This window comes from Scyliorhinus torazame, chromosome 3, assembly GCF_047496885.1.
Source record: "Scyliorhinus torazame isolate Kashiwa2021f chromosome 3, sScyTor2.1, whole genome shotgun sequence".
Taxonomy (NCBI): Eukaryota; Metazoa; Chordata; class Chondrichthyes; order Carcharhiniformes; family Scyliorhinidae; genus Scyliorhinus; species Scyliorhinus torazame.
This window is the reverse complement of record NC_092709.1, coordinates 266,792,368-266,936,546: the sequence shown is the minus strand read 5'-3', so window position 1 is coordinate 266,936,546 and position 144,179 is coordinate 266,792,368. Positions and strand designations below refer to the sequence as shown.

The window sequence follows — 144,179 nt, the reverse complement described above, 5'->3', positions numbered from 1 at the left end:
GGTTGAGAAGAGTGGCAGTGCGGAGGAATTTATCGAGGTTGGCATCGTGGTCCTGATGGTCATGGCCGCAGATGGTGACATTATGTAAGTACGGAAAGGTGGCCCGCAAATCGTACTGGTCGACCATTCAGTCCATCTCTCTTTGGATGACCGAGACCCCATTTGTGACACCGAAAGGGACCCTAAGGAAGTGGTAGAGGCGACCGTCCACCTCGAAGGCAGTGTATGGCCGGTCCGACTTCCGGATGGGGAGCTGGTGGTAGGCGGATTTCAGGTCAATTGTTGAGAAGACCCGGTACTGCGCAATCTGATTGACCATATCAGATATGCGTGGGAGGTGGTACGCGTCGAGTTGCGTGTACCGATTGATGGGCTGGCTGTAGTCCACGACCATCCTGCGTTTCTCCCCAGTTTTAACCACTACCACTTGGGCTCTCCAGGGGCTGTTGCTGGCCTCGATAATACCCTCCTTAAGCAGCCGCTGGACTTCGGACCTGATGAAGGTCTTGTCCTGGGTGCTGTACCATCTGCTCCTAGTGGCAATGGGCAGTTAGATTAGCAAAAAGGGAGGGTGGATCGACCTTGCGGGTCGCGAGGCCGCAAACGGTAAGGGGGGTAAGGGCACACCGAATTTGAGGGTGAGGGTCTGGAGGTTGCACTGGAAGTCCAGGCCCAACAGGAGTGCAGCGCAGAGATTAGGAAGGACATATAGGCGGAAGTTACTAAATTCTACGCCCTGGACCGTGAGGGTGACTGTACAAAAGCCTCGGATCGGGACGGAGTGGGATCCGGATGCTAGGGAGATCCATTGATTGGCAGGGTGAACCGCGAGGGAGCAGCGCCTTAACGTATTTGGGTGAACGAAGCTTTCGGTGCTCCCGGAGTCCAGCAGGCACGAGGTCGCGTGGCCGTTGATTTTAACCGTCGTCAACGCGGTGGCCAGGTTGTGCAGGCGAGATTGGTCCAGCATCATCGAAGCGAGCTGTGGGTAGCCATAGAATGCTTCGGGTGGCGAGCGTGTGCGGTTCCGATGTCGGGATGTCCGGAGATCCTGTGGGGGACAAGATGGCGGCGCCCATGGTGCGCACTTTGCGGGGTCGGGACAAGATGGCCCCGCACATGGGGCGCATGTGGCCGAAGGGGGACAAGATGGAGGCGCCCATTGGTCGCACATGGACCCGGGAGGAGAAGATGGCGGCTCCCATTGTGCGTCTGGCGTGGGGGAGGGGGTGATAGCAGGCGCGATCGCAGCGACTGCGCGGGCCTGGCACTCAGCCACGAAGTGGCCCTTTTTACTGCAGGCTTTACAAATTGCAGTGCGGACTGGGCAGTGTTGGCGGGGATGCTTCTGCTGACCGCAGACATAGCAGCGGGGACCCCTGGGGTGCGCGGATCGGCGTGTGGCGCAGGCGTATTGGGAAGGCAGGGCCCCGGCTGAGGAGGTCGTCGCTGGGGTCCAGGAGGGGTAGGAAGGAGTAGAAGGGCGGACAGCGCGGCGGGAGGGATACGATTGTACGTTTCAGAATGCGAGAGCGCCAAGGTTTTCGTCTCCGCCAGTTCAAGAGTGGCCCCTTCCAGTAATTGTTCCCGGATGCGGTCCGACGCCCCATCACGAAGGCATCACGCATGAGGAGATTCGCGTGTTCGGCGGCCATAACGGCCTGACAGTCACAGTCCCGGATGAGTGGAATTAGGGCCCGCCAGAAGTCTTCGATGGACTCACCAGGTAGTTGCGAGTGGGTGGCGAGTACATGCCTGGCGAAGAGCGTGTTCGCCTTCTGCGTGTAGTGTTCCTTGAATTTTGTGTAATTCGTGGCATCTTGGATCAACGGGAACACGCAGGAGCTCAGTCTGGAGTACAGGACGTTTATCTTCTGAGCCTCCGTTGGCTCGGACCCGCAGCCTTGATGTAGGCCTCAAAACATGCTAGCCAGTGAATAAAGTCTTTTCTGGCGTCGGGCGAGTGCGGATCCAGCTGTAGGCGATCGGGCTTAATTCTGATATCTATTCTGTGGAAAATCTGACTGTAATAAATTGATACACGATCAATTGCACAAAGACTAAAGTTGGGTACAATTGTGGCTTTATTACAGTCTGATGCATGGCCTCCTGCTGCAGCTGGCAAAATGGCAGGGCACTGGAGGTCATGCATATTTATACAGTCCTCCGTGGGCGGAGCCAGCCGGCAGGAGCTACCGGCGAATCTGTAGTGCAGGTAATCTCCTATTACAGTGGTTCACCACAAGATGGAGTGCGATGCATCAGACGTAGCTCTGGCCGTCACCCTCAACCAGGCGGGCAGGCCCTTGGCCTTCTTTTCCCGCACCCTCCATGCCTCTGAAATTCGGCACTCCTCTGGTGAAAAGGAGGCCCAAGCCATTGTGGAAGCTATGCGGCATTGGAGGCATTACCTGGCCGGAAGGAGATTCACTCTCCTCACTGACCAACGGTCGGTTGCCTTCATGTTTAATAATACACAGCGGGGCAAGATCAAAAATGACAAGATCTTGAGGTGGAGGATCGAGCTCTCCACCTATAACTGTGAGATCTTGTATCACCTGGGGAAACTCAATGAGCCCCCGGATGCCCTGTGAGAAACACCGCTCACTTGATAATAATTTACACTTAGCCAAATTCTGAAGAAGTATTTTATTCAGTCGATCTTGCAAGAACGGGTGCCGCCTGTCAACATTAGCAGGCACACCGAGCGGACACAGCGTTAGTCCATATATACAATCTCTAAACACACCCCGCCCTCTGCCTTCCTGGCAGTTTCCTTATCAGTTATTCCTTATTTGGAACTTGTTATGTTTTAGAATGAGGAACCTATCCCCACCTGCATCTTGTTATTGCAAGTTCTGTTCATCCCGAAGGTCAGTCACGTACACAGTTACAAAACTCTGGCACTGCAGTTTACACAAAACTCCACTTGACATCCTATTGCCCATCAAGCACTATTATTTGTGAGCCAGGGTTATTCATAAAATGCTAATTTCTCATAGACCGACTCCGGGCTCTCCACTATGACCTCTGCCACCCAGGGGTCATCCGGTCGCTCTAAGAACGCTGAGGGGGTTTCCGTCCCTTCCTGTCTACTTTCGAAGGCTTTATTTAGATTATGTACCTTGGGCACCGCTTCCCTTATGCCTTCAATGATAATATTTCTCAGATCTTTCATTTGATCTCTATGGCCCCGTGACTGATGGTCCCAGTGTGAATCTTGATTGGGGTATTTTTCTTCTGCTGTTGGTTCGTTTGCCCCTGGCGGGTGTTTATTCTCCCACAGTCGCATGCCTGCTCTTCTAATCATACCCCTTTCTCCCCCCGTGAATAGGATACTCATAATGGACATTAATTTGTTCCTTGTGTATATATTAGGACCTAAGAACTGATCGAATTGTTCTGCCAGTCCTAAGGGGTCTTCCATTAACGTCTTCATCTCATTTTTGAATGCTCTGACTTCTCCTGAATTTAAAGGAGAATTTACAAATCCTACATCCCTCTCCCCAATAGGGACTTCCCGAAGGGGGTTCATTTTTGTTATTTCTCTTTCCTCTCCCTGCCCTTTCCTGGGTCTTAATTGCCTTTTGTTCTCTCCTTCTCCTTCAGGGACTTTCTCTAAATTGTCTTTATCCACTTGTTGGTCATTTGACAAGTCATCGTCGTTTGACTTGTAATTATAAGGGGGTGGCAAATTATCTAGGATGTCCCATTGTTTAAGAGGGGCGGTGGGAACGTTTTCACCCTGTGGGATTAATGGATATATTCTGGTGGCGTTCCTGCTGGGAAGCCAACAACTCGTGTAACTTACTTCTTTATCGGAACAGGGTCTTTTATCATTGACATATATATCCAAAATTTGGCACACCCAATCTTCGTCTGAACCGTATTTCGGCCAAAAGACTGAGGGTTTACGGATTGCTTCTTTTATCCATATGAAACAACAACATTTTATCATTGTTTTCCTGTCCTTATTTTTTTTTTTGTACAACTCTCAAAATCCCAATTAACTAACATCCGACCCAATGGACTTTCTGGTGGGATATTCTTAGGGATTTTTTTTTTTTTTTAAATCGGGGCCGCCTCCTTGTTCCGAGTTTTTACTTCCCATTGTAATGTAATCAACTTTCACTTATTTCAAAGTAAAGTGTCTAGTTATGACTGGTCCGTCAAACAATCACAATTTTGAAAGTACTTATATCATCAATCCACCCATAAACTTATACGGATGTCTAGATATTAACTCAAGAGTCCTTATACCATCAAGCCGCCCATAAACTTATATGGATGTCTAGATACGAACTCAAGTCAACAAGGTAATACTTAAAAGTCGTTTTTCTTACCTTGCTCCGTGCACAGAGTTGCCTGACTTTCACGGCGTGCCTGCCACTATATTTCATTATTTACTTCTTCAGAATGACTACCACAGGAACGTGTTCAGTTGACCGTGGATGACTACTCAAGATGAAGTACGAGACCGTTTAAATAACGGGACGCGTCTTCTCGGTTCCTCTTGAGCCGCCCCCCTCGATCAATGAAGGCTATCCCGGACGAGCCCCCAATTGTGAGAAACACCGCTCACTTGATAATAATTTACACTTAGCCAAATTCTGAAGAAGTATTTTATTCAGTCGATCTTGCAAGAACGGGTGCCGCCTGTCAACATTAGCAGGCACACCGAGCGGACACAGTATTAGTCCATATATACAATCTCTAAACACACCCCGCCCTCTGCCTTGCTGCCAGTTTCCTTATCAGTTATTCCTTATTTGGAACTTATTATGTTTTAGAATGAGGAACCTATCCCCACCTGCATCTTGTTATTGCAAGTTCTGTTCATCCCGAAGATCAGTCACGTACACAGTTACAAAACTCTGGCACTGCAGTTTACACAAAACTCCACTTGACATCCTATTTCCCATCAAGCACTATTATTTGTGAGCCAGAGTTATTCATGTGAAAACAACATAAAATGCTAATTTCTCATAGACCGACTCCGGGCTCTCCACTATGACCTCTGCCACCCAGGGGTCATCCGGTTCTTCCATTTCGTCAAGGCCCCGCAACCTGCCCTACTCCATTGAGGAGGTCAGGACCGTCACCAGAGACTGCCAAGTCTGCGCAGAGTACAAGCCGCACTTCTACCGGCCAGATCGAGCACACCTGGTGAAGGCCTCCCGCCCCTTTGAGCGCCTCAGCATGGATTTCAAAGGGCCCCTCCCCTCCACCGACCGCAACACGTACTTTCTGAATGTGATTGATGAGTACTCCCGGTTCCCTTTCGCCATCCCATGCCCCGATATGACTTCTGCCACGGTAATTAAAGCCCTCCACAGAATCTTCACTCTGTTCGGTTTCCCCACCTACATCCACAGCGATCAGGGATCCTCTTTCATGAGTGATGAGCTGCGTCAGCTCCTGCTCAGCAAGGGCATTGCCTCGAGCAGGACGACCAGCTACAACCCCGGGGAAACGGGCAGGTGGAGAGAGAGTACTGGACGGTCTGGAAGGCCATCCTGCTGGCCCTGCGGGCGGCGTTGAAGATGGCGGCCCCCATGAGTCGCACGTGTCGGGTAGGGTTAAAGATGGTGGCCCCCACGGATAGCACGGGGCTGATGACACGTCCGAAGGGGGCGGTACTAGCAGGCATGCAGCCATGCTGCGGGGTCTGCGGGCCTGTGAGTCTGTGAGCTGGGCCTGCGATTTAGGAGCTTTGGACCTGGCCAGGCAGACTTTGGCAAAGTGTCCTTTCTTGCCGCAGTCGCTACAGGTCGCGTTCTGAGCCGGGCAGCGCTGCCTGAGGTGCTGGTTCTGGCCGCAGAAATAACAGGTCAGCGCCTGTTGGGTTGGGCGGGCAGCCGCGCGGCACAGGGTGTCCACGAGGGAATCACGTGGTCGGAGGGGAACGCATTGAGGCTCTGGAAAGCTACTTCTAAGGAGGTGGATAGTTTTACCGTCTCTTCTAGGTCGAGGGCGCCCTTTTCGAGCAGGCGCTGTCTGACATAGTTGGACTGGACTCCAGCCACATAGGTGTCCCAGATGGCGAGTTCCATATGCTGCGAGGCCGTGACGTCCTTGTAATTGCAGTTTCGAACGAGTACCCTCAGGTCGTGTAGGTATTCCTCCAGCGATTCCCCGGGGCATTGACGACGAGTGGTGAGGAGATGCCGCGCGAACACTTCGTTCACTGGCCTCACGTAGTGTCTTTTCAGGATCGCGACCGTGTACGTAGATGCTTCCTCAATAAATACAGGAGATTCGGTGGCTCACCCGGGCGTGGAGGAGACTCAGTTTCTGTGCCTCTGTGACTGCGGGCGAGGTAGGCCTCAAAACAGCAGAGCCAGTGCGAAAAGATTCCTTTGGCTACAGCTGCCTATGGGTCGAGTTCCAATTGATCAGGTTTGAGGGCGGCTTCCATAGCGATATCTTAGCTGATTAAATTGATGCGACCATCAATTCACACGAGACGAAGAGTTGAAGTGAACAGTGGTTTTAATCAGCTAGATCTGTGCCTGCCTGCGACTGGTCTGTACTGAGTGCCGCCTACAGGCTGCAGATCTATATACCTCCCCCGAGGGGGCGGAGCCATAGGCGGAGCCCACAAGGGCATCAACATAATACAATACAATGTAATGCAATACAATGGTGAATGGTAGCAGTAATACGTTCACCACAGTCGTTTGGCCCCAACTATTTACAATATATATTAATTACTTGGATGTAATGATAGAAGGTACTACAGCCAAATTCGCAGATGACACTAAAATAGATGGGACAGTAAATTGCAAAGAGGAAATACGAAATTTAAAATGGATATAGGTAGGGTAGGTCAGTGGGCCAAAATCTGGCAGATAGAGTGTAACGTGAATAGGTGTGAGGAAAGGCAACTTATTATCTACATGGAAAGAAACTTCAGAGTACTTCGGTGCAGAGGGATCCGAGTGACCTCGTACAAAAATCACAGAAAACTAGTAAGCAAGTATAGCAGCTACTAAGGAAGGAAAATGGAATTTTGGCCTTCATAGCTGAAGGAATAAGGGTCCCAGGTTCGATTCCGGCTTGGGTCACTGTCTGTGCGGAGCCTGCACATTCTCCCTGTGTGTGCGTGGGTTTCCTCCTCATGCTTCGGTTTCCTCCCACAGTCCAAAGATGTGCAGGTTAGGTGGATTGGCCATGATAAATTGCCCTTAGTGTCCAAAATTGCCCTTAGTGTTGGGTGGGGTTACTGGGTTATGGGGATAGGGTGGAGGTGTTGACCTTGGGCAGGGTGCTCTTTCCAAGAGCCGGTGCAGACTCGATGGGTCGAATGGCCTCCTTCTGCACTGTAAATTCTATGATAATCTATGATAGCATAAAAGTAGGGAAGTGTTGCTGCAGCTGTATACGGCATTGGTGAGACCGCACCTGGAGTACTGTGTACAGTTTTGGTCCTCTTATTTGAGGAACAATGTAACGGCATTTGAGGCAGTTCAGAGGAGGTTCACACAATTGATTTCAGAGATGAGGGGTCTGTCTTTTGAAGAGAGATTGAGCAGTTTAGGCCTATATTCTCGAGAGTTTAAAACAATGTGGGGAGATCAAATTGAGGTATACAAGATGATAAAAGGTATTAACAAAGTAGACGTAGAGCAGATGTTACCTCTTGTGGGGAAATCTAGAATGAGAGGCCATAGGTTTAGGATAAAGCAGTGTTTTTCAAACTTTTTTTCCGGGGACCCATTTTTACCAACCAGCCAACCTTCGGGACCAACGCCTGCCAACATTCGGGACACACGCCGGCCGGCCTTCGCGACTCACGCGGGCCAACCTTCGTGACCCAACATTAATCCCCAACCAACATGACTGAAAGAGATGATTTGGTCATTATTTGTGGGGGCCTGTGTGCACATATTGACTGCTGCGTTTCCTACCTTACAGCAATGACTACACTTCAAAAGTACTTCCTCAGTTGTAAAGCACTTTGGGAACATCCTGAGGTCATGCAAGGTGCTACATAAATGCAAATTGAAACAGTCCCAGGATGAGCTCGCAGTGCCGGGAAAGACCACTCTATCTATCAGGACTCTGTTGAAATTCGGGGCCTCAGCGGGGGATGCCCTGCTGAGGCCGCACTTAATCCCGTTTCCTGCACTGAGGAGCTCCACTCGCCGGAACTCCTCAGTGCACGAAGACATCGGGGAGGGAAGTGGGGGGGGGCTGGTGGTGAGGGGGAGAGTTGGCATGACCCCGCTTTGCAGTCAGCGGGAGCCGGGGCTGTACCTCATCAATGACCGAGGCAGGAAGAGACCCTTCATTGGCCGCTCAAGCAGCTCAATTGAGCTCTTGCAAGGTAGCTTGGTAGCGGGAAAATTTGCATCCTTCCCACCTCCCTATATCACTATATGGGCCACCTTGCCTCCCAGTCCATCTCCAGCTGCCTGATAAAATCCAGCGAAATGAGTTTGCATCCCACAATCAATTAAAATTTCTTGTCTTGTCAGTTCAATAAGCTTACAGGAAAAACCTACCCAACAAGCAGTTACAAGGCATAAACACCCACAATGCATATCAAAGTGTTTCGTTATTAGAATACATGTTAGGAACGTGGTTCTGTGCATGCGCACCGATGAGCGGGCACGCATGCGCAGTGCGCTCGCATTTTGTTTCTGGTTGCGGCCTTCATTTTGAAGGGCGCTCGCAGCCGGCATTGTTAAAAGCCGGCTGCTGCGCGTGAATTTGCACAATCGGGAGCGCCGTGTAGGATGGCTCCGTGACGCTCCCGACATCTGCCCGCGACCCACCTGCGGGTCTCGACCCCGACTTTGAAAATGGCTGGAATAAGGGATAGCAGATTTCAAAGAGAAATAAGGAGAAATTATTTCTCTCGAAGGGTCGTTATCTGTGGAATTCACTACTCCAGAATGCAGTGGATGCTGGGACAGTGAGTAAATTTAAGGAGGAGATGGACAGGTTTTTAATTAGTAATGGTTGTAGGGTTATGGAGAACGGGCAGGAAAGTGGAGTTTGAGGCTGAGAGGAGATCAGCCATGATAGTATTGAATGGTGGAACGGTCTCGCGGGGCTGAATTGCCTACTCCTGCTCCTAGTTCTTATATGGGTGGATTGGATTTATCCTGCTTTTTGTGCACAGGACATACCTGGAACAGCTTGTGTGTGGCTAGTTCTGGAATTTTCAATATTATTGCCAGATTGTTGTCAGGTCCTATAGCCTGTACTGGGTTCCCCCCTGAGATTTGGTCTGATCCATTGGTTGTGGGATCACTTACATTTGTCTATCATCTACTGCTTCCACTGTTTGGTATGAAATAGTCTTGTATTGTAGCTTCACCAGGCTGACACTTCATATTTCGGAACGCTTGGTGCATAGAATCATAGAATTAACAGTGCAGAAGGAGGTCATTTGGCCCATCGAGTCTGCACCGGCCCTTGGAACGACCCAAGCCCAGACCTCCACCTCACTCCTGTAACCCTACCTAACCTGTTTTTGACACGAAGGGCAATTTAGCATGGCCAATCCACCTAATCTGCACATCTTTGGACTGTGGGAGGAAACCGGAGCACCCGGAGGAAACCCACGCAGACACGGGGAGAACGTGCATACTCCACACAGACAGTGACCCAAGCGGGAATCGAACCTGGGGATATGGAATCAGCTGAGGAGGCATTTTAGGATGGAACTTTTAGGATGGAAGGGATGTCGGTGCTAACGCCGCTGTGCAGGAATCGTGGGTTTGAGCCGGTGGGGATGGATAGTGTATACAGGAGGTGGAGGGAAGTTGGGCTAGTCAAGTTGAGGGATTTGTATTTGGAGGAATAGTTTGCCAGTCTGGAAGAGCTAAGGGAAATGATAGAGCTGCCGAGGGGGAGTGAGTTCAGGTATCTGCAGGTTCGGGACTTTGCGCGAAAGGTCTGGAGGGAGTTCCCTCAGTTGCCGGGATACACCCTGCTGGAGCAACTGCTGCTTCTGGATGTGGAAGGGGAGGGAAGAATTGGGGATATATACAAGTGGCTGGGGGAGCAAGTGAAGATCAAGGAGAAATGGGAAGCATAGTTTGGAGGGGAGATCGATTGGGGAGTATGGAGTGAGACACTGCGAAGGGTAAACGGGACCTCCTCTTGTGCAAGGATGAGCCTGATACAGTTTAAGGTGGTGCACAGGGTGCATATGACTCGGGTGAGAATGAGTGGGTTCTTTCAGGGGGTAGCAGATGAGTGTGAGAGGTGTGGGCGGGCGCCAGCGAATCACACGCACAGGTTTTGGGGTTGCGAAAAATTGGGAAGATTCTGGGTGGGAGTGTTCGCAGTCTTAGCCAGGATAGTGGAGGAGGAGGTGGACCCGGACCCTTTGGTGGCGATATTTGGGATTTCAGAGAAGCCGGAGCTCATGGAGAGGAGGAAGGCTGATGTCTTGGCCTTCGCCTCTCTGATTGCACGATGGCGAATTTTGCTGGAGTGGCGGTCGGCATTGCCACCGGGGGTAGAAGCATGGTTGGGTGACCTGTACGACTTCCTGCGGTTAGAGAAGATAAAGTATGAGTTAAGGGGCTCAGCAGGGGATGTTTGTGACTGTGTTTGAGGAGCTGTTTGTCGCAGGGGGGTGGGGAGTGGGGGGAGGGTGAAAAAGGGGGGAAATCTGTACAGACTGTATAGTTGTGTGGTGAATGTATTCACCTAATGCATGTATGATACTGTAACCTCTGACCTCTGATCTGGAAGTGGTGATACGAGCTGCTTCCAGGTACTGTACAGGAACCCCGGTGGCTCCGCCTCTGGCTCCGCCCTCACCGGGGCCATATATAGACCAGCCGCCTGTGGGCGGCATTCACCTGTACAACCGACGCTGGCTAGGCAAGTTCATGTTTAATAAAGCCTAATGTTCACTCGCTCTCTCTGCCTCTCAGTGAATTGAAGGTATATCAATTTATTAATCATAGACAGCACTATGGAAGCCGCTCTAAAGCCAGACAGGCTCGAACTCGACGCCCGCGCGTCCGAAGCCAAGGAGATATTCGAACATTGGCTTCGATGCTTCAAGGCCTACCTCGACTCCTCCACAACGCCTCCCACGGAGACCCTCAAGCTGCGACTCCTCCACACTTGGGTGAGCCATCGAATGTCAGTAATGATCGAGAAAGCGGCCACGTACGAGGCGGCGGTCGCAACCCTCAAGGCACACTTTGTGAAGCCCGTAAATGAGGTGTACGCCAGACATCTCCTCTCTACTCATGAGGAACTGCAGCTATCGAGATGTGACGGTGGAGGAACACATGAACTCACAGATCTGGGACACCTACGTGGCGGGGGTCCGCTCGAACTACATCAGGCAGCGCCTGCTGGAAAACGGGACCTCAGACCTGCAGGACACGGTAAAGCTAGCTACCTCGCTAGAGGTGGCCTACCAGAACCTCAGTGCGTTCCCCGCACGCCTGGCGAACCCCCTCGTGGACACCCTCGTCGCGGCCCCCGTCGGGCCCGACTACGTCGCAGGCCTGCACCGTGCGTCTGCCAGCCCAGCCAGGGGAACCGCAATGCTACTTTTGCGGCCAGGGCCAACACCCCCAGCAGTGTTGCCCAGCCCGCACAGCGAAGTGCAGCGACTGTGGGAAAAAAGGGCGCTTCGCTCGAGTCTGTCTGGGCCGACCTAAGGCTCAGAAATCGAAAACGCACGAGGCCCGACCCATGGACTCGCAGCCCCACAGACCCCACAATGTGGCTGCGTGCCTGCCCGGAACGCCCCCGTCAGATGCGTCATCAGCCTCATGCGACTCTTGGGGGCCGCCGTCTTAGCCGCCGGCCCCAACACCAACCGACACGTGCGACTCATCTTGGACACCGACTCCGGCACCGACCAACACGTGCGACTCATGGGGGCCGCCATCTTGTGATTCCACCGACCACATAGGCTACCCGCAGCTGGGCGCAGTAACTCTCGGCCAGTCGCAGCCGAAACAGCTGAAGAACTCCATGATGGTCGTCCGGGTCAACGGGCATGAGACCCCCTATCCTTTCGACTCCGGGAGCACGGAGAACTTTGTCCACCCTGACACGGTAAGGCGCTGCTCCCTCCACACCTACCCAGCCTCCCAAACAATCTCCCTTGCCTCTGGGTCCCATTTGATTCAGATCCAGGGGTACTGTATCACCAATCTCGTTATGCAGGGCTCAGAGTACGCTCGATTTAAAAAAATATATATATATTTATTCAAATTTTTCAACAAATTTTCAACAAACACCGCCTCCCCCCCCAACAAGAAGAAAGAAACAAGAACACAACAATCACAAATTATACATTGGATTTCCCCCATACACAATAACCCCCATATAACATTTAAAAACACAAATAGGGAAAAAAAAACACCCTCACCCAAACGCCACCCCAAAAGAACCCCCCCACCCTTGGGCTGCTGCTGCTGACCTCCTCCTAACGCTCCGCGAGATAGTCTAGGAACGGTTGCCACCGCCGGAGGAACCCTTGCACAGACCCTCTCAAGGCAAACTTTATCCTCCCCAGCTTGATGAACTCTGCCACGTCATTGATCCAGGCTTCCACACTAGGGGGTTTCGCATCTTTCCATAGTAGCAAAATCCTCCGTCGGGCTACCAGGGACGCAAAGGCCAGAATACCGGCCTCTTTCGCCTCCTGCACTCCCGGCTCGTCCAATACCCCAAATAATGCCAATCCCCAGCTCGGCGTGACCCGGGATTTCACCACCTTGGACATAGTCCTCGCAAAACCGCTCCAAAACCCATCCAGCGCCAGGCACGACCAGAACATATGGACGTCATTTGCCGGGCTCCCCGAGCACCTCCCACATCTGTCCTCCACCCCAAAGAACCTACTCAACCTCGCCCCTGTCATATGTGCTCTGTGAGTACCTTTGAACAGTATTAGGCTGAGCCTGGCGCAAGAGGAGGAAGAATAATTTTTTTCTCCCCCCCCCACCAGTCTCTCTCTCCCCCCCCCCCAGTCTCGCTCTCTCTCCCCCCCAGTCTTTCTCTCTCCCCCCCCAGTCTTTCTCTCTCCCCCCCCAGTCTCTCTCTCTCCCCCCCACAGTCTCTCTCTTCCCCCAGTCTCTCTCTTCCCCCACAGTCTCTCTCTCTCTCCCCACCCCCAGTCTCTCTCCCTCCCCCCCCCCAGTCTATCTCCCCCCCCCCCCCCCAGTCTCTCTCTCCCTCCCCCCAAGAGGAGGAAGAATTAACCCTACTCAGGGCATCAGCCCACAGACCCTCATCTATCTCCTCTCCAAGCTCCTCCTACCACTTGCCCTTTAACTCCTCTACCAAGGCCTCCTCCTCTTCCTTCAGCTCCTGGTAAATCGCCGAAACCTTGCCTTCTCCAACCCATACACCCGAAGTCGCCCTGTCCTGAATCCCACGTGCCGGAAGCAGCGGAATTCGCTCACCTGCCGCGTCACCTGCCGCCCTCACTTGCATGTACCTGAAAGCGTTTCCCGGGGGTAGCCCAAACTTCTCCTCCAATGCCCCTAGGCTTGCAAACGTCCCATCAATGAACAGGTCCCCCATTCTTCTAATCCCTGTGTGGTGGTATGTATTAGGGGTAGTATGGTACCTGTGAAGCCGAGAGGCTATTGGCTGACAGGTCCCGGGTCCTGGATGGATCTGCCGCCTGCTGGCTCCACCCTGAAGGCGGAGCACAAGAGCTTGAGTTCTCCCAGCAGCCGCATTCTGTAACTGAGCTGCTGGGGAACAAGTCTTGCTTAATAAAGCCTTGATTGATTTCACCTCTTCTCGACTTGAGTGAGTAATTGTTGCGCTACAATTTATTAAGCAAGCTTAAAAGACTATGGAGCGCCGGATCGCCCCGGAGTGTCTGCGAATCAGCCCCCATGCAGCAAACTCGGCGGCCGTGTTTAAACACTGGCTAGCATGCTTCGAAGGTTACCTTCGAACGGCCCCCGGCCGGACCACGGAAGATCAGAAAATGCAGGTCCTGCATTCCAGGGTGAGCCCTGAGATCTACACGCTCATCGAAGACGCGGAGGATTTCCCGACGGCGCTCGCCATGCTGAAAGCTGTCTACATTCGGCTCATAAACCAGGTCTATGCACGCCACCAACTCGCGACAAGACGGCAAATCCCCGGAGAACCGCTCAACGAGTTCCACAGCGCGCTTTTGATTCTGGGAAGGAACTGCAACTGCCCGTCGGTGAGCGCAAACGAGCACACGGAGCTCCTAATCAGGAATGGTTTTGTGGCAGGTATGACTTCTTCTCAAATTCGCCAAAGACTGTTAGAAAGAGACTCATTAGGACTCACAGAGGCATGGGCCCTTGCGGCCTCCCTCGACGTGGCCTCACAAAATGCCCGCGCCTACGGCCCTGACTGCGCGGCAGCCCCTTGGGCTCCGTGGACCCCCATTGCGACCGACTCCCCGGCACCCCCCACCCCCCCGCAAGCCTGCGTGGCTAGAGCACCAGACCATCCCGGTGGGCCCCGCTGCTATTTTTGCGGGCAGGCGAAACACCCCCGGCAGCGCTGCCCGGCCCGCTCAGCTATTTGTAAAAGCTGCGGCAAAAAGGGGCATTACGCAGCGGTGTGCCAGTCCCGGGGGGGTCGCCGCAATCTCCGGGGGAGAACGGGGACAGCAGACTCAACCCCCCCAGCGCTCCATGTGCGGCCCGCGGGTCCCGCCATTTTGGGACCCGGACACCACGCGGGGAGGATGGGCGCCGCTATCTTGTGAGCCCCGGGGGGTCGGAAGAAAGCGCCACGATGCAACAACCAAGACTGGCTTCGGTGACCCTGGACCAATCGCGGCCCCGGACGCTCCAAACGGCAACGACAATGGTGCTGGTCAAGGGGTACGAGACGCCATGCCTAATCGACTCTGGGAGCACGGAAAGTTTTATCCACCCGGATATGGTAAGACGCTGTTTTCTCTCTATTCGTCCGAGCACCCAAAAGATTTTCCTGGCAGCGGGATCCCATTCCGTAGAGATCAAAGGGTTCTGCATCGCGAACCTAATGGTGCAAGGGAGGGAGTTTAAGAATTATAGGCTTTATGTCCTTCTGCAACTCTGCGCTCCCACTCTCTTGGGGTTAGATTTCCAGTGTAATCTCCAGAGCCTAACGTTCCAATTCGGCGGCCCAATACCCCCACTCACTATCTGCAGCCTCGCGACCCTCAAGGTCGAACCGCCTTCCTTGTTTGTGAACCTCACACCGGATTGCAAACCCGTCGCCACTAGGAGCAGACGGTACAGCGCCCAGGATCGGACGTTTATCCGGTCTGAAGTCCAGCGGCTGCTGAAGGAAGGCATAATCCAGGCCAGCAATAGTCCCTGGAGAGCCCAGGTGGCAGTTGTGAAGACCGGGGAGAAGCAAAGGATGGTCGTAGACTATAGTCAGACCATCAACAGGTACACGCAGCTCGATGCGTACCCTCTCCCCCGCATATCCGACCTGGTCAATCGGATTGCACAGTACAAGGTCTTTTCCGCCGTGGACCTCAAGTCCGCATACCACCAGCTCCCCATCCGCCCGACTGACCGCAAGTACACGGCCTTCGAGGCAGACGGGCGGCTCTACCACTTCTTAAGGGTCCCATTCGGTGTCACGAACGGGGTCTCGGTCTTCCAACAGGAGATGGACTGAATGGTTGATCAGCACGGTTTGCGGGCCACGTTCCCATACCTCCACAATGTAACCATCTGCGGCCACGATCAGCAGGACCATGACGCCAACCTCCAAAAATTCCTCCAGACCGCTAACGCCCTGAACCTCACCTATAATGAGGAAAAATGCATTTTTAGCATCAACCGTCTGGCCATCCTGGGATACGTAGTGCGCAATGGAGTGATAGGCCCCGACCCCGAACGCATGCGCCCCCTTATGGAATTTCCCCTTCCCCACTGCTCCAAAGCCCTGAAACGCTGTCTGGGCTTCTTTTCGTATTACGCCCAGTGGGTTCCCCAGTATGCAGACAAGGCCCGCCTGTTAATACAGTCCACTACCTTCCCCCTGTCGACAGAGGCCCGCCAGACCTTCAGCCGCATCAAAGCGGATATCGCAAAGGCCACGATGCACGCAATCGACGAGTCCCTCCCCTTCCAGGTCGAGAGCGACGCATCCGATGTAGCTCTGGCGGCCACTCAAAACCAAGCGGGCAGACCCGTGGCCTTTTTCTCCCGGACCCTCCACGCCTCAGAAATCCACCACTCCTCAGTGGAAAAGGAAGCCCAAGCAATAGTGGAAGCTGTGCGACATTGGAGGCATTACCTGGCCGGCAGGAGATTCACTCTCCTCACTAACCAACGGTCGGTAGCCTTTATGTTCGATAATGCACAGCGGGGCAAAATCAAGAATGACAAGATCTTGCGGTGGAGGATTGAGCTCGCCACCTTTAACTATGAGATCTTGTATCGTCCCAGAAAGCTGAACGAGCCGTCCGATGCCCTGTCCCGCGGTACATGTGCCAACGCACAAGTAGACCGCCTCCAAGCCCTCCACGAGGACTTCTGCCACCCGGGGGTCACTCGATTCTACCATTTCGTGAAGTCCCGCAACCTCCCTTACTCAGTTGAGGAGGTCCGTACAGCCACCAGGAACTGCCAAATCTGCGCAGAGTGCAAACCGCACTTTTTCAGGCCAGATAGAGCGCATCTGATAAAGGCTTCCCGTCCCTTTGAACGCCTCAGTTTGGATTTCAAAGGCCCCCTCCCCTCCACTGACCGCAACGCATACTTCCTGAACGTGGTGGACAAGTACTCCCGTTTCCCCTTCGCCATCCCCTGCCCCGACATGACCGCGGCCACAGTCATTAAAGCCCTTGGCACCATCTTTACACTGTTCGGTTTCCCCGCGTACATCCATAGCGACAAGGGGTCCTCCTTCATGAGTGACGAGCTGCGTCAATTCCTGCTCAGCAAGGGCATCGCCTTGAGCAGGACGACCAGCTACAACCCCCGGGGGAATGGTCAGGTAGAGAGGGAGAACGGTACGGTCTGGAAGACCGTCCTACTGGCCATGAGGTCCAGAAATCTCCTAGTTTCCCGGTGGCAGGAAGTCCTCCCGGATGCCCTCCACTCCATCCGGTCGCTGCTGTGTATCACCACTAACCAAACGCCTCACGAGTGCCTCCTTGTCTTCCCTAGGACGTCCTCCTCCGGAACGTCGCTGCCGACCTGTCTGGCAGCCCCAGGACCCATCTTGCTCCGAAAACATGTGCGGGCACACGAATCAGACCCGTTGGTCGAGAGGGTTCACCTTCTCCACGCAAACCCTCAGTACGCCTACATGGCGTACCCCGACGGCCGACAGGACATGGTCTCCCTTGGGGACCTGGCGCCTGCCGGAAACACACACACAATCCCAACACCGATCACCCCCTCCCTCCCACCGGCGCACCCCACGACCGCTCCCTTCCCGGGTGGATCGGCCCTCCTCCTGTGCCCGCACAGGAGTAAAGAAACAGGGACGAACAGCGCAACGCTCCCAGAGACGACAGTGCCCAAGCCAGCATCTGCACCACCACCGGGGCTGAGGCGATCGACAAGGACGACCAGGGCCCCGCTCGACTCGTGGAATCCGCGTGCCACAACAAGAAAAGGAAAACAAACATGTAAATAATTCTGACAACCTGTACATAGTTAACTGTTGGGCTAAATGCATAGCCACTGTACGAAATCAGTTCCAGGACCAGCCTTGTAAACCCCTACCACCATGCGAACCACCACCCCGCTGCGTTCTTTTTTAACAAGGGGTGAATGTGGTGGTATGTATTAGGGGTAGTATGGTACCTGTGAAGCCGAGAGGCTATTGGCTGACAGGTCCCGGGTCCTGGTTGGATCTGCTGCCTGCTGGCTCCGCCCTGAAGGCGGAGTATAAGAGCTCGAGTTCTCCCAGCAGCCGCATTCTGTAACTGAGCTGCTGGGGAACAAGTCTTGCTTAATAAAGCCTCGATTGATTTAATCTCTTCTCGACTTGAGTGAGTAATTGTTGCGCTACACCCTGCCCGATGCCAGTTCCGAAACCCCCCATCCATCCTTCCCGGGATGAACCAATGCTTCTCCCGAATCGGGGACCAAACCGAGGCTCCCACCTCGCCCCTGTGTCGCCTCCACTGCCCCCAGATCTTCAGTGTCACCGCCACCACCGGACTCGTGGTGTACCTTGTCGGCGAGAGCGACAGTGGTGCCGTCACCAGCGCCCTCAGGCTCGTGCCCACACAGGACGCCATCCCTCTTCCACGCTGCCCCCTCTCACTCCATTACCCACTTACGGATCATCACCACATTGGCAATAATAGCCACACAGATTCGATAGCGCCACCACCCCCCTGTCCCTGCTGCGCTCCAGAAACACTCTCTTCACCCTCGGGGTCTTATTCACCCACACAAATCCCATGATGCTCCTGCTTACCCGTTTGAAAAAGGCCTTGGGGATCAAAATGGGAAGGCACTGGAACACAAAGAGAAACCTCGGGAGGACCGTCATTTTGACCGACTGCACCCTACCCACTAGTGAGAGTGGCAGCATATCCCATCTTTTAAAATCCTCCTCCATCTGCTCCACCAACCGTGTCAAATTGAGCTTGTGCAGGGCCCCCCAACTCCTAGCTACTTGGATCCCTAGGTACCGAAAGCTCCTTTCCGCCCTCTTCAGCGGTAGCTCGTCTATCCCTCTTCCCAGGTCCCCTGAATGCACCACAAAGAGCTCACTCTTCCCTACGTTGAGTTTATACCCCGAAAAGTCCCCAAACTCCCTAAGGATCCGCATGACCTCCGCCATCCCCTCCACTGGATCCGCCTCATACAACAACAGGTCATCGGCATACAACGACACTCGGTGTTCCTCTCCCCCCCGGACTAATCCCCTCCATTTCCTGGACTCCCTCAGTGCCATGGCCAGCGGCTCAATTGCCAGTGCAAACAACAAGGGGGATAAGGGGAACCCCTGCCTCGTCCCCCGGTACAGCCGAAAGTACTCCGACCTCCACCGGTTCGTAGCCACACTCACCACTGGGGCTCTATATAGCAGCCTGACCCAACTGATGAACCCCTCCCCGAACCCAAACCTCCGCAACACTTCCCAAAGATACTCCCACTCCACCCGATCAAAGGCCTCCTCCACGTCCATAGCTGCCACTACCACCGCTTCTCCCTCCACCGAGGGCATCATAATCACATTGAGGAGCCTCCGCACATTAGTATTCAGCTGCCTACCCTTCACAAATCCCGTCTGGTCCTCATGAATCACCCCCGGGACACAGTCCTCAATTCTCGTAGCCAGCACCTTCGCCAGCAACTTAGCGTCAACATTGAGGAGCGGGATCGGTCTATACGACCCACATTGCAATGGATCCTTGTCCCGCTTCAAGATCAAAGACATCAGCGCCCTGGACATTGTCGGCGGCAAGGTCCCCCCCTCCCTCGCCTTATTAAAAATCCTCACTAGCAACAGGCCCAGCAGGTCCACGTATTTCCTGTAAAATTCAACCCATCCGGCCCCGGGGCCTTCCCCGCCTGCATGCTCCCCAATCCTTTAACCAGCTCCTCGAGCCCAATCGGCGCCCCCAAACCAGCCACCTCCTCCTCCGCCACCCTCGGGAACCTCAGCTGATCTAGGAATCGTCGCATCCCCTCCTCCCCCGCTGGGGGCTCAGACCTGTACAGATCCCCATAGAAGTCCCTAAATACCTTGTTTATTTTCACCGCACGCCGCACCATATTCCCCCCTCTATCCTTAACTCCACCAATCTCCCTCGCTGCCTCCCTCTTACGAAGCTGATGTGCCAGCATCCGACTCGCCTTCTCTCCATACTCATACGCCGCCCCCTGCGCTTTCCTCCTCTGTGCCTCTGTTTTCCCCGTGGTCAACAGGTGGAATTCCGTCTGGAGGTTCCGTCGCTCCCTAAGTAGCCCCTCCTCGGGGGCCTCTGCATACCTCCTGTCTACCCTTAAAATCTCCCCCACCAACCTCTCCCTCTCCCTCCCCTCTCTCTTCTCCCTGTGGGCCCTAATGGAGATTAGCTCTCCCCTGACCACCGCCTTCAACGCCTCCCAGACTACCTCCACCTGCACCTCCCTCCCCATTGTCGTTGGCCTCCAAATATCTTTCAATACACCCCCGCACCCGCCCGCACACCCCCTCATCCGCCAACAGTCCCGCATCAAGGCGCCACAGCGGGCGCTGGTCCCTCTCCTCCCCCAACTCCAGCTCCACCCAATGCGGGGCGTGGTCCGAGATGGCTATGGCCGAATATTCTGTTCCCTCCACTTTCGGGATTAGCGCCCTACTCAAAATGAAAAAATCTATCCGGGAGTAGGCTCTATGGATGTGGGAAAAGAAGGAAAATTCCCTGGCCAGCGGCCTGGCAAACCTCCATGGATCCACTCTCCCCATCTGGTCCATAAACCCCCTGAGCACCTTGGCCGCAGCCGGCCTCTTACCCGTCCTGGACCTAGAACAGTCCAGTGCTGGGTCCAGCACCGTGTTAAAGTCCCCCCGCATTATCAAGCTTCTTACCTCCAGATCCGGAATCCGACCCAGCGTGCGTTTCATAAATCCGGCATCATCCCAATTCGGGGCATATACATTCACCAGTACCACCCGCACCCCCTGCAACCTACCACTCACCATCACATATCGACTTCCATTATCCACTACAATATTCAGTGCCTCGAACGACACCCGCTTCCCCACCAGTATTACAACCCCTTTGTTCTTCGCATCCAGCCCTGAATGAAAGACCTGCCCTACCCATCCCTTTCTCAGCCTGACCTGATCTGCCATCTTCAGATGTGTCTCCTGGAGCAGAACCACGCCTGCCTTCAGTCCCTTTAAGTGCGCGAACACCCGGGCCCTCTTGATCGGCCCGTTCAGGCCCCTCACATTCCACGTTATCAGCCGGATTGGGGGGCTACTGGCTCCCCCCCCCTGCCGTCTAGCCATCTCCTTTTCTAGGCCAGCCACGTGCCCGCGCCTCGCGCACGCTCCAGTCCCCCAGGTGGCGGACCCCCACCCCGACTACCTCTCCTACTTCCAGCTCCCCTTTGGCCAATGCAGCAACAACCCAGTTCCCCCCCCCCCCCACTACCCCCCGCTAGATGCTCATCTAGCCATTTTGCTCCCCCCATGACACTCCCGTAAGTCAACTGACCCCTGCTGACCCCGGCCTCTCCCGCCATTCCATCGACCCCCCCAGTGTGAGAATCCCCCCACCCCTTGGCAGTCAGTGTGCGTTCCTCTCCAGCACCGCCCTTCCCCCCCCGGCCCCACCCCCATCCTTCCCTGACGCGGGAAAAGACCCGCGCTTTCCTGAGATGGCCCCGCCCACTCTGGCGCAGCTCCTTTTTGCGGCCTTACCCCAAATCCCCATCCCCGGGCCTCCACCTCCCCTCTTCCTCCGCGGGGCCCTGCCCCTCCAACACCGACGCCCACACTCTCCCACAGCCCCCACATCAAATCCATTCACCCATCCCCACCCAGCACTCAAACAAAAAGAACATTCCCCAAACGCAGTAAACACAGTAAACATCCCCCCTCACGGTGTGCAGCCTCGCGACCCTCAAGGTCTCCCCCCCTTCGTTCTTTGCGAACCTCACTCCTGACTGTAAGCCCATCGCCACCAGGAGCAGGCGGTACAGTTCGCTAGACATGACGTTTATCAAGTCGGAGGTCCAGCGACTGTTGATTGAAGGGATCATCGAGGCCAGCAACAGCCCCTGGAGAGCTCAAGTGGTGGTCGTCCGGACCGGGGAAAAGAATCGGATGATTGTAGACTACAGTCAGACTATTAACCGGTTCACGCAACTGGATGCGTACCCCCTCCCCCGCATAGCGGAGATGGTCAATCAGATCGCACAGTACTTTGTGTTCTCAACGGTCGATCTGAAGTCGGCCTACTACTAGCTCCCAATCCACCCGGAGGAGCGCCACTACACTGCCTTTGAAGCAGCCGGCCGACTCTTCCACTTCCTCAGGGTCCCCTTCGGCGTCACTAACGGGGTCTCGGTCTTTCAGAGAACGATGGACCGAATGTTGACCAGTACGGTTTGCGGGCTACATACCCGTACTTGGACAATGTGACCATCTGCGTCAATGATCAGCAGGATCATGACGCCAACCTTCAGAGGTTCCTCCAGGCCGCCCAATCCCTCAATCTCAAATACAACAAAGAAAAGTGCGTCTTCCGTACTACCCGGCTGGCCATCCTTGGCTACGTCGTGGAGAACAGAGTCCTAGGGCCCAACCCCGACCGTATGCGCCCCTTCACAGAGCTCCCTCCTCCCCACAGCCTCAAGGCCCTAAAATGATGCCTGGGGCTGTTCTCATACTACGCCCAGTGGGTCCCCAACTACGTAGACAAAGCCCGCCCACTTATTCAAACCATCAGTTTTCCCCTGACGGCTGAGGCCCGCTCGACCTTCAGCCGCATCAAGGCCGACATCACCAAGGCCGCAATGCACGATGTGGATGAGTCAATCCCCTTTCAGGTAGAGAGCGATGCGTCAGACGTCGCACTGGCCGCCACACTCAACCAGGCGGGCAGGCCAGTAGCATTCTTCTCTAGAACCCTCCACGCTTCCGAAATTCGACACCCCTCAGTCGAGAAGGAAGCACAAGCCATAGTGGAAGCCGTGCGGCACTGGAGGCACTACCTAGCCGGTAGGAGGTTCACCCTCGTCACCGACCAGCGGTCGGTCGCCTTCATGTTCGACAACACACAACGGGGCAAAATAAAAAATGACAAAATCTTGAGGTGGAGGATCGAACTCTCCACCTACAATTATGATATCAAGTATCGTCCTGGGAAGCTCAATGAGCTCCCAGATGCCCTGTCCCACGGCACATGCGCCAGCGCACAAGAGGACCGACTTCGGGCTATCCACAATGACATCTGTCACCCGGGGGTCACCCGGCTTACTCCCTTCATTAAGGCCCGTAATCTGTCCTTCTCCACCGAGGAGGTCAAGGCAATGACCAGGGACTGCCAAGCGGAGTGCAAACCGCACTTCTATCGGCCAGACAAGGCCCACCTGGTAAAGGCCTCCCGGCCCTTTGAGCGCCTAAGCATTGACTTCAAAGGGCCCCTCCCCTCCACCAACCGTAATATATATTTCCTCACCGTCATCGATGAGCACTCCTGCTTCCCCTTCGCTGTCCCCTGCCTCGGCCACTGTAATAAAGGCACTGCACAGCGTCTTCACACTGTTCGGTTTCCCTGCCTACGTCCACAGCGACTGGGGCACATCGTTCATGAGCGATGAGCTACGTCAGTACCTGCTCAGCAAAGGCATCATCTCGAGCAGGACTACGAGCTACAACCCACAGGGAAACGGGCAGGTGGAGAGGGAGAACATGACAATATGGAAGGCCGTTCTTCTAGCCCTCAGATTTAGAAGTCCCCCGATCCCCCGCTGGCAGGAGGTCTTCCCCGACACCCTCCACTCCATCAGATCGCTCTTCTGCACAGCCACGAACGAGACCCCTCACGATCGTTTGTTTATCTTCCCCAGGAAGTCCATCTCCGGGGTCTCGCTTCCAGCTTGGCTGACAACTCCGGGACCAGTCCTTCTCCGGGGGCACATGTGGAGCCATAAGACTGACCCCTGGTCGAGTGGGTCCAGCTGCTCCACGCCAACCCCCAGCACGCCTACATCGCGCACCAGGACGGACGGCAAGATACGGTCTCCCTACGGGACCTGGCGCCAGCTGGTTCCCCTGCCAATGCGCCCCCCTCCCCGCTGCCCGCCGCCACCCCAGCACCCCGTACGCTCTCCTGGGTCTCCTGTATTGTCCCGCACCGACACTGCCAACACCCATCACCCCCTGCCTATCCCACACCCCAACCGTTTCCGACACGCCGAACTGAGGCTCAACCTCCAGACACAACGCCCCTGGAATCACCACCTGCAACAACCGTGCCCGCCGCACCACCAGAGCTGAGGAGGTCGAAGAGAACGATCCGGCCTCCAGATAGACTGAATATATAATTACCCCACGTCACCCCCGCTGGACTTGATTTTTTTAACAGGGGGTGAATGTGGTGAATGTATTCACCTAATGCATGTATGATACTGTAACCTATGACCTATGACCTGGACATGGTGATACGAGCTGCTTCCAGGTACTGTATTGTAACCCCGGGGCCATATATAGACCGGCCGCCTGTAGGCGGCATTCATTTGTACAACCCAACTCAAGGGGTTATTGGGTTAGGGGAATAGGGTGGAGAGGAGGGCTTAAGTGGATCCGTGCAGACTCGATGGGCCGAATGGCCTCCTTCTGTACTGTATATTCTATGTTCCATGTTCTTAACCGACTCTGGCTAGGCAAGTTCATGTTTAATAAAGGCTATTGTTCACTCGCTCTCTCTGCCTCTTGGTGAATTGAAGGTATATCAGGGTGGTTGTTGGGAAGTGTGTTTCCCAGGTGTTTATTTGCTGTAACCTGCTTTGATAAATGTTTGTCATAAAATACATTTTAAAAAAAGGGAATTGAACCTGGGACGTTGGCGCTGTAAAGAAACATTGCTAACCACGGATTTCCGGGTGCGGCTATGCAGAGCTAGGTCGCATGTTCGGTAGCTCCCGCTTGGAATGGACTTTTGGGCTCTTTACAGGGCCGCCACAGCATTTGTTCGACATTTCCCAGTGTGGGAAGAAGACTGCAACATTCCCCCGACAGTGTCCCCCAGGAATGGTATGTCTCTTGGTTACCAGACCCGGCAGAAACAGTAAAAGATTTGGCTATAACTGCAGGATAAACAAAGCCTCTTCCAGCATGCAGGCGGGGGGGAAGGGCAAGCTTAAAGGCTGCAAGCTGACTTGAGGGCCTTTATTAAAGGTGAATTCTAGCAGCAGAAGGAACAACTGTGAAAAGATCTACCAAGGGGAGAAGCCCCTTGAAGAAGCGGGAACGAGGCTTCCGGTGGCGGCCATGGAGGAGTAGGTCGCGCATTCGGTAGCACCCGTCTGGAACGGACTCACAAACATTTTTCAGGAGTTTCCACAGACTTTTGGGGGCAGATTGGTGAAGCAAACACTGCCAAAAGGATTCCCTCTCGAGACTTCCGGTTGCGGCTATGCGGAGCTAAGTCGCACATTCGGCTGCTCCCGTAAAAACGGACTTTTGTGCTCTTTTCAGGGCCCCTAACGGCACTTTTTCGATGTTTCCCGGTGTGGGAAGGAGTTAATAATAGCTCCCCGTCAGTATATGGCTTTAACTCGGAGCGGGGCGACAAAAAACGTGGTGGTGGACCTGAAGAAGGGAGGGAAGGACAAAATGGCGGCAGGTGGAGACCAGGCAGCGTGGAGGTAGTGGGTGGAGGAGCAACAGGAGGGTATCCAGCGCTGCCTCAGAGAGATTAAAATGGACCTGCTAGAGGTCCATTTGGTTTGCCGGGGGGGGGGGGGAGGCCTTTGCATTGTTTTGGGTTTCTTTTTCTCTGTGTTTTTCTCTTTCGGGTTGAGGAGGGTGGATGGGGCGGGTTGGGCATTGTTTTGGTTGGTGGCGGGGCCTGGTAGGTGGAGAGCGCGGGCTTTTTCCCTGCGCCGAAGACTGGGGGGGGCGCGGGGCCGGGGCGGGGAAGCAAGGATTGTTTCCCGCGCTTAGAATGGAGGGGGGAGGGGGAGAGCCCGTGGATGGGGAGCGGGAGAGGAGGGTGTGCCACACAATGGGAGGAGTCGAAGGGGAGGCGGGAGTGGCCGGGGTCAGCAGGAGTCAGCTGACTTGCGGAAGTGCAATGGGGGGAGTAAACCAGCTAGGATGGGTCCTAGCCGGGGCGGGGGGGAATCGAGTTGCTGCTGCTAAGGTCAAGGAGGAGCTGGAGCGAGTGGTGGGTGGGGGGGCGGGGGGGGGGGGGGGGGGGGGGCGGTTCGAGACAGGGGTATGCCGCTGTGGGGAACGGGCCGGGTGTGGGGTGCGGGCGCGTAGCTGGCCGAGGAGGGGTCATGGCTAGTCGGCAGGGGAGGGGGGGCGGGTAGCCCCCTGATCCAGCTGATAACCTGGAATGTAAGGGGACTGAATGGGCCGGTTAAGCGGGACCGTGTGTTCGCGCACCTGAAGGGGCTCAAGGCGGATGTGGTTATGCTTCAGGAGACACACCTGAAGGTGGCAGACCAGGTAAGACTGAGGAAAGGGTGGGTAGGTCAGGTGTTTCACTCGGGACTAGATGCCAAAAATCGAGTGGTGGCGATCTTGGTGGGAAAGAAGGTGTCATTCGAGGCGTCGAGCATTTTGGCAGATAATGGCGGTAGGTACATAATGGTAAGTGGTAAGTTGCAGGGAGAGAGGGTGGTACTGGTCAATGTGTATGCTCCGAACTGGGACGATGCGGGTTTTATGCGGCGTATGTTGGGTTGGGTCCCAGACTTGGAAGTGGGGGGCCTGATAATGGGGGGAGACTTTAACACAGTGTTGAATCCGGCACTGGATCACTCCAGGTCTAGGACGGGTAGGAAGCCGGCGGCGGCTAGAGTGTTGAGGGGATTTATGGACCAAGTGGGAGGGGTGGACCCTTGGAGATTTGCAAGGCCGGGGGCTAGGGAATTTTCATTCTTCTCACATGTCCACAAGGCCTATTCTCAAATCGACTTTTTCATTTTGAGTAGGGTGCTGATAGCGAGAGTAGAGGATACCGAGTATTCGGCAATAGCCATTTCGGACCACGCCCCGCATTGGGTGGGCTTGGAGATGGGAGGAGAGGGACCAGCGCCCGCTGTGGCGCTTGGAGGTGGGGCTGTTGGCGGATGAGGAGGTGAGCGAGCGAATCCGAGGAAGTATAGAGAGGTATTTGGAGACCAACATCAACGGGGAGGTCCGAGTGGGGATGGTATGGGAGGCACTGAAGGCGGTGGTGAGGGGATAGCTGATCTCCATTAGGGCCCACAAGGAGCAGAGGGGGCGGACTTCCGGGTGCGGCGATGACCAGCTGAGTCGCACGTTTCGGCAGCTCCCGGTGGAACGGACTTTTGGGCTCTTACTAGGAGCCCCATCGGCAATTTTAACGGCAAATAACACCGTGCGGTAATCCAGAAGGGAATCCCCCCTGGACACGGATGGAAAAAAGAGAGGAAAGCAGCCGGATTGCGGTGGATCCTCTAGAGCAGCGGCCAGGAAGGCAGGCACAAAGCAAGATGACGTCGAAAGGAGGCAGTTTAATATGGGGCCCTGACCAACAAGAGTTCCTGCGGCGTTGCGTGGAAGAACTCAAAAAGGAGATGAAGAAGGAGCTGTTGGCCCCGATATTACAAGCGATTGAGGGGCTAAAGGAGGAGCAAAAGACCCAGGAACAGGAGCTTTGGGTCGTGAAGGCAAAGGCTGCTGAGAATGAGGACGACATACAGGGCCTGGTGGTGAAAACGGAGATCCACGAGGCACAACACAAAAGATGTGTGGAAAGGCTGGAGGTGCTGGAGAATAATGCGAGGAGGAAGAACCTAAGGATTCTTGGTCTTCCCGAAGGTGCAGAAGGGGCGGACGTCGGGGCATATGTGAGCACGATGCTGCACTCGTTAATGGGATCGGAGGCCCTGACGGGTCCGATGGAGGTGGAGGGAGCCTATCGGGTTATGGCGCGAAGACCGAGGGCTGGAGAAATTCCTCGAGCAATAGTGGTGAGATTTCTCCGATATAAGGACAGAGAGATGGTCCTCAGATGGGCAAAGAAAACTCGGAGCAGTAGGTGGGAGAATGCGGTGATCCGCGTATATCAAGGTTGGAGTGCGGAGGTGGCGAGAAGGAGGGCAAGCTTTAATCGGGCCAAGGCGGTGTTGCATAAAAGGAAGGTCAAATTCGGAATGCTGCAACCGGCAAGACTGTGGGTCACACATCTAGGGAAACACCACTACTTCGAAATGGCAGATGAGGCGTGGACATTTATTGTCGAGGAGAAGCTGGAGTGAGCGGGCCAGAAAAAGAACGTTTGGGACAAAAGTGGGGGGGGTGAATTTGTGGGATGAAGGGGGGAAAAGGGGGAAGAGAGGACTTCCCAAGTTGTGAAACCTGCGACCCTGTAACTTCTCTCTCTTCCCCATGTCGTGGGGGAGGGGGTGAGGGAGGATGAGGAGCTGAGGGCGCCGGCCATTGGGGGCGGGGCCAAAAGGGAAGCTTGGTTCCCGCGCTATGGTAATCATGGCGGGAACAGGGAAGCAGGAAGGAGGGGGCCTCGCACAGTGTGAGCCGAGGTCACGGGGGGAAGCCGAGGTCGGCCAGAGTTTGCTGACTTCTGGGAGCAACATGGGGTGTGCAATTACGCTAGCTTGGGATCCAGCGGGGCGGGGGGGGGGGTTAACTGGGTTGCTGCTGCTGGGGAGAAGGGGGAGCTGGTATGGGAGGGGGGGGTCGGGGCGGGGGGGCGCCGCCTGGGGGGGATACAGCTACGTGGGAACTGGGTAAGGAGCTGGATTGAAAAAGGAAATGGCTAGTCGTCAAGGGGGGGGGGGGGGTAAAGAGCCCCCCAATCCGGTTGATCACGTGGAATGTGAGAGGGCTGAACGGGCCGATTAAGAGGGCACGGGTACTCGCACACCTAAAGAAACTTAAGGCAGATGTGGTTATGCTTCAGGAGACGCATCTGAAGCTGATAGACCAGGTTAGACTTCGCAAAGAATGGGTGGGGCAGGTGTTTCAGTCGGGGCTAGATGCAAAAAACAGGGGGGTGGCCATACTAGTGGGGAAGCGGGTAATGTTTGAGGCAAAGACTATAGCGGCGGATAGTGGGGGCAGATACGTGATGGTGAGTGGCAAACTGCAAGGGGAGGCGGTGGTATTAGTGAACGTGTATGCCCCGAACTGGGATGATGCCAATTTTATGAGGCGTATGTTAGGACGAATCCCGGACCTAGAAGTGGGGAAGTTGGTAATGGGTGGAGACTTTAATACGGTGCTGGACCCAGGGCTGGACAGATTGAGGTCCAGGACCGGAAGGAGGCCGGCTGCAGCTAGGGTGCTTAAGGATTTTATGGAGCAGGTGGGAGGAGTAGATCCCTGGAGGTATAGTAGACCTATACAATGTAATTCATAGAATTTACAGTGCAGAAGGAGGCCATTCGGCCCATCGAGTCTACACCGGCTCTTGGAAAGAGCACCCTACCCAAGCCCACACTTCCATCCTATCCCCATAACCCAGTAACCCCACCCAACACCAAGGGCAATTTTGAACACTAAGGGCAATTTATCATGGCCAATCCACCTAACCTGCACATCTTTGGACTGTGGGAGGAAACCGGAGCACCCGGAGGAAACCCACGCACACACGGGGAGGATGTGCAGACTCCGCACAGACAGTGACCCAAGCCGGAATCGAACCTGGGACCCTGGAGCTGTGAAGCAATTGTGCTATCCACAATGCTACCGTGCTGCCCCCTTAGGAGTAAGGAGTTTTTGTATTTCTCCTATGTACACAAAGTATTTTCACGAATAGATTTTTTTGTTTTGGGAAGGGCACTGATCCCGAAGGTGACGGGGACGGAGTACACGGCTATAGCCATCTCGGATCATGCTCCACACTGGGTGGACCTGGAGATAGGGGAAGAAAAACAACAGCTTCCACCCTGGAGAATGGACATGGGATTATTGGCAGATGAGGGGGTGTGTTTAAGGGTGAGGGGGTGTATTGAAAGGTGCTTGGAACTTAATGATAATGGGGAGGTACAGGTGGGAGTGGTCTGGGAGGCACTGAAGGCAGTGGTTAGAGGGGAGCTGATATCTATCAGGGCACATAAAGGAAAGCAGGAGGGTAGGGAAAGGGAGCAGTTGTTGAAAGAACTTCTGAGGGTGGACAGACAATATGCGGAGGCACCGGAGGAGGGACTGTACAGGGAAAGGCAAAGGCTACATGTAGAATTTGACTTGTTGACTACGGGTAATGCAGAGGCACAATGGAGGAATGTACAGGGTGTACAGTACGAATATGGGGAGAAGGCGAGTAGGTTGTTGGCCCACCAACTGAGGAAAAGGGGAGCAGCGAGGGAGATGGGGGGTGAGAGATGAGGAAGGAGAGATGGAGCGGGGAGCGGAGAGAGTGAATGGAGTGTTCAAGGCATTTTATGAAAGATTATATGAAGCGCAGCCCCCGGACGGGAAGGAGAGAATGATGTGCTTTCTGGATCAGCTGGAATTTCCTAAGGTGGAGGAGCAGGAGAGGGCGGGACTGGGAGCACAGATTGAGACGGAGGAAGTGGTGAAAGGGATTGGGAGCATGCAGGCGGGGAACGCCCCGGGACCAGACGGATTCCCAGTTGAATTCTATAAGAAATATTTGGACTTGCTGGCCCCGCTACTGATGAGAACCTTTAATGAGGCAAGGGAAAGGGGGCAGCTGCCCCCGACTATGTCAGAGGCAACGATATCGCTCCTCCTAAAGAAGGAAAAAGATCCGCTGCAATGCGGGTCATACAGGCCCATTTCCCTCCTGAATGTGGATGTTAAGATTCTGGCCAAGGTAATGGCAATGAGGATAGAGGATTGTGTCCCGGCGGTGGTCCATGAGGACCAAACTGGGTTTGTGAAGGGGAGACAGCTAAATACAAATATACGGAGGCTGCTAGGGGTAATGATGATGCCCCCACCAGAGGGGGAAGCGGAGATAGTGGTGGCGATGGATGCCGAGAAAGCATTTGATAGAGTGGAGTGGGATTATTTGTGGGAGGTGTTGAGGAGATTTGGCTTTGGGGACGGGTATATCAGGTGGGTACAGTTGATGTATAGGGCCCCGATGGCGAGCGTGGTCACGAATGGACGGGGGTCTGACTATTTTCGGCTCCATAGAGGGACGAGGCATGGATGTCCTCTGTCCCCGTTATTGTTTGCATTGGCGATTGAACCCCTGGCCATAGCACTGAGGGGTTCCAGGAAGTGGAGGGGAGTACTTAGGGGGGGAGAAGAACACCGGGTATCTCTGTATGCGGATGATTTGTTGCTATATGTGGCGGACCCGGCGGAGGGGATGCCAGAGATAATGCGGATACTTGGGGAGTTTGGGGATTTTTCAGGGTATAAATTGAACATGGGGAAAAGTGAGTTATTTGTGGTGCATCCGGGGGAGCAGAGCAGAGAGATAGAGGATTTACCGTTGAGGAAGGTAACAAGGGACTTCCGGTACCTGGGGATCCAGATAGCCAAGAATTGGGGTACATTACATAGGCTCAATTTAACACGGTTGGTGGAACAGATGGAGGAGGATTTCAAGAGATGGGACATGGTGTCCCTGTCATTGGCAGGTAGGGTGCAGGCGGTTAAAATGGTGGTCCTCCCGAGATTCCTTTTTGTGTTCCAGTGCCTCCCGGTGGTGATCACGAAGGCTTTTTTCAAAAGAATCGAGAAGAGTATTATGAGTTTTGTGTGGGCTGGGAAGACCCCGAGAGTGAGGCGGGGATTCTTGCAGCGTAGTAGGGACAGTGGGGGGCTGGCACTACCGAGCCTAAGTGAGTACTGCTGGGCCGCCAATGTTTCAATGGTGTGTAAGTGGATGGGAGAAGTGGATGGAGCGGCGTGGAAGAGATTGGAGAGGGCGTCCTGCAGGGGGACTAGCCTGCAAGCAATGGTGACGGCGCCGTTGCCGTTCTCACCAAAGAAATACACCACAAGCCCGGTGGTGGTGGCTACATTGAAAATTTGGGGGCAGTGGAGACGGCATAGGGGAGGGACGGGAGCTTCGGTGCGGTCCCCGATAAGAAACAATCATAGGTTTGTTCCGGGGAGAATGGATGGGGGATTTGGAGCATGGCAAAGAGCTGGGGTAGTACAACTAAGAGATCTATTTGTAGATTGGACGTTTGTGAGTCTGGGAGCGCTGACGGAGAAATATGGGTTGCCCCAAGGGAATGCATTTCGGTATATGCAATTGAGGGCTTTTGCGAGGCAACAGGTGAGGGAATTCCCGCAGCTCCCGACGCAGTAAGTGCAGGATAGAGTGATCTCAGAGACATGGGTGGGGGACGGTAAGGTGGCGGACATATACAGGGAGAGGAGGGACGAGGGGGAGATCATGGTAGATGAGCTGAAAGGGAAATGGGAAGAAGAACTGGGGGAGGAGGTTGAGGAGGGGATGTGGGCTGATGCCCTACGTAGGGTAAACTCATCGTCCTCGTGTGCCAGGCTAAGCCTGATACAATTTAAGGTGCTACACAGGGCGCATATGACTGGAGCACGGCTTAGTAAATTTTTGGGGGTAGAGGATAGGTGTGCGAGATGCTCGAGAGGCCCAGCGAATCACACCCACATGTTTTGGTCATGCCCGGCACTACAGGGGTTCTGGGTGGGGGTGGCAAGGGTGCTTTCGAAGGTGGTGGGGGTCCGGGTCGAACCAAGCTGGGGGTTGGCTATATTTGGGGTTGCAGAAGAGCCGGGAGTGCAGGAGGCGAGAGAGGCTGACGTGTTGGCCTTTGCGTCCCTTGTAGCCCGGCGCAGGATATTGTTAATGTGGAAGGAAGCCAAACCCCCGGGTGTGGAGACCTGGATAAACGATATGGCAGGGTTTATAAAGTTAGAACGGATTAAGTTTGTGTTAAGGGGTTCGGCTCAGGTGGCAACCGCTCGTCGACTATCTCACAGAAAGATAGAGGGAATGGAAAAGAAGTAGATAGCAGCAGCAACCCAGGGGGAGGGGGCGGGGGGGGGGGGGGGGATCGGAGGGATTCTCAGGGATGTTATTGTATATGTATAGGTATTTAGTATATGTAATTGTATATTGGATTGTTGGATTGTAATTTTGGAGAGTATTTATTTTGGACAAGCCATTTAGTTTTTTTTGTTTGTTTTTGTTTATATATTACTTATTTATTTGTTTAAAACTGGCCACGGTTATTTATATTGCTTTATTGTTGTGTAAAAGAAACACTACGTATTGTTATGTTTGGCCAAAAAACTTGAATAAAATATATTTTTTTAATAAAGGAGCGGAGGGGGCAGGGAGAGAGGGAGAGGTTGGTGGGGGAGATGGTGAGGGTAGACAGGAGGTATGCGGAAGAGCCTGAGGAAGGATTGTTGAGGAAGAGGCGCAGCCTCCAGGCCGAATTCGACCTGGTGACCACCAGGAAGGCGGAGGTGCAGTGGAGGAAGGCCCAGGGGGCGGTCTACGAGTATGGGGAAAAGGCAAGGCGGATGCTGGCGCATCAGCTTCGGAAGCGGGACGCAGCTAGTGAGATTGGGGGAGTTAAGGACAGGGGAGGGAGCGTGGTGCGGAGTGGGGTTGGCATCAATGGGGTCTTCAGGGACTTCTACGAGGAATTGTACCGATCCGAGCCCCCACGGTTGGAGGGAGGGATGGGCCGTTTCCTGGACCAATTGAGGTTTCCAAAGGTGGAAGAGGGACTGGTGGCGGGACTGGGGCCCCGATTGGGCTGGAGGAGCTGATCAAAGGGATAGGAAGCATGCAGGCGGGGAAGGCACCGGGGCCGGCCGGTTTCCCGGTCGAGTTCAAAAAAAAAAATGGACCTGTTGGGCCCGCTGTTAGTTAGGACCTTCAATGAGGCAAGGGAGGGGGGGCTTTACCCCCGACGATGTCCCGGGCACTGATCTCCTTGATCCTGAAGCGGGACAAGGATCCCCTGCAATGTGGGTCTTACAGACCAATTTCCTTGCTAAATGTAGATGCCAAAGAGCTGGCGAAGGTCTTAGCCACGAGGATTGAGGATTGTGTGCCGCAGATCATCCATTTTTTTTTATTAAATATTTTATTGAAAATTTTTGGTCAACCAACACAGTACATTGTGCATCCTTTACACAATATTATAACAACACAAATAACAATGACCTATTTTATAAACAAAAAATGAATAATAATAAATAACAAAAATGAAAACTAGCCCTAATTGGCAACTGCCTTGTCACAAGTAACACTCTCCAAAAATATAATTTAACAGTCCAATATATAATTATCTGTAGCAACGACCTATACATACTATACAGTATCTATTAACAACCCTGAGAGTCCTTCTGGTTCCTCCCCCCCCCCCCCCCCCCCCCCCCCCCCCCCGATCCTGCCCGCAGATCATCCATGAAGATCAGACGGGGTTTGTGAAGGGGAGATAGTTGAACGCGAATGTGCGGAAGCTTTTGAACGTTATCATGATGCCGGCGAGGGAGGGGAAGGCGGAGAAAGTATATTGTTGGTGGTGATGGACGCTGAGAAAGCCTTTGATAGGGTAGAGTGGGGGTACCTGTGGGAGGTGCTGAAGAGGTTCGGGTTTGGGGAGGGGTATGTCAGGTGGGTTAGGCTGTTGTATGAGGTCCCGATGGCGAGTGTAGCCACAAATAGGAGGAGGTCCGGGTACTTTCGGTTGCACCGAGGGACGAGACAGGGGTGTCCCCTGTCCCCCTGGCTATGGCACTGAGAGAGTCGAGGAACTGGAGGGGGTTGGTGCGGGGTGGGGAGGAGCATAGAGTGTCGCTGTATGTGGCGGGCCCGGTGGGAGGTAATGAAGATCCTTAGGGAATTCGGGGACTTTTCGGGGTACAAGCTCAATATGGGGAAGAACGAGCTGTTCGTAGTTCAGCTAGGGGACCAGGAGAGGGGGATTGGCGAGCTCCCACTAAAAAGGGCGGAGAGGAGCTTCAGATAATTTGGGGGTCTAGGTGGCCAGGAGCTGGGGGACCCTGCATAGGCTTAACTTTACAAGGCTGGTGGAGCAAATGGCGGAGGAGTTCAAGAGGTGGGACGCGTTGCCGCTGTCCTTGGCAGGTAGGGTGCAGTCAACCAAAATGACGGTGCTCCCAAGGTTCTTGTTCCTGTTCCAGTGCCTCCCCGTGTTTATCCCAAAGGCTTTTTTCAGACGGGTTAACAGGAGTATAATGGGGTTTCTGTGGGCGCGAGGGACTCCGAGGGTGAGAAGGGTGTTCCTGGAGCAGAGCAGAGATGGGGGGGGGGCTGGCGCTGCCCAACCTCTGTGGGTACTACTGGGTCAGCAATGCGCCGATGCTGCGCAAGTGAGTGATGGAGGGGGAGGGGGCTGCATGGAAGAGGCTGGAGACGGCGTCCTGTGTGGGTACGAATCTGAGGGCGCTGGCAACGGCGCCGCTGCCGCTCCCTCCAAGGAGGTATACCACGAACCCGGTGGTGGTGGCGGCCCTCAAAATTTGGGGGCAGTGGAGGTGGCATAGGGGGGAAGTTGGGGCCTCGGGGTGGACCCCATTACGGGGGAATCACCGGTTCGCCCCAGGAAGAACAGGTGGAGGGTTTTCGGGGTGGCACAGGGCAGGGATACGAAAGTTGGGGGACCTGTTTGTGGACGGGAAGTTCGTGAGCTTGGGTGAGCTGGAGGAGAAGTACGGGCTCCCCCCGGGGAACACCTTCAGATACTTACAGGTAAGGGCGTTTGCCAGACGGCAGGTGGTGGAATTCCCGCGGCTACTGCCACACACAGTACAGGACAGGGTGCTCTCGGGGTGGGTGGGTGGGAGTGGGGAAGATCTCGGAAACTTACCAGGTGATGCAGGAGGAGGAGGAGGCCTCGGTGGTGGAGTTGAAAGGTAAGTGGGAGGAGGAGTTGGGAGAGGAGATCGAAGAGGGGACGTGGGCAGATGCCCTGGGGAGGGTGAATTCTTCCTCTTCATGCACGAGGCTCAGCCTCATACAGTTTAAGGTGCTGCACAGGGCACACATGACCGGGACAAGGATGAGCCGGTTCTTTGGGGGTGAGGACAGGTGTGTTAGGTGCTCAGGGAGCCCAGCAAATCATGGCCATATGTTCTGGGCATGCCCAGCGCTGGAGGAATTTTAGAAGGGCGTAGCGAGAACGGTGTCGAGGATGGTAGGATCCAGGGACAAACGGGGCAGGGGGTCGTAATAAGAACATAAGAACTAGGAGCAGGAGTAGGCCATCTGGCCCCTCGAGCCTGCTCCACCATTCAATGAGATCATGGCTGATCTTTTGTGGACTCAGCTCCACTTTCCGGCCCGAACACCATAACCCTTAATCCCTTTATTCTTCAAAAAACTATCTATCTTTATCTTAAAAACATTTAATGAAGGAGCCTCTACTGCTTCACTGGGCAAGGAATTCCATAGATTCACAACCCTTTGGGTGAAGAAGTTCCTCCTAAACTCAGTCCTAAATCTACTTCCCCTTATTTTGAGGCTATGCCCCCTAGTTCTGCTTTTACCCACCAGTGGAAACAACCTGCCCGCATCTATCCTATCTATTCCCTTCATAATCTTATATGTTTCTATAAGATCCCCCCTCATCCTTCTAAATTCCAACGAGTACAGTCCCAGTCTACTCAACCTCTCCTCGTAATCCAACCCCTTCAGCTCTGGGATTAACCTAGTGAATCTCCTCTGCACACCCTCCAGCGCCAGTACGTCCTTTCTCAAGTAAGGAGACCAAAACTGAACACAATACTCCAGGTGTGGCCTCACTAACACCTTATACAATTGCAGCATAACCTCCCTAGTCTTAAACTCCATCCCTCTAGCAATGAAGGACAAAATTCCATTTGCCTTCTTAATCACCTGTTGCACCTGAAAACCAACTTTCTGCGACTCATGCACTAGCACACCCAGGTCTCTCTGCACAGCAGCATGTTTTAATATTTTATCATTTAAATAATAATCCCTTTTGCTGTTATTCCTACCAAAATGGATAACCTCACATTTGTCAACATTGTATTCCATCTGCCAGACCCTAGCCCATTCACTTAGCCTATCCAAATCACTCTGCAGACTTCCAGTATCCTCTGCACTTTTTGCTTTACCACTTATCTTAGTGTCGTCTGCAAACTTGGACACATTGCCCTTGGTCCCCAACTCCAAATCATCTATGTAAATTGTGAACAGTTGTGGGCCCAACACTGATCCCTGAGGGACACCACTAGCTACTGATTGCAAACCAGAGAAACACCCATTAATCCCCACTCTTTGTTTTCTATTAATTAACCAATCCTCGATCCATGCTACTACTTTCCCCTTAATGCCATGCATCTTTATCTTATGCAACAACCTTTTGTGTGGCACCTTGTCAAAGGCTTTCTGGAAATCCAGATATACCACATCCATTGGCTCCCCGTTATCTACCGCACTGTTAATGTCCTCAAAAAATTCCACTAAATTAGTTAGGCACGACCTGCCCTTTATGAACCCATGCTGCGTCTGTCCAATGGGACAATTTCCATCCAGATGCCTCGCTATTTCATCCTTGATGACAGATTCCAGCATCTTCCCTACTACCGAAGTTAAGCTCACTGGCCTATAATTACCCACTTTCTGCCTACCTCCTTTTTTAAACAGTGGTGTCACGTTTGCTAATTTCCAATCCGCCGGGACCACCCCAGAGTCTAGTGAATTTTGGTAAATTATCACTAGTGCATTTGCAATTTCCCTAGCCATCTAGGGAAATATTTGGGGTGGCAGAGGAGCCGGGAGTGCAGGAGGCGAAAGAGGCTGGAATTCTGGCCTTTGCGTCCCTGGTAGCCCGGCGAAGGATTCTCCTTCAGTGGAAAGATGCAAGGCCCCCAAGCGTGGAATCCTGGATCAGCGATATGGCAGGGTTCATTCAATTGGAGAGGGTGAAATTTGCCTTGAGAGGGTCGGTACAAGGGTTCTTTAGGCGGTGGCAACCGTTTTTAGACTTTCTGGCAGAACGATAGACGTTGGTCAATGGCAGCAGCAGCTCGGGGGGGGGGGTTTACTTTATTTCTGTTTATGTTATTTACACTGGAGGGTCTGAGGGGGTGTATACACCTGTTGTGTTAAGTCGGGGTGTTAATGTTAATTTATTTATGTACAGCGGGGAGGGGTTTTGGGCGGTTGCTTTTTTCGATTGTGTTTTGTACTTAACCCTGTTGGGTTCTTTTTTCTTTCTCATTTTGTTATTGATATTTTATGAAAACCTTTAATAAAAATTATTTTAAAAATGTTTAAAGCAGTGCTAACCACTGTGCTCCCTTGCTGCCATTTCCTGCACACTTCACTGAACCAGAGTCAATCCCTTGGCTAGATGGTAATTATTATTTTATTTATTCGTTAGATGTGGGTGCCTCTGGCAGGGCCAGCATTTATTCTCCATCCTGAATTACCCTTGAGGAAGTGGTGTGTAGATACACACATTGCTGTTCGAGAGGATGTTTCAGGATTTTGACCCAGCGACAGTGAAGGAATGGCCTGGAGGGGAACTTGCAGATGGTGGTATTCCCATGGATCTGTTGTCCTTGTCAATATGACATGAGAATAAAGTCGCCATACTCCCCGAGGACCAAAGTCTGCTCTCTCCTTTTTGAGAGAGAGTTGACAGATGGTCATTTAACCTGAGGGTCACCACACCTCAGGCAAGGGGCAAGGTTGAGAAGGCGGGGCCTTCATGAATAACTTCAGCTGGTAAGGCACTTGAACCCTCACTGATGGCGTCACTCCGCATCACGAACCAGCGGTCCAGCCAACTAAGCGAACCGATCCCCTATATGTAAATGTCGCTACAATCCCAAAGGCCCAAAGACTGTTCTTCCATTTTTTTTTAGATAATCTGTAACCTCATGGCCTGGCATATCCCCCACTTTACTATTACCGATATTGACATCTGGGAGAGGCATCAAAGGTTTCAAGGATTCAGAGGTAAGACTTTTAACTGCAACTTGACATGCTGCAAGACAGCTTAATGATTTTCAAAGCTACTGAAAGAAGAGCCCCATCCTGGGAAAGACTCCCGACCTGACTCTTCCAGTCCAGCCTGACCACCCGCCGACCCTCTGAAGGATCCTCCTCGGCACCCTGAAGGTACAGAGGTAGGAACATAACAACATAGGAATTAGGAGCAGAAGTCGACAATTCAGCCTGCTCCGCCATTTAATCAGACGATGGCTGATTTTATCCTGCCTCAGATCCACCTCCCTGCCTGTTCTCCATATCCCTTTGACCCATTTTTTATCAAAAATATATCTAACTCCCCCCCCCCCCCCCACCTCGGAGACGATGGCGCCAGGTTGGCATAGCCAAGGGGTGTGGAAGGGTGGGGTCTGGAGGGTGGACTGAGGGGAGGGCGAGGCCTCAAGTGGAAGGACTGGAGGGGAGCTTGAAGGAGGGAGGGGCCTGAAAGGGGGTCCTGCATTTGGCGAGCCCATAACGGGGTATCGCTCACTTTGGGGTGTCTTGTCAGTGATTCGGAGGGGGGGGGGGGGGAGAGCCTTGCCATCAATTGGGGGAGGGCTGCTATGTTATTCTGAGATCAGGGCACCCTTTACAAATGACACCCCGATCTCTGAGGACCTATCAGTGAGTTTAGGCCCTGCTCCACTCAAGGCCAGCGCAAAACCCGCCCTTCTCCGTTGAATTGCACCTCAGCAACACTGCCAGCGTCAGCAGGAAACACACTGGTTTTCCCACTGGCGGCAGCACTTAATTTTTAATCAGTTGAATCATGGCTAGGATCCAGATGTTTTCAGAGCTGCCAGAATCAAGTCTCAACAGAAAGATAGGCACTGTGCCAAACAATATGGAAACTTTGCAACAGCATATAATCTGCTGCTGAATCCAGAGGTGCTAGAGGAATGTTTGAAGGAACCAAGAAAGCAACAGGCCCAGTGGCAACACAATCAGCCCCCTCGAAGACAAAGACAGGGATGATTATCGCTGAACATGGCAAGCAGATGGAAAGGTGGATGGCGCACTGTCTCGAACGCCACACAACAGAGAATGTTGTGACTGAAGAAGCTCTCAGCACAATTTCAGACGTCCCTGCCACAAAGGAGCTGGAGAAGGCCATTGACCATCTTGCCAGTGGTAATACTCCAGAAATTGATGGCATTCCACCTGAAATAATCGAAAGCAGAAAACTGCCAATGCTACAGCAGCTCCATGAACTTGTGTCTCTGCTGGAAGGAAAGTCATGCATAAAGGAAACGTAGTCACCTTGTTCAAAAAACAAGGAGATCGCAGTGACTGCAGCAATTCCCGAGACATCTCCTTGCTAAGTATCATGGGATAGTCTTTGCTTCTGTTATTCTGATGTCATGTGAGAGTACCTTTAAGAAATGGATGTTTAATCAATGTACCTTTAAGAAATGGAGCTGATCATATTACTGAAGTGATGTCAGAGGGTGGGGGGAACTGAGCTCACTTCTGCTTTTTTTTTAGTTTCAGTTTGAGAAGGCAGCTGGGAGTGTCTGTGTGTTTTGCTGTGAGCTGCAGGAAGAAACACAGAGCTGGTCTGTTGATTTCTGAAATCCAAAGACGATAAATATATTGAATGTAACCTAATGTGTTCCAATTTTTGAAGGTTTGAAATCTTTTAGATGTTTAAAGGAGCAGTTTGAAGGATTATTTAGTGTTGTAGTCTTTTGGGGTTATCTTTGAAGTAATGGGTGTTAAGATATTCAATGTTTTGACTTCCGGGTGCGGCGATGACCAGCTAAGTCGCATGTTTCAGCAGCTCCCGGTGGAACGGACTTTTGGGCTCTTGATAGGAGCCCCAACGGCAATTTTAACGTCTAAAAACACTGTGCGGTAAACCAGAAGGGAATCCCCCCCGGACACGGATGGAAAAAGAGAGGAAAGCAGCCGGATTGCGGTGGATCCTCTAGAGCAGCGGCCAGGAAGGCAGGCACAAAGCAAGATGGCGTCGGAAGGAGGCAGTTTAATATGGGGCCCTGACCAACAAGAGTTCCTGCGGCGTTGCGTGGAAGAACTTAAAAAGGAGATGAAGAAGGAGCTGTTGGCCCCGATATTACAGGCGATTGAAGGGCTAAAGGAGGAGCAAAAGACCCAGGAGCAGGAGCTTTGGGTCGTGAAGGCAAAGGCTGCTGAGAATGAGGACGACGTACAGGGCCTGGTGGTGAGGACAGAGATGCACGAGGCACAACACAAAAGGTGTGTGGAAAGGCTGGAGGTGCTGGAGAATAATGCGAGGAGGAAGAATTTAAGGATTCTTGGTCTTCCCGAAGGTGCAGAAGGGGCGGACGTCGGGGCATATGTGAGCACGATGCTGCACTCGTTAATGGGATCGGAGGCCCCGACGGGCCAGTTGGAGGTGGAGGGAGCCTATCGAGTTATGGCGCGAAGACCGAGGGCTGGAGAAATTCCTCGAGCCATAGTGGTGAGATTTCTCCGATATAAGGACAGAGAGATGGTCCTCAGATGGGCAAAGAAAACTCGGAGCAGTAGGTGGGAGAACGCCGTGATCCGCGTATATCAAGATTGGAGTGCGGAGGTGGCGAGAAGGAGGGCAAGCTTTAATCGGGCCAAGGTGGTGCTGCACAAAAGAAAGGTTAAATTTGGAATGCTGCAGCCGGCAAGACTGTGGGTCACACATCAAGGGAAACACCACTACTTTGAAACGTGGCGTGACATTGAGGCGTGGACATTTATTGTCGAGGAGAAACTGGAATAAGCGTGCTAGAAAAAGAACGTTTGGGACAAAGTGGTGGGGCGAATATGTGGGGTGAAGAGGGGGAAAAGGGGGAAGAGATGATTTCACAAGTTGTTAATCCTGCAACCCTGTAACTCTTCTCTCTTCCCCATGTCGTGGGGGAGGGGGGGAGGGAGGATGAGGAGCTGGGGGCGCCGGCCATTGGGGGCGGGGCCAAATGGGAAGCGCGGGCTTTGTTCCTGCGCTATGGTAATCATGGCGGGAACAGGGAAGCAGGAAGGAGGGGGCCTCGCACAGTGGGAGCCGAGGTCACGGGGGGAAGCCGAGGTCGGCCAGAGTTGGCTGACTTCTGGGAGCAACATGGGGGGTGCAATTACGCTAGTGAGGGATCTAGCGGGGGGGGGGGGGTTAACTGGGTTGCTGCTGCTGGGGAGAAGGGGGAGCTGGTATGGGGTGGGGTGGTCGGGGCGGGAGGGTGCCGTTGGGGGGAGATACAGCTACGTGAGGAGCTGGATTGAAAAAGGAGATGGCTAGTCGACAAGGGGGGGGGGGGGTAAAGAACCCCCCAACCCGGCTGATCATGTGGAATGTGAGAGGGCTGAACGGGCCGATAAAGAGGGCACGGGTACTCGCACACCTAAAGAAACTTAAGGCAGATGAGGTTATGCTGCAGGAGACGCATCTGAAACTGATAGACCAGGTCAGACTACGCAAAGGATGGGTGGGGCAGGTGTTTCATTCGGGGCTAGATGCAAAAAACAGGGGGGTGGCTATACTAGTGGGGAAGCGGGTAATGTTTGAGGCAAAGACCATAGTGGTGGATAGTGGGGACAGATACGTGATGGTGAGTGGCAATTTGCAAGGGGAGGCGGTGGTCTTAGTGAACGTATATGCCCCGAACTGGGATGATTCCAACTTTATGAGGCGTATGTTAGGACGTATCCCGGACCTAGAGGTGGGGAAGTTGGTAATGGGTGGAGATTTTAATACGGTGCTGGACCCAGGGCTGGACAGATCGAGGTCCAGGACCGGAAGGAGGCCGGCTGCAGCTAGGGTGCTTAAGGACTTTATGGAGCAGATGGGAGGTGTAGACCCCTGGAGATTTAGTAGACCTAGGAGTAAGGAGTTTTCGTTTTTCTCCTATGTCCACAAAGTTTATTCACGGATAGACTTTTTTGTTTTGGGAAGGGCACTGATCCCGAAGGTGACGGGGACGGAGTACACAGCTATAGCTATTTCGGATCACGCTCCACATTGGGTGGACCTGGAGATAGGGGAGGAAAAAGAACAGCGTCCACCCTGGAGAATGGACATGGGATTATTGGCAGATGAGGGGGTGTGTTTAAGGGTGAGGGGGTGTATTGAAAGGTACTTGGAACTCAATGATAATGGGGAGGTTCAGGTGGGAGTGGTCTGGGAGGCGCTGAAGGCAGTGGTTAGAGGGGAGCTGATATCTATTAGGGCACATAAAGGAAAGCAGGAGGGTAGGGAAAGGGAGCGGTTGTTGAAAGAACTTCTGAGGGTGGACAGACAATATGCGGAGGCACCGGGGAGGGACTGTACAGGGAAAGGCAAAGGCTACATGTAGAATTTGACTTGTTGACTACGGGTAATGCAGAGGCACAATGGAGGAAGGCACAGGGTGTACAGTATGAATATGGGGAGAAGGCGAGCAGGTTGCTGGCCCACCAACTGAGGAAAAGGGGAGCAGCAAGGGAGATAGGGGGGGTGAGAGATGAGGAGGGAGAGATGGAGCGGGGAGCGGAGAGAGTGAATGGAGTGTTCAAGGCATTTTATGAAAGATTATATGAAGCTCAGCCCCCGGATGGGAAGGAGAGAATGATGTGCTTTCTGGATCAGCTGGAATTTCCGAAGGTGGAGGAGCAGGAGAGGGCGGGACTGGGAGCACAGATTGAGACGGAGGAAGTAGTGAAAGGGATTGGGAGCATGCAGGCGGGGAAGGCCCCGGGACCAGACGGATTCCCAGTTGAATTCTATAGGAAATATATGGACTTGCTGGCCCCGCTACTGATGAGAACCTTTAATGAGGCGAGGGAAAGGGGGCAGCTGCCCCCGACTATGTCAGAGGCAACGATATCGCTCCTCCTAAAGAAGGAAAAAGACCCGCTGCAATGCGGGTCCTATAGGCCTATTTCCCTCCTGAATGTGGACGCTAAGATTCTGGCCAAGGTAATGGCAACGAGGATAGAGGATTGTGTCCCGGGGGTGGTTCATGAGGACCAAACTGGGTTTGTGAAGGGGAGACAGCTGAAAACAAATATACGGAGGCTGCTAGGGGTAATGATTATGCCCCCACCAGAGGGGGAAGCGGAGATAGTGGTGGCGATGGACGCCGAGAAAGCATTTGATAGAGTGGAGTGGGATTATTTGTGAGAGGTGCTGAGGAGATTTGGCTTTGGAGATGGGTATATCAGATGGGTACAGTTGCTGTATAGGGCCCCGATGGCGAGCATGGTCATGAATGGACGGGGGTCTGATTATTTTCGGCTCCATAGAGGGACGAGGCAGGGATGTCCTCTGTCCCCGTTATTGTTTGCACTGGCGATTGAGCCCCTGGCCATAGCATTGAGGGGTTCCAGGAAGTGGAGGGGGGTACTCAGGGGAGGAGAAGAACACCGGATATCTCTGTATGCGGATGATTTGTTGCTATATGTGGCGGACCCGGCGGAGGGGATGCCAGAGATAATGCGGATACTTGGGGAGTTTGGGGATTTTTCAGGGTATAAATTGAACATGGGGAAAAGTGAGTTGTTTGTGGTGCATCCAGGGGAGCAGAGCAGAGAAATAGAGGATTTACCGTTGAGGAAGGTAACAAGGGACTTTCGGTACTTGGGGATCCAGATAGCCAAGAATTGGGGTACGTTACATAGGCTTAATTTAACGCGGTTGGTGGAACAGGTGGAGGAGGACTTTAAGAGATGGGACATGGTGTCCCTGTCACTGGCAGGGAGGGTGCAGGTGGTTAAAATGGTGGTCCTCCCGAGATTCCTTTTTGTGTTTCAGTGCCTCCCGGTGGTGATCACGAAGGCTTTTTTCAAAAGAATCGAGAAGAGTATTATGAGTTTTGTGTGGGCCGGGAAGACCCCGAGAGTGAGGAGGGGATTTTTGCAGCGTAGTAGGGACAGGGGGGGCTGGCACTACCGAGCCTAAGTGAGTACTTCTGGGCCGCCAATATTTCAATGGTGTGTAAGTGGATGGGAGAAGAGGAGGGAGTGGCGTGGAAGAGATTGGAGAGGGCGTCCTGCAGTGGGACTAGCCTACAAGCTATGGTGACGGCGCCGTTGCCGTTCTCACCAAAGAAATACACCACAAGCCCGGTGGTGGTGGCTACATTGAAAATTTGGGGGCAGTGGAGACGGCATGGGGGAAAGACGGGAGCCTCGGTGCGGTCCCCGATAAGAAATAACCATAGGTTTGTTCCGGGGAGAATGGATGGGGGATTTGGAGCATGGCAAAGAGCAGGGGTAGCACAATTGAGAGATCTGTTCGTAGATGGGACGTTTGCGAGTCTGGGAGCGCTGACGGAAAAATATGGGTTGCCCCAAGGGAATGCATTTCGGTATATGCAACTGAGGGCTTTTGCGAGGCAACAGGTGAGGGAATTCCCGCAGCTCCCGACGCAGGAGGTGCAGGATAGAGTGATCTCAGAGACACGGGTGGGGGATGGTAAGGTGTCGGACATATATAGGGAAATGAGGGACGAGGGGGAGATCTTGGTAGATGAGCTGAAAGGGAAATGGGAAGAAGAGCTGGGGGAGGAGATTGAGGAGGGGCTGTGGGCTGATGCCCTACGTAGGGTAAACTCATCGTCCTCGTGTGCCAGGCTAAGCCTGATACAATTTAAGGTGTTACACAGGGCGCATATGACTGGAGCACGGCTCAGTAAATTTTTGGGGGTAGAGGATAGGTGTGCGAGATGCTCGAGAAGCCCAGCGAATCACACCCACATGTTCTGGTCATGCCCGGCACTAGAGGGGTTTTGGGTGGGGGTGGCAAAGGTGCTTTCGAAGGTGGTGGGGGTCCAGGTCGAATCAAGCTGGGGGTTGGCTATATTTGGGGTTGCAGAAGAGCCGGGAGTGCAGGAGGCGGGAGAGGCTGATGTTTTGGCCTTTGCGTCCCTAGTAGCCCGGCGCAGGATATTGTTAATGTGGAAGGAAGCCAAACCCCCGGGTGTGGAGACCTGGATAAACGACATGGCAGGGTTTATAAAGTTAGAACGGATTAAGTTCGTACTAAGGGGTTCGGCTCAAGGGTTCACCAGGCGGTGGCAACCGTTCGTCGACTACCTCACAGAAAGATAGAGAGAATGGAAAAGAAGAAGACAACAGCAGCAACCCAGGGGGGAGGGGGGGGGGGGGAGTAATCGGACGGACTCTCAGGGATGTTATTGTATATGTATAGGCACTTGTTTTAGGTAATGTATATTGGACTGTTGGATTGTATCTTTGGAGAGTATTTATTTTTGACCAGGCAGTTGCCATTTAGTTTGGTTTATGTTTCTGTTCGTATATTATTTATTTATTTGTTTCAAACTGGCCACTGTTATTTATATTGCTTTATTGTTGTTTAAAAGAAACACTACGAACTGTTATGTTTGGCCAAAAAATCTTGAATAAAATATATTTTAAAAAAAAGATATTCAATGTTTGTTTTTAAAAGGTTAACTTTGAGTTCATAGAATAAACATTGTTTTGTTTTAAAAACCATTTGTCCATTTCTGCTGTATCACACCTGGAGAGTACGGCGTGAGCTTCCCACACCACAACCTATTAAAAGTTGTGGGTCGGTTGAACTCATGAAACACTTTGGGGTTCTGTAAACCCGGACCCATAACACTGACCAGTTTGCAAACCCTGGAATCACGCATTTGCACTCAGTCTCAGTTTGACTTCAGAGTTGGCAGATCAACAGTCGACATGATTTTCTCACTTCAGCAGGTACAGGAAAAGTGTTGCGAACAGCACTGAACACTCTATATTACCTTCTCAGACGTCACCAAGGCTTTCAATCTTGTCCAGTAAGAAGTTTTACAACACCAGGTTAAAGTCCAACAGGTTTGTTTCGATGTCACTAGCTTTCGGAGCACTGCTCCTTCCTCAGGTGAATGAAGAGGTATGTTCCAGAAACATATATATAGACAAATTCAAAGATATCAATCTTGTCAGAAGAGAAGGACTCTTTAAACTGCTGCTGCAAATAGGCCTCCTGTCTGGACTCGGTTTACACTTCTTCTTTCCATGAGAACATGTGCCGTTTCATCAGTTACAGTGGAGCAATATCAGATGCTTTTAAGGTCAGCAGTGGGTTAAAGCAAGTCTACCTTCTATCGCCAGCTCATTTTGGTATACTTTTCTCATTGCTGCTATTGCATGCTTTCAGTGACTCAAATGAGGATATCTACCTGCCTACCAGAGCTGACAGCAAACTCTTGAACTTGCCAAGACTCTGTGCCAAGACCAAAGTGTGTAATACCCTCGTCCATAAATTGCTGTTTTCTGATGATGCTGCACTGGCATCCCCAACAGAGGTACGCTTGCAACAACCTGTGGATTAGTTCTCCCAGGCCTGCAAGCGGTTTGGACTGACAATCAGCATCAGGAAAACCAAAGTTATGGGCTACGGCATATGGATTCCACCTTCCGTTAACATCGACAACCTCACTCTTGAGGTTGTTGACAGCTTCAGATTTTGTCAAGACCTTGAAATTCTTATGCTGCCAGAAGTCAGAATCCTGTCCCATTGCCAAAACCTAGACCACACACTATACATAACCTCCATAATGGGTTTCAGCCCACATTACACCACTGCCGTACATTGGAACCCATTATCAAATTACTACACACTGTTGTGATAAATTACATATTCTGAGGTATGGTTTTGTTTTTAAGAAAACACGACTTTTGCCTTTCACACTTCCTCTCCACTCATGCTATTATGACTCCCGTTTACTCTGCCCCACCAATGTTGGCATTTAATGTCTCCTGTTTTATTTTCATTCATGGGATGTTGACGCCTTCTCCATCCATCAATGAGGGCAGATAAGGGTTTGAAGTCACATGTAGGCCAGGCAAGGATGACAGATTCCCTTCCCTACATTCGTGAACCAGATGAGCTTTTACGATTTATGGTCATCATTGGACTTTTAATTCCAGATTTTTATTGGTTTCAAATTCCACCATCTGGGAATTCGAACCCAGGTCTTCAAAGCATTTTAAAATAATAATCTTTATTGTCACAAGTAGGCTTACATTAACACTGCAATGAAGTTACTGTGAAAAGCCCCTCGCCGCCACATTCCAGCGCCTGTTCGGATACACAGAGGGAGAATTTAGAATGTCCAAATTACCTAACAGCACATCTTTGGACGGTGGGAGGAAACCGGAGCACCCGGAGGAAACCCACGCAGACACAGGGAGAACGTGCAGACTGTGCACAGACAATGAGCCAAGCCGGGAATCGAACCTGGGACCCTGGAGCTGTGAAGCAACAGTGCTACCCACTGTGCTACCGTACTGCCCCTATAGTGCAGAAGGAGGTCATTCGGCCCATCAAGTCTGCTCCAACCTACTGAAAGAGCACCCCCATCCCTGCAATCTTATAACCACACTTAACTGCACATCCCTGGACACTAGGGGGTAATTTAACATGGCCAATCCACCTAACATGCACATCTTTGGATGTGGGAGGAAACCGGAGCACCCGGAAGATACCCATGCAGACACGGGGAGAAAGTGCAAACTCCACAGTCACCTGAGGCCGGAATTGAACCCGGGTCCCTGGAGCTGTGAGGCAGCAGTGCTAAACACTGAGCCACCGTGCCGGTAGAAAAAAATCTGTGCTCCAATGGGAAAAAGAGGCTAATCCCCTAAGTGGTGAATACATTGTGTAAATAAACAATAATTTATTGAGGGACCAGATCAATATCAGATCATATTATATCTTGAAACTGACACTCACTCTCTTGAGCAGCGGTGTCAACATACCAACAGCAATTGAAACTCAGCCAAGCATTCACAATGGTCACAATTTTCCGAGGTCTCTGGATTACTAGTCCAGCGACAATACCATTACACCACCGCCTCTCCTCTTGTCTTCTGCCCTTCAGTGACAAAACTTCACTATTATGCTTGTTCATTATATTTCTAATTTTTCACAGTTCTACCACCGACAGAAATGTTAATTCTGTTTCGTTCTCCACGGTCACTGCCAAACCAACTGAGCATTTCCAGCATTTTCGTTTTTTAATTTAGGTTTAGTTGAATTTGGAAAGTGGACCAATGTTATGCGGAATCTTGAGATTACCTCAAATTCACCACTGTCGTAATTTGCAATGGAGAACTTGTCAGTTACTTTTGCCTAGACGAAAGATGGATGCAGTCAAATGGACACGATTTGGCAATACGCATGCGCACTGCGCTTTGGCGCGGGTCGGAGCGGCGCGGCGGTTACGTCACCGCGTGCGGCGGCCTGGGTCACGTGATGTGCGCGATGACCTCAATGGCCAGCAGGTAAGATGGCGTCCTGCAATGAAGCAGGAACTAGTATCAAATTAATCTAGTTTAAAAAAAAAGTTAATTTTATTCACGACATTGTGGTGAACATTCCAGGAGACAGAAAGCCAGTAGGTAAGCATCGGGGCCATTTAAATTGGCAAGCGGGTTTAAAGGAGCGCAGCCTTTAACCCTATCGGTTAAAGGTCCATAGTCACTGGGCGAAAGGTAGGGAGTAAAGTTAAAACTACAGACTCTAAATATTCAGATCGAGTCATGGTACCGCTCTCCACTCCGTTATTTCGCGATCACGTTCCCGATCACCACGGGCAGGCTTCCCAGTCTTGCGGCTTCTGTTGGTGTTGTGTCGGATACGAGGCCCTTTCGAAACGCCCATGTTGACACTTCTTCACGCATCATTTTATCAGCTAAAAGTTGAAAGGCGGATGACAGATTTGTGTTTAAAAAATCTCCCACACTGTTGGTGACTTGCAGTTTTATCCAAAATGTATCGTGTGTTTTATTTGTACATTTTTGAATTTCCAGATTGCCTGAATTATGTAGGGGTTTTCTGACACTTATATTTGATCTATTTCATATGCTTTCTGAAATCAGGTATATTATATGATGTAGCAAAATGAAGGTTCGTGTTTCAATCAACTTTTAATAAAATTATATTTCTAGTGACTGACTAAATAATTCCGAGCATTTTCCAACGTTTTTCGTTCAAAGGTTTGTTTAGTAGATTGCTACCACTGGAAAAGGTTTTATGTTTTGCTTTTTTCCATTTTCTGAGTTTTGTGTGCAACTGATGACTGGAATTATCTTAATGTGGTTTATGAGTCTTCCAAAATGTAACATTGTTCTTTCTAATTATTCAATATGCATTCATATAACTTTTGAGCGGATGTGAAATTCCTTTAGTTTTATTCTTCTCAAGAGGATAGGCAGCCAATGTTTTCAGGTCTGTGCCAGGAAGGATTCCAGTTAACTGGCAAACTATTTTCCTTTTCGCATCATTTCTATGTGGAGGCATCAGGTCTCTGCCTATTCATTATGTGTTGGAAACTCAGTGGAACAGACAATTGAACTTGTCCACCCTCTCTGTTATTTGCTCACGTTTTGATTACATTTTTTAGATTCATCTTTTGTCTTTTTCTGCTGATTCCTATTAACCTTCCATTCCCACTTTCATTACTTTTTTTCCATAGCATCTTCTTCATTGATCCTTCATCTTCCTGTTTCCTCTTGTCTCTTTGCTGCTGGCATTGAGGATGGAAACACATTGCGTAGTCGCATTGTGATTATGATTCACTTCCAGTACTGGAAGTAAATGTATAAAAGGTTTTTTCAAAATGTCAAAAATTGATTTTAATTAATATTTGCAGTGATGTAATATGATTTCTATAGAAGTAGAAAAAAACAAATGACTGTGGATCCTGGAAACTGAAACAAAAACAGAAAATACTGGACAATCTCAGCAGGTCTAACAGCATCTGTGGAGCGAAGGGAGCTAACGTTTCGAATCTGGATGATTCTTCGTCAAAGCTCACGAACGGTTCGAGTCTAGACAAAGGGTCATCCAGACTCAAAATGTTAGCTCCCTTTTCTCTCCACAGATCCTGTCAGATCTGCTGAGATTGTCCAATATTTCTGTTTTTGTGTCTATAGAAGTAGACTGCATGTGATAAGTGATGAAATCATAACTTTCTTGTACTGGAGTGGTGTTGACATTTTCAACATATTTTACAGATGTTAATGTGCTATTTTGTTAAGATCTATAAAATGGACAATTGAAGTGGAATATTTTCTTTAAAACATTTTTTGTTCAATCTTTCTAATTAAGGGCAGTTTAGCATGGCCAATCCACCTAATAATAATACGCCTACTTGTGACAATAATAAAGATTATTATTAGGTGGATTAATTATAATTTTTATTATTGTTCCAAGTAGGCTTACATTAACATTGCAATGAAGTTACTGTGAAAATCCCTTAGTCGCCACATTCCAGCGCCTGTTCGGGTACACTGACGGAGAATTCAGAATGTCCAATTCACCGAACAGCATGTCTTTCGGGGCTTTGTGGGATGAAACCGGAGCATCCGGAGGAAACCCACGCAGACACAGGGAGAACATGCAAACTCTGCACAGACAGTGACCCAAGCCGGGAATCGAACCTGGGACCCTGGCACTGTGAAGCAACAGTGCTAACCACTGTGCTCCCGTGCCTATCCTACACGTCTTTGGGGGTGGGACCCACACAGACATGGGGAGAATGTTCAAACTCCATATGGACAGTAACCCGGGTCCTTAGTGCCGTGAAGCAGCAGTGCGAACCACTACTCCAGTGGTAAGGGTAAATAGTAGGATAAATCATCAATTCTGAAAGTATTTGAAAATGTAGCTTGCAAAGTGAAGTATGGGTACACATTTTGAAAACCAGTAAATTAAAACTCATGTGAGCATTGCACATCTATGATGTAAAGCAATGTCTGAAATGTGCTGGAAGGGATATCCTTTGTTGTAAATTGCCTATCAATTTATAAATTAGCAAGTGGCACCTCCAACTTTTATATAAATATTAAACCAAAACTAATTTGGCTGTTTAGTACAGGGCTAAATCGCTGGCTTTGAAAGTAGACCAAGGCAGGCCAGCAGCACGGTTCACTTCCCGTAACAGCCTCCCTGAACAGGCGCCGGAATGTGGCGACTAGGTGCTTTTCACAGTAACTTCATTTGAAGCCTACTTGTGACAATAAGCAATTTTCATTTTCATTGACCTTTAAATAACTTGGCATTTGTTTCTTTTGTACAACAAATGAAGTGTTAATTTTAAGGCAAGATACAAATAATATGGTTCCTGAGAGTCTGGAGCTTTTAATTTAAACGATGAGGACATAGATATAGTACCCACACTACATAAGCAAAGGTAATTCACCACAAAATGAATTCTGTATGTTAGGGACGTTTCAGTGGTGCCTTATCTTCTGACCAGGAGAATCTTAATTTATTTTCTTAAAAAACAAAGGTCAAAAGTCATATGAACCCATAAATTCCATATTTATTGTCTTTTAAAAAAATAAATTTGAAGTACCAAATTCTTTTTGTTTTCCAATTAAGGGGTAATTTAGCGAGGCCAATCCACCTACCCTGCACATCTTTGGGTTGTGGGGACGAGACCAACGCAGACAGGGGGTGAATGTGCAAACTACACACGGACAGTGACCCGGGGCTGGATAGAACGCTGGTCCTTGGCGCCGTGAGGCAGCAGTGCTAACCACTGCACCACCGTGCTGCCCCACTTTTATTGTCAATCAATGACACACCTTGGTGGAGGGCAGCACGGTAGCATTGTGGCTAGCACAATTGCTTCACAGCTCCAGGGTCCCAGGTTCGATTCCGGCTTGGGTCACTGTCTGTGCGGAGTCTGCACATCCTCCCCGTGTATGCGTGGGTTTTCTCCCGGTGCTCCGGTTTCCTCCCACAGTCCAAAGATGTGCAGGTTAGGTGGATTGGCCATGATAAATTGCCCTTAGTGTCCAAAATTGCCCTTAGTGTTGGGTGGGGTTACTGGGTTATGGGGATAGGGTGGAGGTGTTGACCTTGGGTAGGGTGCTCTTTCCAAGAGCCGGTGCAGACTCGATGGGCCAAATGGCCTCCTTCTGCACTGTAAATTCTATGATATTCTTTTGAACAGTGTTGAGCTGGATTTGGTTCAGAGCCTTGTCATAATATACACCAGTATATCATGGTGCAGACACACACACTAATGGACACACAGCAAGACCAATCAACACACACAACACCGCAGCCAATCACCAGTTAGAGCACACTCACTATAAAGACAGAGGGCATCAGAGTTCCTGCTCATTCGGGATGCAGCCTCTCAGAAGGACAGAGCTTACAGCACAGATCTTCACCATGTGCTGAATGCATAGACTGGTTAAGACAGACATAGGTCTTTAGTTTAATCTAACATCGTGTTAACCCACAGTGAAAGTATGTTCAACAGTTTCTAGCTTAATAAAATAGTGTTGTACTATTTTAAGTGTTGGTGGCCTGTATGTGTTCCACGGATCTAGAACACCCAACACATCAAGCCTTTCTTCACATTGCACTTCCATAGGAGGGTTAATAGAGAGTATTTTTTAAAATAGCAATTTGTGTGGTTATCTCCGAATGTAGCTAACCTAGGTACATAGAAACATACGTAGAAAATAGAAGCAGGAGGAGGTAATTCGGCCCTTCGCACCTGCTCTGCCATTCATTATGATCATGGCTGATCATCAAGTCCAATACCCTGATTCCGCTTCCACCCATCCCCAGATCCCTTTATCCCCAAGAGCTGTAGAAACATAGGCTGTCTCTGATGAATAGATTCCGATAAAGGCTATTGCTTCAGTTGAGAAAGGCTGGCATCTAAGTGGATGACTTAGTTTTACCATTTGGCTGTCTAAAGGCCTTGGGGAGGATGCAGAGGAGATTTATTAGAATGATACTAGGGATGAGTGATGTGTAAATATCCAAGAAGCTTTGATTATTGGATTGGATTTGATAATTGTCATGTGTACCGAGGTACAGTGAAAAGTATTTTTCTGTGAGCGGCTCAAACAGATAATTTAGTACATGAAAAGAAAATACATAATAGGGCAACACAAGGTACACAGTGTAAATACATAGACACCGGCATCGGGTGAAGCATACAGGGGTGTAGTATTAATCAGGTCAGTCCATAGGAGTGTCGTTTAAGAGTCTGGTAACAGCAGGGATGAAGCTGTTTTTGAATCTGTTCGTGCATGTTCTCAGACTTCTGTATCTCCTGCCTGATGGAAGAAGTTGGAGGAGTGAGTGAGCAGGGTGGGAGGGGTCTTGATTATGCTTCCCGCTTTCCTAAGGCTGCAGAGGTATAGATAGAGTCAGGAGGCGGGTTTGTGTGATGGACTGGGCGGTGTTCACGACTCTCTGAAGTTTATTTCGGTCTTGGGTCGAGCAGTTGCCATACCAGGCTGTGATGCCGCTAGATAGGATGCTTTTTATGGCGCATCTGTAAAAGTTGGTAGGAGACAGTGTGAACATTGATTGTTGTCATTACACCACTCCACTAGGTTCTCTATCTCCCTACTGTATTCTGACTTGTCGTTATTCGAGATCCAACCCACTATGGTTGTGTCATCAACAAACTTGGAGATGGAGTTGGAACCAAATTTTGCAGTGCAGTTGTGTGTATGTGTATAGGGAGTATAGTAGGAGGCTAAGTACACAGCCTTGCAGGGCCCCGGTATTGACGACTATCATGGAGGAGGTGCTGTTGTTTATTTTTACTGTTTGTGGTCTATCGGTCAGAAAGTCGAGGATCCAGTATCAGAGTGAGGAGCCAAGTCCTAGGTTTTGGAGCTTTGATATGAGCTTGGCTGGGATTATGGTGTTGAAGGCGGAGCTGTAGTCAATAAATAGGAATCTGATGTAGGAGTTCTTGTTGTCGAGATGCTCTAGCGATGAGTGTAGGGCCAGGGTGATGGCATCTGCTGTGGACTGGTTTTGGCGGTATGCTAATTGCACTGGATCTAGGCGTTCTGGGAGTATGGAGTTGATGCACTTCATGACCAACCTCTCGAAGCACTTCATTATGATTGATGTCAGGGCCACCGGACGGTAGTCATTGAGGCCCGTTGCCTGGTTTTTGGAACAGAGAAGAGTGAGGGGAGATTTATTAGACATTTTAAAAATTTAAGTGAGGTTTTCGTAGAGTAGATAGTGTGAAACTATTTCCACATCAGTAACTGGTGGGCATACATTTACGATAATTTCAAAAAATAGAGAGGTGAAATGAGATTTGTAACAGTGAGTTATGATGATCTGGATTGCATGTCTGAAAGAGTGGTAGAAGCAGATTTCATAGTAACTTTCAAAATGGAATTGGATATTTACTTTTGAAGTGGAGAAAATTGGAGGCCACGGGGAGAGCAGAGGAGTGTGACTAACTGAATATCTTTCAAAGAGATAGTATAGACACAATAATTCATTAAGTATTTTATGCTCAGGATTCCATTTTGTAGTTAAAGGATAGTTTTTCCAGATTTTGTTGAAATAGGCAATACCTCTCAAATGTTAACAAACCAGCTCAAATCTGCCAGGCCGTACTGACTGTCATCACAAGTGATATTTCCAGATACATCTATGTGTTTGACAACTACTGGACAGCTTTTGTTATGGGACTATTCTGGAATGTTAAATTGATGTAAGTTAATGTAAAACAAAAGTGAAGATTGTGGAGGCGGAATAATGTTATCTCAGGATAAAAAACAAAACAGTAGGATGGAAGATTGATACCTGTGAGGCTAATCGCCATGTAATCAGACTCAGGAACTGTCATGTGAATTCCTCGGCCGCCTTTTTGTCTTGTTTGTTTAAATATCACCTCCTCCAATAAAACCTCTAAACAAAGACGCTGTGTTTAGAACTTTTCATTCCTGGCATAGAGATACACCCACTGTTTTATGAAATGATACATTTTGGAAGTAGAAATTATGAAGAGATGTTGCATATATTCTTGCCTTCCAAATGAGTCTTTATCGTATCTATATCGCAAATCCTTTTTTGAATCTTTTCAATGAGATTTCCGTCCCACTGCAATATGAAACATGCCCAACCAGAGTCACAAATGATATGTCCTGTGAATGTGGTATATAGTTCTTCTTTGTTCTCCTGAGCCAATCTGATACTTCATTCTCCTCCAACACAATTCCTCTGACTAGCCTGAGGGAACTGATCTTTCTTGGTTGCATGCCTATCCATCTGATTGTAACTTCACTCTATTATCTCTCGAGTCTCTCAAAGATCTATTCCTGGACTCCTTTTCCTATTCTATATTCTAACCCTTGTTGACATAATCTATGTATGTGGGATCAGCTTCCATACAGATGCTAAGAAATTCCAGCTTCATCTTTCCATGCCGCCTGTGAATCCATCTGCTGCCCTTGTTCTGGGGCTGCTTTTCCAACATCCAATCTTGAATGAGCTACAGTTTAGTTCAGCCAAACATTGGAAAAACCAAAGTCATCATCTTTGGCCTCTGTCACAAGCTCTTTTCTCGCCATCAATTCCCCAGCTACTCCCTCAAGATGAAGCACTTTTTACTCTTGCCTTCCTTCTGAGCTCAATTGAACATCCAAATGCTGCCTACTTCCACTGTGCTTATTTTTGTCTGGCCTCAGTCCATGTCCTCGTAAAAGATTCATCCCTCCCTTCATCACCTTCATACTTGACTATATCAATGCTCTTCTAATCAACTTCCTCCAGTAATCATATTCATAAAAAAATCTGTTGCCAATCTTATTCTGCAATGACCTGCTTATCCATCACCCTTATATTGTTGACTTTCATTAGGTCCTGGTGCCCACTGCCTCAACTTTGAAATTTTGATCCCAGTTTTTAAATCCCTTTAAGGCCTTACTCTACTTTAATCTTGTCAGCTGCTCCCATCTGGCCAAATCACTGTTTTTCTTACTCTAGCCTTCTATGCATTTTCCTCTCCCTTCATCCCACCTCGCCACTGTTGGTGGCACTCCCTTGAGCTCTTTAAAGTCCATGGGCTGGAAATCCTTACTAATTGGTTTGACCACTCCACTTCCCTCTCCTCATTTCAGATCTTTCTTTACAAAAATCAGTGGTTTGACCATGCCTTATGTCCCCATCCCAAATATCTTTATCTTGGCTTCTGTTCATTTGACTTTGCTTTTGTGCCATTCACAGAATAAATTAAGGGATTTGCCTGAAATGTTAGCATTTTCCTTTCTTTCATAAAAGGGCCTTTCACAACTTCAGAACCTCCCAACATACTTTACAGTCAATGAAACACTTTTGAACTGTAGTCACAGTTGCAATATAGGGAAAACAGGTGCTGCCACATTTGCTGTGTTTCCAGTATTTTCTAATGTGTCATACTTCCAGGTTCTGCTAAAACTTGTTTTGTTTTCTCTAACTTTCAGTGATCATGTAGTAAGACTGACATCTTGTTATACAGTGATACAATTACAATAGTTAAGCTTTTTAGAATCTTAATTGCTTATTTTAATACAGGTACTCTTAAAACTGCAAATTTGAAATGTATCTGCAGTTTTTATTTTTTACATCTCAAGGTGAGGAGCATGCCAGATTGCTGTAAATCCTATGTCAATCTTTGTAATACTGTTTCGGTTCACTTTTCGTGTCAATGTTAAGTTTTCTCCGGCTGTGACTTTACCCCAAACTTGGAAGCATGTCTTAAACATCCCCACATTAACGTCATAATGTCCTCTCAGAGTGAGTGCCAAATTGGGATGTCTTATTCTGCAGGCTTCATTCCCAGTAGTAACTGGGAATTCACCGAGGCATATGAGAGAATGGGCCTCCGACTAAACATCCGGTAAACAAAGGTTCTCTACCAGCCCGCTCCTGCCACACAAAACTGCGTCCCTCGGCCATCAAGATCCATTGGACAATGTGGCTCATTTCCCATACCTTGGGAGCCTCCTGTCAGTGCGAGTAGACATTGATGATGAAATTCAACAATATTTACAATGCACCTGTGCAGTCTTCGGATGCCTGAGGAACAGAGTGTTCGAAGACCGAGACCTCAAACCGAGCCCCTGGTCTACAGAGCAGTCATGGTCCCCACCCTCCTGAATGCATCAGAAACATGGACAATGTACAGCAGACATCTCAAATACCTGGAGAGATATTGCCAATATTGCCTCCGCAAAATCCTGCAAATCCACTGGCAAGATAAACGTACCACTGTGAGTGTCCTCTCCGAGGCCAATATGTTCAGTATCATCCAGCTCGACCAGCTGCGATGGGCAGACCACATTGACCGCAACTTTTACTAGATTGTGGTATGGGGAGCACACAGCCCGCTCTACAGGTGTGGTACAGCAGAAATGGAAAAGATTTTTTTAAAGCAAAACAATGTTTATTCTATGAACTCAAGTTAACCTTTTTAAAACAAACAGTGAACATCTTAGCAACCATTAATTCAAATACAACCCCCAAAGAATACACTAAGTAACCCTTTAAGCTTTCCTTTTAACATCCATAAGACTTAAAACACCTTTTACCAGAAACACATTAGGTTAAAGTCACTACTGTTATTAGTTTTAAATCACCAGGATCGATTTACAGTCTTTAGGTTACAGCGAGAGATTCATACACCTTCTGGCTGCGACTGCAGCTATCCAGCTCTGAAAACGAAACTAAAACACCCTGCAGCAAACAGCCTAAAACGAAAGTAAAAAGCTGACAGACAGCCCAGCTCCACCCCCTCTCTGACATCACTGCAGTAATAACCACCCATTTCTTAAAGGTACTCTCACTACAGTTATTTATATACACACCCATTTATAAACACCCATTTCTTAAAGGTGCTCTCACATGACAATTGTTCCTCTAAGCAGACCATGTCTTTTACACTCCCAATATCTTTTGCTCTTAACCATATTGTGTTTGCAGAGCTTGGATTTGGCAAACTCTACCATGATAATTGCTTACTAGAAGTCACAGGATGTCTTTATGAGGTTTGTCAATCCAGATGCTGGAAAATATCAAACGTTAGACTCAACTCATAGAGTAAAAGGGTATTTGATTCTCAGAAACCAAGATACAGTACGGGCATATTATACATCACAAGTAATATTTTGGCATACATAATACCTGCCTGTTTAAAATAATTCATTGTTTTTTGCAGATCCTGTTGGCAAACTTGTAAAATGATGCTCTTTGTAGGAATGCATAAGTGGCTGTCTACTTCAGATTAATAGAAACTAGCAGCCAGTTCCGGGCTCTTCATCCGTTCAGATGTCTTTGATGTAGATGCAATTTCTTTGTCTGCTTGTTTTGTGTATTGACATATGGTCAAAATGAGCATAAAAAATCAAACCGTATCTTTGGTAGGCAGCATTACAACACTGGCTCTGAGGATCATTCCTGTCTGAACCAATGCCTTGATAAACTTCCCATGGGTAACTGCTGAATTACTGATGCAGTTGTTGCCTTTCAAAGAGAATTAATCAAATATGCTAATTGCAAGTAATGCATCTGGTCACCTTTTTAAAAACAATCTGAATTGTGATGGTGATTTAATTTTTGTTAATGAGTGGCTCTTTTGTGGCATTATTCACTGTATGGTACAGGATACGGTTTGTGTCTTGCCTGTCTGTTTTTATCTTGGCATTGTTCCTTTGTCTTGGTGTACTTTCTGTCTCTTTATTGTTTTTTAAATTATCTCTTGGTGTGTTTATGGGTCTTGTGGCCTTTCTGTTCTTTTTATCTTGGATTCTTTTTTGTCTTTTTGCATTATTGTGGATAGAAGGGAGGCATCTGCTTTCAAGTCTTCCTGCCAGAACCTTTCAATTACTTATTTCTTGTATGCATCCCTCTTTACAGCCCCCCGCAACTTTACTTTGTATTGTACTAGTACCAGTTTTGTTTTCTGTTGACATGCCTAATTTAGAATGGTTACAACCCAGAAGGAGGCCCTTTATGTTATGCCAGCCCTCTGCAAGAGCAGTTCAACTTGTTCACTTGCCCTGTTAAGTTCTGTTTCTTCTTTCCATTGTCACTCTGTTTCTTGTTCTATGACTCCCTTTCTGAAGTTGGCACTTCTACCACTGCCCTTTTTGCCTTTATCCTTCACATGCTCTTGTAAACATTTTTGGTTGGATTGGATTAGATTTGTTTATTGTCACGGTGTACCGAGGTACAGTGAAAAGTATTTTTCTGTGAGCAGCTCAAACAGATCATTAAGTACATGAAAATAAAATAAAAAGAAACTACATAAAATGACAACACAAGGTACACAATGTAAATACACACGGCATCGGGTGAAGCATACATGAGTGTAGTATTAATCAGGTCAGTCATAAGAGGGTCGTTTAGGGGTCTGGTAACAGCAGGGAAGAAGCTGTTTTTGAATCTGTTCGTGTGTGTTCTTAGACTTTTGTGTCTCCTGCCCGATGGAAGAAGTTGGAACAGTGAGAAGGCGGGTGGGAGGGGTCTTTGATTATGCTACCCCGAACAGGTGCCAGAATGTGGCGACTAGGGGCTTTTCACAGTAACTTCATTGAAACCTACTTGTGACAATAAGTGATTATTATTATTATTCCCCAGGCAGCAGGAGGTGTAGATAGAGTCAATGGATGGGAGGCAGGTTCGTGTGATGGACTGGTCTGTGCTCCCAACTCTCTGAAGTTTCTTTCAGCCTTGGGCCGAACAGTTGCCATACCAGGCTGTGATGCAGCCAGATAGGATGCTTTCTATGGTGCATCTATAAAAGTTGGTAAGAGTCAGTGTGGACATGCCGAATTTCCTTAGTTTCCTGAGGAAGTATAGGCGCTGTTGTGCTTTCTTGGTGGTAGCGTCGACGTGGGTGGACCAGGACAGATTTTTGGTGATGTGCACCCCTAGGAATTTGAAACTGATAGCCATCTCCACCCCGGCCCCGTTGATGCAGACAGTACTTTGCTTCCTGAAGTCAATGACCAGCTCTTTAGTTCTGCTAGTATTGAGGGATCACTAGGTTCTCTATCGCCCTCCTGTATTCTGACTCATCGTTGTTCGTGATCCGACCCACTATGGTCGTGCCATCAGCAAACCTATAGATGGAGTTGTAACTAAATTTTGCCACGCAGTTGTGTATGTACAGGGACTATAGTAGGCGGCTAAGTACGCAGCCTTGCGGGGCCCTGGTTTGGAGGACTATCATGGAGGAGGTGCCGTTTATTCTTACTGATTGTGGTCTGTGGGTCAGAAAGTCGAGGATCCAGATGCAGAGTGAGCAGCCAAGTCCTAGGTTTTGGAGCTTTAATATGAGCTTGGCTGGGATTATGGTGTTGAAGGTGGAGCTGTAGTCAATAAATAGGAGTCTGATGTAGGAGTCCTTGTTGTCGAGACACTCCAGGGATGAGTGTAGGGCCAGGGAGATGGCGTCTGTTGTGGACCGGTTGCAGTGGCATGGGAATTGCAGTGGATCTAGGCATCCTGGGAGTATGGAGTTGATGTGCTTCATGACCATCCTCTCGAAGCACTTCATTACGATTGATGTCAGGGCCACCGGACGGTAGTCATTGAGGCAGGTTGCCTGGTTCTTCTTTGGCACCGGTATTGTGGTGGTTTTCTTGAAGCAGGTGGGAACCTCAGAGCGGAGTAGGTACAGGTAAAGATGTCCGCGAACATATCTGTCAGCTGGTCCGCGCAGGCTCTGACTGCACAACCAGGGATTCCACCCGGACCCGTCGCCTTCCGAGGGTTCACTTTCAGGAAGGCTGATCTCACTTCGGAAACACATGGGGAGACAACATCCTGACCGGCAGCACGGTGGTGCAGTGGTTAGCACTGCTGCCTCATGGTGCCAAGGACACAGGTTCGATCCCGGCCCCGGGTCACTGTCCATGTGGAGTTTGCACATTCTCCCCATGTCTGGATTAGTCTCACCCCCACAACCCAAAAAGATGGGCATGGTAGGTGAATTAGCCACACTAAATTGCCCCTTAATTAATTGGAGAATAAAAATTGGTACTCTAAAATTTATTAAAAAGAACAACATCCTAACTTTAATATTCTTTGGTTTCAAATGTCTCTGCGTCTTCATCCCTCACTGTCTTTGGAGTATCCCAAATTTTAATTGCCACAAAGTTGTTGACTGTGCCTTCAGCTCGTGAGGCCCTCGGATCTGGAATTCCCTCTGTCAACCTTTCTGTTTCTCTACCTGTGGCATGGTGGCTCAGTGGTTAGCTCTGCTGCCTCATGGCGTCGAGGACCTGGGTTCGATCCCAGCCACGGGTCACTGTCCGTGTGGACTTTGCACATTCTCGCTGTGTCTGCGTGGGTCTCATCTCCACAACACAAAGATGTGCAGGATAGGTGGATTGGCCACACTAATTTGCCCCTTAATTAAAAAAACCTGATATTGTGTTTCCGTGAGGGAACGCTTCAGCTTAATCGACCCTATCAGCAATATGACCCTATGTGGAGGTTGTACTGCAAGACTGACCAGCCCAGAACTGTCGGTTAAACCTACAGTTTCTCGGAATAAGTAGATTGGCACAAGTACTGCAATGCTAACTTAGTTTGAAGATGATCAATAGCCACTTCCGCTGGCAACCATGGAGTGAGCGGTCGCACATTTGGTGGCTTCCGCTCATGGTGGACGTTTTGGACCTTTTCCCTGGTTAACGGCGGAGCTGAGCGATTGTCTAAGGTGCAGGAGAGGTGGAAGAAGAGAGTATCCCACCGGTTTATGGATTTGTGGACCAGAAGTGGTTGAAAAAGGAGGGAACATCCGTTGAAAGCTGGTGTGGTGCCTGCGACACAGGGTAAGATGGCGGAAGGTCAGGGTCCGAGCCTGCCTGCCCAGTGGTCGATGGAGCAGTTAGTGAGCTTCCTCCACGAGGTTTGCCCAGCAGAGGAAGAAGAACTTGAAGGATCTGGCCAGGGTGGTGGATCCCATAAAGGCGGGGATCGACCACATGGAAATGAGGCTGGAGGCCCAGGTGATCCAGAAGGTGGAGGAGGTGGTGGGGGAGCACGAGGAGCAGCTCGCCTCGATGGCTGCGGAGATGGGGTTGATGAGGGATCAACAGAAGAGGCTGCAGAACAAGGTGGAGGACTTGGAGAATAGATCGCGCAGGCAGAACATGAGGACTGTGTGCCTGCCGAAGGGTATTTTCGGAGTGGACGCCGGTTCATATGTGGCGTGGATGCTCGAGAAGCTGCTGGGTGAAGGAGCGTTTGCTCGGCCCTTGGAGGTGGACCGGGCGCACTGGGTGCATATGAGGAAGCCGCAGGGAAATGAGCCGTGAGGGCGGTGGGAGTGTGATTGCACTGGTTCCTGGATAGGAATGGATTTTGAGGTGCGCCAGGCAGACGATGTGCTGTACATGAGAAGGCAGCAAGCTGCGTGTCTATCAGGACCTGGGTGCGGAGCTGGCCAAAAAAAGGGCGAGCCCTCTTTAAGAAGGGGGTGAAGTTCGGCATGCTGTCCCCAGCAAGTCTGTGGGTAACGTATGAACGCCGGGAACTCTACTTTGGATCGCCAGAGGAGGCGATGGAATTTATTAGAGACAATGGACTGGCAGGAGATTGAGGACATTAAACTCTGGAGGGTATGTTCCTATATTGTATTTTTGGTTTCCTACTAGTTTGTATGAACCACTTTTGCACTGTATTTGGGGCTGTAGTTCTGTTTTGGGCTTTGGGTTTGTTTGTTTGTTTTTGATAGGAGTTGGTGGGTTGCTTTTTTCTTTGTGTTGGGTGGTGATTGTAAAGTTTGCACTGGGAGGATGGTTGAGCAGGGGGGAGGGGAATACAGTGCAAAAGTGGTTCATACAAACCAGAAGGAAACCAAAATACAAGATAGGGGGGTAGGATACTTGGCACCATGGGCGGGGGCTACCAGGCTAGCTGGGCGGACTAGCTCACGGAAGCGCAGTGGGGGGTGAGCAGGTGCTATGTGTGTTGATGGGGGTATGGGGGTTGGGATTGTTGTTTTGTTATGGGGTGGAGGTGGGGGGGGGGGTGCGGTGCGCCAGGGGGGGTTGCCCCCCAACCAGGCTGATCACATGGAATGTGAAAGGGCTGAATGGGCCAGTCAAGAAGGCCCGTGTGTTCGCGCATCTGAAAAGCTTAAAGGCAGATGTGGCAATGATACAGGAGACACACCTGAGGGTGGTGGATCAGACTAGGCTGAGAAAGGGGTGGGTAGGGCAGGTATTCCATTCGGGGCTAGATTCCAAGACAAGGGGAGTGGCAATTCTGATTAGATTCAAGGGGGAGGTATGGGAGGCATTGAAGGCAGTGGTGAGAGGCGAGTTTATCTCGATACGGCACACAGGGAGAAGGTGGAGTGGGCGGAGATGGATAGATTAGTGAGGGAGATCCTCCAGGTAGACAGGAGGTATTCGGAGGCCCCGGAGGCGGGGTTGTTGAAGCAGCGGCAGAAGCAGCAGATAGAGTTTGGGTTGCTATCTACGGGGAAGGCGGTGGGGCAGTTGAGAAAGGCAAGAGGGGTGGTGTATGAATATGGGGAGAAGGCTGGTAGGATGTTAGCACACTAGCTAAGGAAACGGGAGGTGGCAAAAGAAATAGGGAAAGTGAAGGATAGAGGGGGGAATACGATTGGATCCGGTGGGGGTGAATGGGGTGTTTAGGGACTTTTATAGCAGGCTGTACGAGTTGGGGTGCAGGGGATGAGGCGGCTTTTGGAGGGACTGGAGTTTCCGAGGGTGGAAGAAGAGCTGATGGAGGGCCTAGGGGCCCCAATTGGGCTGTTTGAAGTGGTGGAGGGGCTGGAGGTGATGCAGCTGGGCAAGGGCCTGGGGCCGGATGGGTACCTGGTGGAGTTTTATAAAACGTGCTGGGTCCCCTGCTGGTAAGGGCGTTTAATGAGGCTAGGGAGCGAGGGGTACTCCCCCCAATGATGTCACAGGCCTCGATCTCTCTTATCCTGAAGCGAGATAAGGACCCGGAACAATGTGGGTCTTACAGGCCAATCTCCCTTCTAAATTTCGATGCCAAGCTGCTGGCCAAGATCTTGGCCTCAAGAATAGAGGATTGTGTGCCAAGGGTGATAGGGGAGGACCAGACGGGGTTTGTGAAAGGGAGGCAGTTAACGTCTAATATCAGAAGGCTGCTAAAAATAATTATGATGCCCTCTGAGGGAAGGGAGGTGGAGGTGGTGGTCGCCATGGATGTGGAGAAGGCCTTTGATCGGGTGGAGTGGGAGTATCTGTGGGAGGTCTTGCAGCGGTTTGGGTTTGGGCAGGGATTGTGGATTGGGTCCGGTTGCTGTACCAGGCACTGGTGGCGAACGTGCGGACGAACAGAGTGAGCTCGGATTATTTTAGGCTGAACCGGGGGACGAGGCAGGGATGTCCACTCTCCCCATTGTTGTTTGCCTTGGTTATAGAACCATTGGTGATGGCGCTGAGAGCAACAAAAGGATTGGCAGGGGATAGCCTGAAAGGGAGGTGGAGCACAGGGTCTCATTATATGCGAACGACCTACTTTTGTATATTTCTGACCCGCTGGGGGGATTGGAGGGATTATGGGGATCTGTGGGAATTTGGCCGGTTTTCGGGGTACAAATTGAATATGGGCAAAAGCGAGGTCTTTGCGATTCAGGCGAGGGGGCAAGAGAGGAGATTCTTGGGGGGGGGGGGGGGGTGGAGTTTTCTGTATTTGGGTATCCAGGTGGCGGGTGAGTGGGAGCAGCTACACAAGTTGAATTTGGCTCGGTTAGTGGAGCAGATGAAGGGGGACTTCAGAAAGTGGGATATGCTCCCATTGTCACTGGTGGGGAGGGTGTAGACGGTAAAGATGAGGGGTCTCCTGAGGTTTTTGTTTGTATTTCAGTGCCTGCCTATTTTTATCCTGAAGGCTTTTTTTAAGAGGGTGAACACGGTGATCTCTGGGTTCGTATGGGTGGAACTACTATTGGGCGGCGAACATAGCAATGATCAGGAAGTGGGTAGTAGTGGGGGAGGGGTCGGTGTGGGAGTGGGTGGAGGTGGCATCATGTAGGGGCATACGTTTAGGGGTACGGGTAACAGCACCTCTGCGGTTCTTGCCGGCTCGGTACTCCACCACCCCGGTGGTGGTGGCGGCTTTGAGTGTGTGGGGACAGTGGCGGCAGCACATGGGAGTGGAGGGAGCGTCCGTATGGACACCTATTGTGGAAATCACCGGTTTGCACCGGGGGTGCTGGATGGGGAGTTTCAGAGGTAGCAGTGAAAAGGGATCGAGCGTTTGGGGATCTGTTTATTGACGACAGTTTTTCGTGCTTGGAGGACTTGGAGGAGGAGTGGGTGGGAATGGGTTCCACTACCTGCAGGTGAGGGACTTTGCACGGAGGCAAGTTTCGACCTTTCCGCACCTACCGCCCCAGGGTATACAGGATAAGGTAGTGTCGAAAACGGGAGTGGGGGCGGGGGGGTCTCGGCAATTTATAAAGAGCTCATGGAATGGGAGGGAACCCCGATAGAGGAGGTAAAGCGAAACTGGGAGGAAGAGTTGGGCAAGGAATTACAGGCGGGATTGTGGGTGGATGCCTTGAGTAGGGTTGACGCGTACTCGTTGTGTGCCACGCTTAGCCTGATACAATTCAAGGTGTTCCACAGGGTGCACATGACTGGGGCCCGTATGAGCAGGTTCTTTGAAGGGGTGGAGGATAGGTGTGCAGGAGGGCCCATGAATCATGTCCACATGTTTTGGGCATGTCCGAAGCTTGGGGGATTCTGGCAAGGATTTGCTGTGTCACGTCAAAGGTATTAAAGGTGCGGTTTGTTCCGAGTCTTGAGGTGGCGATTTTTGGTGTGTAGGAAGATCTGGGAGTCCAGGGGGCGAGAGAGGCTGATTGCCTCCCTGGTAGCCCGGAGATTAATCTTATTGGCATGGAGTGACTTGGAGCCCCAAAATCGGGGGTATGGATGAGTGACATGGCCGGGTTTCTCAGGCTTGAGAAGATCATGTTCACCCTGAGGGGATCAATGTTAGGATTTGCCCGGAGGTGGCAGCCGTTTATTGACTTCTTTGGGGAAAATTAAGCTGTGAGCAGGTACAAAAGGGGTGGGGGGTAGGTGAAGGGAAAGAAGGAGGTTGGGGGGGGGGGGGGTTGGTTGAGGCGGGAAATAGTTAATGGGAAAGGGGGACTTGGGAACTGTATGTAAGCCACGTTGGCTGGGTGTGGTTGTTGGTTGGGTGGGTGTTATTTACTTTGTTGTTTCTCCTCTTGAAAATTGTTGTTAAAAATTAAAAATGCCTTAATAAATTAAAAAAAAGATGATCAATAGCCGATATAAATTGACCCACTATGGAAAGGAGACGAACAACCACAATCCAGTTGCTAAATTACTATACCCTCAGTAACGCACAATAATCATCCTGCCACCATGACAAGTCCGCAAGCCAGTCTGTAAAACTGGCATTTCTGGTAAATTTGGTATTGCATAAATTCAGGATTTACTTGTATACTTGAGCTGGCACAATGTATTGCAAGCACCAACCAGCCATGAAGATGAGCTTTGGAGTCCAAGTAGTGAAATGAACGCTGTTCTGCTTTTACTGTCATTATCTCACCAAATTTGTGCTATTGCAGGTATAATTTTAAATTTGTCATAATAATCCTATTAAAAGGAGGTGCAATCTTTCGAACCTTATGTTTGATGCTGCATAACGGTGTGTTTTAGACGTTCCTTCTGCATTATTTCTGGTGATTAATCAGCATTACTCTCTTTTTCCAGATTCTAAATGGCCTCTAGGAAATCAGGATCAGACTTTCAGAACTCTGGTATGCATATAAACTACATTCATTGTTTTAACAGACTACTTGTTGTTTTCCATCATTTAAGTGAAAAATGTTAGTTAACTCACCAGTATTAATGGTTTTGAGTGCTTTGATTTACTTTAATATTGCTAGGTTCTGCTTCAACAGAGGTTACAAGAGATAAATATACGTTTTAACATTTGTGTAAAATATCTTTTCAAAATCTCCCTTTTTAATTCTTTTTGTAATTATCTCAGATTTTTAGCTCTTGATAAAACCTTGTCAACCAGTGGAAACAGTTTGCCATTAGTTACTTTAGCATAACACCCAATAGTCTTGACTACTTTGTTCAAGTTAATATCTCAGATCTAGTGAATAAAATCCTAGCATCTCAAGTCTCTTTTTAGAATTCATCCCTAATGATCAAAACCGCATCTTTTTCATGTTCTTTCTAAAATGAAATGCTATACAGTCCATCTGCTGCTGAAGCTCTCGACCATACTTTTCTCACCTACAGATTTGACTGTTGTGCTGTCCTGTCCGATCTCCCATCCTACACCCTCGATTAAGTTAATCTCAACCAAAGTACTCTGTTCTGTGCTGTACAAAAACTCATCACCCCTGTCCTTATCAAGCTACATTGGCTTCTAAGAATCTTTTTAATATTGTCACAAGTATCATAGAATCATAGAATTTACAGTGCAGATGGAGGCCATTCAGCCCATCGAGTCTGCACCGGCCCTTTGGAAAGAGCACCCTACCTAAGCCCACACCTCTACCCTATCCCCTTAACCCAGGAACCCCACCCAACTTTTTTAGACAGTAAGGGCAATTTAACATGGCCAATCCACCTAATGTGCACTTCTTTGGACTGTGGGAGGAAACCGGAGCACCCGGAGGAAACCCACGCAGACCTGGGGAGAACGTGCAGACTCCGCACAGATAATGACCCAAGCCGGGAATCAAAACTGGGACCCTGGAGCTGTGAAGCAACTGTGCTAACCACTATGCTACCGTGCCCCCCTGAAAGTAGGCTTACATTAACACTGCATTGAAGGTACTGTGAAAATCTCCTAGTCGCCACACTACGGCGACTGTTCAGGCACACTTGAGGGAGAATTCAGAATGTCTGAAGGTACGCAGACACGGGGAGAACGTGCAGACTCCACAAAGGCAGTGACCCAAGCCGGGAATTGAGCCCGGGTCCCGGGCGCTGTGTAGTAACAGTGCTAACCACTGTGCTACTGTGCCGCCTTGGGACCTTATCAAAAGCCTTGCTGAAGTCCAAGTAGATAGACTATGTCAATTGCATTTCCCTCATGCATCTGGTCACCTCTTCGAAAAATTCAATCAAGTTGGTCAGGCATGTCCTTCCCTTAATAAAACCATGCTGACTGTTCTTGATTAATCTCTGCCTCTCCAAGTGTAGATTAATTCTGTATCTCAGATTTGTTTCTAATGTTTTTCCCACCACTGAGGTTAGACTGACTGACCTGTATTTTCCTGGCTTATCCTTTCCTTCCTTCTTGAATAATGGTACCACATTGACTATCCTGCAGTCCCCCCGGCACCTCTCCTGTGGCTAGAGAGGAATTGCGAATTATTGCCAGCACCCCTGTTATTTCCTCCTTGTCTCCCTCAACAGCCTGGTATAATTTAATCTGACCCTGGAGATTTGTCTACTTTTAAGCCTGCCAGAACCTCCTCTCTGTCTATGTTAATTTCATCTTTGATTTCTCTTTGATTTCATCACAGTCCTCCCTGATTTCTATTCCCACATCTTCCCTCTCACGAGTGAACACTGACACGAAGTATTCATTTAGAACCCTACCTACATTCTCCGGCTCCACACACAAATTACCACTGTGTCACTAATTACCTCTATCTTGGTGTACGTTACCGGAACCTGTTGACTGGAGAATGTACTGCTGTAAGAAACTGTGCCAAAAGCACGATATGAACTCTTCCAGGCTACCCATGCCAATCTAATTCATCCAATCTGTATGTAGATTAAAATCGCACATGATTATTGCCATACATTTGTCGCAAGTTCCTCTTCATCACAGCATTGATGGTTGTACCTCCAACCACCTAGGTCACTCACTCTTGGGCATAATTTGTCTATCTCTAGGATAGACCTTTCATCTTTCCTACTTTCTGGAAGCCCTCCACTTAATATTGTATCCTTTTGGCTTTGTTTCAATTTCTTTTTTGATTGTGCTTCTTTAAGATGTCATAGGCTTGTTTTCTGCATTAAAAGTTCTAGGTACGTACAAATCCCGATCTTACTGCACCTGAGAAAAGCAGTAATGTCAAAAATGAATAAATACAAAAGATAAAAGAATATGCTGTAGGACAAGCAATGCATTGAAGGATTTAAATGAGATCAGAAAATTTGGAGCCGGTTATGACCACTTTATCAGTACCATGTGAACACAGAGTTTGTTAGCTTTGCATGAAATATGTGAAACTCAATAGGAATAAATGGGAATAATTTATAGTTGCTCAAGGGTTCCATGTTATACACTTACCTTGTTCTAAATTGCAACCAGTGGGTAAATTATTATGGGGAAACTAATATGTTAAAGGATGAAGATGTTAATAGAATTTTGAATGAATTGTAGACATGTGGAAGAAAAATTCAATTTGTCACTCCATGGCGAAAATGAGTACTCCATTAATTCAAAATCCTGAAAATGCCTTTCATGAAGCCATCCAACCCATGCACACGTAGTCCACTCACAACTATGAGCATCTTCTAAATTATTACATCATTCAGGTTTTATTTGTCATGGTTTTTTAAATAGCTATTCGGTAGTCAGTGCTACATCAGCAAGTAAACAAATATCATTTTAAATTAAAGTAAAATGCTTTTTTGTTCATATGCCTGAATCTTTGGCACTTTCTGAGAATGGAATTTACAAATGTTTCAGAGGTATTTTTAAAACTTTTGTTTTGCTGTAATTTTAAATGTCAACTTCAAAGCTAATGCCTACTGTTCTGGCAGATTACTAAAATGCAGAAGCGCCAGCTTTCACTTTCCGATAGTAATGGATTGCACCATTTCAGCAGAGCAGAACATTAGTCAAAAACCTAGATTTAAAATGTCATGGCCCTGGGATGATGTATGGAACAGGCTTAAAAAAGGTCCTTCACAATTATTTCCAAATCTGCAGTTGGTTTAGAGATCAGCTCTCTGCTAGTTGTTTCGTAAAACTTCAGCTAATTTAAGAGTCAGGTACGCTTCATGTAAACACATGGGAGAAATAAATCACAATTATCAAATGATTTGTAGGAACAGGGGGCGTCATTCTCCGACTCCCCGCCGGGTCGGAGAATGGCCGTTGGCCGCCGTGAATCCCGCCCCCGCCGAAGTCTCCGGTACCGGAGATTGGGCGGGGGCGGGAATCGGGCCGCGCCGGTTGGCGGGACCCCCCGCTCAATTCTCCGGCCCGGATGGGCCGAAGTCCTGCCCAGAAATTGCCTGTCCCGCCGGCGTAAATCAAAGCTGGTATTTACCGGCGGGACCAGGTGGCGTGGGCGGGCTCTGGGGTCCTGGGGGGGGCGCGGGGCGATCTGACCCCGGGGGGTGCCCCCACGGTGGCCTGGTCCGCGATCGGGGCCCACCAATCCGCGGGCGGGCCTGTGCCGTGGGGGCACTCTTTCCCTTCCGCCTCCGCCACGGCCTCCACCTTGGCGGAGGCGGAAGAGACTCTCCCCACTGCGCATGCGCGAGAAACTGTCGGCGGCCGCTGACGCTCCCGCGCATGCGCCGCATTTCCGCGCCAGCTGGCGGGGCACCAAACGCCATTTCCGCCAGCTGGCGGGGCAACAAGCTCCATTCCCGCCAGCTGGCGGGGCGGAAATCCCTCCGGCGCCGGCCTAGCCCCTCAATGTTGGGGCTCAGCCCCCAAAGATGCGGAGCATTCCGCACCTTTGGGCCGGCGCGATGCCCGTCTGATTGGCGCCGCTTTTGGCGCCAGTCGGCGGACATCGCGCCGTTGGGGGAGAATTTCGCCCAGGGTGCCTTCTGATTCACTCTTAATACATGACTTCCACCCTTACAGGATTTCCAAAGGACATCTTAGTTGTAACAATTAAATAAGCATTCAACCAACTTATCTGAAGTCAGTGGCTATTAATGTGAATTTTAGATGGAATTTCCTTATTATCCATTGTTTTGACTACATACAAACCCACCAGACAGGAAAAGATCTGCTAGTCTCTCAAACCTGTTCAACATAATCATGGTTCAACCTAAAACAAAGGCTTCCTCCCTTCATTTCCACTAACTGCCCACATCATCTCCTGGGTTAGGCAAAAAAATGCTCCAGGCTAATTTCAAGAGAAGGAGATCTGGAAAAGTTCTCTGACCGTTTGAAGGTGATCAGCTGAATTATAGGAAATCACAGTAATCAGCAGACATGTCTTTCAATATTCCACCTACATTTTGTATACTCTGTTGTCAGCGTTTAAAAGGCTGATGTTCTAATATGAAAAGAACCTCTTCTAGGCATCTAACCTACAATAGCAACTCACAATTATGGAGCACCTTTAACGTAAAATGTCCCCAAGGCACTTTACCAAAACAATTATTCAACAAAATTTGACACTGAACCAAAAATGGAGACATTAGAAGTAAAATCTGAAAATGCTGGAAATGCTTAACAGACCAAGCAGTGTCTGTGGAAAGAAACAGGAACAGATCTGATGTTTCATGTTGATGATCCTTCATCAGAACCTCTTTGTTACCTCATGAAAAAACTCAATTAAATTAGTCATGCGATTTGCTCGTAACACATTCATGCTGGCTCTTCTTTTAGTCCATGCTTGTCCAGCTGACTGTTAATTTTCTCCCAAATTATTGGATCAGATTTTGCAGTGCACCGCAAACAAACTGCTTTTGCCAGTCAACTCGTATGTTGCCCAGACTTTTCGGCTTGTTAACGATGACTTCCAGTCATCTGGTATCTGTACGAGTGTGGCACCCTCTGCAGGGAATCTGCAGCAGCATGAATCAGTCAGAGACGTGCACACTGCAAAACAGGAAATATCAAAATCCTGGTAGTTACCATTTACCAGAAGCGTAATTGGATCAACCATGTAAATACGATGGCTACAAGAGCAGGTCAGAGTTTGGGAATTCTACAGCGATTAACTTAGCTCCTGACTTTCCAAAGCCTGTCCACCATCTACAAGGCACAAGTCAGGAGTGTAATGTAATGCTGTCCACTTGCCTGGATGAGTCTGACTCCAACAATATTCCAGAAGCTAAACATCATTCTGGACAAAGCAACCTGCTTGATCAGCACCCCTATGTACCATTGTAAATTATCAGACACTTCAACCAGTTTATTAGCATAACTTTTTACCTTGGTGCCTTTACTTATGAGACAAACAAAGGCCAAAACAGGTTCATAGTTTAACTCAATTTTATTCACAATTCCCTCATTCACACAGAATGTGACTCAGACTTATTACTGATCTCTAGGTGTTACTCGTACTTAATGAAGGAGGCTTGCCCGGCTACGATCACTTGATGTGGATATCGTGTCTGGGCTTGGAACCCAGGGTCCCTTCTTGTGATGGTTGTGCCTGGGGACACCTAGGTTATCGCTAATTATCTGTTCCAATGTTCATTTTTTGTACCGATTCTTCTAACACTGAATCAAGGTATACGGCCACACCTGGCCTGAGATCTATTGTCCCATCCAGACTTATGCTTGTTAATGGAAATAAACCGGATACTCCTGTTCAGTCTGGGTGATTCAATCAAGATCCATTGTCCTCTGAAGCATTGTTGACTGGCCAGCTATTAGCCCAATATGAAGTATGATGGCCTCTTTGTTTGTCATTTGTCCTGCTACAAACTTAACCATCTGTGTCTGGAAGTTAGTTCCATATTTATAGCATGGTCTTGTTCTTTTGTGTAAACGTGAGTGGGTAATCACAAAGTCCATAGAGCGATAATGAGTTCATGTGTAGACTTGAATGCTCTTGCAGGCAGCCAGCATCGATTCCAGCTAGGGCCTCATTTGGCAGTTTCTGTCCCGGCCTATGTGTCTTGTCAGCCTGTTCCCAGTACTCCACCATCTTAAACATTCACTCTCTCCACCACAGACGCACAGTGGCAGTAGTGTGTACCACTACAAGGTGCACTGCAGCAACTCACCAAGGCTCTTCGACAGCAGCTTCCAAACCCACGACCGTTGCCACCTAGAAGCACAAAGGAGCAGGTGCATGGAACCTTTAAGTTCTCTCCAAGCCCCACGCCACCCTGACCTGGAAATATATCCTTATTTCTTCACTGTCGCTGGATCAAAATTCTGGAACTTCCTCCCTAACTGCACTGTAGGTGAACGTCCACCACATGAACTGCAGCGGTTCAAGGGGATGGCTCACTACTACTTAAGGACAATTAGGGCTAGGCAGTAAATTCTGACCTAGCCAGCCATGCCACATCCTATGAAAGAATAAGGAAAAATATAGATTAAATTTAACTCATTATTATACAGGAAGCAAGATAATTATTGGGACATATATCTGAGATTAAGGGAAAGATGCAAAAGCGAAAACTACATTAAAAAATATATTTTTAAAGAAATTGCCAAAATTAGTTAGGAAGTTAGACTCCACAACAATACTCTCAACAACCTGGAATTTCCTGTGCAGGCCAAGCACCTTTAGGTTTCTGTGCATATGTGGCTACACAAAGCAATTAAAACAATAAAATTAATTTAGAGTGCCTAATTCATTTTTTCCAATTAAGGGTCAATTTAGTGTGGCCAATCCACCTACCCTGCACACCTTTGGGTTCTGGGGGCGAAACCCACGCAAAAACAGGGAGAATGTGCAAACTCCACACTGACAGTGACCCAGAGCCGGGATTGAACCTGGGACCTCGGCGCCGTGGGACAGCAGTGCTAATCACTGCTCCACCGTGCTGCCTACACAAAACAATTTAAAGGTCTCGCACACTTAAATGACTAGTGTATGCATGACAAAAATAAATTCGAGGGAGCGCTATTCCACACTTACTAAATTCATCCACCTAGCCTGCACATCTGTTTGGGTTGTGGGGCTGAGACCCACGCAGACACGTTGAGAATGTGCAAACACCACATGGAGAGTGACCCGGGGCCCTGATCGAACCTGGGTCCTTAGTGCCGTGAGGCAGCTGTGCTGCCCTCACTGATCCAGGTTTTATAAAGAACTCCGTACAGGCAATTTGGTGCATTAGAACAATATTATGTGTTTATATTGTATGTGGAGAAAACCTCTGCCTACGTTTTCAGAATTTGCCTCAAAGTGACCTACAAGCAAGCAGAAGCAAATGAAAATGCAATAGAACTTAATTGTCCATCCTTCATTATCTCATTGAAACTTAACGAATACTGAGAGGCCGAAATAGAGGCCTAGATAGAGTGAACTACTCCACTAGTAGGAGAAACTGGAACCCAAGGTCACAGCCTCAGACTGAAGGATGATCCTTTAAAACAGAGATGAAGAATTTCTTCAGCCAGACGGTGGTGAATCTGTGGAACTCATTGATGCAGAAGCCTGTGGAGGCCAAATCACTGAGTGTCTTTAAGGCAGAGATAGATAGGTTCTTGATTAATAAGGGGATCAGAGGTAATGGGGAGAAGGTAGGAGAATTGGGTGAGAAACATATTAGCCATGATTGAATGGCGGAGCAGACTCAATGGACCGAATGGCCTAATTCTGCTCCTATGTCTTATGCTCTTATGGGATTATAAAGTGTTTGAATGGTCTTAACAACAATGGACATATCTGCTGTAATCTGAGAGGTGTTGGTGGCAGTAAAATAGACATTACAAATTAAAATTGTAATTTGTTTTGATAAAACATACGAACGTTTATGGGGAACTAGGATGAATTTTAAGAAATTCTGCATTTAAAACTTAAAATGATATTACTGTATTTAGTAAGATAAAATGATTTATGTGAATCTAATAACGGAAAATCCTATGTTGCAATGCAGCATTCTGGTCAGTTTTGATAAAGGATGTGTGTTCTCTGTTTGGAAGTTTATAGTTGTAATTGCTTGTTTTCAGGAGCGGCCGTTAGTTATCTTGATGATGTTCCATTTAAGATTGGTGATAAGTTCAAGTGTCCTGCCAAGGTGGGATTTCCTGTTGGATTTTGTATATCAGATTACTCTACACTATTGAGAGAGATTGATGTGAGTATGAATAACTCATCTAAGTTTTTGTTTTGCTTACTTTTGACCTAAAATGATTGGTGTTTGTAATAGTATTTTTTTTTCACTTTTGGAACCAGTATCTGCATCATGTGCTACGGGTTCAGGTTATTTCAGTTTACTGCTGCTGTTTGGGCAGGATTCCAAATATTTTTTTTAAATTTAGAGTACCCAATTTATTTTCCAATTAAGGGGCAATTTAGCGTGGCCAGTCCACCTAGCCTGCACATCTTTTGTTTTGGGTTCTGGGGGTGAGACCCATGCAGTCACAGGAAGAATGTGCAAACTACACACTGACAGTGAACCGGGGCCGGGATTGAACCCGGGTCCTTGGTGCCTTGATGCAGCAGTGTTAACCACTACGTCACTGTGCCGCCCAGTATTGCAAATGTTGAGCATTCTTTGAATTTCCTAATCTGTCCAAAATAATTTAAATCTTGTTCCAATTGTAATGGTTTAATTTGAAGTAACATTCTGTATTTACTATTTCTGCACTGATGACAATCTTTAGAACTTGTTTCTGATACTGTTTTTTGAGGTTGAAAACCTCTGCTCTCTGTCTGTTTTCTATAATCTTTTTCCTTGATACTAAAGGTTAGTCTGTTTCTATTCACTGGTTTTATTGATTCCTTGTGGCACAGTGTCAAAACTGGGCACAGCTCATAGTCTGTTTAGAGCAATATTGTGTTGAAACACGAATTCCTCTTTAATTGTGTTATATTGTTTCGGCCAATATTTTAAAAACTTTTTTTTCCGGGACCCAGTTTAGCCAATTAGCCATCCTTCGTGACCCATGGCGGCTGACCTTCGTGACACTTGCGACGTTCGCTTACCTTTAATGCGAAAGGGGGGCCTGCTTGGTCCTCATGATTTCACTCTAAACAGGTCAATTGCAACAAATGCTTGTTTTACTCAGCACAGGATAGTCCTGGGAGATCCAGAATGCTGACTGTCTCATGAATTTTTTGCCATGTTTTTAATGTCCTGTCACAGTCAGGTACAGCAGCTTAGTCTTTTCATTTAGAGTCAGCTGTCAGTTAATAACTGACTCAGGGGTCTCAACCTCAAAAGGAATTTCTCATCCACAATTTCTCTTTCAAAATCTGAAACTTCTCTCATTTGCCAGTACTTCCCTGCATATGACACACACTGGTGTTGCATCTTTATTTGCATTTGCATAATTGACAAAACCATAGCTCAAGAAATCATCTTTATACTGCTTTGTTCCTGAGTTAAGCTTCTTCTTTGTAGGCTGTTAAACAGAGGCCTTGGAGCTCTGTATAGAGCCAACACTGCTCTGTTCTGCTGTGGATTCTCCTGAGTAGCGCTCTCCAACAGATTCAGATGTGAGATCCTGGCCGGTAGATATATTTGTGCCTCTGGCTCTCTCTTGTAGCAAATGATCCATCTTGACCGTCTCATGGTGCTTCTCCCATGATTGGGACCACCGCGGGAATGGCGACGACCGACTGCTCTGCGATCCTCCTGACACCGCATTATTCCACTTTGGCTTTAGCTATTTGATCCTTATGTGCATAACTTATTGTTCAGATTTAATTTAATGTCCTATTGATATGTCCTTTTACATGTTTTGTTTAATGTTTTGTACTGAGATATCACCTTGGATTCAACTGTGCCTTCTAATTTGCTGTTGCCTACAAATTTAATCAGCTTCCAAATCTAAGAAGTTTAAATTCGAAGCTTTGAGGTACAAAAAGCTATTCCTTGGGCATCCTACTTAATGTTTGTCCCAATCCCAACATAACTCCTCTAATAAATACATACTGGTTCTTTCCTTCCTTCATCAATTCCTTATCCATTCCCACACCTTCGGACACCTACCACTTTAAGTTGAGTTGTAATAGAGGAGTTAGTTAGTAACTTTCAAAAGGCAAGTCAATATATATTTGAAAATGAAAAATTTGCAAGCAATAAGGAAAGAACAGTGGAGTGAATCACACAAGGAAGCCATTTGCCCCATCATGTTGGCACCAGCTTTCGAAACGAGCATCATGACTAAGTCCCTGGAACTGTGAGGCAGCAGTGCTAACCACTGTGCTGCCATTGTGGGATCTTTTACATCCACCCAAGAGAGCAGATGGGGCTTTGGTTTAACATTTCATCTGCAAGGAGCCACCTCTAAGGGTGCAGCATTCCCTTAGTATAGCACTGGGGTGTCGGCCTACATTTTTTTGCTCATGTCCATTGACAAATACAGAAAGATTTGGACAATATCCAGGCTTGGGCTGACAAGTGGCAAGTATAACATTGTGCTACACAAGTGCCAGGCAGTGACCATCTCCAAAAAGAGAGAATCTAACTATTTCCCCTTTATATTCAATGACATTAACATCCTGGGGGGAGTTACTATTGACAAGAATCTTAACTGAACTGGCCATATAAACACTGTGACTACAAGAGCAGAACAATGTTTAGGAGTCCTGTAGCGAGTGACTCACCTCCTGACTCCCCAAAGCCTATCCACCATCTTCAAGGAATGGGTCAGGAGTATGTTGAATACTCCCCATGAGTGCTGCTCCAAAAACACTGGAGAAGCTTGACCCCATCCAGGACAAAACATTCTGCTTGATTGATACCCCATCCACAAAAATTCACTCCCTCCACCACCAATGCACAGTGTCAGCAGTGTGTGCCACCTACACGATGCACTGCTGAAACTTGGCAAGACTCTATAGACAGCACCTTCCAAACCGAACACTACTACCATCTAAGAGGACAAGGGCAGCAGACACATGGGGACACCAACATCTGGAAGTTCTCCTTCAAGCCTCACATCATCCTTACTTGGAAATATATCACCAATAAAAAATAATCCAACAATGTTTCCCTGACATTGAATGGCATTGCCGTAGCTGGATTCCTCCACTATCAACATCTTGCAGGTTACTATTGTCCAGAAACTGAACTGGACTAGCCAGATAAACACTGAGCCTACAAAAGCAGATCAGAGGCTGGGAATTCTGCAACAAGTAACTCACCTCCTGCCTCCCGAAATCTTATCCACCACCCACAAGTCAGGAGTATGACTGGATACTCTCCACTTGCCAGGATGAGTGCAGCCCCATCAACACTCAGCTCAACACTGTCAAGGCCAAAACAGCTTGCTTGATTGGCACCCCATCCACCACCTTCAACATTCACTTCCTCCACCACCTTCAACATTCACTTCCTCCACCACTGACACACAGTGGCAACAGTGTGTACCACAAGATGCACTGCAGCAACTGACCAAGGCAATTTGACAGCATCTTCCAAACCTGCAACTTCTTCCACCTAGAAGGACAAGGGCAACAGATGCATGGGAACACTACACCTGCAAGTTCCCTTCCAGGCCACACACCATTCTGACGTGGAACTATATTAGCTTTCCTACGGGACCTCCAGTGACGACATGTAGGTGGAGGTCGCACAGTGGGTGGCTCCTGCTAGAGCTTCAATTTTTGGCCCTTTTCACCCAGATTTGGGGAGAAATTTTATATGATTGGTCTTCAGAAAAGTTGTGATAATTAGAGGTTGTCGAAAACACAACGGAAGAATACGGGACGAAAAGGACCAAGTGCTACTCGATCTGAGAGCTTGAGTTTGGTGTGGAATGCTCTGGGAGGAAAGATGGCGGGATCAAGCTCGCCAGTTGGGCTGTGCCCATTACGGTGGACACGTTGGCCAAGGTGATGGTGGTGGAGTTTGAGTGGTAGATGGTCAAGCATTTTGAGTGGCATGGAAAGGAGATAATGGGAACACTCAAACAGTTGGTGGAAGATACGTTGGCCCAGATAAAGGAGGCTCCTGGAAGGACGTTGATACCATTGCAGGAGCAAGGAGAGGTGTCGAAGGGGGTGGAGTAAGCATTGATGGGAGAGGAGTTGCGAAGGTGGAGGAGAGTAATAAAGGGCTAAGAGTCAAAGTGGAGGACCTGAAGAACAGGTCACGACGGCAGAATCTGTGGATTGTTGGTCTGCCCGATGGGCTGGAGGGCCAAAGGCTCGGAGGCCGAAGGAGTACTTTACGGAGATGTTCACCAAGATGTTGGGGGCGGAGGAGAACACCTCCCTCTTTATGCTGGGTAGTGTTCATTGATCACTCCGGCAGAAGCCAAAGGTGAATGGGCCACCGAGAGCTGTGATAGTCTGTTTCCACAGCTATCAGATGGAGGTGAGATGGGCCAAGCAGAATCAAAAGGTGAGGTGGGAAGGCAGAGTTACTCATACATACCAGGACGTCACGGTGAAGCTGGCAAGATGGTGGGTGGCCTTTAACAGGGCGAAGGCACGCTTTACAAGAATAATGTGCGATTTGGAGTGGTCTACCCGTCTTAAGTTGAGAGTTACGCATAACTGCAAGGACTATTACTTTGAGACGGTGGAGGAGGCGGAGGCATTCATGAGGGCTGAAAGATTGGGACTGAGTGTGGACTTTGTTTGTTTTTGAATGTAGTGGTTGGGAGGGGATGGTTTGGGGATGTTGGGGCTTTCTCCCCCCTTTTGTTTGGGGCTTATGTTTGGTTGTTCAGAAGGGCTGGGTGTGGTGGTGGTGGGGGGGGGGGGGGGGGGGGGGAGTTTCTATTGTTTTTTGTACTAGGTATGTGGGGAGAGGGGGCTCTGGCAGGGGCCACCCCGCTAACAAACTGAGTTGGCTAGTGAACTGGGGGGAGGAGATGGGAGTATGCAGAGAAGTGATTTTGAGAGGAAGTGGTTTGGAGGGGTATTTCAGGGAAGGGGGAGGGGTAGCTGGCTAACAGTGACTAGGAGTAGAGCCTGCTCTTGCTCGATGGGCGGGGCCGGGGTAATGACTGATAGGAATGCGGGGGGGGGGGGGGGGGGGACTGGGACCCCCAGCCCCAATGGTAAAGTGGAACGTGTGCGTTCTGGGGGGACCGGTGAAGCGGGTGAGAGTTTTCTCGCATTTGAAGAGCTTGAGAGCCGATGTGGTGCTGTTGCAGGAGACCCACTTGAGGGTGCAGGACCAGGTTAGGCTTCGGAAGGGTTGGGTGAGTCAGGTGTTCCATAGGCTTTGATAGCAGGGCCCTGTGGGTAGCGGTACTAGTGGTAAGAAAGTTGGGTTTCAGATGGAGACGGTGGGGGCAAATCAAGGGGACAGATAGGTTATAGTAACGGGTGCCTTGGAGGGGAGGTTGGTCAGCGTATATGTCCCAAATTGGGATGATGTAGGGTTCATGAAGAGGATGTTGGCTGTATATGAAGTCTGGACACACATCACTTAATTTCAGGTGGGGATTTAAATACAGTGTTGCATCTGAAGATGGATCAGTCTAAGCCTCGCTGGCGAGTGAAGGTGTTGGCAGCGTTTATGAAGGAGATGCGGGTAGCAGACCCATGGCTGTTCTTACATCCAGTGGGTAGAGAGTATTCCTCTTTCTTTTCCCCCAGTGCATAATGTGTACTCAAGGATTGAATTCTTCATTACGGGGAGGTCGTTGCTGACAAGGGTGAGGAAAGCGGAATACTCTGCGATTGTCATTTGGATCATGCTCTGCATTTGGTGGATGTGGCCCTTGAGAAGGGGCCTGCACAGAGGCTGGTGTGAAGGTTGGATGTAAGACTGCTTGTGGATCCAAGTTTTTGTGCGAGGATGGGAAGGGAGATTGATGATTATGTGGAGTTCAATAAGAATGGGGAGGTCTCGCTGTTGATGGTTTGGGAGGTGTTGAAGGCGGTGGTAAGAGGTGAGATTATCTCGTATAAGGCATAGATGGATAGGGAGGAAAAAGAGGAAATCTTGGAAGTTGATGGGAAGTATGTGGAAGATCCCAGTCTGGAGCTTTTGGTCAGAAGAAAGGAACTGCAGGCGCGGTTTGATCTTTTGTCTACAGGGAAAGTGGTACGTCAGTTGAGGCGGGCGAAGGGGGTAGTATACGAAAAGGCCAGTCGCTTGTTGGTGGGACTGTTCTGCCGGCAAGTGGCCTCACGAGGGATTGTTCAGGTCTGGGATGGGGCAAGGGTGTTGGTGGTGTCGCAGGGGCAGGTGGACAGGGCATTTGAGTTTTTAAAAAGGTTGTACACGTTGGAGCCCTCGGAGGATGAGACGGATATGAGGGACTTCTTGGGGGGAGGGGGGCTGGAGTGTCCTAGAGGAGGAGAGGGCATGGTTGGAGGAACCAATGGGCATTGAGGACGTTCGGACGGCGAAAGAGAAGATCTTGGTAAAGCGCCGGGGGCGGATGGGTTCCCAGTGAATTATTTTTCCAATTCTTCCTTTTTCCAATTAAGGGGCAATTTAGCATGGCCAATTCACCTACCTGCACATTTTTCTTTTGGGTCGTGTACCACTCTTCCCGGTGGAATTCGGCGCGCATAAGGTGTCCCTATATGTTGACGACCCGGTCCCGCGGTGGCGGATATAATGGGGTTGCACAAGAGGTTTGCGGCTTTTTCGGGATATAAATTGAATTTGGAAAAGAGCAAGTGTTTTTTGGTTTCTTCTCCGGGGGCTGGAGCTGACTTAGGGGAATGACCATTTTGTGTGGCAACCACTCACTTCAGATACCTGGGGGTGCAGGTGGCTCGAGACTGAGCCCGGCTCCGTAAGTTGAATTTTACAAGCCTGGTGGGTAGGGTCAATGTTAAGATGGGACAGCCTCCCCCTATCATTGGCAGGCCGTGTGCAGGCAGTAAAGATGAATATCCTGCCATGGTTATTATTTTTATTCCACAGTTTACCGGTCTTTTTGCCAAAGGCGTTTGTATGGGGTTGGAATGGTTGATTTTGTCATTTGTCTGGGCAGGTATGGTAGCGAGGATTTGGAAGACAGTGCTTCAGAGAGAGCCACAGGCGGTACCAAATCTGTTATATTACTATTGGGCGGCGAACGTCGAGAAGGTGCAGGGCTGGGGTAGTGAGCCGTAGGTAATGCGGGTGAGGATGGAGGCAGGCTCTTTTGGGGGGTTGGGGGAGCTGGCAATGGTGCCGCTCCCGTTTGTCCTAGCGAAATACTTGGCATGTCCAGTGGGGAAGATATGGATGAAATTTTGGCAGCATTTTAATTTGAGAGCGGGGTCAAAGTTGATGCTGGTCCAAGAGAATCCCATGTTTGAGCTGGCGAGGCTGGATGCTAGGTTTGTTTTTAGTTAGGGCATCATGATTGACACAGGCTTGGAGGGCCAAAGGGCCTGTTGCTGTGCTGTAGTTTTCTTTGTTCTTTCGGGGGTGCGAGGAGCGGGGGTGATGGAAATGAAGGACTCATTTTTGGAAGGGCAGTTTGCAAGTTTGGGGTAGTTTGGGATTCCACGGTGGGGGGGGGGGAGGCCTTTCGGATATGTAGCCTTTTTCAACGTTTCCGGTGGCAGCATCCTCGTTGTTGGAGGGGGTGGTGTTCGTGATGGGGTTGGGGATGGAAGGGTCATCTTGGTGATTTATGAGAAGATTTTGGAGGAGGATATGGCGTTGCAGAGGGTTAAGGCTAAATGGGAGGTGGAGCTGGGGTGGCGCTGGAGAAGGTGTCGTGGTGTGAGATGTTGCAGAGCGTGAATGCTTTAACTTCATGTGCGAGGCTGGGGTTAATATAGTTAAAGGTGGTGCATGGGGCACTCCTGACGAGGTTGAGGATGAGCCGGCTGTTTGAGGGGTGTAGGACACTTGTGAGTGATGGAGGAGAGGTCCGGCCAACCATATACATATGCCCGAAGTTGGAGAAATTTTAGAGGTCATTTTTCGGCACCATGTCAGCGATCCTACACGTGGATTTGGAGCCTGTCCCCTGGGGACCATATTTTGGGTATTGGATTTTTCCAGAGCTGCAGACTGGAGAGGGGCAAATGTTTTAGCCTTCGGCTTGCTGATTGCTCACAGGTAGGTCCTGTTGGGGTGGAGGTCAGCTTCTCCACCCTGTGCCTCAGTGTGCCTTGAGGACTTGATGGAGGAATTTAAGTTTGCTTTAAGAGGGCGATGTAGCAATTCCACTAGAGATGGGGTCTGATTATTCTGCACTTTAAAGCGTTGGTTGCGACTAAGGGGAGAGGAGTGGTTGGGGGTAAGGATTGGGGGCTGGTTTCTTTGAGTTATTCGGATATTGGTTGGTGGAGTGGGGGGTGGTCTGTTGTTCTTGATGTTTTGCATTGTTTTGTTTCATATCTAAAATGTTAAAAACCGAATAAAAAATATTTTTTAAAAATCCACTTTCCTTAAGTCTCCCTGGGTCAAAATCCTGGAACTCCCTTCTTAACAGCACTGTTGATGTACCTATAAACATGGACTGCAGCGGTTCAAAAAATGGTTCACCACCACCTTCTCGAGGGCAATTAGGGATGGACAACAAATGCTGGCCTTATGAGCCACCTTACAACCTGAGAATGAACAGCCAGTGTTGGCCACATCCCATGAACAAATAAGTAAAGTTCTGTTTACTTGCCTTGCTGAGTCATAAGCATAAGGAATTTTGCTAAATACACATGTTGCCAATTAGATTGAAATTCTTTGTCTATAAGTATGATTTCATTGTTGAATTAGAAGATACTATAATATTAAACCTTAAAAATAACAAAACTGTAAAACTCCTTTTCTGGCGAATGGAATACGAGAGATTAGGTCACCCGGAATTTTGGCTCCCTCACTGGAATTGATTATCAGTACATTTAATAATAAATGATGATGTATGGATAAGAAATGCTTTGTCAGCTATCTTTCTAAAGGGAAAACCATAAACATGAGACTTATCTTTTCAAAGGTATGTATTCCACAAAGTGTCAGGAAAGCTCACTAAGTTAGAACATTAGGTCAAAAAAAAGATGGATTTATAAAGCCACAAAAGAACTCAGCTTGAGTGCTAGCTGTATTTTGCACCATCTATCCTATCTAAGCCTCCCTGGTGGTGTGACCCTTCGTCACCAAATCACACCTTGGTCTCTCCTTCTGCTATTTGGTATCTTCTCCTTCAGATCTCTCATTTCATCTCACCATCCTTACTTGTCCTTTAATATTCTTGTCCTCTGCTCAGTTTTCAATGAGATATTAGGGGCAGCACGGTAGCCTTGTGGATAGCACAATTGCTTCACAGCTCCAGGGTCCCAGATTCGATTCCGGCTTGGGTCACTGTCTGTGCGGAGTCTGCACGTCCTCCCAGTGTGTGCGTGGGTTTCCTCCGGGTGCTCCGGTTTCCTCCCACAGTTCAAAGATGTGCAGGTTAGGTGGATTGGCCATGATAAATTGCCCTTAGTGTCCAAAATTGCCCTTAGTGTTGGGTGGGGTTACTGGGTTATGGGGATAGGGTGGCGGTGTTGACCTTGGGTAGGGTGCTCTTTCCAAGAGCCGGTGCAGACTCGATGGGCTGAATGGCCTCCTTCTGCACTGTAAATTCTATGAAAAAAAAAATATCTTCCCTCCTTTCCAGGGCGCAACTCTTCATCTTTGATTTCCATCTCAGTTCACATGGCCCCCTCTCTGAAGTCACTGTCTTCTGATCCTAACTAAATTCCTCTCTCCATGTTAACTCTCCTATCCATATTTAGGATCACTGTTCCTGACTGTTCCATCTTCCAATAGCCTCTCTTCTTCCATAGTCTTCATCAGAGACAAAGGCTATCTCTGATTACTTCCCAGTATCCCTCACCACCCACAACCCTGCACTCTTCAAATCATCTATCATTATACCTGACTGGGCCACATTAAGCAATATCATGGCTTGATTTGCACTCCCAAAACAGCTCCCTATTCAAGCATCATCCAGGGAGGAATGATACAGCCGGGCTTATTTTCTTCAGCAACACTCCTTTTCTCAGGCTGGCTCTGCCTTTACCTCTAACATGCAGCGAGCTATTGGACTTCTTTCTTGCTCTGATTATGACCACCTGACCAACTATTGCATCCCCACTTCGCAATGATACCAAATCAATCCTACCCCCATGCTTGCCATGCTCTCATCTTGCCTGTGAGAGCTACTTCCTGCTCCCTTGGCCCCGTTTCTACTAAACTGCTGATCACCAAATTTCCCATCTTGGCTTTCATGCTGACAGGGCGAATAGTCCCCTCTCCCTAGATACGTTTTCCTCCTTTTCAAAACTAAAGTTATTACCTCCCATTAGCAAACTGTTGTCAACTGCCCCAGCAGCCTCGGACACATCCATACCTACCGTCACAGCATCGGAAGTCAGAGCGGATTTCTTGGAGGTAAACTCTCGGAAAGCGACGGACCCTGTCGGGGTCCCTGGTCCTGCACTCAGAGCCTACACAGACCAGCTGGACATCTTCAACCTCTCCCTACTCTGTTCCGAGGTTCCCACCTGCTTCAAGAAGACCACCATCATACCGGTGCCAAAGAAGAACCAGGCGCCGTGCCTCAACGACTACCGTCCGGTGGGCTCGACATCGATCATTATAAAGTGCTTCACGAGGTTGATCCTCAACTCCATCCTCCCAGAATGCCTTGATCCACTGCAATTCACAGACCGCCCACAGTCGACGCTATCCCTGAGCTAGGGTGGAAACTTAGATCTAGGACAATCAGAGTTATTATCTCTGGGTTGTTACCCGTGCCACGTGGTAGCGAGACGAGGAATAGGGAGAGAGAGGAGTTGAACACATGGCTACAGGGATGGTGCAGGAGGGAGGGTTTCAGATTTCTGGATAATTGGGGCTAATTCTGGGGTCGGTGGGACTTTTACAAACGGGATGGTCGACACCTGGACAAGAGGGGTACCAATATCCTGGGGGGGAAATTTGCTAATGCTTTTCGGGAGGGTTTAAACTAGTTCAGCAGGGGCTTGGGAACCTGAATTGTAGCTCCAGTATACAGGAGGTTGAGAGCAGTGAAGTCATGAGTAAGGTTTCAAAGTTGCAGAAGTGTACCGGCAGGCAGGAAGGTGGTTTAAAGTGTGTCTTCTTCAATGCCAGGAGCATCAGGAATAAGTGGGTGAACTTGCGGCATGGGTGGGTACCTGGGACTTCGATGTTGTGGCCATTTCGGAGACATGGATAGAACAGGGACAGGAATGGTTGTTGCAGGTACTGGGATTTAGATATTTAAGTAAGCTCAGGGAAGGTGGTAAAAGAGGGGGAAGGGTAGCATTGTTAGTCAAGGACAGTATTACGGTGGCAGAAAGGACGTTTGATGAGGACTCGTCTACTGAGATAGTATGGGCTGAGGTTAGAAACAGGAAAGGAGAGGTCACCCTGTTAGGGGTTTCCTATAGGCCACCGAAAAGTTCGAGAGATGTAGAGGAAAGGATTGCAAAGATGATTCTGGATAGGAGCGAAAGCAACAGGGTAGTTGTTATGGGGGACTTTAACTTTCCAAATATTGACTGGAAACGCTATAGTTCGAGTACTTTAAATGGGTACTTTTTTGTCCAATGTGTGCAGGAGGGTTTCCTGACACAGTATGTAGATAGGCCAACGAGAGGCGAGGCCATATTGGATTTGGTACTGGGTAATGAACCAGGAAAGGTGTTAGATTTGGAGGTAGGTGAGCACTTTGGTGATAATGACCACAATTCGATTACGTTTACTTTAGTGATGGAAAGGGATAGGTATATACCGCAGGGCAAGAGTTATATCTGGGGGAAAGGCAATTATGATGCAATGAGGCAAGACTTAGGATTCACCGGATGGAGAGGAAAACTGCAGGGGATGGGCACAATGGAAATATGGAGCTTGTTCAAGGAACAGCTACTGCGTGTCATTGATAAGTATGTACCTGTCAGGCAGGGAGGAAGTGGTCGAGCGAGGAAACCGTGGTTTACTAAAGCAGTCGAAACACTTGCCAAGAGGAAGGAGGAGGCTTATGTAAAGATGAGACATGAACGTTCAGTTAGGGCGCTCGAGAGTTACAAGTTAGCTAGGAAGGACCTAAAGAGAGAGCTAAGAGGAGCCAGGAGGGGACATGAGAAGTCTTTGGCAGGTAGGATCAAGGATAACCCTGAAGCTTTCTGTAGATATGGCAGGAATGAAAGAATGACTAGGGTAAGAGTAGGGCCAGTCAAGGACAGTAGTGGGAAGTTGTGCGTGGAGTCCGAGGAGATAGGAGAGGTGCTAAATGAATATTTTTCGTCAGTATTCACACAGGAAAAAGACAATGTTGTCGAGGAGAATACTGATATTCAGGCTACTAGACTAGAAGGGCTTGAGGTTCATAAGGAGGAGGTGTTAGCAATTCTGGAAAGTGTGAAAATAGATAAGTCCCCTGGGCCGGATGGGATTTATCCTAGAATTTTCTGGGAATCTAGGGAGGAGATTGCTGAGCCTTTGGCTTTGATCGTTAAGTCATCTTTGTCTACAGGAATAGTGCCTGAAGACTGGAGGATAGCAAATGTTGTCCCCTTGTTCAAGAAGGGGCGTAGAGACAACCCCGGTAATTATAGACCATTGAGCCTTACTTCTGTTGTGGGCTAAGTCTTGGAAAGGTTTATAAGAGATAGGATATATAATCTTCTGGAAAGGAATAATTTGATTTGAGATAGTCAACACGGTTTTGTGAAGGGTAGGTCATGCCTCACAAACCTTATTGAGTTCTTTGAGAAGGTGACCAAACAGGTGGATGAGGGTAAAGCAGTCGATGTGTATATGGATTTCAGTAAAGCGTTTGATAAGGTTCCCCATGGTAGGCTACTGCAGAAAATATGGAGGCATGGGATTCAGGGTGATTTAGCAGTTTGGATCAGAAATTGGCTAGCTGGAAGAAGACAAAGGGTGGTGGTTGATGGGAAATGTTCAGACTGGAGTCCAGTTACTAGTGGTGTACCACAAGGATCTGTTTTGGGGCCACTGCTGTTTGTCATTTTTATAAATGACCTGGAGGAGGGCGTAGAAGGATGGGTGAGTAAATTTGCAGATGACACAAGTCGGTTGAGTTGTGGGACAATGCGGAAGGATGTTACAAGTTACAGAGGGACATAGATAAGCTGCAGCGCTGGGCTGAGAGGTGGCAAATGGAGTTTAATGCAGAAAAGTGTGAGGTGATTCATTTTGGAAGGAATAACAGAAAGACAGAGTACTGGGCTAATGATAAGATTCTTGGCAGTGTGGATGAGCAGAGAGATCTCGGTGTCCATGTCCATAGATCCCTGAAAGTTGCCACCCAGGTTAAGAAGGCGTACGGTGTGTTAGCTTTTATTGGTAGAGGGATTGAGTTTCGGAGCCATGAGGTCATGTTGCAGCTGTACAAAACTCTGGTGCGGCTGCATTTGGAGTATTGTGTGCAATTCTGGTCGCTGCATTATAGGAAAGATGTGGAAGCATTGGAAAGGGTGCAGAGGAGATTTACCAGAATGTTGCCTGGTATGGAGGGAAGAACTTATGAGGGAAGGCTGAGGGACTTGAGGCTGTTTTCGTTAGAGAGAAGAAGGTTAAGAGGTGACTTCATTGAGGCATACAAGACGATCAGAGGATTGGATAGGGTGGACAGTGAGAGCCTTTTTCCTTGGATGGTGATGTCTAGCACGAGGGGACATAGTTTTAAATTCAGGGGAGATAGATATAGGACAGATGTCAGAGGTAGGTTTTTTACTCCGAGAGCAGTAAGGGCGTGGAATGCCCTGCCTGCAACAGTAATGGACTCGCCAACACGAAGGGCATTCAAATGGTCATTGGATAGACATATGGACAATAAGGGAATAGTGTGGATAGGCTTTAGAGTGGTTTCACAGGTCGGCGCAACATCGAGGGCCGAAGGGCCTGTACTGCGCTGTAATGTTCTATGTTCTATGAAAATAAAAGAAAAGAAAAAGAAAATACATAATAGGGCAACACAAGGAACACAATGTAAACACATAGACACCAGTATCGGGTGAAGCATACAGGGGTGTAGTATTAATCAGATCAGTCCATAAGAGGGTCGTTTAGGAGTCTGGTAACAGCGGGGAAGAAGCTGTTTTTGAATTTGTATAGGCGTGTTTTCAGACTTTTGTATCTCCTGCCCGATGGAAGAAGTTGGAAGAGTGAGTAAGTCGAGTGGGAAGGGTTTTGATTATGCTGGAGGTGTAGATAGAATCAATGGATGGGAGGCATGTGCGTGTGATGGACTGGGCTGTGTTCATGACTCTCTGGAGTGTCTATTGGTCTTGGGACGAGCAGTTGCTATACCAGGCTGTGATGCAACATCGATGGCCAAAGGGCCTGTACTGCGCTGTAATGTTCTCTGTTCTATGACCCACACTCATCCCTGGAGCATCATGACAATAAGGACTTCAACATCAGAATGCTATTCATTGACTACAGCTCCGCCTTCAACACCATAATCCCAGGCAAACTCACATCAGAGCTCCAAAACCTAGGACTTGGCTCCTCCCTCTGCAACTGGATCCTCGACTTCCTGACCCATTGACCACAACCAGTAAGGATAAACACCAACACCTCCGCCACGATAGTCCACAATACCAGGGCCCCTTATAATACTCCCTACACACAGGCGACTATGTGGCAAAATGTGGCTCCAACTCCATCTACAAGTTTGCTGATGACACGACCATAGTGGGTCGGATCTCGAACAACTATGAGTCAGAGTACAGGAGGGAGATAGAGAACTTAGTGGAATGGTGTAACGACAACAATCTGTCCCTCAATGTCAGCAAAACTAAAGAGCTGGTCACTAACTTCAGGAAGCAAAGTATTGTACACACCCCTGTCTGCATCAATGGTGTCAAGGTGGAGATGGTTGACAGTTTCAAAATCCTAGAGGTGCACATCACAAACAACATGTCTTGATACACCCATGTCAACGCTATGACCAAGGAAGCACAACAGCGCCTATACTTTCTCAGGAAACTAAGGAAATTTGGCATGTTCACATTGACTCTTACCAACTTTTATAGATGCACCAGAGAAAGCATCCTATCTGGCTGCATCACAGCCTGGTAGGCAACTGCTCGGCCCAAGACCGTAAGAAACTACAAAGAGTCCTGTCTTCAGCCCAGTCCATCACGTGAGTCGACTCCCATCCATGGACTGTGTTTACACCTCCAGCTGTCTTGAGAAAGCGGGCAACATAATCAAAGACCCCTCTCACTTGGCTTATTCACTCTTCCAAATTCTTCCATCGAGATCAAACGTCTAAGAACACGCACTAGCAGCTTCATAAACAGCTTTTCCTCCGCTGTTACCAGACTCCTGAATGACCCTCTTATGGCCTGAACTGATCTCTTCACACATCTTCTCTACTGAGTAGTGCTGCACTCCTGTATGCTTCACCTGATGCCTGTATCGATGTATTTACATTGTGTATTTATGTGTGCCCCATGTTTTTTTTTCATGTATGGAATGATCTGTCTGGACTGTACGCAGAACAATACTTTGCACTGTACCTCGGTACACATGGCAATAAACAAATCCAAATCCGACTGAAAAAACACACTCTTGCCCCCCCACCCACGTCCTTGCTAGCTACTGAACCATTTGAAAACTTTCTTTCCTATTAAAGCCTTGAATGTGTACTTATCTCATGGGTCAATGCACTTCTTTCTTGCAAATCCATGCTTAGATCTCTTCAATCAGGTTTCTACATGTGGCACTGTCCTGTCAAATTTACAAATGATACGCTTTGTGTAATAACCATGGTGCACTATCCTGGTAGTCTTTCTTGTCAATTGCTGCTCTCCTGTTGTCATTGGGTCAGTGGGTGTTGCTTTCCTATCTTGGCATAGCTTGAATATTTCCAACGGTCGCTTTCCTTTCCACGCTACCTCTGTAGCCCCTATGGATCTATTCCTGTCCCCCTCCTCTTTCTTACCTACATGCTATCCTTTGGCAACATAATCTGAAGACATGGGACCTAGCTTCCTTCTCAATGTAAACAATCTAACTGTTCGCACCTTGTGTGGCCCTTTTGATGTCTCTGTGTTGTTGGACTGTACGTTATCCAGTCTGGATTGAGCCACAACTCAGTGAAGCATTACAAAGTCTGAAATCGTCACCTTTGACCCCACCATAAACTCTGCAACCTCATGAGTGATTGCTACGTTCTTCCCGGCTACTGTCTCAGGTTGAATCATCTGTTCGCAACTTTGGTGCCATTGTTGACCCCTGAACTGAGCTTTTGATTCAATATATGGGGGCTGTTTAGCACAGGGCTAATTCGCTGGCTTAGAAAGCAGACCGAGGCAGGCCAGCAGCACGGTTCGATTCCCGTAACAGCCTCCCCGAACAGGCGCCGGAATGTGGCGACTAGGGGTTTTTCACAGTAACTTCATTTGAAGCCTACTTGTGACAATAAGCGATTTTCATTTCATTTACATCTTGTTCATTGCAAAGACCACCTATTCCCATCTCTGTAACATCAACCTTCCTCTTCCCTGCTTCAGCCCATTTGTTACTGAAACTCTTTTTCATCTTTGTCACCTTTCTATGTGACTATTCCAGTACTCCCTGGCTGGATTTGTATCTCCCTCTTTCAATAAATTTCTCTTATTCAAAACTCTGTTGCATTTTTTATTCATTTATGGGATGTGGGAGATGCTGGCTGGGCCAGCATTTATTACCCACCCTTAATTGTCCTTGAGACTGTGGTGGTGAGCTGCCTTCTTGAACTCCTGCAGTCCCTATGCTGTGGGTACCAGCTGAGTTTATTCATGAAGGCGCCGCCTTCTCAACCTTGCCCCTCACCTGAGGTGTGGTGACCCTTAGGTTAAATCACAATCAGTCCGCTCCCAAAGGGAAGAGCAACCTATGGTCCACTGGGACTGTGGCGACTTTTACACCCATAGTGCTGATAGGGAGGGAGTTTCAGGATATTGACTCAGAGACAGCGAAGGAACCGCAATATATTTCCAAATCAGGATGGTGAGTGACTTGGAGGTGAACTTCCAGATGATGGTGTTCCCATGTGTCATTTACCCTTGTCCTTCTAGATGGTAATGGCTGTGGGTTTGGATCTTATCTGCACTAAGTTCCTTCATCTGTTTCTCCTGCTGCTTGATGTACTTGGATTGGATTGGATTTGTTTATTGTCACGTGTACCGAGGTACAGTGAAAAGTATTTTTCTGCGAGCAGCTCAACAGATCATTAAATACATGGGAAGAAAAGGGAATAAAAGAAAATACATAATAGGGCAACACAACATATACAATGTAACTACATAAGCACTGGCATCGGATGAAGCATACAGGGTGTAGTGTTAATGAAGTCAGTCCATAAGAGGGTCATTTAGGAGTCTGGTGACAGTGGGGAAGAAGCTGTTTTTGAGTCTGTTCGTGCGTGTTCTCAGACTTCTGTATCTCCTGCCCGATGGAAGAAGTTGGAAGAGTGAGTGAGCCGGGTGGGAGGGATATTTGTCTGTTGATTCCCCCAATGTGCTCACACTCCTGTTTAAACCTCTTCATGACCTTGTCCCTCCCTAACATCTTCAGTCATGCACACTGCAGGTGGTCGCTTTTATTGAAATAATTCTGCTGCTGTTTTACATTCACAGTGGGTCACCTCCTTTTCCAATGTAATGGTTTTATTAAACACTTGGTATTTTCTTAAGTAGATTGATGAAAAGTTTGTCAGCTGTGATCTCAAATTATTCCTTAGTTTCTAACAGTAAACTGTGATGTTTCTTTCTTTATAGTATGATTTCTCTTTTGAGAAGAAGACGATAAAATGGGCTGAAGAAATAAAACAAATTAAAGCTACACAAGCGGCAGCCAGTTTAAACAGGGAAACTTCTTCAGTGACTGCTGAATCAGAAGCATTCTTGGAGAGAAAAAGTGGAATCCAGTATACTGGTGGACCACACCCATCAGCATTTCCACTGACTATTAATCCTCTACTTGCCAGTCTGAGGCACAACAATATTCTAACCCCAATGCCAGCTAATAGCAAAACTGTGACACAAAAAGACCCAAGTCCTCCGTTCACAACTAAATTCAATCTTGCAGACTTTGAAAGTGAAGAGGATCCTTTTGATAAACTGGAGTTGAAAACGCTAAATGATAAGGAGGAACTCAAAAACATTCTTGAAGTTCAGGCGAGTTCACGACCAATGATTATTCCACAATTGGATAATGGCCTGGATGTACAGATTGTGGGATCCACAGATGCATCACCAAGCCCAGAAGTGCAGGCCTCAGCTGAGGAGGCTACCTCAGACTTCAAATCTCTTCACAAGCCAAATGGCCTCATAAATTTGCCGCAGTTAGAGAACTGTGAAAAAGTGCCCTTCTCTGCCAAAGTATCTCTCCCTTCTGCTTCAACTGTCAGCAATATCAAATCTCTGTCCTTTCCTAAACTGGATTCTGATGAGAATGAGCAGAAGACTGCTAAACTCACTGGTACTTTCCACAGCACAAGCCTACCTAATGGTACTTTGTTTAATTCAATAAAGAACTGTGAGCAGTACAAAGCTAGCAGTGTGAATGGACATAACTTCTCTGTTGCATCCATATGTTCCTCTTCAAGTTTTGAGCTTGGAATTGATAACACCACAGCATTGTTGTCTTCTTCAAGGTCAGATGTTTCACCAGTTATGTCAACAACTGGAACAGTGAACTCATCTCACAATGCAGCAAAGCTGGTAAGACATTGTTTTCAAATTAACTACCTGAATTTTGGTTGCAGATTCCTCAGACTAATTCTGTTTATTCAAATGTGTAATAACTTGTGTGAGCATATTTTTACTGTATACTCTTGTACAGAGCACATATATTGTACAGTCAAATTTCACGGTGAAATTTAAGTTAACTGAATCAGTTCACTTCTATTGCCTGTTTCTTGTCAGCAGAAAATAGCATTCCTCCATTCGGACACTTTCAGTGCATTACACCAGAAAGTTATAATCAGTGACTCTAGAGTGAACCTTTGTCCCACCATCTGCTCCTACATCCTATTAATCCATATTAAATTGGTGGTGGTGAGTGTTTCCTGCTGTCCGTGAATGCTGTGCCTTAGTGATGCAGTCCGTAGCCATATATTTACATAGAATTTAGAATGATATATTAATCCGTAATGATGGTATATTGAAATTTTAAACCAATATGATGATGACCTCCTTTGCCCTGGACTGCTGATCTGACCATAGCCTCATGCTGTCTTTGAATTCTCTCCTCCCATTTCATAAGTCCACATGACTGGAGCAGATGGGTTTTCCAGGTAACACGGCTTCAAACCGTGGTAAAGGTCATCCTGGGCCCCTATAAAGAGCTTAATAAGTGAGATCCCTGAGATACTAAACTGGGTGGCTTCTCTGGATCCTTTTTTCTTCTTCTTAAATTTAGAGTACCCAATTCATTTTTTCCAATTAAGGGGGCAATTTAGCGTGGCCAATCCACCTAGCCTGCACATCGTTGCGTTGTGGGGGCGAAACCCACGCAGACAGGGGAGAATGTGCAAACTCCACACGGACAGTGACCCAGAGCCGGGATCGAACCTGGGACCTCGGCGCCGTGGGGCAGCAGGGCTAACCACTGCACCACCGTGCTGCCCGGCTTCTCTGGATCTTGGAGTCTGTTCTGTGACCCAAAGGATTTTGTTCAGCTGACATACTGGTTTTGTTTTGGGCTTTTCCTAATAGCTCAATGCCAAGATACTGCGGGGAATGCCCCAATGCTTGCTTGGTTGTGGCGGCTTGGGGGGGGGGGGAGGGGTTTGAGCTGGGGGCCCCTTTGATGGGGAGGACGATTTTGCAGAGCAAAATGGATGATTATACTTCTGGAAATGAAGAGACAGTACATTGCTTCCACAGTTAGTAAAAGAATATCCTTGGCAGTGCGAAGGTGGATTTCACAATTATTAGTTACTTAGGCTACTTAGTCATAATGCCTCATATTGGAATAAGAATTACATCTTTTTCTGAGGACCTCGAACTGAATCCTCAGGTTTCCTTTTATTCCAGATCATCTGCAATCATTTGAAAATTCTCCGTTCTTCCAACCATGGCATCCTATGTATCCTCCACATCCTTTGGTCCTCCATTGCAAGATGTGCCATCAGTTACCTAGGCCTTAAACTTAAGTCTCTCTCGCTAAACCTGTTCACCTATTTGTCTCTCTCTCACCTCCTTTAAGATGCTCCATAAAACATTGCAGCATTCCTCCACCCCTGCCGCCGCCACCATCAAGGTTTCTTGGGTTTTACACTCTCCCTTCAGGTTTCATGGAATCCTTACAGTGCAGAAGGAGGCCATTTGGCTCATCGCGTGTGCACTGACTCCCCGAAAGAGCACTTCAACCAGGTCCACTTCCCTGCCTAATCCCCATAACGCCACCTCACATTTCCTGGACACCAATTTAGCATAGCCGATCCACCTAACCTGCACATCTTCGGACTGAGGGAGGAAATCAAAGCACTCGGAGGAAACCCACGCAGACACAGCGAGAATATGCAAACTCCACACAGGCAGCCACCCAAGACCGGCATCGAACCCAGCTCACTGGTGCTGTGAGGCAGCAGTGCTAACTGTGCCATTGTGTTGCCTTTGGCACCACTGCAGAAATCTTTCTGGCCTCTGACAATCCAATACCTTTTCAACTCGCTGTGACTTTACTGAACAGTGATCTGTTCTGGTTCCCAGTTTACTCTGCTCCGTTAACTCCAAACTTCTTGGAAACTTTTCCTCATTTCTCTAGTTTCCTTAACTAGCTGGACTTTAGGTTTCCGGCATCTGTTTCCTTAACCATTATCCCATTGTATGTTTCTTCATCTAGAAAGGCTGAGAGAGATGTTCCTTCTTTAGCCTTCTAATACCAACTGCTTCTTGCAGAGCTGTGAGAGATACCTATCTCCAACTGCAATCAAATTAGCTAAATTAAAACTTAACAGCTTCTCTACCTCACAAGGCCCAGTTGATAAACAACACCCGCATATATCTGCTGGTTATTTACTCATCACGTCGTAGCCCTCTCTAATGGTTGGCACGGTAGCACAATGGTTAGCACCGTTGCTTTGCAACGCCAGGGATCTGGGTTCGATTCCCGGCTTGGGTCACTGTGGAGTTTGCATGTTCTTCCTCGGTTTCCTCCGGGTGGTCTAGTTTCCTCCCACAAGTCCCAAAAGACGAGCTTGTTTGGAGAATTGAATATTCTGAATTCTCCCTCAGTGTACCTGAACAGGTGGTGGAGTGTGGCAACTAAGAGATTTTCACAGTAACTTCATTGCAGTGTTAATGTAAGCCTACTTGTAAAACTATAGGTTTTATGCTTCCAGGCACAGAAACATTAAATTAAACCCACTTAACACTATACCTTATTTGTAATATTTACCAATACATACATAAATGAAATATAAATCTTTGTTTTCCAACACACTCATAGGACATTTTGTAAGAATACCAAATGTACGAATATACATATAAAAAGTACAAATTAGAAGCAGGAGTAGGCCACTTGGCTCCTTGAGCCTACTTGTGCCACTAATAAAGATTATTAAAAACAAATGAGCAACCCCTTATTTTAAAAAAGTGACCCCTAGTCCTAGATTATCCCACAAGAGGTACCTTTTCCACATTCACCCTGCCAAAGACCTCTCCGGATCTTATGTTTCAATCAAGTTGCCTCTCGCTCTTTTCAACTCCAGGAGATACAAACCTGTCCAACCTTTCCTCAAAGACAACCCACCGGTTCCAGGTATTAGTCTAATAACCCTTCTCTGAACTGCTTGCAACATAGTTATAGCCTTCATAGAATCATAGGATCCCTACAGTGCAGAAAGAGGCCATTTGGCCCGTCGAGTCTGCACTGATTCTCTGAAAGAGCACCGTAACTTGGGCTCCAACCCTATCCCGCAACCCCTTAACTACACTTAACCTGCATACCCCTGGACACTAAGGGGCAATTGAGTACGACCAACCCAAGCTGCTTTGACAAAGGGTCATCTGGACTCGAAATGCTAGCTATTTTCTCTCCCTACTGATGCTGCCAGATCTGCTGAGATTTTCCAGCATTTTCTTTTTGGTTTCAGAGTCCAGCATCCGCAGTAATTTGCTTTTGACATATATATTTCATGACACAAGAGTGCTGATAGGTTGTCAAGTGGACTTTGATTGGCAGAGCTGTTGCCATGGAGAATGCTCCAGTTAACTGATGACTGACCGTTAACTGCCAAGCTTTGTTTAAATTCAAATCAGGCAGGTTGACTGGCCAAGGCCTGGGGAATGAACCAGAGAATGCCTATTGCCTGTTTTGTTTAGTTGAACCAGGCGTGTATATGTTCTTTCTGTCTACAAAGGGCAGGGCCCTGCGCATTAATATGTATAGCTTTTAGCACACGTAAGTACATCACACTGCAAGCCCGACTGATAATCTTAAATTTGTTAGCATCATTCGTAGCACACTGAGGATTGTTTGGCAAATATTGTCCATTCTCGGAATAACATCTATTGTCGGATACTAGTTTGTGTTTTGCAAGCATGGGCTACTTGGGTATGGTAGGTACCATTCCTGTTGCGAACAGCTAAAGGGACAAATTATTTAATACGATCCGCCAGTTTTTGGGATGTATGACCTACATACCTAGCATCACACCGACACTGAAATCTATATGCCACATTACTCATTTGTGTATTTGAGGGGCTGGTTTCGCACAGTGGCTAAATAGCTGGCTTGCAATGCAGAACAATGCCAGCAGCGAGGGTTCAATTCCCATACCGGCCTCCCCGAACAGCTGCCAGAATGTGGCGACTATGGGCTTTTCACAATAACTTCATTGAACAATAAGCGATTATTCTTATTAGGTTGAATGTCTTTTTGGTTTGGCGACAGAATTCGGTTAGTGACTTGTGTTCCTACTGTATTGTAGCAGGGTGAAACATCTAGCTCCACCTGTTGCTCATATTCTTGAGACACCTTACCGTTCCAGGGTAATCTGAGGTAGACTGGGCACTTTTTAGGACTGAAAGTGGCAGCCATCGGCCCAAAAATATACAGCCAGCAGTCATCTGTTCAGGATAGCCCTTATCTTACAGGATAGCTTTAATGCTCCCTATTTCAGCATCAAACTTGCATTGTGAGCAAATGATTCCGGCCTTATTTATGAGGTTGCGAGCTTATGAGGCTTTTGTTCATATTTACTTAATTCTCAACCAAAAGCTTTTGATGTACGAGGCAGGTTTTTTTACACAGAGGGTGGTGAGTGCCTGGAACGCCTTGCCAGGGGAGGTTGCGGAAGCAGATACATTAATGGTGTTCAAAAGTCATCTCGACAATGTCCCTACTCCGCTCCGAGGTCCCCACCTGCTTCAAAAAGACCACCATCATACTGGTGGCAAAGAAGAGCCAGGCAACCTGCCTCAATGACTACCATCCGGTGGCCCTGATATCAATCGTAATGATGTACTTCGAGAGATTGGTCATGAAGCGCATCAACTCCATACTCCCAGAATGCCTAGATCCACTGCAATTAGCATACCGCCGCAACCGGTCCACAGCAGACGCCATCTCACTGGCCCTGCACTCATCCCTAGAGCATCTCGACAACAAGGACTCCGACATCAGATTCCTATTTATTGACTACAGCTCCGCCTTCAGCACCATAATCCCAGCCAAGCTCATATCAAAGCTCCAAAACCTAGGACTTGGCTCCTCACTCTGCAACTGGATCCTCGACTTTCTGACCCACAAACCACAATCAGTAAGAATAAACAACAACACCTCCTCCACAATAGTCCTCAATAGCACGGTAGCATAGTGGTTGGCACTATGGCTTCAAAGCGCCAGGGTCCCTGGTTCGATTTCCGGCTTTGTTCACTCTGCGTAGTCTGCACATTCTACCCGTGTCTGCGTGGGTTTCCTCCGGGTGCTCCGGTTTCCTCCTACAAGTCCCGAAAGATATGCTATTAGGTAATTTGGACATTCTGAATTCTCCCTCGGTGTATCCAAACAGGCGCCGGAATGTGGCGACTAGGGACTTTTCACACTAACTTCATTGCAGTGTTAATGTAAGCCTACTTGTGATAATAAAGATCATTATTATTATATAATACCGGGGCCCCGCAAGGCTGCTTACTTAGCCCCCTACTATAATCCCTATACACACATGACTGCAAGGCAAAAGTTAGTTCCAACTCCATCTACAAGTTAGCTGATGACACGACCATAGTAGGTTGGATCTCGAACAACGACGAGTCAGAATACAGGAGGGAGATAGAGTTGTGCAATGACATCAATCTATCCCTTAATGCCAGCAAAACTAAAGAGCTGGTCACTGACTTCAGGGATCAAAGTAGTGTACACACCCCTGTCAGCATCAACGGGGCCGAGGTAGAGACGGTGACAGCTTCAAATCCCAAGGTGTGCACAGCACCAAAAATCTGTCCTGGTCCACCCACGTCGACACTACCACCAAGAAAGCACAACAGCACCTCTACTTCCTCGGGAAACTAAGAAAATTTGCCATGCCCACACTGACTTTTACCAACTCTTACAGATGCACCATAGAAAGCATCCTATCTGGCTGCATCACAGCATGGTATGGCAACTGATCGTCCCAAGACCAATAGAAATTCCAGAGAGTCATGAACACAGCCCAGTCCATCACACGCACATGCCTCCCATCCATTGACTCTATCTACATCTCCCGCTGCCTTTTGGGAAAGCGGGCAGCATAATCAAAACCCCTCCCACTCGACTTACTCACTCTTCCAACTTCTTCCATCGGGCAGGAGATACAAAAGTCTGAAAACACGCCTATACAAATTCAAAAACAGCTTCTTCCCCGCTGTTACCAGACTCCTAAACGACCCTCTTATGGACTGATCTGATTAATACTACACCCCTGTATGCTTCACCCGTGTCTATGTGTTTACATTGTGTACCTTGTGTTGCCCTATTATGTATTTTCTTTTTCTTTTCTTTTCTTTTCATAGAACATAGAACATTGAACATTACAGCGCAGTACAGCCCTTCGGCCCTCGATGTTGCGCCAACCTGTGAAACCACTCTAAAGCCCATCTACACTATTCCCTTATCGTCCATATGTCTATCCAATAACCATTTGAATGCCCTTCGTGTTGGCGAGTCCATTACTGTTGCAGGCAGGGCATTCCACGCCCTTACTGCTCTCTGAGTAAAGAACCTACCTCTGACATCTGTCCTATATCTATCTCCCCTCAATTTAAAACTATGTTCCCTCGTGCTAGACATCACCATCCGAGGAAAAAGGCTCTCACTGTCCACCCTATCCAATCCTCTGATCATCTTGTATGCCTCAATTAAGTCACCTCTTAACCTTCTTCTCTCCAACGAAAACAGCCTCAAGTCCCTCAGCCTATCCTCATAAGATCTTCCCTCCATACCAGGCAACATTCTGGTAAATCTCCTCTGCACCCTTTCCAATGCTTCCACATCTTTCCTATAATGCGGAGACCAGAATTGGAAGCAATACTCCAAATGCGGCCGCACCAGAGTTTTGTACAGCTGCAACATGACCTCATGGCTCCGAAACTCAATCCCTCCACCAATAAAAGCTAACACACTGTACGCCTTCTGAACAACCCTCTCAACCTGGGTGGCAACTTTCAGGGATCTATGTACATGGACACCGAGATCTCTCTGCTCATCCACACTGCCAAGAATCTTCCCATTAGCCCAGTACTCTGTCTTCCTGTTATTCCTTCCAAAATGAATCACCTCACACTTTTCTGCATTAAACTCCATTTGCCACCTCTCAGCCCAGCGCTGCAGCTTATCTATGTCCCTCTGTAACTTGTAACATCCTTCTGCACTGTCCACAACTCCACCGACTTTGGTATCATCTGCAAATTTACTCACCCATCCTTCTACGCCCTCCTCCAGGTCATTTATAAAAATGACAAAGAGCAGTGGCCCCAAAACAGATCCTTGTGGTACACCACTAGTAACTGGACTCCAGTCTGAACATTTCCCATCAACCACCGCCCTTTGTCTTCTTCCAGCTAGCTAATTTCTGATCCAAACTGCTAAATCACCCTGAATCCCATGCCTCCGTATTTTCTGCAGTAGCCTACCATGGGGAACCTTATCAAACGCTTTACTGAAATCCATATACACCACATCAACTGCTTTACCCTCATCCAACTGTTTGGTCACCTTCTCAAAGAACTCAATAAGGTTTGTGAGGCACGATCTACCCTTCACAAACCGTGTTGACTATCTCAAATCAAATTATTCCTTTCCAGATGATTATACATCCTATCTCTTATAAACCTTTCCAAGACTTTGCCCACAACAAAAATAAGGCTCACTGGTCTATAGTTACCGGGGTTGTCTCTACTCCCCTTCTTGAACAAGGGGACAACATTTGCTATTCTCCAGTCTTCGGGCACTATTCCTGTAGACAAAAATGACTTAAAGATCAAAGCCAAAGGCTCCGCAATCTCCTCCCTAGCTTCCCAGAGAATTCTAGGATAAATCCCATCCGGCCCAGGGGACTTATCTATTTTCACACTTTCCAGAATTGCTAACACCTCCTCCTTATGAACCTCAAGCCCGTCTAGTCTAGTAGCCTGAATATCAGTATTCTCCTCGACAACATTGTCTTTTTCCTGTGTGAATACTGACGAAAAATATTCATTTAGCTCCTCTCCTATCTCCTCGGACTCCACGCACAATTTACCACTACTGTCCTTGACTGGCCCTGCACTTACCCTAGTCATTCTTTTATTCCTGACATATCTATAGAAAGCTTCAGGGTTATCCTTGATCCTACCTGCCAAAGACTTCTCGTGTCCCCTCCTGGCTCTTCTTAGCTCTCTCTTTAAGTCCTTCCTCGCTAACTTGTAACTCTCGAGCGCCCTAACTGAACGTTCATGTCTCATCTTTACATAAGCCTCCTTCTTCCTCTTGACAAGTGTTTCGACTGCTTTAGTAAACCACGGTTCCCTCGCTCGACCACTTCCTCCCTGCCTGACAGGTACATACTTATCAAGGACACGCAGTAGCTGTTCCTTGAACAAGCTCCACATTTCCATTGTGCCCATCCCCTGCAGTTTTCCTCTCCATCTGATGTATCCTAAGTCTTGCCTCATCGCATCATAATTGCCGTTCCCCCAGTATAACTCTTGCCCTGCGGTATATACCTATCCCTTTCCATCACTAAAGTAAACGTAATCGAATTATGGTCACTATCACCCTGTTGCTTTCGCTCCTATCCAGAATCATCTTTGCAATCCTTTCCTCTACATCTCTGGAACTTTTCGGAGGCCTATAGAAAACCCCTAACAGGGTGACCTCTCCTTTCCTGTTTCTAACCTCAGCCCATACTACCTCAGTAGACGAGTCCTCATCAAACGTCCTTTCTGCCACCGTAATACTGTCCTTGACTATCCCCCCCCCCCCCCCCCCCCCCCCCCCCCTTTTACCATCTTCCCTGAGCTTACTGAAATATCTAAACCCCGGCACCTGCAACAACCATTCCTACTCTATCCGTGTCTCCTAAATGGCCACAACATCGAAGTGCCAGGTACCAACCCATGCCGCAAGTTCACCCACCTTATTCCGGATGCTCCTGGCATTGAAGAAGACACACTTTAAACCACCTTCCTGCCTGCCGGTACACTCCTGCAACTTTGAAACCTTACTCATGACCTCACTACTCTCAACCTCTTGTCTACTGGAGCTACAATTCAGGTTCCCAATCCACTGCTGAACTAGTTTAAACCCTCCCGAAGAGCATTAGCAAATTTCCCCCCCAGGATATTGGTACCCCTCTGGTCCAGGTGTAGACCATCCTGTTTGTAGAGGTCCCACCGACCCCAGAATGAGCCCCAATTATCCAGAAATCTGAAACCCTCCCTCCTGCACCATCCCTGTAGCCACGTATTCAATCCTCTCTCTCCCTATTCCTCGTCTCGCTATCACGTGGCACGGGTGACAACCCAGAGACAATAACTCTGTTTGTCCTAGATCTAAATTTCCACCCTAGCTCCCTGAATTCCTGCCTTACATCCCTATCCCTTTTCCTATCTATGTCGTTGGTACCTATGTGGACCACGACTTGGGACTGCTCCCCCTCCCCCTTAAATGATCTAAATCATGTACCTCATGTACTAAATGATCTGTTTGAGCTGCTCGCAGGAAAATACTTTACACTGTAACTTGGTACACGTCCAAATCCAATCCAAATACCTGGATAGAATGGGTATAGAAGGATACGGCACTAGGAAGTGCTGAGGGTTTTGGCCAAGGATGGTTTCATGACCGGTACGGGTTTGGAGGGCCGAAGGACCTGTTTCTATGCTGTATTGTTCTTTGTTCTTGGACTTAGAGCGAATCTTTTTTCCAGAGTTCTGATGCCATGAGATGAATTCGGAATATGCATTCTGATCATGAATGGCGTATCGAATTTCCCGAGATGTATCAGAACTATTCCGACATTTATTTCAGAATCACAGAAAAATATAGTGCAGAAGAGGCCCTTTTGGCCCATTGTGTCTGCACTGACACACAAAAAAATAATACCTGACCTGTCTACCTAATCCCATTTGCCAGCACTTGGCCCATAGCCTTGAATGTTATGATGTGCAAATGCTTATCCAGCATTTTTTAAAGGATGTGAGACAACCCACCTCTACTACCTTCCCAGGCAGTGCATTCCAGACTGTCACCACCCTCTGGGTAAAAAGGTTTCCCTCAAATCACCCCCTCCCTAAACCTCCTGCCCCTCACCTTGAACTTGTGTCCCCTCGTGACTGACCCTGCAACTAAGGAGAACAGCTGCTCCCTATCCACCATGTCCATGTTCCTCATAATCTGTAAAGGTAAAGTCACCATAGTCCTAGATGACCATAGGCTTCTTTCCCCTTTGAAGGGGAGAGCTGACTGGTGCTGATTTAACCTGAAGAGAACCATACCAAGGCTGAGAAGGCTTTACCATGAATAACCTCAGCTGGTAAGGGAATTGAACCCGCACTGCTGACCTCGCTCTGCATGATGAACCAGCTGACTAGCCAACGTAGCTAAACTGGCCCCCATGATCTTGTACACCTTGATCAGATGGCCTCTCAGTCTTCTCTGCTCCAACAAAACAACCCAAGCCTATCCAAACTCTCTTCACAACTTAGATGTTCCATCCCAGGCAACATCTTGGTGAATCTCCTCTGCACCCCCTCCATACAATCACATCCTTATAATGTGTCGACCAGAATTGCACACAGTTCTCCAGCTGTGGCCGTACCAATATTCTATACAACTCCAACATGACCTCCCTGCTTTTGTAATCAATGCCTTGATTGATAAAGTAAAGTGTCCCATTGTCTTTTTCCAACACCCTCTTAACCTGCCCTCCCGCCTTCAGAGATTTATGGACAAACACCCCAAGGTCCATTTGTTCCTTAGAACTTCCCAGTGTCGTGCCATTCATTGAATACTTCCTTGTCAAATTGCTCCTTCCAAAGTGTATCACCATACACTTGTCAGGGTTACAGTCCATCTGCCACTTAGCTGCCCACTTGACCATCCCGTCTACATCTTCCTGTAACCCAAGACACTCAACCTCACTGTTAACCACCCAACCAATCTTTGTGACATCCGGAAACTTACTGATCCTGCCCCCCACATAGTCATCTATGTCAATGATGAATAATAGGGACCCAGCACATATCGCTGTTGTTCTGATTGCATGCACAGAGTATTTTCTTTGTCTTCAATGAACTCTGATATTGAGGAGGGATTAAAGAAAGAAAGAGGAGGCACAGACTGGTAAGAGAGCAAGGGTGAAAGGGAGAAAAGTAGTTTTCCCCCAGGTAATGTTGCTTCAATGGAAATAATGTAAGTTGAAATTTAGAACCAGTTAATTTTCTCACCTGTGTTTTATTGACATTTAGAAATGGCTTTCATCTAAGTGTCTGAGATGCTAATTTCTAAAAGCTATGGCTTAAGTAGGGGAAGAGAGAAAGGCAGTTTCTTTGCTCAAGTTGAATTTTGAACTGAACCAAGACCTTTTGAGAGAAACGAGTAAGAAAGGTGAGGAGGGAACCATTTGAGTGGTAGGTGGCTATAGCAATTTGGGTGGACTCTTTTCCATAAGAACATAAGAACTAGAAGCAGGAATAGGCCATCTGGCCCCTCGAGCCTGCTCCACCATTCAATGAGATCATGGTTGATCTTTTGTGGACTCAGCTCCACTTTCCGGCCCGAACACCATAACCCTTAATCCCTTTATTCTTCAAAAAACTATCTATCTTTACCTTAAAAACATTTAATGAAGGAGCCTCTACTGCTTAACTGGGCAAGGAATTCCATAGATTCACAACCCTTTGGGTGAAGAAGTTCCTCCTAAACTCAGTCCTAAATCTACTTCCCCTTATTTTGAGGCTATGCCCCCTAATTCTGCTTTCACCCGCCAGTGGAAACAACCTGCCCACATCTATCTTATCTATTCCCTTCATAATTTTATATGTTTCTATAAGATCCCCCCCCTCATCCTTCTAAATTCCAATGAGTCCAGTTCCAGTCTACTCAACCTCTCCTCGTAATCCAAACCCTTCAGCTCTGGGATTAACCTAGTGAATCTCCTCTGCACACCCTCCAGTGCCAGTACGTCCTTTCTCAAGTAAGGAGACCAAAACTGAACACAATACTCCAGGTGATGCCTCACTAACACCTTATACAATTGCAGCATAACCTCCCTAGTCTTAAACTCCATCCCTCTAGCAATGAAGGACAAAATTCCATTTGCCTTCTTAATCACCTGTTGCACCTGTAAACCAACATTTTGCGACTCATGCACTAGCACACCCAGGTCTCTCTGCACAGCAGCATGTTTTAATATTTTATCATTTAAATAATAATCCCTTTTGCTGTTATTCCTACCAAAATGGATGACCTCATATTTGTCAACATTGTATTCCATCTGCCAGACCCTAGCCCATTCACTTAGCCTATCCAAATCCTTCTGCAGACTTCCAGTATCCTCTGCACTTTTTGCTTTACCACTTATTTTAGTGTCATCTGCAAACTTGGACACATTGCCCTTGGTCCCCAACTCCAAATCATCTATGTAAATTGTGAACAGTTGTGGGCCCAACACTGATCCCTGTGGGACACCACTAGCTACTGATTGCCAACCAGAGAAACACCCATTAATCCCCACTCTTTGCTTTCTATTAATTAACCAATCCTCTATCCATGCTACTACTTTCCCCTTAATGCCATGCATCCTTATCTTATGCAGCAACCTTTTGTGTGGCACCTTGTCAAAGGCTTTCTGGAAATCCAGATATAGCACATCCATTGGCTCCCCGTTATCTACCGCACTGGTAATGTCCTCAAAAAATTCCACTAAATTAGTTAGGCACGACCTGCCCTTTATGAACCCATGCTGCGTCTGCCCAATGGGACAATTTCCATCCAGATGCCTCGCTATTTCTTCCTTGATGATAGATTCCAGCATCTTCCCTACTACCGAAGTTAAGCTCACTGGCCTATAATTACCCGCTTTCTGCCTACCCCCTTTTTTAAACAGTGGTGTCACGTTTGCTAATTTCCAATCCGCCGGGACCACCCCAGAGTCTAGTGAATTTTGGTAAATTATCACTAGTGCATTTGCAATTTCCCTCGCCATCTCTTTTAGCATTCTGTGATGCATTCCATCAGAGCCAGGAGACTTGTCTACCTTGAGCCCCATTAGCTTGCTCATCACTACTTCCTTAGTGACAACAATCATCTCAAGGTCCTCGCCTGTCATAGCCTCATTTCCATCAGTCACTGGCATGTTATTTGTGTCTTCCACTGTGAAGACCGACCCAAAAAACCTGTTCAGTTCCTCAGCCATTTCCTCATCTCCCATTATTAAATCTCCCTTCTCATCCTCTAAAGGACCAATATTTACCTTAGCCACTCTTTTTTGTTTTATGTATTTGTAGAAACTTTTACTATCTGTTTTTATATTCTGAGCAAGTTTACTCTCATAATCTATCGTACTCTTCTTTATAGCTTTTTTAGTAGCTTTCTGTTGCCCCCTAAAGATTTCCCAGTCCTCTAGTCTCCCACTAATCTTTGCTACTTTGTATGCTTTTTCCTTCAAGTTGATACTCTCCCTTATTTCCTTAGATATCCACGGTCAATTTTCCCTCATTCTACCGTCCTTCCTTTTTGTTGGTATAAACCTTTGCTGAGCACTGTGAAAAATCGCTTGGAAGGTTCTCCACTGTTCCTCAACTGTTTCACCATAAAGTCTTTGCTCCCAGTCTACCTCAGCTAGTTCTTCTCTCATCCCATTGTAATCTCCTTTGTTTAAGCACAAAACACTAGTGCTTGATTTCGCCTTCTCACCCTCCATCTGTATTTTAAATTCTAGCATATTGTGATCGCTCCCTCTGAGAGGATCCCTAACTATGAGATCCTGAATCAATCCTGTCTCATTACACGGGACCAGATCTAGGACCGCTTGTTCCCTCGTAGATTCCATTACATACTGTTCTAGGAAACTATCCCGGATACATTCTGTAAACTCCGCCTCAAGGCTGCCTTGACCGACCTGGTTAAACCAATCGACATGTAGATTAAAATCCCCCATGATAACTGCTGTATCATTTCTACATGCATCAGTTATTTCTTTGTTTATTGCCTGCCCCACCATAATGTTACTATTTGGTGGCCTATAGACTACTCCTATCAGTGACTTTATCGCCTTACTATTCCTGATTTCCACCCAAATGGCTTCAACCGTATCCTCCAGAGCACCGATGTCATCCCTTACTGTTGCCCGGATGTCATCCTTAAATAACAGAGCTACACCACCTCCCTTACCATCCACTCTGTCCTTCCGAAGAGTTTGATACCCTTGGAGATTTAACTCCCAGTCGTGACCATCCTTTAACCATGTTTCAGTAATGGCCACTAAATCATAGTCATTCACGATGATTTGCGCCATCAACTCATTTACCTTATTCCAAATACTACGAGCATTCAGGTAAAGTACACTTATGTTGGCTTTTTTACCTCTGTTCTGAATCTTAACACCTCGATCAGTAACCTCTCCTAAGTCATATTTCCTCTTAACCTTTCTCCTAATTTTCCTCGTCGTTGAACCCATATCTTCATGTAACAACCTGCCGCGTCGCTTACCATTAATGTTTTCACTTCCCGTTTTATTCCTTTTAGTATTACTGGTCCTATTCACTGAGCTCCCCTCAGTGTACACTGTACCGTGTACTGTCGCCCTTTTTGATTTTTGACTATGGCTTCTCTGCTTTACACTTTCCCCCTTACTGCCTTTTGTTTCTGTCCCTGTTTTACTACCTTCCAACTTCCTGCATCGGTTCCCATCCCCCTGCCACTATTTTGCTCTCTATCCTTGTCTCCTTGTCATTCCTTCCTCACCGTCTTGCTTTTTCTTACTTGCATAACCATATCGAGCTAGAAGTAATCTACCTGATGTATTATGGCCGTTTGGTTTCATACATTTAGACTATTCTTTTCTGAACACTCTAGAAACTGAGGTTGTTAAACCATTTATCATTTCAGCGGTCAGCTCAGATCATATTTTAATTACTTTTGCAATATGTGAAAATGAAAAACCCCATTAACTGAAAATAATGTCCTCGGATGTGACAGAAATCAATTGGACTGGGAACAATTGTTTGATAAATAAATTTTAGGTTTTCATCTGCACATATCCTGGAGGTTTTGGAAGTAGTTGCTGTTAAGTGTTATTGGTGGAAATGTGTTGTCTGAACTAAAATTGAAACAACTCTGAGATCGTACTTCTGCACAAAATGGGAAACCATTGTCCTGTCTTGTTTTTGACCTGCAAAAGCACACAGAAGTGCACATGCCTGTGTATCGATATTCGAGTATTTTTGTAGTCTGTGCAGTTTGACAGAATAATTAACAAAAGGTTTTATTGTACTGTGTCTGCTCTCGATCTGGTTGCATGGACTTTTGTGAAATATGCTGTGTTGAGGTCAATCAAGGAACGGATGACTTCTTCATTTTCAATAGTTCTATTAACATGATTTTCTAATTACCTTCCATGCAATTGAAATAAAAGGTTTACCCTGTTAATCAGTGGAAAAAGTATTTGTTTAACCTTGCTTTACTTGTGCAACAAATCATTGTATATAGGTGGATGAAATAAGTGGTGTTGATACAAGCTCATTGATTTATCAAAACTTATGTTTCAAAGTTGTCACTCCTACCTTCATTGCCTCCTCCTTTTTCAGTCAGCAAAGTGTGTTACTCAAGCACTTACAGATTCAGTTGATCACAAAATTAATTTACAACAAATGGCTGCTGTGCAGGCAATGTACCCTGGTATTACTATCTCTCTTTTCCTTTCCTCGCATCTTCCCATTTTAAGTTCCCCAGTATCATGTGGAGGGTACCACAGAAGGTGCTAGTGCAGTACGACTTTTGTGCAAGTAAACCATACTACAATACACAAGGAACAAATCCAGGAATTATGTGTTTATTCAGCTAAGCAGCAAGCAGAATAAATTTCAGGACACAGTCGATCATTTTTAAAAACAAAATTGGGAATTGATGAAGCTCTTTAGACAGTAGCTTAAAATATATTGGTATTTATTTGACCTAAATTGATTCCTTTGCTCAGTGTTATCCCAGTCCTGCAGTTGCAGTTGAATGGTTGACATCGAGTTAATTGTTGAAAGCCCATATCCTACAAACAGAAAATTCAGGCAGCAGAGTGCACCAGACCCGTGAGGGAAGCTCTGCTGGGAGCGGAGGATAAAGAGAAGATGAGGCTCAGGGCCCTCACTCGCTTTCAGGCAGTAGAGAGCACATGACCAACAAGGGACGCTACTGGGAGTGCTGGATAAAGGGAATGCAAGGCTTGGGGCCCTCACACCTTCAGGCAGCAGAGAGCACCGCGGTGACCCACGAGGGACACTCCACTGAGAGCGGAGGATAAAGGGAACCCGAAGCTTGGGGCGTTCACACCTTCAGGCAGCAGGGAGCACCGCGGTGACCCACGAGGGACACTCCACTGAGAGCGGAGGATAAAGGGAACCCGAAGCTTGGGGCCCTCGCACCTTCAGGCAGCAGGGAGCACCGGACCCATGAGGGACACTCCACTGAGACCAGAGGATAAAGAGGATGTGAGGCTTGGGGCCCTCGCACCTTCAGGCAGCAGGGAGCACCGGACCCATGAGGGACACTCCACTGAGAGCAGAGGATAAAGAGGACGTGAGGCTTGGGGCCTTTTTGCTGTTCAAGCAGCGTGTTGGGTTTGAAGAACAAAAACCAGCAGTGACATGACAGGAAAGAGGTAAGCTGATTGGTTGGTGAGTAACTGATACTGGGCACTGTGTCTAAATAGCTGAAAATTAAATAACTGAAAATGATAACGGGGAACAACGCTTGGAAGATAAAGGAGAAGTGAATCTGAAAGCAGAACTAGGAAATCAAAAGAGCTGATTGGGTGAGTGCATTTATAGATTCTATAGTAACAAGGAGCAGAGACGGGCCCTAGTTAATATTAGTTAATACTATTTAATTTGTGTGATAATAAAAGTGTAAATGTAATTTAAAGGGTAGGACATGGCAGCAGAGCTCCAAGCTGTGGTCTTGTTGCTCCATCTGGGAGACCAGGAACATTTCCAGTTCCTAGGACCAGCATGTGTGTCTCCTGGAAGCCTGAGCTTCAGAGCTGGAGCGGCGGCTGGGGATTCTGTGGAGCATCCACGAGGCGGAGAGTATCGTGGATAGCACATATAGAGAGGTGTCGCACCACAGCTCAGACTCTACAGGCAGGAAGGGAATGGGTGACCACCAGGCAGAGCAAGAGAGCGAGGCAGGCAGTGCAGGAATATCCTATAGGCATTCTGCTGCAAAACAGATATACCGTTTTGGATACTGTTGAGGGGAATGACCTTTCACGGGAAAGCAGCAATAGCCAGATTTGTTGGACGACGGTTGGTTCTGCTGCAGAGGGGAGGTGTAAAAGTGTGAGAATGCAATAGTTATAAGGGATTCAATTGTCGGGGGGAATAGATAGGTGTTTCTGTGGCCGCAAACAGGACTTCAGGATGGTATGTTGCTTCCCTAGTGCCAGGGACAAGGATGTCTCGGAGTGGTTACAGGGCATTCTGGAGGGGAAGGGTGAAAAACCAGTGGTCACGGTACAAATGCCATAGGTAAAAAAGAGATGAGGTCCTAAAAGCAGAATATAGGGGGTTAGAAAGAAAGTTGAGAAATCAGACCTCAAAGATTGTGATCTTAAGATTACTACTAGTGCCACATGCTAGAATAGAAATAACAAGATATATGAGATGAATATGTGGCTGAAGAGATGGTGTGAGGGGGAGGGGGAGTCTCGGGTAGGGGAGTCAGCCATTTGGGATTAATATGAGAAGAAATCTCTTCACTCGGAGGTGTAAATCTTTGGAATTCTTTGCGCTGAAGGGCTGTGGCTGCTCCCATCAATGAATATATTCAAGACTGATATTTAACATTTTTGAATCAAGGGATCGAGGAATAGGTTACGAAAATGAAGTTGAGGTAGAAGATCAGCCATGGTCTTATTGAATGGCAGACAGGTTCAAGATGTAGAATGACCTATTCCCGCTCCTAATTTTCATGTTCCCATGCTATCATTCTACATGAAGACATTGGTAAAAATTAAACCTGTTGCATTGTTCTTTGGTTGTATTTTTTAAAAAAAATGTTTTTTAAAAATGCTTTGTATTTACCTGTTTTGAACTGCTTGTAGCAAATCAAGCCATTCAGGTAATTAACATGGAGATTAATCTTGTAATTGGCCAAAGAATTATGGTTGTAGTCAGTGTTTCCTCTAATGTCTCTCCACTGTGCCGCTCCTTTAAGATTGTCAGATGGCCAAGTATTCCCATTAATTTGAAAGGAACCGTTGCTTGTGCACAGACAGTTGGTCCCCTACTCGGCATATTTCTGATTGCTGCATGGCCGCACACTTGCATCGTTCAGAGGAAATGTTGGCAGTAGACACCCGTCCACTATAAACCAGTCATGGTTCAGCAGTAACACTGTGGCTTCTGAGTTGGAAATGTGGATTCAAGATGTGCTCCAGAGATTTCACGTCTAATCTGATCTGACACACTAGTGCGGGGGAGGGGGGAGGAGAGAGAGAGAGAGAGAGAGAGAGAGAGAGAGACAGTGCTGTCTTTCAGTTGAGACAATAAACCAATTTATCTGCCTACCCTCTTGGTGAATGTAAAACATTTCATGGCACTGTTCGAAGAGCAGGGAACTATCTGTTGTGTCCTGGCCAATTCAAAAAGTAGAAAATCTGATGATTTATATCATGCTGTTTGTGGGAATAGGCTGCATGCACATTGATGCCGTGTTTTTACACATTACAATAGTAAATACATTTCAAAAAGTACTTCACTTCTCTGTAAGGTGCTTTGAAGCGTCCTGAGTTCTGTGAAAAGTTTGAATAAATATACATTCCTTCCCTCCTTTCCATTGCTCTCACCCTCCCTCCAGATGCTCTTTTGATTATTTTGTAATATATTAAGTTTTTGCATATAACTGGAGATTTTAGAATAGCAATATTCTAAAGGTGTTAACATTTTTAGAACTGGGGGAGGATTTGGAAAAAGATCTCAGCTTCTTATTTAATAAGTAGATACGAAGGACGTATCTTCGGAGAGGAAAATAACATGAAAGCAAGGTAATTACTTAAGCCATTCGTATGGGCACCATAATCTCACGGTGGGAGATGGTCATCTTTATTGCATCTTACTATGTGACTGTGCCTTTTTAATAGTACACCAATAAAGATTAATCCTGAAATGTTTCAAATTCTGATAAATGAACATTTCTAATTAAAAGAGTTTTTAAAATGATTACTTCATTTTTATAAAAGCAAATTATTGAGGATGCTGGAATCTGAAACAAAAGAGAAAATGCTGGAAAATCTCAGCAGGTCTGGCAGCATCTGTAGGGAGAGAAAAGAGCTAACATTTCGAGTCCGATGACTCTTTGTCAAAACTTTGTCAAACTCGAAACGTTAGCTCTTTTTTCTCCCTACAGATGCTGCCAGACCTGCTGAGATTTTCCAGCATTTTCTGCTTCATTTTTATCTTCACTTGTCATTTAGTCTGGCTGAAGGTTTAACTTATTTTTTTATTGTTATAGTGGCATTCCTCAAATTATTTGACTGTTTACCCACGATCTAATGGTAATAGATGTTTTAATAAGGGTAATAGCGGTCAGTAACATTCTGGCTGGGCATTGTTTTCAGTATTTGGTAATGGTTTAAATGGAACAAAACCTTTGGTTGCAAGTCAAATGATCAGATCCTGTCAAACAATCTCTTGTTCGGGGCATAAGCCCCTTATTATGTCTGTTCTTGAATACCTGTTTGGTATTTATTGGATACTGCCTCCACAAAATTAGTATAAGAGGGACAAAAGTGCAGTAGAGTACAATTAACCAACCCAACTGAAAGTTGAATTGGCAAGGATGTGCTTTGATTACAGCATAAAATATCTGTTGTAAAACTGGCTCTAGCTATTCAAGTTACAATAAACTCACTATACCTCCGTTCAATAATGATTTAAAAGAGTTGATGCTGTTAGCTTTTCAACCATTACATTCTCACCAGCATTCTAGAAGCTGGTAAGCAGCCTCTCATTGATGTAATATTTAGTTTGGAGATTGTGAAGGTGAGTGCATTGTTGCATTCGGCACCCTTCTTTCTGCCAATTGCATTAAAGCCATAGTTTAGAGCACAATATTGCTGATAATAAGTTTTGTTCATTATGGCAAATAGAAATACCTATTCAATTGGAATGTTTTTTTCAGGCTAAGGTTAAGACATGTTATTTAAGGAATGTTAAATCTCACTTGTGCAATATGAACATTTTATTAGCTTTACTGTTTGTTAATTTAGGCTAAAGAATTCCTTTTCAGATTGTTATTTGAATGAAGGCTTTTTATTCTGTGCTATCTGATTAATGATATATATTTCTTAAATTTTAATTTTGACGATGCCTCGAGAAATCTATTGCAAGATTCAGGAATTTTCTACATTCAATAAATGAACACCATTGATTTAAACTTGTATTTAGGTCATGTTTCCTGTTATCTTCTGAATAGGTTAATTGTGGAAACCAACCTGCTGCAGAAAAAATCACCAGAACCAACAGAGATGCATCAAAGAGATTGGAGTGTTTTGATCCACTTCAAGCATTGAATCCAAGTGAGAGGCAGTGTGCAGATACAATAGTTAGTATGGGATACTCCTGTGAGAACGTAATAAAAGCCATGCAGAAACGAGGAGAAAACTTAGAACAGGTAAAGAAGTATATATTAAATAAAGTTCAATGTAGTACAAATTTTAAACCTGTGTTTTATATATAGTTGCGTTCTGCAAAACATTTTTATAGACTTCAGGATAATTTTTTTGGATGATCAGTCATTTTGGAGGGAGAAGGTTTTATAATGGTCATGTCACTGGACTAGTAATCTAGAGGCCCTCGACTAATGCCCTGGGAACATGGGTTTAAATCCAATTAATAAAATCTGGAATTTAAAGATAGTATCAGTAATGGTGACCATGAAACTATCGTTGATTGTTGTAAAAACCCTTCAGGTTCTCTAATGTCCTTTAGGGAAGAAAGTCTATTGTCCTTACCTGGTCTGGTCTACATGTGATTGACTATTAACTGCCCTCTGAAATGGCCTAGGAAGCCACCAGGCTCATGGGAAATTAAGGATGGGCAATTGTGGTAACTTGACCACAGAAAGGTAATTGTTAATAAAGTTAATAAATAAAGTGAATCTTCTTTAATATATAAAAATAACCGTTTAAAATACAGTATGGACTCAAAAACAGGAGCTGCTAGCTACACATCGAAATCACATTAACAGAATAGAATTAGAACAGCAGTTAAATAGGAATATACATAGGTAACGACAACTGATGACGTCACAGCATTTACTGATGACAATGGACTTAAATAAGATGCATAATAATGCCGTAACCCTTCCCCCCCCCCTTAAATTGTAATCCCCTCTGAAATACAATGAAACTAATGCCTTAATTATAAGTCAGTCTTTCAGGAGCTTTGTGACTAAGCGGTGATCTTCTCAGTACCTCTGGTGACTCCGTCAACTCTGGTGATGCTTGACTTAGTTCATCTGAACTTGTGAGCCCAGGAGTAGGTTGACTATCTGTGCTCGAGTTTCCATCTCCTGAAGTAGAGTCCACTGGAAGCCCTGATACAACAGGAACCATTTCTTCTGGAATTTCCACAGCTTCATTTCCTTCTATTGTGTTATCTGGAACTTTTGCTGTCTCTGAGTCATGGTCAAGACAAATTTGATCTTGGCGCCTGTGGACAACTCTTCCATGGTTCAATTTCATGACCAAAGATACTGGACCATTTTGGTTAAGAATAACTCCAGGTAGCCAATGCTAATTACTGCCAAAATGCCTGATATAATCACAATAATTCGGTTGAAACTTCTCTCCTTAGCATGACAATCGTGCCTCTCCTGCTTTTCTTGTCTTTTTCCCACATTTGCTTTGACATCTGGTTATAGCAGATCTGGGTGAGACTTCAGTCTTCTACCCATCAATAATTCAACTAGTGAGAGTCACGTAGTTGTTAGTGGTGTGATACAATATTGAAATAAGAACCTTGAGAGCTTTGTCCCTAAAGTATCACTTGCCATTGTCTTCAATCCTTCCTTCAATGTCAGAACAGATCGCTCTGCTAAACCATTTGAAGCTGGATGAAAAGGTGCGGTATGCACATAAACTCTTGGAACAACTCTCTCGTAAATGTATCATCAGAAATGAGAGAATCTGGTAACCTATGAGTTGCAAAGATTTGCTGTAGCTTTTCTATGGTACTGGGCGTTGTAACGTTGCTCATGATGTATACATCTAATCACTTTGAATGTGAATCCATGATGACTAAAATGTGTGGCCCATGAAAGGACCTGCAAATTGCACATGAATTCTCGACCAAGGATGTAATGGTGCTAGTGGTGCCATCTTCTGCTAGATTGACATACCGAACAGGATTTCACTTTGTTCTCCAAATCATGGTCCATATTAGGACACCAAACATATGGCCTGGCTAGACTCTTCATGCGAGAGGCACCTGGATGAGTCTCATGAATTGTATCCAATACTTGTGAACAAGCAGGGGGTGGAACAACCACTCTCGATCCCCACAGTCTGCAACCATCCTCCAAACGTAACTCATCCTTGAGCCTCACTTAAAGGTTCAACCTACCATATTCTATGATAGATGGCCATCCTTGAAGCAGAAATCTTTTAACCTGTGACAGAATGTGATCGCTCTGCTGTCCACTGCTTAATTTGTTTCACACTCACCGGAGATTGGGTAAGTCTCTCTGGTCTGAAAATCCTCCCGGGTGAACACAATACATGAGTTGGCAAAGCTGGTAAAAGGAGACGACTTAATTCATCCATATTAGCATTGTCCTTCCCTGCCCTGTACGCAATGCTGTATTGATGCAATGACAGTGTAAACGCCCAGCACTGTAGTCTTGCTGAGGCCATGGGAGGAATACATTTTGACTCTCTGAAAGGCTTGTGGTCGGGACATATGGTGAATGAATGATCATAGAGATACTGATGGAATCCTTTTACTGCAAAAACAATAGCTAGACCTTCTTTGTCCAACTGTGAATACCCTTCTTCAGCCTTTGTCAGCATTCTAGATGCAAAACTCATGGGTTTTGTGGACCTTTCCTCCATTACATGAGCAAGTACCGCCTCCACACCATTGGACAAGGTATCGCACGACAGAATATGTTTCCTGTCTGGATCAAAATGGACCAGCAGATTTTGCAATTGCAGCAGTGCTTTCACATTTTTGAAAGTCTTCTTCTGTGCAGACTCCCACTTTTTTGGTTTCTTTGAGTAGAAGTAGGTACAGTGGAGCCAACATTGTAAATAGGTCTGGCAAAACTTACCATAATAGTTTATCAAACCTACAAAAGACCTGAGCTCAGTCACATTTCTGGGCTCCAGAGCTTCCGTAATTGCTCGAACTTTCCCTTCCAATGGAGATGAGCCTTGTGCAGTGATTCTTTGGCCTCCTTACTCCATGGTTGGTACCTGAAAAATGCACTTTTTCTTCTTCGGATAGGGCCCTGCCTCTGAAAACCTATTTAAAACTCTATCCAAGTTCCTAAGGTGCTCCTCCTCAGACTTACCTTAAGTTAAAATGCATCTAAGTAGCCTGCAATGTAAGGAATGCCTTTGTTGCTCTTTCTAGCTTTAGTCTATTTGCTCTGTTTAGGTCACCTTTGCTCATGAGTCGCCAGGTATCTTTATGATACCGCCACGTGGTTCAAGTTCAGGTTATGATTAATAACACAGCACACCGCTTAGTAAGGATTAAAACAACGGTCATTTATTATATACAACAAGCAATATTAATACCCTAATACTACTTTCTATATAACAAACCTATCACTTGACTGGCCAATACTTAACTTAGGAAGAGCCCACCAGGTCAGGGAAACAAATGGCTTGTCCAATCAAATCTGGCCCGCGGGATTCAAAAGGCTGCTACAGGTCGGTGGCTAGGTGTCTCTACCGAATAGCAATCGCTGGATTCAACTTACTGCTGCCGGTGGCTGGTCTTGCGAAGGTCTCGAGCAGGCGAAGATGAGAGAGAGAGAGATTTGAACTTGGACCTTCACTTTTATAGGGCCCAGGGGCTTCCCGCCTCCTGGGGCGGCCCTTGACCCTGAGTCCCAAGTGATTGGATTCTGTCCCCAGTCTCTGGGGTCGATGTGTCCAATGGTGAGGCGATTCCTCGATCGGGGGGTGGTCGCTCACCTGTCTTTGTTTCGGCCACTGCAGGCGCCGACAGGTCTGGCCCGGTATTCAATTGCTAATATGTTGCAATTGTTCCCGGCGATAGCCGATTTAACTGTGGATGTCTGAGTAGATTAGGTGTAATCAGTCCTGAATGAAACTGCGGATACCTGGGTTGATGGGCTGTTGATAGCCCTGAGTATCGATCTGGGCTACGTTCCCAGAGCTGAATATGCAAACCTGTCTGCAGCTGCCTGCTTGTGTCTTTTTGGCTGTTTTTCCCAGCTGTCTTTCGGGTTAGCCATTTTAAACTGGGTTTTGGCCAGATTAATCGGAACGCAGCCATTTTACATGGCTACACCTTATTACAGGTTATCCATCGTCCTTTGGAAGATCGCCAGACAGGAGGATATGCGAAAAACGAAACGATTGGACTTGAAAAACCCTTTTTGCATGTTAATGGTCACATACTGCTTCGAATCTTCCTCTAGCAGGAGTTGTGGAAATGCCTGGCTCATGTCCAGTTTTGAAAACTTTTTGCCTCCTGCAAGGATTGAAAACAGATCTTCTACCCTCGGTAACTGATAAACGTCCAGTTTGAAACCTAATTAATGGTAAGTTTGTAATCCTCACATATGCGCGCAGTATCATCACTTTTAAGAATAGGAACAATTGGAGCAGCCCAATGTGAAAACTGAATGGGTTCAATGATTCCTGACCTTTTCAGCTGCTCCAACTCCTCATCCACTTTGCCTTTCATAGCGTAGGGCACTGTTCTCGGTTTGAAAAAAAGAGAAGTAGCCTGAGGATCTACAACCAATTTAACTGTAGTGCCCTGCAATGTACCCAGTTTGTCTTTGAAAGCTCAAGATATTTCTGAATGCGTCCTCTGTCTCTTGTATGTGCTTTATCTCACCCCTGTAGAACTGAATTTTTCTGAGCCAGCCATGCCCTAGATGGCCCATGTCCTTTTACCACCAGGAGCCGTGCTCTTGCTTCTTGGCTGTTATATGTAATGTCTATGTCTTTTTTTCTCCCAATTAAGGGGCAATTTAGCGTGGCTAATCCACTACCCTGCACATCTTTGGATTGTGGGGGTGAGACCCACGCAGACACAGGGAGAATGTGCAAACTCCACACGGACAGTGATCTGGGCCCGGGATCAAACCCTGGTCCTCGGCATCGTGAGCCAGCAGTGCTAACCATTGTGCCATCGTGCCGCCCATGCAATGTCTACCTCTAACACTCTAAGCAATGGTGTAGTCTCTGGTGTACGTCTGGAGTAAGGGCTGGTGCCTGCTTAGAGCCCCAAATCATCCTGAAAGTCTCATCATTGATTACTGATGCAGAGACTCCTGTGTCAACTGCCATCTTGATTTTCTGTCCATCAAACTCCACTGTAGCATAAACAGGCCCTTCACGCCCTCACTCATATTAAGCATGTCATAATTGTGCTCCTCTGCCTGGTCTGAGCTTTCCAAGCATCCACATTCGACTGAGGCTTCCTTACATTTGAAATTCCCTGCTTAGCCTTCGACTTGCTCTTAGCATCCCAGTACTTCTTCGCTAATTGCTCCTTCTTGTTGCACTGAAATGAAATGAAAATGATAATCGCTTATTGTCACAAGTAGGCTTCAAATGAAGTTACTGTGAAAAGCCCCTAGTCGCCACATTCCGGCGCCTGTTCGGGGAGGCTGTTACGGGACACTGGTGACAAACAACATCCATAAACTTACAATGATTCACATAGTGTGATGCTCCACACCTAAAACACCCCACTGTCTTCACCTCTTTACTTGCAGCTTTTTCTACTTCATGTAGCGCACCTGCCTGCGTGCCACCATTGGCCTTCTGAGTATCTTTTGCATTATTGGCAGCCATTTCCATGCCCTGAGAAATTTCTAAAGCCTTCTTAAAGTGTGGCTTCTCCTAGCAAACGCCGCTGATTGCTGTCCACATTAATGCCATAAACAAGTCTGTCCCGAAGTATGTCTTCCAAAACTGCCCCAACATCTCAATGTTCAGAAAGCTGCCGCATTTCAGCATTACGTTACGTTACGTTAGCTACACGCTGTCCCATCTTCCGAAAATGAGTATGGAATTTGAAGCTTTGCACAATTACTGAGGGGTTAGGATTGTGGTGATTCTGAAGGAGTGTAATTAAATCCGCAAATGAAATGTCCCCTGGTTTCCGTGGTGTAGTTAAATTTCTCACTAACTTGTAAATCTTCACCCCACACACACTCAGGAGAATTGAGAGCTTTCTAGCCTCGTCTGCGATCCCATTTGCCAAGAAAAAGTGTTCCAACATTTCCACATATTCAATCCAGTTCTCGTTCTCTTCCACAAACTCACTGATTGATAGACCCAAACATAGCCATGGTGCTGCTATCGGTCTTCCGTCGGTGAACTTAGCTAAAACCTTGTGTTGAATGTACTAAAACTCCAATTCTTTTTATTCCCGTCACCAGAAAGATGTGGTAACTTGACCACAAGAAGATAGTTGAAACACATTGTGATTAAAGTTAACCTTCTTTAATATATAAAAATAATGCAGTTTAAAATACAGTATGGACTCAAAAAAAGGTAGCAGCTAGCTAAACATTGAAATAACAGTAACAGAATAGAATTAGAACTAACGACAGTTAAATATGAATATACACATGTAACAACGACAGCTAATGACATCACAGCACTTACTGATAACATCAGCAATGCATTTAAATAAGAAGATGCGTAATAATAACAGACTATAACAGCAACAAATGCTGGACTTGCCAGCAACGCCCATATCCCATGAAAGGATAAATATATTTTTAAAAATTAAGAGTCGAATGAACTAACTGATAACTACAGAGTGATTTTTTTTTCTTCACTTAGCTTTCCTTTATGATTGAAAGTTTTTAAAGGGTATACATTTCACTCAATTAAATCTTGTAGACATGTTTCTGAGCGAGGTGAATAGCGAGGATAAGTTATGAATACCTCTTTGATATGAGCTTCGGAATGCGGAATATTTGGCTAATGGTAAAGTTCTTGGAAGTGTGGATGAGCAGAGGGATCTAGGTGTCCATGTACATAGATACCTGAAAGTTGCCACCCAGGTTGATAGGGTTGTGAAGAAGGCCTATGGAGTGTTGGCCTTTATTGGTAGAGGGATTGAGTTCCGGAGTCAGGAGGTCATGTTGCAGCTGTACAAAACTCTGGTACGGCCGCATTTGGAGTATTGCGTACAGTTCTGGTCACCGCATTATAGGAAGGACGTGGATGCTTTGGAGCGGGTGCAGAGGAGATTTACCAGGATGTTGCCTGGTATGGAGGGAAAATCTTATGAGGAAAGGCTGATGGACTTGAGGTTGTTTTCGTTGGAGAGAAGAAGGTTAAGAGGAGACTTAATAGAGGCATACAAAATGATCAGGGGGTTCGATAGGGTGGACAGTGAGAGCCTTCTCCCACGGATGGAAATGGCTGGCACGAGGGGACATAGCTTTAAACTAAGGGGTAATAGATATAGGACAGAGGTCAGAGGTAGGTTCTTTACGCAAAGAGTGGTGAGGCCCTGGAATGCCCTACTTGCAACAGTAGTGAACTCGCCAACATTGAGGGCATTTAAAAGTTTATTGGATAAGCATATGGATGATAATGGCATAGTGTAGGTTAGATGGCTTTTGGTTTGGTGCAACATCGTGGGCCGAAGGGCCTGTACTGCGTTGTATCGTTCTATGTTCTATATGTTCTATGAGCTGATACCTTACTGCCAAAAGAACGAGTGGTTTCTGATCAGCACTGTGTGGGTTAGAAATGATATCTTTTGGGTCTTTTCTGTTTATATCAAATATTTTTTAAAAGTTAAAATTAATAGGATAAGAAAAAGTGTTGTATTCCTTAGAGAATCAGTGCAGTTGAAGGCAAGAACCAATTAGTCAATTATTCATAATTGGAATTTCTAAAGGAAATTAGTTAGAACAAAGAAATGTACAGCACAGGAACAGGCCATTCTAGCCTCCAAGCCTGTGCCGACCATGCTGCCCGTCTAAACTACAATCTTCTACACTTCCGGGGTCCATATCCCTCTATTCCCATCCTATTCATGTATTTGTCAAGATGCCCCTTAAATGTCACTATCGTCCCTGCTTCTACCACCTCCTCCGGCAGCAAGTTCCAGGCACCCACTACCCTCTGTGTAAAAAAACGTGCCTCGTACATCTACTCTAAACCTTGCCCCTCGCACCTTAAACCTATGCCCCCTAGTAATTGACCCCTCTACCCTGGGAAAAAGTCTCTAACTATCCACCCTGTCTATGCCCCTCATAATATTGTAGACCTCTATCAGGTCGCCCCTCAACCTCCGTCGTTCCAGTGAGAACAAACCAAGTTTATTCAACCTCTCCTCATAGCTAATGCCTTCCATACCAGGCAACATTCTGGTAAATCTCTTCTGCACCCTCTCTAAAGCCTCCACATCCTCCTGATAGTGTGGCGACCAGAATTGAACACTATACTCCAAGTGTGGCCTAACTAAGGTTCTATACAGCTGCAACATGACTTGCCAATTTTTATATTCAATTCCCCAGCCAATGAAGGCAAGCATGCCGTATGCCTTCTTGACTACCTTCTCCACCTGTGTTGCCCCTTTAGTGTACATCTAGATCTCTCTGACTGTCAATACGCTTGATACTACCATTCACATTATATTTCCTACCTGCATTAGACCTTCCAAAATGCATTAACTCACATTTGTCCGGATTAAACTCCATCTGCCATCTCTCCGCCCAAGTCTCCAAACAATCAAAATCCTGCTGTATCCTCTGACAGTCCTCATCGCTATCCGCAATTCCACCAACCTTTGTGTCGTCCGCAAACTTACTATTCAGACCAGTTACATTTTCGTCCAAATCATTTATATATACTACGAACAGCAAAGGTCCCAGCACTGATCCCTGCGGAACACCACTAGTCACAGCCCTCCAATCAGAAAAGCACCCTTCCATTTCTACTCTCTGCCCTCTATGACCTAGCCAGTTCTGTATCCACCTTGCCAGCTCATCTCTGATCCCGTGTGACTTCACCTTTTGTACCAGTCTGCCATGAGGGACCTTGTCAAAGGCCTTACTGAAGTTCATATAGACAACACCCACTGCCCTACCTGCATCTTTGTGACCTCCTCAAAGAACTACTAACTAGAATGTGATGACATACATCACATAATAAAGTGCTATTATACACCTCTTAAAACAACTTTTTTTATCTCTAGTGACTGATTAAAAATGATTAAAAAAGAAGTCGACCTGTGTTTATCATGCAAAACTAGCCAAAATTGAGCATTTTAATTCAGCTTTAAAAAGTCCTACACATTCTAGTTGACTGTTCTGAATTTTTGAAGTTCACACTAGTTATAATTTAGGTGGAGATCGTGTAATGATGTTAATGGAGTAGTAATCCAACAGCCCGAACCCATGGCATCTGGTGAAATTTAAATTCAGTGAATAGATCTGGAGTATAAAACTAGTTTTAGTAACTTTTAAAATGTATTTTTCCAATTAAGGGCAATTTAGCATGGCCAATCCACCTATCTTGCACATCTTTGTTGTGGGAGTGAAATTCACACAGACTCTGGGAGAGTGTGCAAACTCCACGCAGTGACCGGGGGCCGGGATTGAAACTGGGACCTCAGCACCGTGAGGCAGCACTGCCAACCACTGCACCAACATGCTGCCCCTTGGTTTTAGTAATGATGACCATGAAATTATTATTGATTGATGTAAAACTCCATCTGGTCCTTACCTGTTTTGACCTACATCTGACTCCAGACAGCAATGTGGTTCACTTTTACCTCCCTCTGGAATGGCTTAGCAAGCCATTCAGTTTTATAGAAATCCTACAATGCAGAAGGAGGCCTTTCGGCCCATCGAGTCTTCACTGACCCTCCAAAAGAGCACCTTACCTAGGCCCATTACCCTGCCCTATCTCTGCAACCTAACCATCTTTGGACACCACGAGGCAACTTAGCTTGGCCAATCCACTTAACCTGCACATTTTTGGACAGTTACCAATGGGCAATAAATGCTGGCCTTACCAACAATGCCCATATTCTATGAAAGAATTTAAAAAATTCTATTGCCTCAGTTTTAGGACTGTTTGCCAGTTCGATCTGGTTCACTTTGCTGTTAAGTTTATCCAATGCAGCTTGTGCCTATGCAATGCCAAAACTGCTTTTAATCAATGCAAAAGTAGTGTAAATAACACTAAAATAAATTGATTTAATGGAATAGCTTCATAAAAACACCCACTTGAAACGGGTACTGTATAGCGATCACTAATTTCAGGAATAACTGCTTGCTAAATTGAAGTGCAATTGAACAGTACTTATTGCATCAAATTAAAATGTTAATGCATTAGTTGTTACAGGAATGAAGAAATTCTCAAGCTTCTTCAACCCAAGATACAATCTAGTGTATAAATCATGCTGTTAATGATTCTAATAATGAACCACTGCAAAAACTATGTAATGTTCACTTCAACTTGGCAAAAATTCGTTCTCAGAAATAGTCAGCAGTGATTTAAAACACATCAGAGAAAATTATAATGAAAAAGGAATCTGAGATTCATGTCAACTTGCTACTATATTTCTATAAGAAAGCTCAGGGTAATGGAGTAAAGAACTACTGGTTGTTGACAAAGATGTTTGAATGTGCAGATTCCAGCAGCAGCATTTCAAAATGTTCTAGGTAAATTTGGTGAAGCATATATTAATGCCCAGTCATTGCAGAACAAACTGGATTCTCGAGCTATGTTGTCAGATCAGTAGAGGTTAAGAATGAGGCTGGTACAATGAGCTGTGTCATGCACAGTGTTGCACCTTGAACACTACACTCGGTTCTGATCATCAAGGTACATGGGAAATGCTCAAATCCTGGAATGGGTATAACAAACCGTTTGGGACTGATCTCTAGTGTCAGGTCTGAATAACGAGAAATTGTTTGGAAAGACTTCAACTCTTCAGCATGAAAAAGTGAAGAAAAGGACTTTTTATAAAGCTATATAAGATACTAAACAAATGGAAAATGTTAATTCTGAACTACTTGGTTAAACCTTCAATATAGTTTTTCAGAACATGGATATAAACTGTTAAAAGACAAGTTCAGGATTGATGTTAAGAATCATTTTTCACACCAATTAATATCTGGGATGGCTTTTTTGCCCACTCCATATATTCAAGTAATCTTCAAACCTTTGCTTTTTGATAATGATAAATTTACACCATTTACCACTGATCAGTAGAATTTAATTTTCTCTGTCTATTTTAAGAAAACCTTCCAGAATTTTGACAATCTCTTATCAGATCTCTTTATCGCTTCTATAGCTGGGTCCAGTTTGAAACATAGGGACAGGAATAGGCCATTCAGCCTCTTGAGCCTGTTTCAGCGATCAGTGAGATCATGGCTGATCTGTAATCTAACTTCACTGTCCTGCCTTGACTCCATAGCCCTTAATACTTTTTGATCAGTTTTTGTTAGTCAAGGGTTAAATCTCACATTTAGAATTATCAGTTGAGCTAGCATCTCCTGCTTTTAGAAGGTGGGAATTCCTCACTTCTACCACTCTGCATGAAGAGGTATTTCCTAATTTTTGTCTTGAATGGCCTGGCTCTGCTTTTACAGTTATGTCGCCATTGCCCAGACTCCCCCGGCAGCAGAAATGTCTCCTTATTCCTTTTTGAAAGCCTGACAATCTCATTAAAATTACCCCATTATCTTCTATATTCCAGGGAATGCAAGCTGAATTGACGCAATCACTCCTTATAATTTAAACCTAGAAGCCCTGGTAACATTCTGGTGAATCCGTATTGCACTCCTGTTCAGTTGGTAGCACTCTTGCCTCTGAGTCACAATATTTTTGGTTCAAATCCCACTCCAGGGTTTTAGCACAAAAGTCAAGGCAGACACTTTGGTGCATTGCATTGTCTTTTAAAAAAATAAATTTAGAGTGCCCAATTCATTTTTTCCAATTAAAGGGTAATTTAGAGTGGCTAATCCACCTACCCAGCACATCTTTGGGTTGTGGGAGTGAAACCCACGCAAACATGGGGAGAATGTGCAAACTCTACAAGGACAGTGACCCAAGTCCGGGATCGAACCCGGATCCTCGGCGCCGTGTGTCAGCAGTGCTAAGGTGCATTGCATTGTGAGAGGTGCTGTCCTTTGGATAAGACATTAAACCAAGGCCCGATCTGCCTGCTTGGGTGTATGTTATAAGATCCCATGGCAGTAATTGAAGGAGGCTATCCCTAATGTCCAGGCCAATATTTAACCCTCTACTGTTTCTAACTTTCCACCATTTTAACAAGTACTGTGATCTATCGTTTCCCCCCCCCCCCCCCCCCCAATGGATGACCTCACACTTCAATATGTTGCAATCCATCTCCCTCACTTTTGACCATTAAATTTATCTTTTTTTTGCACCAATCTTTGTCTACCTGGTAAACTTGGGTATATGACAAGGGTGGCACGATGGCGCAGTGTTTAGCACTGCTGTCACATGCTGCCGAGGATGCTGGTTCGATCCGGCCCTGGGTCACTGTGTGTGGAGTTTGCACATTCTCTCTGTATCTGCGTGGATCTCACCCCCACAACCTAAAAAGATGTGTAGGTTAGGTGGATTGGTAATGCTAAATTGCCCCTTAATTGGGGAAAAAAAGTACTTGGGTACTCTAAATTTATTTAAAATAAAGAAAATTAAATAGGGTTGTTAGTCTTGACCTACCCTTTGCGAATTGCAAATCCATGTTGGTGCTTGCTAAGCAGTTCAAATGTCTCAAGTGCTTAATTATAGATTCCACTGAGGGCACCAGCTTGGGGGCGTTGATAACGGCGCCTCTGCCGTTCCCACCGGCACGGTACTCCACCAGCCCCGCAGTGGTGGCGGCCCTGAGAGTCAGGGGGCAATAGAGGAAGCATGTGGGAGCGGAGGGAGCATCGATCTGGTCTCCAATTTGTAATGACCACTGGTTTGCCCCGGGAAGGATGGACGGGGAGTTTCAGAGATGGCAGAGGGCAGGAATCGAGAGGATGTGGGATATGTTTATAGAGTGGAGCTTTCCTAGCTTGAGGGAACTGGAGGAGAAATTTGGATTGGCGAAGGGAAACAAATTCAGGTATCTGCAGGTGCAAGACTTCTACGTAGGCAGGTCTCAACCTTCCCGCTCCTACCACCAAGGGGGATACAGGATAGGGCAGTTTCCAGAGTGTGGGTGGGAGAAGGGAAGGTCTCTGACATCTATAAGGAACTGATGGGGTCAGAGGATACGCAGACTGAGGAGCTGAAGCGCAAGTGGGAAGAGGAGTTAGGAGGAGAGATAGATGATAGTCTTTGGGCGGATGGTTTGAGCAGAGTCAACGCGTCCACAACATGCACCAGGCTCAGCCTGATACAGTTTAAGGCTCACATGACAGTATCCCGGATGAGCAGGTTCTTTGGTGTAGAAAATAGGTGCGCAAGGTGTGCGGGAGGGCCAGCGAACCATGTCCGTATGTTCTGGGCATGGCCAAAGCTCAGGGGATTCTGGCAGGGGTATACAGATATCATGTCCACGGTGTTAAAAACAAGGGTGGCACCGAGTCCGGAGGTGGCGATTTACGGGGTGCCGGAAGATCCGGGTATCCAGGAGGAGAAAGAGGCAGACGTTCTGGCCTTTGCTTCCCTGCTAGCCCGGAGACGGATATTATTAGCTTGGAGGGAGTCAAAGCCCCCGAAGTCGGAGACCTGGCTATCGGACATGGCTAGCTTTCTCTATTTGGAGAAAATCAAGTTCGCCATGAGAGGGTCACTGTTAGGGTTCACCCGGAGGTGGCAACCGTTCGTCGACTTCTTTGCCGAAAATTAATCGTCAGCAGAAGGGGGGGGGGGGGTTAGTTTAGCTTAGAGTAGGGGGTTAATAAAGGTGGGACCTGTAAGGGAAGAAGCAGGCTTTTTGCACTATGTTTATAGACTTGAGTATATTGTTTATTTTGTCGTTGTTGTAAAACCAAAAATACCTCATTAAAATGTTTATTAAAAAAGAAATTATAGATTACAATAGCTTCCCCACACCAGATGTTAGAATAATGGATCTGTAGTGCTGGACTTTCACCTTGGAGACAGGTAACTTGAGTCAGAAAATTTCCTGACTCTATGCACTCGCCTCTGGAAAAAGTGACCTGAATGACGCGTTTTTCATTCCAGGAGTGCAGATGCAGGATAGAGTCGAGCCCACGGATCCTAAACACAGATCAGAGGTGGCCACAGTAGCTGCCGAGACATGGTTAAATACCAAATTCAGAAGTTGATGTCAGTGATTCCCTGTTACTCCACAGATGTGCTTTTGAAGTCTTTACAGATGGAAATCAATAAGAAATCACTGAATTGATATGGACTTCCACTTTTCGTGATTTCTTTCACACTGTGAACATCTTTGAAAAAGTTGAGCTTGTTAAATAAGGTGTAACTGGACTTTTAACAGTATACTAAAGACATAATTATGACTGAAAATCTCTCTGACATTAAACTATTTCTTATTTTAGGGAAAAGTCAATTATCTCCCTTGCATAAATTACATAGATTTTTAAAAATAATAAAAAATATTGTTTAATGTTTGATATTTCAGCTTCTACCTTAATCGTGTGTATATCCTAATTTTTCCTTTCTGTAAAAGTATTAAAAAGTGAATTATTAAAATCTGCTTTGCTGTCTGAGAGTTTTCATTATCATTGGCTGCAATGCCTTTTTGATATCACTGTTGCTGGATAGCATAGATGGCCTATAGCCCGAATGAAAATTAATGTTGGGAAAGGTGAAATGTATTGCCAGAGAGACTGCTGGGTCTTTGTGAGGAGCTTTTGTTTTTGTTGTCTCCTCTCTAATGACAATATCTGGTCCATTAATAAGTGGTCAGAGGCAGAAATTCCTAGAAAAACATTACTTGCAGACACAAGAATGAACAGTGAGAAATTCTGTCAGTAGTAAAGGGCATTTAGAGAAGTGGTGAAAACCATACAGCATTCAAACTGGTTCAAAACTGTCTGAAAGACTACTCTCAACTGTTCATAAGGCTGATGCAACCAACATAATTCCCCAGAAATATATTCCAGGTAAAATTATTGACGTTGATATGATTGAGCTGTAAATCCTACACTTGCATAAAAAGGGCTCTAAAACAATAAAGCCCCAGGGATAACCCATATTTATTGCAGAAGGTTATGGCTTATGGAGGAGATTGGTGAGGGTTGTCAATCATTACAAGGACACCATTCTCCTCTGGCAAGGTATCAGTAAATCGGAAATAAACAAATCCAATGCCCCTATTCTCTGTGTCTATCTGTATTTACCCTGGTAAAGAACTTAAGGAGCGCATCTGTTATTCATGCTCTTGAATATCTTTAAAATCCATCTCCATTGAAAAGAAGTTAAGCTTTGTGAGTCTTTTAACAGTTGCCTCCGTTTAGAATGCTTTGTATGTGGTGGCTAATTACCCTAATGAAGAATGAAAAAATAATGCCGTTTGGAGAGCCGGTATACACATGATGGGCCAAATGGCCTCCTTCTGCGCTGTAACAATTTTGTGGTTCTGAATATTAGCTGTGGTAGTAAATCTATTTTTCTGTCATTGATCTGAAAGCACAACGTCTGCTCATGTATTATAATCAACACATTTCATTTCCTATAAGGAGACAAAACTTTCTATCATGTTATTATGGTGTGTTTCTCAAGAGAGTCAATATGAATAATGTTCTTGAAACCTATCTTTAAACATTTCAGGTGCTTGATTACTTGTTTGTCCATGGACGACTCTGTGAACAGGGCTTTGAACCAGCTCTTGTGGAGCAGGGCCTGGAGATGTATCAGTGTTCAGAGCCAAAAGTGAGTCAGTATTACATGAACCATGTGTGCTCTATCTTCCATGTTTAATATTGAATTTATCTGCATTATATGAGCAGAAACCTTGAATAGAGTGCATGTAGATTATTTGGTTCTAAATTGGTATAGCAGCCGAATGATTATGGGACTGGACTTGTCACTCTGAGATTGAGAGTTCAAGTCCCATCATATCAAGCTGATAAACTCAATTTGATAGTTTTGGTAATTTGTGGAATGACATTGGAAAGAATTGCCAAGAAAAGCTACCTGCCCTCACTCTTTGGTTTGATTTGCATGTTACCCTAGTCCCACACTACCTGATTGACTGAATGTAAACAGAGTAACGGTAATAGATGATATATACTGCTTGCCGATGTAGTCCACTTCTCCGAAGCAATTGATCGTAATCTGCTTGTCATTGAGTGTCAGCATAATAGTGATATAAACCATATTTTAGATTTATATACACATAAAATACATAAGAAAATAATACAGTATTCAAACATCTGGAAGGTATCTGCACAAGTATGTTATCCATTCTGGATCTGTTATACTTTGCAATTCTTGCGCATTTGATTTCTTGTCAACAATTGACTGTAAAGTACAATTGAGTAACCAGATGTTCATGGAATTTAAATTTCTGTGCAACACATAATGCTAAAATGCAGACTTGTCCAACACACGGGATACATCATGGCCCCTGAGGCCTCTGAAGCAGGCCTGCCAAGCTTGTAGGACACTCAACTGACTTACATTTGAAAAATGCTGTAAAGCTGCTTGTCCAATTAGAGGCTTATTTCACCCTGCATTGGCTGCTGGTAGATTCAGTAGGGATCAATCTCAGCAATCAATCAGCAGCAAACACTGGGAGAAACCAGCAAGTGATTGGATGAGCAGAAAACAGTGAGAAAGTAAGTTTTCAAGAAAGGTTCTGGAGCGAGAGAATGAGCGGGTCTCTGAGCGAGGGGAGAACAGGTCTGGAGAGGGAGAGTGGGTCTCGGAGGGAGAAGGTGAGTGGGCTTCGGAGCAACGGGAGAGAGCGGGCCTCGGAAGAGAATGGGGCCCTCGACTTCCGGTTGCGGCTATGCCTAGGTAGGTCGCACGTTCGGCAGTTCCCGCCGGGAACGGACTTTTGGGCTCTTCAGAGGGGCCCCAACGGCAATTGTTCGACGGCTTCCAGTGTGGGAAGGTGACAGCAAGGTCCCCCCGACATTATATGGATTGGACCAGGAGTGGAGCGGTTAAAAAAGTGATCTTGGTGCAGCGAGATGTGCGAGGGAGGAAAAGCAAGATGGCGGTGGGTGGAGACCAAGCAGCATGGGCGCAGTGGTCACAGGAGCAGCAGGAGTTTCTTAAACGCTGCTTTGAGCTGAGGACAGAAATGCTGGCGCCAATGAAGGCGGCAATTGAGAAGCTTGTGGAGACCCAGAAGGCCCAAGGGGCGGTGATCCGGGAGGTGCGGCAAAAAGCTTCGGAGAACGAGGACGAGATCTTGGGCCTGGCGGTGAAGGTGGAGGCGCACGAGGCCCTGCACAAGAGGTGGGCGGAAAAATTCGAGGACCTGGAGAATAGGTCGAGGAGGAAGAATCTTCGGATTCTGGGTCTCCCTGAAGGACTGGAGGGGCCCAATGCCGGGGCATATATGAGCATGATGCTCAATTCGCTGATGGGCACGGGAGCTTTCCCGAGGCCCCTGGAGCTGGATGGGGCTCATCGGGTCCTGGCAGGAAGACCCAAAGCGGAGGTGGCTAAGAAGAGGACTGGTTTCAACCAGGCTAAGGCGGTGCTCCATCGGAAGGGGGTGAAGTTCGGGATGCTGCAGCCAGCGCGATTGTCACGTTCCAAGATCGGCACCACTATTTTGAAACGCCTGATGAGGCATGGAACTTTATCCAGACTGAAAAGTTGGACTCAAATTGAGGGTTTGTCGTGGGGGGATGTTTACTGTGTTTACCGCATTTGAGGAATGTTCTTTTTGTTTGAGTGTTGGGTGGGGATGGGTGAATGGATTTGATGTGGGGGCTGTGGGAGAGTGTGGGCGTCGGTGTTGGAGGGGCAGGGCCCCACGGTGGAAGAGGGGGGGTGGAGGCCCGTTGATGGGGATTTGGGGTAAGGCCGCAAAAAGGAGCTGCGCCAGAGTGGGCTGGGCCAGCTCAGGAAAGGGCGGGCTTTTTCCCGCGTTAGGGAAGAATGGGGGCGGGGCCGGGGTGGGGGGGGGGAGGGAGGGCGGTGCTGGAGAGGAGTGCACACTGACTGCCAAGGGGTGGGGGGATTCTCACACTGGGGGGTCGATGGAATGGCGGGAGAGGCCGGGGTCAGCAGGGGTCAGCTCACTTACGGGAGTGTCATGTGGGGAGCAAAATGGCTAGATGAGGATCTAGTGGAGGGGGGCGGGAACTGGGTTGCTGCTGCATTGGCCAAGAGGGAGCTGGAAGTAGGAGAGGTAGTCGGGGCGGGGCTCCGCCGCCTGGGGGACTGGAGGGTGTGGGAGGCGCGGGCAGGTGGCTGGCCTAGAAAAGGAGATGGCTAGTCAGCAGGGGGGGGGGGGGGGGGGGGCGGGGGGGGGGCAGTAGCCCCCCGATCCGGCTGATAACTTGGAATGTGAGGGGCCTGAACGGGCCGGTCAAGAGGGCCCGGGTGTTCGCGCACTTAAAGGGACTGAAGGCAGACGTGGTTATGCTCCAGGAGACACATCTGAAGGTGGCAGATCAGGTTAGGCTGAGAAAGGGATGGGTAGGGCAGGTCTTTCATTCAGGGCTGGATGCGAAGAACAGAGGGGTTGCAATACTGGTGGGGAAGCGGGTGTCGTTCGAGGCACTGAATATTGTAGTAGATAATGGAGGTCAATTAGTGATGGTGAGTGGTAGGTTGCAGGGGGTGCGGGTGGTGCTGGTGTACGTACATGCCCCGAATTGGGATGATGCCAGATTTATGAAACGCACGCTGGGTCGGATTCCGGATCTGGAGGTAGGAAGCTTGATAATGGGGAGGGACTTCAAAACGGTGCTGGACCCAGCACTGGATCGTTCTAGGTACAGGACGGGTAAGAGGCCGGCTGCGGCCAAGGTGCTCGGGGTTTATGGACCAGATGGGGGGAGTAGATCCATTGAGGTTTGCCAGGCTGCTAGCCAGAAAATTTTCCTTCCTTTCCCCCGTCCATAGAGCCTACTCCCGGATAGATTTATTCATTTTGAGTAGGGCGCTAATCCCGAAAGTGGAGGGAACGGAATATTTGGCCATAGCCATCTCGGACCACGCCCCGCATTGGGTGGAGCTGGAGTTGGGGGGAGGGGAGGGACCAGCGCCCGCTGTGGCGCCTCGATGTGGGACAGTTGGCGGATGAGGGGGTGTGCGGGCAGGTACAGGGGTGTATTGAAAGATATTTGGAGCCCAATGACAACAGGGAGGTGCAGGTGGGGGTAGTCTGGGGGGCGTTGAAGGCGGTGGTCAGGGGAGAGCTAATCCCCATTAGGGCCCACAGGGAGAAGAGAGAAGGGAGGGAGAGGGAGAGGTTGGTGGGGGAGATTTTACGGGTAGACAGGAAGTATGCAGAGGCCCCCGAGGAAGGGCTACTTAGGGAGCGACGGAACCTCCATACGGAATTCGACCTATTGACACGGGGAAAGCAGAGGCACAGTGGAGGAAAGCGCAGGGGGCGACGTATGAGTATGGGGAGCAGGCGAGTCGGATGCTGGCACATCAGCTTCGTAAGAGGGAGGCAGCGAGGGAGATTGGTGGAGTTAAGGATAGAGGGGGGAATATGGTGCGGAGTGCGGTGAAAATAAACGAGGTATTTAGGGACTTCTATGGGGATCTGTACAGGTCTGAGCCCCCAGCAGGGGAGGAGGGGATGCGACGATTCCTAGATCAGCTGAGGTGGAGGTGGAGGTGGAGGTGGTAGCTGGTTTGGGGGCGCCGATTGGGCTGGAGGAGCTGGTTAAAGGATTGGGGAGCATGCAGGCGGGGAAGGCCTCGGGGCCGGATGGGTTTCCAGTTGAATTCTTCAGGAAATACGTGGACCTGCTGGGCCCGTTGCTAGTGAGGACTTTTAATAAGGCCTCACTAATAAGGCGAGGGAGCCCTGACCTTTAATAAGGCGAGGTCCCCTGACCTTGCCCCCGACAATGTCCAGGGCACTGATTTGTTTGATCTTGAAGCGGGACAAGGATCCATTGCAATGTGGGTCGTATAGACCGATCTCGCTCCTCAACGTGGATGCTAAGTTTCTGGCGAAGGTGCTGGCTGCGAGAATTGAGGACTGTGTCCCGGGGGTGATTCATGAGGACCAGACGGGATTCGTGAAGGGTAGGCAGCTAAACACAAATGTGCGGAGGCTCCACAATGTGATTATGATGCCCTCGGTGGAGGGGGAAGCGGAGGTAGTGACAGCTATGGACGCGGAGAAGGCCTTTGATCGAGTGGAGTGGGAGTATCTTTGGGAAGTGTTGCAGAGGTTTGGGTTCGGGGAGGGGTTCATCAGTTGGCTCAGGCTGCTATATAGAGCCCCAGTGGCAAGTGTGGCTACGAACCAGCGGAGGTCGGAGTACTTTCCGTTGTACCGGGGGACGAGGCTGGGGTGCCTGTTATTCCCCTTGTTGTTTGCACTGGCAATTGAGCCGCTGGCCATGGCACTGAGGGAGTCCAGGAAATGGAGGGGAGTGATCGGGGGGGAGAGGATCACCGGGTGTCGCTGTATGCCGACGACCTGTTGTTGTATGTGGCGGATCTAGTGGAGGGGATGGCGGAGGTCATGTGGATCCTTGGGGAGTTTGGGGACTTTTCGGGGTATAAACTCAATGTAGGGAAGAGTGAGCTCTTTGTGGTGCATTCAGGGGACCAGGGAAGGGGGATAGACGAGCTACCGCTGAAGAGGGTGGAAAGGAGCTTTCGGTACCTAGGGATCCAAGTAGCTAGGAGTTGGGGGGCCCTGCACAAGCTCAATTTGACGCGGTTGGTGGAGCAGATGGAGGAGGATTTTAAAAGATGGGATATGCTGCCACTCTCACTAGTGGGTAGGGTGCAGTCGGTCAAAATGACGGTCCTCCCGAGGTTTCTCTTTGTGTTCCAGTGCCTTCCCATTATGATCCCCAAGGCCTTTTTCAAACGGGTAAGCAGGAGCATCATGGGATTTGTGTGGGCGAATAAGACCCCGAGGGTGAAGAGAGTGTTTCTGGAGCGTAGCAGGGACAGGGGGGGGGCTGGCACTGCTGACTTTGTGTGGCTATTATTGGGCAGCCAATGTGGCGTTGATCCGTAAGTGGGTAATGGAGGGAGAGGGCGCGGCGTGGAAGAGGTTAGAGATGGCGTCCTGCAGGGACACGAGCCTGAGGGCGCTGGTGACGGCACCGCTGCCACTCTCGCTGACAAGGTACACCACGAGTCCGGTGGTGGCGGCGACGCTGAAGATCTGGGGGCAGTGGAGGCGACACGGGGGCGAGGTGGGAGCCTCGGTTTGGTCCCCGATTCGGGAGAATCATCGGTTCGTCCTGGGAAAGATGGATGGGGGGTTTGGGAGCTGGCATCGGGCAGGTATTAGAAGAATGGGGGACCTGTTCATCGATGGGACGTTTGCGAGCCTCGGGGCGCTGGAGGAGACGTTTGGGCTACCCCCGGGAAACGCTTTCAGGTACATGCAAGTGAGGGCGTTTGTGAGGCGGCAGGTGAGGGAATTCCCGCTGTTTCCAGCACGTAGGATTCAGGACAGGGTGATTTTGGATGTATGGGTTGGAGAAGGCAAGGTTTCGGCGATTTACCAGGAGCTGAAGGAAGAGGAGGAGGCCTCGGTGGAGGAGTTAATGGGCAAGTGGGAGGAGGAGCTTGGGGAGGAGATAGATGAGGGTCTGTGGGCTGATGCCCTGAGTAGGGTTGATTCTTCCTCCTCTTGTGCCAGGCTCAGCCTAATACAGTTCAAAGTTACTCACAGAGCGCATATGACAGGGGCGAGGTTGAGTAGGTTCTTTGGGGTGGAGGACAGATGTGGGAGGTGCTCGGGGAGCCCGGCAAATCATGTCCATATGTTCTGTTCGTGCCCGGCGCTGGATGGGTTTTGGAGGGGTTTTGCAAGGACTATGTCCAAGGTGGTGAACGCCCAGGTCACGCCGAGCTGGAGATTGGCATTATTTGGGGTATCGGACGAGCCGGGAGTGCAGGAGGCGAAAGAGGCCGGTATTCTGGCCTTTGCGTCCCTGGTAGCCCGGCGGAGGATTTTGCTACTGTGGAAAGATGCGAAGCCCCCTAGTGTGGAAGCTTGGATCAATGACATGGCAGGGTTCATCAAGCTGGGGAAGATAAAGTTTGCCTTGCGAGGGTCTGTGCAAGGGTTCCTCAGGCGGTGGCAACCGTTCCTAGATTATCTCGCGGAGCGCTAGGAGGAGGTCAGCAGCAGCAGCCCAAGGGCGGGGTGGGGGGGGCGGGAGGGAGGGGGGGGGTTCTTTTGGTGTGGCGTTTTGGTGAGGGTGGGGGGGGTTTCCCTATTTGTGTTTTTAAATGTTAATTGGGGGGTTATTGTATATGGGGGAAATCCAGTGTATAATTTCTGATTGTTGTGTTCTTGTTTCTTTCTTTTTGTTGGGGGGAGGGTTTTGTTGAAGATTTGTTGAAAAATTTGAATACATTTAAAAAAAAAAAGAGAATGGGGCCTTCTGGCATGATCGAGAGTTGAAAGTGGTGAGTGTGTGTGAAAGAGGGACAGGATGTATGTGCAAGACAGAGACAGGGGGCGCATTTCTCCGGTCCCGCAACTAAGTGCCCATGCGTCGTGAACGCCATCGAGGTTCTCAACGGCGCGCAACGGCCCCGATCCCGACCGATTCAGGGCCCGAAAATGGGCTAGGATCGGAGCCGCAAGAAACTCGGGGGACATGTCGCCAAAGCAGCATCGTCAGTGCGCGCCGGGCATTTATGCTGCGCCACGTCATCTGCCGCCTAACTGGCATCACCCGCGCATGCGTGGGTTGGCCGGCGCCAACCCGTGCATGCGTGGTTGCCGTCCTCCCCAAGGCTGCCCCACAAGAAGATGTTGGATGGATCTTGCGGGGCGCAGAGGAAAGGAGGTCCTCCTTCAGAGAGGCCGGCCCGCCGATCGGTGGGCACCGATCGCGGGCCAGACCACTTTTGAGTGCAACCCCGGTGAAAGAACCCCCCTCGCCCCCCCACAGGCCCCCCCCCCCCCCCCCCCCAGCGTTCCTGCGCTGTTCCCGCCGGCAGCGACCAGCTGTTGGCCGTTCTCACCGCTTGGGTGCATCGCGGGAGGGCGTCGGACCGGCGTCGCGAGGAAAAATGGCGCGCCAGCCGATTCTCCAAACCGGCGAGGGAGCAGAGAATCACGCCCAGGGTGTGTGCGTGTGAGCAAGAACGGGGCAGGATGGGTGTGTGTGCGCGTGAGATTGTGTGCGCAAGTGGGGGAGTGTGTGTGATGAGAGGAAAAATGCAAGCGAGAGGGAAGTGTGCATGTCTTTGTGTGTGAAAGAGAGGGGTGTGTGTTTGTCTGTGCACATGACTGGGTCACTCCCAGTCTGGGATTTACCCTCACCACCACACACACTCACCCATCCTCAGTGGGTGAGTGACTGAGCACCTTGAGACTGGCAGTTGTGCTAGACACACACGCTCTAATTGTCATCTTTAGTTATTACTCATTCCTTTAAATTATTGGTTTAATATAATCTTTTATTGTCACAAGTATGAAGTTACTATGAAAAGCCCCGAGTCGCCACATTCCGGTGCCTAATCCGGTAAACTGGTACGGGAATTGTACCCGTGCTCCTGGCCTTGTTCTGCATTACAAATTTTATAGTCCTTTAAAATAACAAAGTATGATGGTATGACAGATTTGAGCATGAATTGGCACATTTCAGAGAAATGACCAAAATGTAGTCCAAAAGTTAGGTCTTAAGGAAGCTTTTGAAGGTGGGGATCAGTATAGCACGGCAAAATGATATAGGAAGGAGAGAAAGACTAAAGTTGCTGGGCAGGGATCTGGATCTGGAGGAGGTTCCGGCCTTTTGTATCAACACTGGTCCTAAACTCTGGAATTCCTTCTTTAAACTTCTCTGACTGTGTACCTCCTTTAAGACATGGTGTGGAGATGCCGGCGTTGGACTGGGGTGAGCACAGTAAGAAGTCTTACAACACCAGGTTAAAGTCCAACAGGTTTGTTTCAAACACTAGCTTTCGGAGCACTGCTCCTTCCTCAGGTGAATGCTCCTTCACCTGAGGAAGGATCAGTTCTCCGAAAGCTAGTGTTTGAAAAAAACCTGTTGGACTTTAACCTGGTGTTTTAAGACTTCTTACTGTCCTTTAAGACACTCCTTAAAACCATCTCTTTGACCAAGCTTTTGGTCATCTGCCCTAATAATCCCATATGTGTCTCAGTGTCATTTCTGTTCACTAATGTTCCTGTGAAGTGCTTTGACACTTGCGAGCAGTATACGGAACAAGGTAAATGAGCTTGTTGCGCACATTGAAATTGGCCGGTACAACGTTGTGGGCATCGCAGAGATGTGGCTGCAAGGGGATCAGGGCTGGGATCTAAATATACAATGATATGTGTCCTATCGAAAGGACAGGCAGATGGCAAAGGGGGCGGGGTTGCATTGTTAGTAAGGAATGAAGTTAAATCGATAGCAAGGAGCGATATAGGATCAGAAGGCATAGAATCTCTGTGGGTCGGGTTGAGGAATCGCAAAGGTAAAAAGACCCTGATTGAAGTTATGTACAGGCCCCCTAGCAGTAGTCCGGATGTGGGGCAGAAAATAAATCGGGAGATAAAAAAGGTATGCAAAAAAGGCAATACATGGACGACTTCAATATGCAGATGGACTGGGAAAATCAGGTTGGTATTGGATCCCAATAAAAGGAATTTGTGGAATATCTAAGAGCAGCTTGTGACAGAGCCTACTAGGGAACAGCCAATTCTGGATTTGGTGATGTGTAATGAGGCAGACTTGATTAGGGTACTCAAGATGAAGGATCCCTTCGGGAGCAGTGATCACAATATAATAGAATTTACCCTGCAGTTTGAGAGGGAGAAGCTGGAGTCAGATGTAACGGTATTACAATTAAATAAGGGTAACCACAAAGACATGAGGGAGGAGCTGGCCAGAGTTGATTGGAAATGAGCCTAGCAGGGAAGACAGTGGAACAGCAATGGCAGGAGTTTTTGGGGGTTATTCGGGAGGCACAGCAGAAATCAATCCCAAGGAGGACGAAACATGTTAAGGGCAGGACAAGGCATCCATGGTTGATGAGGGACGTCAAGGACAGCATAAAAGCAAAAGACAAAGCATACAAAGTGGCGAGGATTATTGGGAAGCTAGAGGATTGGGAATCATTTAAAAGCGAGTATAGGACAACTAAAAAAGCAATAAGGGGAGAGAAGATGAAATATGAGTGCAAGTTAGCTAGTAATGTAAAAGAAGATAGGAAGAGTTTCTTTCAATATATAAAAGGCAAGAGAGGCAAAAATAGACATTGGACCACTGGAAAACATGGCCGGAGAAGTAATAATAGGAAACAAAGAAATAGCAGACGAACTGAATAGTTACTTTGCATCAGTCTTCAGGGTGGAAGACACCAGTGGAATGCTAGAGTTCTAGGAGAATCGGGGCAGAGGTGAGTGCAGTGGCCATCACTAAGGAGAAGGTTCTGGTGAAACGGAAAGATCTGAAGGTGGATAAGTCACCTGGACCGGATGGACTACACCCCAGGGTTCTAAAAGAGATAGCTGAGGAAATAGTGGAGGCATTGGTGGGGATCTTTCAGGAATCACTGGAGGCAGGAAAGGTCCCAGAGGACTGGAAAGTGGCTAATGTAACACCACTGTTTAAGAAGGGAGGGAGGCAGAAGCCGGTAAGCTTGACTTCGGTCATTGGTAAGATTTTAGAGTCCGTTATTGCGGAGTACTTGGAAGTGCATGGTAAAATAGGACTGAATCAGCACGGCTTTGTCAAAGGGAGGTCATGTCTGACAAATTTGTTAGAGTTCTTTGAGGAGGTAACAAGGAAGACAAAGGAGAACCAGTGGACGTGATTTATTTAGATTTCCAGAAGGCCTTTGACAAGGTGCCTCAATGGAGACTGTTAAATAAGGTAAGAGCCCATGGTGTTCAGGGTCAGATCCTGGCTTGGATAGAGGATTGGCTGACTGGCAGAAGGCAGAGAGTGGGGATAAAGGGGTCTTTTTAAAGATGGCAGCCGGTGACTAATGGTGTGCCTCGGGGTCTGTGTTGGGACCACAACTTTTCACAATATACATTAATGATCTGGAAGAAGGTACTGAAGGCACTGTTGCTAAGTTTGCAGATGAAACAACGTTCTGTAGAGGGACAGGTAGTATTGAGGAAGCAAGGGGGCTGAGAAGGATTTGGACAAGCTAGGAGAATGGGCAGTGAAGTGGCAGATGAAATACAATGTGGAAAAGTGTGAGGTTATGCACTTTTGAAGGAGATATTTAGGCATAGACTTTTCTAAATGGGGAAATGCTTAGGAAATCAGAAGCACAAAGAGACTTGGGAGTCCTTGTTCACAATTCTCTTAAGGTTAACGTGCAGGTTCAGTCGGAAGTTAAAAAGGCAAATGCAATGTTCGCATTCATGTCAAGAGGGCTAGAATACAAGACCAGGTACTTCTGAGGCTGTATAAGGCTCTGGTCAGACCCCATTTGGGGTATTGTGAGCGGTTTTGGGCCCTGTATCTAAGGAAGGATGTGCTAGCCTTGGAAAGGGACCAGAGGTTCACAAGAATGATCCCTGGAATGAAGAATGTCGTAAGAGGAACGGTTGAGGACTCTGGATCTGTACTTGTTGGAGTTTAGAAGGATGAGGGGGGGGGGATCTTATTGAAACTTACAGGATACTGAGAGGCCTGGATAGAGTGGACGTGGAGAGGATGTTTCCACTTGTAGGAAAAACTAGAACCAGAGGACACCACCTCAGCTAAAGGGACGATCCTTTAAAACAGAGATGAGGAGGAATTTCTTCAGCCAGAGGGTGATGAATATGTGGAACTTGTTGTTGCAGAAGGTTGTGGAGGCCAAATCACTGAGTGTCTTTAAGACAGAGATAGATAGGTTCTTGATTAATAAGGGGATCAGGGGTTATGGGGAGAAGGCAGGAGAATGGGGATGAGAAAATATCAGCCATGATTGAATGGCGGAGCAGACTCGATGGACCGACTGGCCTATTTCTGCTCCTTGGTCTTGTGGTCTAACATTGAATGAGCAGAGGCAAAGAGGTAGGTAACCTACTTAGAGCCATTAATGATTGGATTGGATTTGTTTATTGTCACGTGTATCGAGGTACAGTGAAAAGTATTTTTCTGCGAGCAGCTCAACAGATCATTAAGTACATGGGAAGAAAAGGGAGTAAAAGAAAATACATAATAGGGCAACACAACATGTACAATGTAACTACATAAGCACTGGCATCAGATGAAGTATACAGGGTGTAGTGTTAATGAGGTCAGTCCATAAGAGGGTCATTTAGGAGTCTGGTAACAGCGGGGAAGAAGCTGTTTTTGAGTCTGTTCGTGCGTGTTCTCAGACTTCTGTAACTCCTGCCCGATGGAAGAAGTTGGAAGAGTGAGTAAGCCGGGTGGGAGGGATCTTTGATTATGCTGCCCTCTTTCCCCAGGCAGCGGGAGGTGTAGATGGAGTCAATGGATGGGAGGCAGGTTTGTGTGATGGACTGGGCGGTGTTCGCGACTCCCTGAAGTTTCTTGCGGTCCTGGGCCGAGCAGTTGCCATAACAGGCTGTGATGCAGCCAGATAGGATGCTTTCTATGGTGAATCTGTAAAGGTTGGTAAAGGTTAATGTGGACATGCCGAATTTCCTTAGTTTCCTGAGGAAGTATAGGCGCTGTTGTGCTTTCTTGGTGATAGCGTCGACGTGGGTGGACCAGGACAGATTTTTGGAGATGTGCACCCCTAGGAATTTGAAACTGCTAACCATCTCCACCTCGACCCCGTTGATGCAGACAGGGATGTGTACAGTACTTTGCTTCCTGAAGTCAGTGACCAGCTCTTTAGTTTTGCTGGAATTGAGGGCGAGATTGTTGTCGCACCACTCCACGAGGTTCTCTATCTCCCTCCTGTATTCTGACTCATCGTTATTCGAGATCCGGTCCACTATGGTCGTATCGTCAGCAAACTTGTAGATGGAGTTGGAATCAAATTTTGCCACGCAGTCGTGTGTGTACAGGGAGTAGAGAAGGGGGCTCAGCACGCAGCCTTGCAGGGCCCGGTGTTGAGGACTATTGTGGAGGTGTTGTTGTTCATTCTTGCTGATTGTGGTCTGTTGGTCAGAAAATCAAGGATCCAGTTGCAGAGTGGGGAGCCAAGTCCTAGGTTTTGGAGCTTTAATATGAGCTTGGCTGGGATTATGGTGTTGAAGGCAGAGGTGTAGTCAATAAATAGGAGTCTGATGTAGGAGTCCTTGTTGTCGAGATGCTCTATGGATGAGTGTAGGGCCAGGGCAATGGCATCTGCTGTGGACCGGTTGCGACGGTATGCGAACTGCAGTGGATGTGTTGTGTCAGAGATACTCAGTAATGATGTGTTGTGTCAGAGATACTCAATGTTATTTTTTTGTTAGTAGGATCTTTGTTAATTCAGAGAATATGTATGCATCACTGGAAAAAAGTTACATAAGGTGTGATACTGATTCTGTGTGATTCTAAATATAAAACTGAGCACATTCTTCATTTATCCCATTGATCTAACTTTTTGTAAATGTGGAAGTGCAGTTGGAATTATTAGACTGGGCTAGTCTGTATCACTGGCTGGGGCAGTGTTGCCACCATACATTTTGTTTCTAAAACACAATGGGAGTTTAAAACACTCAATCTTAACAAACAAAAGAATGCATTGATCTATGCTCCATCACTGTTAATTTTATTAAATGAAAGCTGTTAGACCTCTGTTTATTTGTCTTATATTTTCTCTTTCAGACTTTGGAGTTTCTTAACCTCATGTCTAAGTTCAGAGAAATGGGCTTTGAACAGGGCGATATTAAGGAAGTTCTTGTTCTTCATAACAATGACCAGGAGAAAGCTCTGGAAGATTTAATGACCCGTGCAGGAGCCAGCTGAAGGCAACCCTTGTTCTATCAGCGTGACTGAAAATGCAGAGAGGGAAAAATCATCCTGCCTACGATTCAATTTCCAGCTCTGTTTATACAAGCATGGCTGTATATTTCTTTCCTTTTGGACTTTTCTGTGTGGGGGGAGGGGGTTGTGTGGGGAGAGTAATCCATCATTCAAGAAACATCCCTTGCTTTATAGGGAAGTCTAAGATGAAGACAAGCTAAGTACAAAGTACAAGATCACTACTGTAGCAGTCTTAACATTTTGACTTGGTTGACTAAATCAGTGATCAAAGGAGGCTGTTCTAAAGTACCTGTTACTCATCTTTTTCAAACTTTAGGCCTGCAAGAGATCAATTGATTTCATTTATGTTTTACCTTTCTCCCTACTCCCCCATCCAATAATAGTACAAAAAGGTGCATCTTCCAATCTTGCACAGGAGTTTGGTTAGGTATGTGGAAAAGCTGGATAATATTCCAAGGTTAAAGCTGCTTTATGTCCTCTGTCAAAGGCTACATTTACTGGACTGTAGGCTATTGTAAAATTGTATTTGAATTAAGTAACCTATAGTGCAATAGGAATTATTAGACTGGGCTAGTCAATCATCTGTCACTGGCTGGGTTGTGTTACCATCTATGCATTTTGTTTAGAAAACACAATGGGAGGCAAAACGCTCAATCCTAACAGACAAACAAACCCAGCATTGATCTACGCTCCATCCCTGTATGGGTCTGTTTCACACAGGTTCCCTTATAGGAAATCTATTCATAGACTCTTGAAAGAATTGCAGCGTGAGGTGAAATTCTCATCTACTTAAGCACTTTCTTTAAATTGTCTTGTTGCCGCTGCACTTGTTTCATTTACACTATTGTGAATGTTACATTATGTCTTCCTCACTGCTGTAGTTCTGGAGTTTTTCTTTACTATTAATCTTCAATATTAACAGCAACAGATTATTTTTCTTTAATTTTAGAACAGATGTTGCATTGTTCTGTATTGTAATGTTTCATAAAACCTCAAACATCAGAAACATTTCTGAATCTTAAAGTTGCTTAAAAGTTTGATTCTGCAAAAACAGGTACTAATAAAACCTTAAAAATGTGTTTGCCTTTTTGATTAACACTTTAAACACACTTTTATGGGGGCTTTAATTTCAAATGGTGGAACAGTTTCAAAGTTAATGATACAATGAAAAACGTTTTTGGACAATTTTCTCAATGAATTGTGTGTGTAGGATTTGTGTTTCACAAATTGGTTGAGTTTTGTTATTGATACAGTCCACTTACAGGATATAATTTTTAACTTGGGTTTTTAAAATATA

General features: G+C 47.7%; 1 protein-coding gene across 3 annotated transcripts; it reads left to right on the top strand.

Annotated features, from left to right (window-relative positions):
* Positions 1-48,765: 48,765 nt before the first annotated feature.
* On the top strand, positions 48,766-143,959 carry ubap1 (ubiquitin associated protein 1). Of its 3 annotated transcripts, none has more exons than XM_072497222.1 (7): positions 48,766-48,790; positions 67,043-67,089; positions 75,141-75,268; positions 92,797-93,741; positions 114,179-114,376; positions 129,681-129,782; positions 142,724-143,959. In XM_072497222.1, exons 2-7 carry the CDS (start codon positions 67,050-67,052, stop codon positions 142,862-142,864), a joined length of 1,554 nt encoding a protein of 517 aa, XP_072353323.1. In that variant the 5' UTR covers positions 48,766-48,790; positions 67,043-67,049; the 3' UTR covers positions 142,865-143,959. The 3 variants fall into 3 exon arrangements, with proteins under 3 accessions (XP_072353323.1, XP_072353322.1, XP_072353324.1); XM_072497221.1 differs by having other exon boundaries at positions 48,768-48,907; XM_072497223.1 differs by lacking the exons at positions 129,681-129,782; positions 142,724-143,959 and adding an exon at positions 128,109-128,566 and having other exon boundaries at positions 48,768-48,907.
* Positions 143,960-144,179: the final 220 nt, after the last annotated feature.

What these genes read in the sequence shown, in the direction of transcription:
- ubap1 (XM_072497222.1), top strand. Translation starts at nt 67,050, where the DNA reads ATGGCCTCTAGGAAATCAGGATCAGACTTTCAGAACTCTG. An exon ending in ATCAGACTTTCAGAACTCTG is followed by an intron (nt 67,090 to 75,140) that starts GTATGCATATAA and finishes GCTTGTTTTCAG; the next exon opens with GAGCGGCCGTTAGTTATCTT. An exon ending in CTCACAATGCAGCAAAGCTG is followed by an intron (nt 93,742 to 114,178) that starts GTAAGACATTGT and finishes TCTTCTGAATAG; the next exon opens with GTTAATTGTGGAAACCAACC.